Source organism: Heteronotia binoei, chromosome 15 (genome assembly GCF_032191835.1).
Source record: "Heteronotia binoei isolate CCM8104 ecotype False Entrance Well chromosome 15, APGP_CSIRO_Hbin_v1, whole genome shotgun sequence".
Classification (NCBI taxonomy): domain Eukaryota; kingdom Metazoa; phylum Chordata; class Lepidosauria; order Squamata; family Gekkonidae; genus Heteronotia; species Heteronotia binoei.
In genome coordinates this window covers 28,471,974-28,593,869 of record NC_083237.1, presented here as the reverse complement: position 1 = coordinate 28,593,869, position 121,896 = coordinate 28,471,974, and the positions used below count along the sequence as shown (strand labels likewise).

The following is a 121,896-nucleotide window of genomic DNA, read 5'->3' as shown; positions in this document are numbered from 1 at the left end:
TTATTTGTCCTGCTGGAATTTGGCAGGAGGAGTGAGTGAGGTCTCTTTCCTGAAGAAGACGAGGGAGGACGGTGCTGCTTTTCTCAAGGAATGGGGGTGGCTGCTGCTGCTAAGCTGGCTCACTTCAAAGCTGTGGCCATCTACTCTCAAAATGTTACCATTTCCATTTCCGTGTGTGTGGCTTTTGAACTGCTGCCTGGGTCCTGCCCTGACTATTATTCATGCCTTTGAAATCCAAGGAGGCCAAGACAGTGGACATCTCCCTTCCCTGTATTTTATCATCCTAACAACTCTGCGAGGCAGGTTAGAAAGCAAGGAAACGACTGCCTCGAGGTGATGGTAAATGAAGAGGGTGTGAAAGTAACTTTCATGGCCAACAGATCTGAGCCACCCTAGGATAAGGGGTGGAAAGCATTAATCCAGTCAATCGGCCTTGGAGCAGACATGCCTCCCTCCAGCTGGAAGACAATTTCACTAGACACCCCCCCCCCCCAAAAAAAAACCCACCCCATTTCTGTGGCCATCCACTGGGATGTTTTGGAGTTCTCCCAGCCAGCCTGCCAATCAGCCGTCCACCCACTACTTTGACTCCCCCGACGAACATGAGCGGCTGACTTCCACTGAGTCAGACGAATGGTCCACTGAGAGGAGTGTTGTCTCTTCTGACTCATGGCACTTTTCCAGGAGCCTTTCCCTGGCTCTGTTAGGTCTGAGCCTGGCAGGACTGGGTCTTGAACCAGGGACCTTCCTTACGCTCTGCATTGAGCTACAGGCTCTTCTCACCACCCTCCCCTTTGTTAATTTTCAGCCAGCAAGTTCCTACTTCTGTTCTCGTTGTGCATGTACGCACACCCGTACAGGCACAAACTCTCCTTCCTCTGTTCCCGTCTCTCCCCCCACTCTGCACAGCCTGTTCTGCAAGCACATGTCCGTCGCCACCCCCGCCAGCTCCCCCCTCGCTCCTTCTGTCTCTCTCATTTCCCTTCATACAACCTGTTTTCTCTCATATTCCCTTTGTCAGGAGGGAGAAGGGGGCTTGAGGAGATCTGGAAGCTGGCTACAGGTGGCGTTTTCTTTCCAGGGCCCTGGCTGCAGGTTAGAAGGGGTGTCACGGGGCTTCCCTGTAGGGGTCCCTGTGGCCAGACCTTATGGCTAGACCATCCTTTAGAGCAGCCACCCTGCTGGACAGAACCCTGTGAGGTGGGTGGGGCTGAGGGGGCTCTCACAGCAGCTGCCCTTTCAAGGACATCTCTTGTGAGAGCTATGCCTGACCCAAGGCCGATTCAGCAGCTGCAAGTGGAGGAGTGGGGAATCAAACCTGGTTCTCGCAGATAAGAGTTCGCGCACTTAACCACTACACCAAACTGGCTCATTTCAGCTCCTGAAAGCAGCAGGGTGGTGAAGAAGGGAGCCCTTCCTCCTGTCCAGTGGCCACAACCTGAATAATGTGTAGTTGGGGCTGGGAGTCCAGCTGCTGCTTGTGCAGCCAGACATCTCACCCGCAAGGAGGAGGAGAGATTGCATTTCTACCTTGACCTTCACTCAGAGTGACTTGCAATCTCCTTTCCCCATGGAAGCAACTAACGAGAGAGCCTGGGTTACAGCCCCAAGGTAGGGCAGGGCGTGTTCTGCAGGCACAGGATGCAGTGGCTGGGCTGAAACTAAGCCGGTCTGCCTGGGAGGCCTCTTGATAATTGGGGGGTTGGATCTAGCCAAGAATTTTTTTTAGTTTCTCTTCAGGGCCCCCCCTCCCTCTCACATGTCTCTTGCCCACCCAGGTCCCCTGAGCTCCAGCATGGCCTTTTCCAGGTGGTCAGAGGTGACTCCCCTCGCCTTTTCCCAGGGCTGGATTAACAATTAGGCCAAGTAGGCACTGGCCTATGGTTCCCCACGCCTGTAGGAGCCCCGGGCTGTCTCCTCTCCCCCGCCCAGGTTTTCCCCATTTGCAGCTCTCCCAGATGCACATGCAGCCAGCAACTGAGTCGCTCTGTGCCTGACTTGCTTGGTGTGGTGGCTGCCCGCATCAGTGCCAAGTTTGCCCCTCTGCCTCTCCCCCGCAGCTTTGTCAAAGGGGCTTTTGAGAAGGTGCCTGCAGGCTGCAGCGGGGCAGGCACTCCAACTCGGAGATGATTTGTGAGGGGGCATCCAAAACTTTAACTGCTTAGGGGCCTCCACAGGGTTTAATCTGGAAGTGCCCTTTCCCCACTAACTGAAAACCTGGCAGAATCTGACCCTTGAGCTCTGTGATGGAAACAGTGCTACACACACACTCTTTTTTTTTTTTAAAGGCTCTATCTTTAACTCGTGAAAGAGCAGAACAAAATAGGAGTCGATTGCACCTTTAAGACCAACTTAGTTTTATTCAGAACATAAGCTTTCGTGTGCATGCACAATTCTTCAGATAAGGAATGAGGTACAGCAGGGGTGGCTCAACGGTAGCTCTCCAGATGTTTTTTGCCTACAACATGGCGGGGGCTGATGGGAGTTGTATGCAAAAAAACACCTGGAGAGCTACCGTTGGCCACCCCTGAACAGTAAGCAGAGCCACATATAGCTGGTGCAGTTTGGAATGCAAAGTGGTACAAAGTTAAAAACCAATAGCAGAATAGTAAAATTAACAAATTCAGAAAACCTTTGATCTGGGTTGAATTAGCATGGGAAACCATAAAACAGTAACATGTCAGCACTTGAGAATGCCTGTTAATTATTCTATTACTAATAAACCTGAGGGCATTTCTTTCCCAGAAGTTTTTCCTGTCCAACTAATTTACCTTTTAACATGTAGCATAGATATATACATCATTCTAGTTTGCCATTAGGAAAAAATACATTGAAATATAGTGGATGATGGGTTTAGTATATGTAATGAGATAAACAGCCAATATCCCTTGTTTGAGTATGTCAATACAAAAGCATTATTCTGATACACTATCCTAAAAGAGAAATACATTGGAATACTATGGCTAGATCGCCATACTTGGTGAAAGTGGATTTAGCATATGTAATGAGATTTAAAAAACAACAACATCTCTGTTCAGTCCTGGGGAGATGTTTGTTCCAAGTTTCATAATAGTGAAAGAGCAGTATATGTATATTGAAAGCAACACATATAAAAGTTTGTGCAAGTTTATAGATCTGCAAAGGTGTATGGAAGCTCTGGCCAGTGTACATAATTCTCCCCTCCCCTCTAATATCACAATCACCTTGTGAGACAGGTCAAGCTGGGAGATAGGAACTGGTTCAAAAGCCACACCACCACCCCTCCCTGCGAAGAGAGGGAGCAGAGCTGACTGCCTGCTTTGCTAGCCTGTCTAATAGAGAGCTACAGCCAGCAAGTATAGAAAAGACTGAGTCCAATAGATTATGAGTCAGATTTGGGAAAAGACAGTGTCATCTGTTCATTGAGGTTTGCAGCTGAGTGTGAACCCCCAACCAGGCCTCCTTGGTCCTTCGTTGCTCTTCTACGACCCAGCAAGGGCTGCTATTCGCTCCTCTTCCCCTTGCAGCTGTGATTCAGATGGGAGACTCCTCGGGTCAGAGGTCCACCTAATTGTTTGGGATATAGCCTCAAGCAGGCTGACCACAGGTTACTCCATTAGGGGAAAGTTGCAGTTTACTCCATTAGGGGAAATAAAACAGCAATCAGAAAACCCATAGTAGACTCATACCTTTACAAGGATAGACAGGAACACTGCAAAGCAGCCAGCAAGCTTCGAGGTTCTCCAGAGATCTTCTTCAAGATGTCGAACAAGACAAAAATGAGTGTGTTGGGGAGTGGGATGAGATACTGCAGTTGGCAACTTTGTCCTTCCCACTTTTGTTCACTAGGTTGTGATTCCTTGGCTTGGCCTTCGCTACTTATTTCATCCCCCCCCCCCCCCCCCGCCTTTCTTCCCTTTGAGGACTCAAAGGTGCTTGTATTGTTCTCCTTTCTTCTGTTTTATCCTCACAACAGCCCTGAGAGGTTGGTTAGGCTGCGAGAGTATGTGACTGGCCCAAGGTCACCCAGCAAGTTCCCATGGGGCTCTCCCAGCTACTAGTCCAACACTCTTGCCTTTGCTCCAGGCTGGCTTTCTGTCACTCTTGGATCTATGAGAAATATTACTTTTGCTACTGCTGTTGGTCTAACGATGGTCATCATGAAGGCTGGGGGCTCAAAACCTGCCTTTGAGATGCTGGTAAGATTGTGTTGGGAGGCACTCCTCCCTCTCTCGGGAGACTCTTTTGGGTTTAAAATTCAGGGCTGGTCTCATCAGTGAGTGGCATGCTTGTGCGAAGGAGCCATTGCCCCAAGAACCCTTGGCCTCCTGCCATCAGAGAGCCATTCTGGTGCAGTGGTTAAGTGCGCGGACTCTTATCTGGGAGAACCGGGTTTGATTCCCCACTCCTTCACTTAAAGCTGCTGGAATGGCCTTGGGTCAGCCATCGCTCTCACAGGAATTGTCCTTGAAAAAGCAGCTTCTAGGAGAGCTCTCTCAGCCCTGCCTACCTCACAGGGTGTCTGTTGTGGGGGAGGAAGATAAAAGAGATTGTGAACTACTCAGATTCAGAGTGAAGGGCGGGGTATAAATTCAATATCATCATCATCACCATCACCACCACTCCCAGGCCTTGGATTCAGCAGGAGCACAGCTCCTGAACCTTTCTGAGGGTTCCACCTCCTCCACTGAATAGTAGGTGCAACTGCATAACAAACCCTGGATGAGCTCCACCACCTATTTTTCTACAAAGCGACGACCCCTGATCACTCCAAGTCCATTCTTTTCCTAGGAATTCATACATTCAGCTGCCAGTATCCCAAACAGCAAAATCCAGTGGGACACACCGCATGGGCAAACCAGGCCTCACAAACAGGCCTCCTACCTGCCATCTTTAAGCTCTGAGTGGTCACAGCAACCCTTTGCAGGTGTTTGAAGAACCAACCACAAATAGGCAAGATGACTGGATTTTCACCATGGCCAGAATTTCCCATTTTAGCCTCCCTCCAACAAGGTGAATCTTTAAAAAAAAAAAAAAAACAGCAAATGGATGGGATGGGAGGAGGAGAGAAGGCGATGAGGAGCCAGAAAAACCTTGGAGAACCTGCCCACCCCCCCCCCACCCCGCCCACATGCTGGCTGTCCTCTGCTGACACGGCTTCCACTGTCAATAAATTTGCATCTTATTAGCACAGGCACATGCATCTCTCACGGTGGGGGATTTTCTGTACCCTGCTGCGACGTCATCGGCTAATTGCTGCTTGGCAAAGAATCCTGGGTTCCGGGGAGAGAGAAGAGGGATAGAGCTGGGGGGCAGATTGCTGGGTATGCAAGTCTGGGAAATAGCTCACGTGGGGACTTTCAAGAAGAGATCTTAGTGGTAAAGAGCCCTGGAAGGGAAGACGTGGGGAAGCTGGAGCAGGAGATGTCAGCTTGGTGTAGCAGTTAAAAGTGGTGGACTCTAATCTGGGTTTGATTCCCCGCTCCTCCGCATGCAGCTGTTGGGCGAACTTGGGTCAGTCCCAGTTCTCTCAGAGCTCTCTCAGGCCCACCTGCTTCACAGAGTGTGTGTTGGGAGAGGAAGGGAAAGAGATTGAAAGATACTCTGAGACTTCTTCAAGTAGTGAAGAGCAGGGTATAAAACCAACTCTTCTTCTACTTCTAAAGGACCCCACTTTCACCAGTTGATGCTACAATGGGGTTGGGAGACAGACTGCCCAGTTAAGATTGCCAATTCTGCTTTGGCGCATCCTTAAAGCCTGGGGGCAGTCCATGGGGAGGGAGTTCACTCAGTATGGATGTGAGGGGTGGCCAAACTGTGACTCAGGAGCCACATGTGGCTCTTTCACACATATTATGTGGCTCTTGAAGCTCCCACCACCCTACCGGCCAGCTTAGAGAAGGCATTTCTCTCTTTAAATCACTTCTCTAAGCCAAGCCAAACAGTGGCTTGGAGAATGCATTTAAAGTCAAAGTTGCTTTCTTTCCAACTCTCTCTCTTGCCCAGACTATTTGTTTTCTTTCCACCTTTCTTACCACCCTTCCTTCCTTTTGTTCTTGCAGCTCTCAAACATCTGATGGTCATGTCTTTTGGCTCTCAAACATCTGGTATTTATTCTATGTGGTTCTTATGTTAAGCAAGTTTGGCCAGCCCTGCCCTAGAGCAAGGATCCTCAACCTTTAAGGGCCAGTAAGCATGTTTGGGCTTTTGAGAGGGTGTGGCGAGCTCCACCTCCGACTAGCTGCCACAGGAAAAGGAAAGGTCCCCTGTGCAAGCACCAGTCATCTTCAACTCTGGGGTGATGTTACTTTCACAACGTTTTCACGGCAGACCTTTTTACAGGGTGGTTTGCCATTGCCTTCCCCGGTCATTACACTTCCCCCCCCAGAAAGCTGGGTACTCATTTTACCGACCTTGGAAGGATGGAAGGCTGAGTCAACCTCGAGCTGGCTACCTGAACCAGCTTCTGCTGGAATCAAACTCAGGTCAAGGGCTCTGACTGCAGTACTGCAGCTTTACCACTCTGCGCCACGGGGCTCTTATAGCTGCCATAGGAAGCAGAGCCAAATGGAATACCTCCCTCGTCACCCCTCTTGGGAAGAAGGAAGGCCTGAAGGGGGAATGAAACTACACATGGACTGAGGAAAGCCCAGGTCCTCACCAGCTCTCCTGGTGAAGAACCTTTTACCAGGAATCAGGGCAGCCAATAACAAGCCTGGCCTTACAATGGCCCCACCCACTTTCTGAAAAACTCCAAGGGTGCCCAGGGAAGTCCTGGTGGGCACCTTGGTGGTGAATGCAGCCACGGAACCTGCCCTCGAAAACTGCCAGTTCCTCCCGGGCAACTGATCTCTCCAGTCTGGAGATGAGTAGTAATTCCTGGCATCTGCAGAGCTGGTGACAGCCCTGTCTGCCCTTTCCAGTCAATGCCATACTGGAGTCCCTGTGCTCCATCCCTGGAGCCAGGCTGGTCTCCATTGTTCAAACCCCCTGTGAGAATTTTGCTGAACTCTTAAGATTTGACAAACTTTCTAATATTCCCCCCCCCAAAAAATGGGGAAATAACCAAAACATATATAAAGCAGCCAGATGAAAATCATGTCACTGTAATTTACAGTAATTTTAAAAGTATGATGGGAGTAAGGTTTGATGATGACAATTATAATTCCAGAAGCATTTTAAGGTAGTTTCTGAGCTGATATAATTTAGCACACCTTCTGGTGAGGTCAGGGGTGTGTGGCATATGCAAATGAGTTGTGCCGATGAGCTCCGGCACCTCTTTTTCTACAAAACGACCCCTACCTGGTGTGCTTTCTTTTCATTGCAAGTTTATTGCTCCTCCCCGTTATGCCCAAGGGAGGAAAAAAGAGCCATATAGAACAGATTTATTCCTCTTTAACACACTGCGGGCTGCTTTTGTCTCCCATCATTTTGCTCCTTCCTCTGACTTGAATTAAATCACATGGGTGATGCTACCACATCTGGGGTGAGAGAGGAAATGGAATGATGTCCATCGGCCGCAACAGAGGGGATGACATCATCCGCCCTCAGTAAACAAAATGGGGGTCAACACCATCCATCAGACCTGGCTATGCGATGACATCATGATGGGCAAAGGAGGGCATTGAAGGAAAGGAAAGGTCCCCTGTGCAAGCACCAGTCGTTTCGGACTCTGGGGTGATGTTGCTTTCACAACGTTTTCATGGCAGACTTTTTATGGGGTGGTTTGCCATTGCCTTCCGGAACAAGGGCAATTTAAATGGAGGAGCCAGCGATTTCACAAGGGATGCAGTAAAAATCACCTCAAAGGGCAGAGAGAAGATGACAGCCACAACTGAAGGAATTTATGTTACAAAATGAGGCTTTTCAATATTCCCAAGCACAGACTTTTCTGCAGTCCCCCCCCCCTCCCAGACAGCAGGGTGTGTTGTCAGTTTGTTCAAGTACATCACCGCTTGTGCTTTCTCCAGCCCTAGGTTTCAACCTGGTGCTTCCTCCCGTACTGCTTGTACCATTTCCCTGATCTGTTAACCACCTTGCCAGCTGATCTCTCACTCGCTTAGAGAGCAGGGGGGAGATTCAGCTAAAGATCATGCCAGGTACGTACCCAGCTTTTGTCCTGGATGGCCCAGGTTAACCTGATATCATCAGATCTCAGAGGTTTCGGAAAAGAATCCTTGGTTTTTCTACCCTGCCCTTCACTACCTGAAGGAGTCTCAGAGCAGCTTACAATCTCCTTCCCTTCCTCCCCACAACAGACTCCCTGTGAAATAATGGAGCTGAGAGAGCTCTGAAAGAACTGGGACCGACCCAAGGTCACCCAGCCAGCTTTTATGTGGAGAATGAGTGGGGAAGACTCAAACCCGGTTCTCCAGATTAGAGTCCGCCACTCTTAACCACCCCACCAAGCTGGCTTTCCACCAAGGAAGTCCAGGGCCATTATGCAGAGGCAGGCAATATTAATAATTATTTAAAACTTCTATTAGCGTCCTTTCTACCGTACAGAAACTCAAGGATGTTCACGATGCCGACCACGATGGCAAACCACCTCTGTTCATCTTGTGCCCTCCGGACAACCCTCCTGGACCACTCTAAGTTGGCTGCCACCTAACAGCTCTTCCCACCACCTTCAAGCATTCATAGGCCTCCAGGAAACTGCCCAGCCATTCCAGCTTCCCAGGACAATGGCCAGCTGTCACTTGGCAGAACTGCAACATTCTCAAGTAGGGGTAGACCAGGAGTGCAGCTTGGGAGCCACATGTGGCTCTTTCATGCATGTTGTGTGGCTCTTGAAGCCCCAACCACCCCATTGGCTGGCTTGGAGAAGGCATTTCTCTCTTTAAATAACGTCTCCAAGCCAAGCTAGCTGGTGGCTTGGAGAATGAATTTAAAGTTAAAGTTGCTTTCTTTTCACCTCTCTCTCCCTCCCTCCCTCCCTCCCTCCCTCCCTTCCTTCCTTCCTTCCTTCCTTCCTTCCTTCCTTCCTTCCTTCCTTCCTTCCTTCCTTCCTTCCTTCCTTCCTTCCTTCCTTCCTTCCTTCCTTCCTTCCTTCCTTCCTTCCTTCCTTCCTTCCAACATCTGACATACATATCTTGCAGCTCTCAGACATCTGACGTTTATTCTATGTGGCTCTTACATTAAGCAAGTTTGGCCACTCCTGAGCTAGACCCTCCCCATCTAAGCTGCAGAAGGGGAAGGATGACATCATGACTGGGGGAGTCTGGGCCCCAAGTGGCTGGACCATGGAGGATTCAACCCCTAATTAAACAGATTGGCCATTGATGTTTTAAATTGCCTTCCTTTCCCAAAGCACCTTAGCAAGCTCAGAGATGCAGTAGCTACAGGGTGGGTGGGGGGTTAATAACCCAGAAATTTAATGGAGAGCCAGTGTTTCTTAAATGACCGCATGCAAAATTCAAATCCTGCTGCCTATAGAATTCTTAGGTGGGTCGAACCAGTGCTCCAGGCAGAGCAGGGAATCCACTGTCTCAACCTCAGCTATAGCCTGTGGCGGGTGCTTCCACTAGTCACGTGCTGCTAATATGTTTGCTGAAATGAGTGTGTTTGAAAAGTGATGTGGGTTCCCTTTTCAGCTCCTGAGAGCACATGTACAGCAATCATTCTCAAGGCTTCATTATCTGAATCAAAGTCCAGAGCCTCCATCCAGACTGCTGTAGCCGACCTCTGATTTGCCTTCTTCTCATTCTCCACCAATTCCTTCTTCCCTCTCCACATAGCACCATCTGTGTCCTGCTGGGTCTTCCTTCCCTTCCAAAGCCCCACTCCTCCTCATATAGCATGGCAAACTCCCTGGGCTTCTGCGGCTCAGCTGACAGCTGGCCTGTCCCAAGAGTCAAGCAGAGGCGGGGGAGCCCAGCCAACCCTGGGCCATGTTTCCACCTCTGCTCCCGTGGCCTGCATGTTTGGATCTAAAATAGAATTCCTCACCTGTAAAGAGAAAGGTTGGCGTTTCCACAAGGATTCATTCAAACCAGAGGTAATGCTGGGAGATCCTGGAATTTATCTTTCCAGTCATTTTATTTTAGAGAGAAAGAGTCACTGCACAGAGACTGGGGGATGAAGAGAAGGTGGCTCACCCAAACCCTCATGCACTTTTGCCTGCGGGAACTCAGTGGGACTGATGACTGAGAAGATCTGCACAGGATTCAACTTTTTTTTGTTTTGAAGTTAAGACACAGCTGACTTAGGGTCACCCTGTAGAGCGGAGGGGGGCAATGGTAGCTCTCCAGATGTTTTTTGCCTATAACTCCTATCAGCCCCAGCCATTGGCTATGCTGGCTGGGGCTGATGGGAGTTGTAGGCAAAAAAACATCTGGAGAGCTACCGTTGGCCACCCCTGCTGTAGAGTTTTCAAGGCAAGAGACATTTCAGAGGTGACATACCTCTGCATCATGACTCTGGTATTCCTTGGAGGGCTCCTATCCAAATATTAGCCAGGGCCAGTCCTTGCTTAGTTTCCCAGATCTGAGAGGATCAGGCTAGCCAGGGGTTCTACCATTAGCCTCAGAATTACATGGCAACTGGTGGGGCAACCTATGTTGAGTTGAGTGGTTTGAATACTCACTCTGCCATCTTTCTGCCACATTGATCGGTCACTCTCTCTCATCCCAAACTCCCTCATAGGTTTGTTGTGAGAATAACATGGGAGAAAGGAGAGCAACATTATGCTTCTTCATCCTTTTGGGGGGAAGCATAGGATAAAAATGGAACAAATAAAGGGGAGCTTTCATTTTTCTGGCTTTTAATCTCAAGTTGTGAAGGATCATAGGGAAGCCTTTCTGCAGCATCTGAGTAAAGGGGGGCTTCATCTGACCAAGCAGCTTGCAAATTAAGAAAGAAACCAACAAGTAAATCATTATTTACAGAAGCACTTTGGAAAAATAGGATATCTTGAGTTATGGTAACAATCCAAAGGTTGAGCTTCATAAAATAAAAGCTTCATAAAAGTTCAAGACCCAACAGTATGAAAAAGCTTTACAGAGTCAGATCTGTGATTCTGACTAAGCACTGTGGTTTTCAGTTGTACTATTAGCAGGACAAACTATCAACCAGCTCTGTTTATGAAAGAGCCATGACTAAACCAAAGCCCCACTCCAGGTCTTAGCCTGCAGTCCTCGAAATGCTCCCTATGGATTATTTTAAGTTAATTAAATAATTAAAGTGGTGTGTTCTGCTTCCATATGACATATGGATCGTAATAAAGACTAACTGTCTTCCTATGGAGCAAGTTCCATTTAATTCAGTGGGGACGAACTTCTAAAGCAACAGGCCCAGGATCTCATGAACATACCTGGAGCAAAGGGAGAGCCAGTTTGGTGTAGTGATTTGGAGGGGCAGACTCTAATCTGGAGAAGCGGGTTTGATTCCCCACTCTTCCTCCACATAAAAGCCAGCTGGGTGATCTTGGATCATTCACAGTTCTTGCAGAGCTGTTGTCTCAGATGCAGTTCTCTGAGAGCTCTCTCAGCCCCACCTACCTCACAGGGTGACTGTTGTGGGGAGGGGGAGAGAAGGAGATTGTAAACCACTCTGAGACTCAGAGTAAAAAGTGTGATATAAATCCAATCTCCTCCTCCTTCTCTTCTTCTTCATTGTACCCAGAGCAGGGATGATCCTGGGAGCCAAAAAGAGCTGTAGTCTATGCCAGAGGACTGGGTATAACTGTTTTAGAGATGGTAATTTGGCAATCGCCTGCAGAAGAGAGATTCTCATGTGCTACTGTGAACATTAGAAACCAGAGCAGATTGTTGGATTAATAGATGGTGTTTTCCTGCCTCAAAACTGTCTTGTTCTCCTCCTGCTTCTCCTTGTGGTTGCCCCAGTCCCCCTTTTCTATCCACCTGCTAGCAGGTTTGTAAGCAAACCTAATTAGAAAATCTTTGAGCTTCCCAGATCGTAGCCCAGCATTCCAACCAGGGATTAAGGAACGGGAGGACTTCTGCCTCTCCTTTTCTCTTCTACCTACTCCCCCCCCCCCCAACTCTGCAGGACACTTCAAAGTCTTCCATTCCCTTCTCACCAAACTCAGATTGTCTCTCTTAACGTAGCAGGAAACAATAGCTGGTGGTCTCACAACAGATCACTCCTGGAACCTGTGCACCCAAGGATTATGGGTAGAGAGAGTGCAGAATGTTTGGAGGGTCAGGTTAGAACCTGGGTGGCCAAGCATGCCGGGCAACCTTGGGCCAATCACACATTCCTAGCCGAATTTACCCCACAGGGCTTTTGCAAGGATAAAATGGAGGAGAGGAGAAAGTTCTAAGGCACTTTGCATCCCCATTGTGGAGAAAAGTTGAGTATAAATGAATTAAATTAATTAAACACAAGACTAAAATGTGATAATTCAGTTTCAATTCTCTATATCCCATACTTGGCAAAGGACAAAATACTGCTATAGTGATTCCTAAAGAATGAGAGGGAGAGGTAGTCTATGCTGTTGCTTATGGTACGTATCATTATACTGTATTGTGTTCTGTAAATCCATTCTCTGAATCGTTTGATACACCATGTCTGATACTTCTTGGCATTGTTCTCGGGTAATTTTGAGCTCATAAGTACAACTCATTTGCATATGCCATACACTCCTAATATCACTGGAAGGTATATTGAATTTTATCAGCTCAGCATCTACCTTAAAATGCTTCTTGAGTTAGAATTGTAATCATCAAACCTTACTCCCATCATACTTTTCCAACTACTTTCTCCTATGTGGCCACAGTGGCATGATGAAGATTTCCATCTGTCTGCTTTATATGTTTTGGTTATTTCCCCATTTTTTTTGTGTGGGGGGGGAAATGTTAGAAAGTTTGTCAAATCTTACAGTTCAGCAAAATTCTCACAGGGGATTTGAACAATGGAGCCCAGAAGCAAGAACTGGGGGTGGGGGAGGGTTTAAGAAAGAAAGCACAAGGAAATGAAGAGGTTCCAGAGCTCTGCTCCTGTGAGCTCCTGCCTAAAATGAGACCCGATTATTCCTTATGTTTGTAATCCTAGTCCTTTAGCACTCTTTATTAGATCTCTTGCACTGTCATCCTATTTGATTGCATTGCTTTTATACCCAACATAAGTCTCCGTGAGCAAGGCAGGCTGTACATAAAATAAAATCCCTAGAGAGGTACAGTTATCACCATATGAAGCTACCTTGAAGCAAGTGAGACTATTGCTCTCCCTAGCCCAATATCATCTACTCTAACTGGCAACAGCTCTCCAAGGCTGGCAGTAAAGATTTGTTCAGTCCTGCACCCTGGAAATCTTCTCATTCAGGCTGCTGGGGGTTGCAACTGGGACCCGGGGGATGCAAAGGATACACTGCATGGATTAGCTATGACAGGAGTGTCATAAGGTCCAGGAGCTGGAACTGGTTTATCCAGGGCTCTTGCCTGGCCGTCAAACAACTGGTATGCATGGAAATGTAAGGTACTCCCACTTTTATGGTATCCCTTGGGAAAAACCTAGTCTTGCATACTATTAGATACATTTATTGGGGCTCCTGGGGGTTTCTCAGTAAACCAATTGATTTTACTGCTAGGAATCAACTGCTTTTGTTTGTATTTTGAGTAAAAATAATATTGTTAATTGGGTTTGCCTATGTCCTTTGTAAGAGCCCCATGGTGCAGAGTGTTAAAGCTGCAGTACTGCAGTCCTAAGCTCTGCTCGCGACCTGAGTTCGATCCCCGGTGGAAGCTGGGTTTTCAGGCAGCTGGCTCAAGGTTGACTTGGCCTGCCATCCTTCTGAGATCAGTAGAATGAGTACCCAGCTTGCTGGGGGGAAAGTGTAGATGACTGGGGAAGGCAATGGCAAACCACCCCGTAAAAAGTCTGCCGTGAAAACGTTGTGAAAGCAACATCACCCCAGAGTCGGAAACGACTGGTGCTTGCACAGGGGACCTTTCCTTTCTGTGTCCTTTGTATCTCCAGTACATGATGTTACATTTTATGGCACACATGGCCCAGCCCAACAAAATGACATTTCTGTCAGATCTGGCCCCCATAACAAATAAGTTTGACACCTCTGAGCTAGGGCTTCTTCCTAAACTAGTTGCAAGGAGAAGGGCAAGCTGGCCTAGTGGTGGTGGTGGTGGGAAGTGTAGTCAATTCGCCTTCCTGTGTAGAGACCCTGGACATCCTTGGTGGTCTCCCATCCCAATACTGACCAGAGGCTACCCTGCTTTGCTTCCAAGGTTGGGATGTGTAATTCAGCTCAAGGAAACTGAAGTCTCCCCTCCATCTCTCCCCCTCATCCAGGTTATTTTAGAGCGGAAACAGCCTCCACTCCTTTGGTGTTAATTGCAAACAGTTCATCTCCTCAGCTCTAAATCACCAATCTGACCAGGGAAATCCGGATGCAAAATCCTGCTCCACTATGGAAGCTGTGGGGTCCTCAGGACACTCACTGTTTCTCCAACTTCCTTGTGGAATTTCCATGAGGAGAAAATCAGGTGACTCCCGGTGTTAATATGGCTGTCCTGTTCTCCCCCCCCCCCCCCCCGTTGGCCCAGCCCACCTTTTTCTACCACCTGCTGGCAGGTTTACAAGGGAGGGTATCTCTTTGGTATTGATAGATTTGTATTTATTGATGCACCACTTTCCTCCACGGTGGCTTTCCACATTTCCCCTCTCCTCCATTTGCTCTTCACAATGACTATGTAAAGAAGTGAGAGGAAGAGAGACAGCGGCTGGCCCAAGGTCACCCTGCAAGTCTCTTCCACGGCAGAGTAGGTATTGGATCCTGGGCTTCCCAGACCCTAGCCTGGCACTTCAATCACTATGCCCCCCCCCCCCACATATTTTGTGGATTCTTGTCTAACAAGGAACATCAACCTCCATACATGTCAGCGCACCAAAAAGCAGTCATCTAGCAGCATCCACATTTCTCCACACACACCATGGTCACAAAAAACACACCAAGGCTGTGCCTGATGGACCATTTTGTTTAAAGTTATTCCTATGGTGAGTGCATGCCTCTGGGAAGGTTATGCCAAACGGGCACTGTTGGGCAGTTGCTATCAGGAAAGCTTGCATGAACTGGACTGGTGACTGCTGCCTCCAGACTCATGAGGCTCCCTCTGGGAACATTCTGTAAAGAGGAGCTCATAGCACCGCTTCCAAAAGGCATCCGTGTTTACCAATGGTAATGTCAGGAGAGGTTCCAGAGGGCATAAGAACAGGTCGCGTGGCGGAGGGTTCCGGGTTCAGGCAGCTGTACACTCCCCTGCCTTGCCGCACCTGCAGGCGTAGCTGCACCCTCGCTGGAGACACCTTGGCACTGCAGAGTCCCAGGCTTCTTGTCTGTCAGTCTCTCTCTCTCTCTCTGCCTCTGTCCTGCAGGCTACGCAGCCGCTTCCTCCCCCAAGACCTTCCCCTGCCTGCTCCCTCCTGTCTCTGCTTAGTTAAGTACTTCTGAAAGATTAATGACGGCGCTGCTCGCCTGCCCTCCTCTTGGGACGCAGCTGGGACTTGCAGGGAACTCACCCTGCCGGCTCGGCCTCTGCCCCTGGAGACAAGCAGCGCCTGGATCCTCTGGCCACCCCAAAGGCAGCCGCCGCCGCCTTCTCTTGCCACTTCTAAGTAAAGTTACAGTTGTCGCCCAACATTTCTATTTCCTCCCTATTTTTCTTTTCAACAACTTCCTTCCTTCCTTCCTCCCTCCCTTCCTTCCTTCCTTCCTTCCTTCCTTCCTTCCTTCCTTCCTTCCTTCCTTCCTTCCTTCCTTCCTTCCTTCCTTCCTTCCTTCCTTCCTTCCTTCCTTCCTTCCTTCCTTCCTTCCTTCCTCGGCCCGCAAAGCCCTCTCTGTCCAGGCACTCTTTGTATATCATCTCTCCGGGCGACCCCCCCCCCCCCAGCCCCGCGGCGCGCCTCGCTAATCCCGGCGCTCTGGGCACGCACAGCCTCTTCCCCCTTAATCTCCCCTGCCGGCATCTCATCTGGCCTCCGTGTCGCTCTCCGCGGTGCTGAATTCCCGCCCTGGGCGGTGCCCGCAGTTGGGCCGGACGCGCGAAGTTCTCTGCGGGCTGCCGGGAGCCGTCGCGCTTCTTGCTGCCTCCCCCTCTCTGGGCTCCTGCAGACCCCCGTCGGGCTCGGGGGAAAGGCGCCTGCGAGGGGGTGGGGTGGATCGGATGCCTCTGCAGCGTCCCACGCAGGGCACTGCCATTCCTACGTCGGGGAAGCGGCCCCAATGACGCTTCTCTCCCCCCGTGTTGGTGGAACGGGCAGCGGGCCAGGCAGGCACAGCCCGTGATGGTTGCATCCCCACGCGCCCTTCCTCGAGTTGAGCGCAGACGGGACTGAGCAAGAGGAAGAGGAGGAGAAGACAGGAGGAGGAAGGCAAGAAAGGAGAGAGGGAGAGGAAGAAGGGGGGGAACCGGGAGCAAGGAGGAGAGACCTGGAGGAAAAAAGGGGCGAGGGGAAGGATTCCAGGACGAGACCCGGCTCCCTTCCGAGGAAACCAGCGGGGAACTCAAGCAGACCGACCCCCAAAGCGGCCTCCGTGATGTCTTGGTGGAGTCTTTAAATTTGCAAGCTTCGCGTCTCCCAAGGCGATCCTGGGACCACATCCCGGGACCTTCTTGCCTCTTCCTCGGCACAAAACAACCCGGAGACCATGGAGTTTCGGAAGGAAGAGTTTAAAAAGTTGGCCGGCAGGACCTTAGGGCAGATAAACAGGTAAGGCTTGAGCTGCAAAGTGCAGAGGAGGGGAAGAGGGTCTGCGCGAGAACCGAGTGGCTTGTCCTGTGGGGGGGGGGGGAGCGGGGGGGATGCTTTCACGGGGCAGTTGGACAGCTGACTGTGCTCGGAGTGTTTACTCAGGCACAACTATGGGAATAGGAGCCAGAGGGCGGAATTTCTTTCCAGGGATTGGGGTCTCAGGGGTTCAGCTAGCCAAGGGCAAAAGGCTCACGCTTTCCCCACCTCCTGTTCTTAGTCCAACAGATGGATTATGCGCTCCAGTACTTCACACCCGTACATAATGTGCTCACAGGGGCTCACACTCACAGGTGTGTCCTCAGATCCCCCGTTTACTCAGCCTGACGCTCATGTAAAAGCCCATCCTCTCATGCTCCTTCAAAACTACAATTCAACCTCATGCCTGCAATTTTTGTCTACAACCACTTTCAGCCGCGTACACGTGTGCTCAGAGACTGACAGTGCAATCCTAAACAGAATTACCCTCTTCACTGAAATCAAGGGGCTCTGAAGATTATAATTCTGTGTAGGACTGTGCGGTGAGGGTCATAGACGTCTGCACAACTACACTTTCTGTAAACTCACTACTGCGATGTCACAATTTCTCACATTTAGGCTCACAAGAATGCACATTTTGCAACACAAATCTATGCATGCAATTACACATATGGATCTCTCTCTTCCCCTCCCACCTACCTACCTACCTTCCTACCTACCTACCTATGTAGAGTAATTTTTCTCCAGGCCAGTTTGGTCAGGTATCCTGGAGGGGTTTTTTGCCATCTTTTGGGCAGGTGTTACTGTGTGTGTGTGGGGGGAGGTATTTGTTAATTTTCTGCATTGTGCAGAACCCTGGAGATCCCATCAAACTCTATCTATCTATCTATCTATCTATCTATCTATCTATCTATCTATCTATCTATCTATCTATCTATCTATCATCACACAGTTTTGTGTTATATGTATGCAGCCTCCTCCAATCCAATTCTCCCCTCCCCCTCTTCAATCCACCTTCCATCCGGTTTATTTTTAAAGCTCCCTCCCTTCCCGTTAGCCAGATGGAGTTTCTCTGTTGCAAACCTGGACACTCGGGTGCATTTTGTATCATCATGTTCTGTTTGCTTAGAATGCATGTGCAAAAGAATTTTTCTTTCTTTCAGGGCCTTCCTATTAATTGGATATAACACATCCCTCATCCTTTCCTCCCTCCCCAATACTTTAAGCTCTACGGTGTTATTCATTAACACTCACCATTATGTGCTGGGTCATCTGGGAAGGTGGGGAAAATATTTCTATTTTTAACCTTTGCCCAGGCATCTGCCCCCGCCCACCCTGTCATACTCCCCCCCCCCCCCACAATCCCCTAGTGTCTCTAGATCTTCGGCTGGGCAGATTCTGGATCCTTTCTCTCTTGATTAAATTTGATCTCCTCCAACACTAGCATAGGGGGAATCAAGTGCTTAACAGTCAGGGTGCTTTTTAATGGGTTTAAGAAACCAGTCAGACAGGATCTGGGTAGGATTGTGGTGATTGTGAATAATGAACAGCTCCAACAGCTATCCTCCATCAATTCCCAGAGTGGGGGATTCAACCTGATGAAAAGGGGGACAGTTGGGAAATCAAACCGAAACAAGATATAGGACTCTGGGACATGCTGGGTGGTTGGTGGTGGAAAGTGCTGTTAAGTCGCAGCTGGCTCATGGCAACCCCATAGGGCAGGGGTGTCAAACTGGGGTCAGATCTGCCATAAAGGAGACCTTGTCGGGCCGGGCCATGTGTGTCATAAAATGTAATGCCAGGCAGCAGAGAGATAAACTTTATAAAGGACACAGACAAACACAATTAAAGATATATTTTTTAAAAACCTTAAAATATGCTTAAAGTATTAGCACTCTTGCAATATTGTGGTCAGTATCAAAGCAAGCTCTCCCGCACCACTTCCTCCCCAAGAGAGGAGCCTCAGCCAATATAGAGAAATATATATATAGAATATAGAGGGGAATATAGAGACTTTGCTCTGTAGCTTCTGTGCAGTTGAGCAATCCTGGCACAGCAAGCTGTGATACAGAAAGAAGCAAGAGAGAAGGAGAAGGAAGCAGACTTGCTTGTGGGCCTGATTGGAGCCCTTTGGGGACCTCATCTGCCCCCCACCCCGGGGCACATCTTTGACACCCCTGCCATAGGGCTTTCAAGGCAAGAGATGTCCAGTCCTGACCTGGACAGCGCAGGAAAGCCCAATCTCATCAGATCTTAGAAACTAAGCAGGGCTGACTGGCAAATATTTGGATGGAAGACCTCTTGGGAATACCAGCAGTCTGGAGGCAGAGCAGACTTTATTCAGCCACCTCCCTGAATACCTTCCAGGCCCCCAAGTAGGGGTCAGTCACCAGAGGTCACCAGGACTTCCAGGTGTGCACACGCACACACACATGCTCACACACACAAACATATAAAACACACACATACCCCTATAAAGGCAAGAGATATCCAAAGGTAGTTTGCCATTGCCTTCCTCTGCATAGCAACCTTGGACTTCCTTGATGGTCTCCCATCCAAATACTGACCAGGGCCAACCCTGCTTAACTTCTCAGATCTGATGGGATCAGGCTAGCCTGGGCCATCAAGGTCAGGGCACATGTCCCCTCCATCCCTCCCTCTCTGTCTATCCATCATCCATCCATTTATCCATCTATCTACCTACCTATCTACCTTCCTAACCATCTATCTTTATATACCCACAGCTATATATTTTCTTTGAATCAATAGGTCCATATGTCTTACACAAACTCAAAGGGACCACCCTCCCATAAAGCATGTAAAAGTTGACTTGGCATTAAAGCCACCAGGTGATCCCAGCTACCACTGGGGGTGCATGAGGTAGGCTGGATTGTCTCTGCACCACCATCGCTTGGGAAGGGATCTGGTGGTTTGAACCAGGGATGCGTTGAACCAGGTCTGTCCAAGGACCTGAGAGGTCACACAAGGCCGGTGGATACAGCAAGAGGACATCAGCTACTTAAAAAGCCAAGCAAACGTAAAAATAAAATCCCGACCCACTCTGGAGAAGGGAAAAGGTTGGCACGGCTGTGGCAAAATTGATTTACATAACTGGTGCAGTTGCCGCTTTCAAAGATGCACCATCATAGCAGAACTTCATAAAATATTCACCAGAGTTATAAGTGGATACAGGGAGAGCTTGTTCACTCTCTGTCCCCTCTCCCTCTCCCTATATATACATTTATACCCACTTGGATTTATATTTTCTTTGACTTTTAACGTTCTGCATGTAAGAAGAGCTCTGACAGATTGCACCATGCACTCCAGCATCCTGTTTCCTCAAAGTGGGTGGGCAGATGCTCCTGGAAGACTGACAAGCAGTGCCCAGGGGCTAAAGCCACCCTTCATTGTTTCCCCCCAGCATTCAGAGACACACTGCCTCTGAGCATGGAAGTGCTGTTTAATTATCATGGCAAATAGTTCTTGCCAGACCTGGTGATGGTGGGGGGAGGTACAATCAAGCCGCAATCAACTTGTGGCAACCCCATAGGGAAACAGAGGTGGCTTGCCATTGCCTGTCTCCAAGTCATGACCTTGGTATTCCAACCCTGCTTAGCTTCCGAGATCTGATGAGGTTGGGCTAGTCTGTGTTATACAAGTCAGGCCACAATGGGCCTATCTGCCATGAATTGGCCTAATCTTCTTCAAAAGAAATCTGCACTAGTAGCCATCCCTATATATTGTAGTTGTGAATTCCACAAATTATGCATTCTGTGAAGAAGTACTTTCTTTTGTTGTCCTACATGTCAGCAGTGCTGGATGACCCCATGATCTATGAGAGATGAAGATGAACTTCTGTCTATGTGTCTCTCTCTCTCTGCTCCCTTTACATCATGCACAATTTTATTAACTTCTATCCCTAGCATTAGCGGCATTCCTCTCCTAAACTTAAAAATCCCCCAGTGCTTTAGCCTTTCCTCTTAGGGAAGGTGCTCTAATCTTGTAGCAATTTGGAGTGCCTTTTCCTGTCTCTTAGCCAGTTTGGTGTAGTGGTTAAGTGTGCAGACTCTTATCTGGGAGAACCGGGTTTGATTCCCCACTCCTCCACTTGCACCTACTGGAATGGCCTTGGGTCAGCCATAGCTTTCACAGGAATTGTGCTTAAAAGGGCAGGTGCTGTGAGTGCCCTCTCAGCCCCACCCACCTCACAAGGTGTCTGTTGTGGGGGGAGAAGATATAGGAGATTGTAAGCTGCTCTGAGTCTCTGATTCAGAGGGAAGGGTGGGGTGTAAACCTGCAGTTGTCTTCTTTTTCTTCTCTTTATGATATCCTACAAGGCTGAGATAGACAGCTCTGCAGGCAGTGGGACATCACCCTAACCTATGAGATTTGGTGCCAATGATTAGTAGTAGCACATGTGTCTTTAAAAGGCAGGGGACTTGAAAGCATGTATGTGATGAGAAAGCATAAGGAGAGACATCTCTCTCTGTATATAGGCTTATGCTGTGCGTCTACAGCAATACTCCCTCTAAGCTGTGGAGCCTTGTGAGCAAACATTCTACTCTGTGAGTCACTGGCATTGAAGTTATGAGCTACCGCATTAATTAGTTTGCTCTGGGGCCATTTTTCCTGAATGAAGACAAAAATGTGTGAACTGGAGGCTAAAACACTGTGAGCCAGCTCACACTAACTCAGCTTAGACTCTAGTCACCCGAAGCAAATGTTGAATTTAGTGCCTGCACAATTCTGCCTGCTCGTAATCTGACTCTTTTAAACACGTTTCTAGATCAAGTAGCTGCAGAGAGGAGCATCGCCAGTGGCCACCGGGGAGGCTATCAGCACTACGAGGGAGTATCTCTTTGTTCAGAATAAACTGTGCAGACAGGGCAAAGAAGAGGTGCAAATTTGCTTGCTTTGCAGATTGTTTATTTGGATATTGCAGAGTCTGTTGTTTCTTCATGCAGAATTTCAATCTGCTTTTGGGTCTTTCAGAGTGCAGGGAAGCCGCTGCATAGTGATGATAGACTGCAGCGACTGGCTGAAGGTTTTGAAGAGTACTCAGTTGAGCTGTGCACAATTAATGGATGGAATTCCTTGGCACAGAAGGACACAGTGGTTACTGGCACAGGTGTCCTGGGACCAGAGCAGGCTTGGAGATGAATGTTCATACGTTGAGGGGTTGCAAAGAGCTAGGAAGAATGGCCTAGGAGCAAGCAAGATTTTCACTCCTGGTGGTAGTCAGAGGTGGGCTGCTAGGATTTTGATTGGATTGGGTTCTGGGGTTTGGTTTATAAAGCACAGGGCTTTTTTTGAGCAGGAACACAGAGGAATGCAATTCCCTCTGGCTTGGTGTCAGGAGGTGTGGCCTGATATGCAAATGAGTTTCTGCTGGATTTTTTTATACAAAAAAGGCCAGTGTGAAACAATGGTAATGTTGGGGGGGGGGCGGCCTAATATTTAAACAAATTCCTGTTGGTCTTTTTCTACCAAAAAAAAAAAAAAAAAGCCCTGATGAGGCAGGAAGAGAAATTAGGTCAGAAGTTGGCAGACCATGGGCCAGATCTACCCTCCCCCAAGCAACTTTATTGAGCCCCACCAAATCTGGATCAAGACATGTTTTAAACATTTTGCTTCATTTCACTGGCAAGGAAACGCTGCAATGTGCAAAGGAGCTTTAATTTATGGCTGTCTCCTGGGCATTCTACAAAAGCCAAGGGCATTTCAGCCAATCTGCATCTTCAGACAATTTTTTCCAGGGAACGTATTTATTCCTCACCTGTCAATGAGCTCATATCACCCAAGCGCATGTGCGCCAGGCAGGGCTTTTTTTAACAGGAGCACACAGGGATGCAGTTCTGACTGGCTTGGTGTCAGGGGGTGTGGCCTAATATGCAAATGAGTTCCTGTCGGACTTTTTCTACAAAGAAGGCCCTGGCACTAGCCAGGGGGTGCTGTTACTGCTAGGGAATGCCAACCATAAAGGCTGGCCACTCAGCAGGAGGCCAGCAAGGCTGCTGATGCCCCAAGCTATTTTGCCAGTCTTCAAGGAGTTCCTGTCTGCTCCCAGGCATCTTTAAAAGTGGCAGTTATTTAAAGGCCCTAAACAGTCTGGGTCTGGGACCACTTGCTCCCATGCCAGCTCCTGGCACTTTCACAGAGTTACTGCTCTGTGTGTCCCTACCCTTGCAAGGCAACTATAGGCAGAGCCTTTTCAGCACTGGCACTCCAGTTATGAAATGTCCTGTCCACAGAAGCTTGCTTGGTGCTTTGCTGACTTGGTTTTAAGTGTGGGGGCAGGGAATGACTTTTTTCTCACAAATGTCTGGCAGAGTCATGGGTCAGCTGGGTATGTTTATGTTCCCCAACCCTTCTAGTTCTTGAACAACCCATGAGTTGTTCTAGCATTTTTGTAGCAATTATTTTTTTTAAAAAAATTGTGTATTAATGCTATTTATTTTATTGGCTTCATGTATACCCTGCCTTTTTTCCTGAATGAGAACTTAAAGTGGTTGACATTGTTCTCCTCTCTTCCATTTTATCCTCACAACAACCCTGTGCAGCAGGTTAGGTGAAGTGTGTGTGACTAGCCCAAGGTCACCCAGCAAGCTGACATGACCGAGCTGAAGATTTTGAAAAGCAAAGTCCAATAATAATAAGTTGCCTCCCCATCTGGCCATTTCTCTTCTGATTATTCTCCTCCTCATATTTTTTCTGTAAATTTGGGGAGTCCCCCCAAAGTATTTCTAGAGACCCTTTCTTTATCTGTAGGTGACGTGGTTTCTCTGCATTCCAGATTGGCATGCACTGGACAGTCACTTTACAATTACCTACAGAGACATAGGTGTCCTTTTTGTAAAGTGCAGAGTTTATCTGTACAACAGGCATAAATAGCTCAGACCGTCCCCCTGTAGTCCTGGCAGGGGAGCAGACCTAGCACCCTCTTCAAACAATTTCTTTGATGCTTCAAGGGGAAGGACTATTCAAACTGGCAAAATAAAACTAACAAGTTATTGAATCACTGCAGAGCCAGAAAGATATCTTGGATAGTTCCCTGATTCTGTTTACAGTCACTTTGCCCAAAATTACCACCAAAAGCTTCAGCAAATGGAATGGTCCTTTAATCTTCCATTTCAAAATTTACAATGTGCAGATTTACCTTGTTCTGGACACCTGTGTCCTGACCTGTTACTATCCTGACCTAACAAGATAGTGCAATAAATCTTGCCTGTAGAATTACTATCGCCAGATGCTCTAAACCACAGAGCCTTTGGAAGGCTGGTGGAGGGGAGGGGAGGAGGAGGGGCTGCTTTCCAAAGTGGGTTGCTAACCATGCAATCCTAAACAGAGTTACACCCTACAAAGTCCACTGAAATCAATGGTCTTGGAAGGGTGTAACGTCACCTAAGATTGTAATTTTTTTTTACAATGCATTCATTGGACCCCCATGAATGTGATTCTAAGTTTTCACTCCCTCAGTTTCCTTTCTTTCCCATTTGTTCTTGTCTTCCTTTTGTCTTTCCTGCCCTTCTTCCTTGTCTGTCTCTACCTCCTCCCACACTTCTTCCACATCTAGCCAAATCTTCACTTCTTCCTTAAGTAGTAAATGTCAGAGGTGGATTTACGCATTCATCAACCAGATGGAGAGGACTGCAACATCAGTGGTGGGTTGCAGGTGTGAACTGGGCATTGTGGGGTGGATCCAAACATTTTTCCCATTTAGTCTCTTCCAACTCCACTTCTTACTGAAGCTCAAGTTTCACGTGGCTTTTGTCCATGCAGATCTTCAGAATAAGCTTTTTCAGTTGTCAAAGGGGTCCCTTCTCTTCCTTATCACCAGCAGAAGCTGCTTGGCTCCACCTCTGAAGATCTAAAGACCAACAAACCTTTGGATCACCTCTCATAAAATGCCTTTCAGTAGCCTCTGTCTAAACCAGGGTGGCCAAACTATGGCTCAAGAGCTACATGTGGCTCTTTCACACATATTGTGCAGCTCTCGAAGCTCCCACCGCCCCATTGGCCGGCTTGGAGAAGACATTTGTCTTTTAAATCACTTCTCCAAGTCAGGCCAGCCTGCAGCTTGGAGAATGCATTTAGAAAGTTGCTTTCTTTCCCCTTCCCCCACCTTCCTTCCTCTCTCTTGCGGCTCTCAAACACCTGACATTTATTTTCTGTGGCTCTGATGTTACACATCTTGGGCCACCCCTGGTCTACATATTCAGCTGCAGTAATCACAGACCACAAGACACATTACACGAACGTAGGAAGCTTCCTTATACTGAATCAGGTGACTGGTCTATCAAGATCAGTTTTTTCTACTTTGATCAGCAGCTGCTCTCCAAGCTCACATATTTCTGGTGCTTTTAACTACAGATGCTGGGGGCTGAACCCAGGCCTTCTTTCTACCCCTCGCTTAAATCAAGCCTGTATGAACCAGACTAACTCCAGCTCACCCACCCATATAACTCAATTCCTCTATTTCTCTGCACCTTCTGCAGCCAAGTATCCAACTCCTCTTCTTCATTCACTGTCTTTCTGTATCAATCCTCCTTACCCTCTGCTTCCCCATTCTCTCTACTGAGTATTTATTTATCCAAGATTTTTTTTGTTAATCTCACCCAATTTCCGAGGCTCTAGGCAAGTTATGTAATACATATAAATACACTCAAATCCAATTTAAAAAAAAAAAAAAATAGCCAGGAAAGGATAAACATCCATCTTTAGAATAAGTCAGTCCTGTCTAATTCTAATGAAAGCAATGGGGTCTTCACTAGTTGTGCCTAATTTGACCATTGATTTCATTGAAGGTCAACTGTGTGGCTAACTTTCTCTTGACCAGAGTCAAAATATTAAAACTTCCATCTTGTCCTCAATCTTATGTGTTGGCATCCATTCCTGTTTCCACCAGCTCTCATCCAGAGTCAACAACCATTCTTTGGCCCTACTTTAAAATGCCACCAAAACTCCTCCCCACTTACTATCCTTTCCACCCAGCATATTCCTCTTACACAGGTGACCAACTTTTCTGAGCATGGGGCCTGCTGAAATGCTTGCGCATGACAGGAAGTCATGTGACTTTACCCCTCACATGACAGGAAGAGAGAAGCTGAATTCTGTCCCTGCTGGTCTCAAGGCCAGGCCCCTGGGCAGCCAACCAAGAGAATTGGGGACAGGAAACATTAGCCAGACACCAGAAAACAAATCACAGTGAGAACAGCTCCCTTGAAGATATCAGCTCCCTTGAAGGATATAATATAAGTAACTGGTACCAATGTATAAATGGAGAATATACAAAAATCACTGGTCAACAATAAAGATATTCACACTCTCAATGTGTGTACATGCATTTGATTTAGTATAAATATAAGACAAAATAATAATACAAAGGAACAATAAGGTATCCGTACTCCCCCAGTTCATGCACTATGAAATTTCTTAACAGCCTTAACATAGTCCGTAGCTAAGTGCTGTAGGGTGGAGTCCTTAATAGTTCCGCTTGTGATGTTGTAATGGAGAGAATAAGAAACCGTATAGAAAGGAATCCTCACAGTTTCACTTGTTCAGTTCTTCATCAGCCTCTTCTCTCACCATTTTCCGGAGCCACAGTAACTCTGTTTCAAACATGGATCAATGCATGCTCTAAACCTCTGCTGCTGGCTCCTTATTCTCTCTATTACAACATCACAAGCGGAACTATTAAGTACTCCACCCTACAGCACTTAGCTACGGACTATGTTAAGGCTGTTTCCTATGTAGAAATTTCATAGTGCATGAACTGGGGAGTACAGATACCTTATTGCTCCTTTGCATAATTATTTTGTCTTATATTTGCACTAAATCAAATGCATGTACACACATTGAGAGTGTGAATATCTTTATTGCTGACTGGTGATTTTTGTATATTCCTTTGAAGGATATGGCTGCTTTGGAGGGTGGACTCCATGACATTATCCCTCACTGAGGTCCCTTCCCTCACACCATCACCCACATCTCCAGGAATTTTCCAAGCCAGAGTTGGCAATCCTAACGCATGCACATTATCAGCAAGTCCTTCCAAAAGCAAACAAATACAAAAAGGGGCTGTTTTACAGGGGCTCACAACCTCAGAGGCACTGTTTCCCTGGAGGATACCAACTCATGGGTTGAAGACCATGGCCTTATGCTGTGCCTGACATTTCAACCCTTCCAAAATACCACAACTGGAACAAAATCTCTCCTATTCGTCAATCATGGATTTCCCCCAAAGAATCCTGAGAACAGCACTTATAGCCCTGTCTAGTCATTATGCCTTTTGTTGCTCCAACCTTGTGTCATGGAGAGAGCATACTACCCATGATCCCCTCAATAATGTGGTCACCATTTTGTGCAATACACACACACAAATACAACCCCCGACACTGTTATCTTCAGAACCACAAGGAGCTTCTGAAGTTGATCTCAAATTTATTTCAGCCCTTGCACCACCTGCAACAAAAGCGATGTGACCAGGACTCTTTTTTGGTAGAAAAAGCCCAGCAGGAACTCATTTGCATATTAGGTCACACCCCTGACATCACCATTGTTTCACACAGGGCTTTTTTTGGTAGAAAAAGACCAGCAGAAATCTATTTGCATATTAGGCCACACCCTTGATGCCAAGTCAGATGGAACTGTGTTCCTGTGTGTTCCTGCTTTAAAAAAAGCCCTGAATGTGATTGTATCAGTAGCCATGATGCCCTCTGAGCACACGAGCTGACCAGCGGCTGTTACAGTCTGTGCCTGGTTGCAGAGAACAGGACAGCTGGCCCCAGAGCTAATCCTTCGCCCAGCATCCGGCATCAAATCTTTTCATGGATGTTGTTTGTCTTTCCCGCCCCCAATACCCGATTCCCTTATATAATGTGACTTTCTCTGTGTGCGTGTGACAGATTTTGTGTTTGATGGCATGGTGTGTTCCACTTTGATAAAAGTACACCTGGAAAAAAAGGGTTTAAAAAAAGAACGGGGAAATGTGTGCAAATTCATCCCGCTGAGTTCTTATCCGTGAGAATCTGTAGCGTGCGGGAAAGCACGTCTTATTCAGGCCCCGCACAATTAGCTTTTGGGGCAGATGGGCTTATTGTATGATAGAAGCTAAGGAGGAGTCTGATCACCAGACATCATCCTACAACTGTTGTGCACTGGAGAAGAAAGAATGTTGCTTCCTTTCTTGTTTAAGAAATGATCCATAGAGTAGATGACATGACCAATTTAAACCCATTTTGAAACTCTGCAACAGTCATAATTGCCAGTCAAGAAACCTGGGAATTGTAGTTCAGATAAGGGGCCTAAGAATTCACAGCACCATCACAAATCTATGGCTCTCAGGGATCTTTGGAGAAGTCACCACTGTCCAAACTAGTTTTAAACCTGTTTAAATTTGTACCAAGACTGAATCCCAAATCAGCCTATGTGTGTTGATGGGGCTGCAGCCTGCACATTGATTGCATCAGTGCTTAGCTCTCGTGGCCCACGGAAATGCTGTTTGCCACTTTGGGGTCAGGAAGCAATTTTTCTCCAGGCCAGTTTGGCCAGGGATCCTGGAGGTTTTCTGGCTGTCTTCAGGGCATGGAGCAGTGGTCACTGGGGCTGTGTGTTGAGGAAATATTTGTGAATTTCCTGCACTGGGCAGGGGGTTGGACTAGATGACCCTGGAGGTCCCTTCAAACTCTACGATTGCATGATTCCTTTTTTTAAAGGGTCAGGCCTGAGAGACAGATTCCTACTTGTTGAACATCTGAAGTTGCTGTATATCACTGGATCATAGGGTCATCTAGATTGGGATAGTCTGCTCTGACCGGCATGGGCTCTCCAGGGTCTCTGGTACAGAAAAGACATTTGCAACTCCTTCTACTTCCAATGCTTTAACTGGAGACAGCCTGGTATCAAACCTGCATATAGCATTAATTTAAAAACAAACAAACACTGCATGTACCATATGCTAGAGCCACTTCTCTTCTTGGCTTAGATCCTATGAAGAGTAAGCCCAAAGATTTACTTTATTTATTATATTCTGTTTAAAGGCTGCCCTTCCTTGCAAGCAGGGCTCAGATGGTTGTGACATAGAATCATAGAGTCGGAAGAGACTTCCAGGGTCATCTAGTCCGGTTCCCTGCACAATGCAGGAAATTCACAAATACCTCCCCCACACACAGACACCCAGTGACTCCTGTTCCATTCCAGAAGATTCCTGGCCAAATTGGCCTGGGGAAATTGCTTCCTGCCCCAAAGTGGTGATTATCAAAAAATTCACAAAATTTCACAAGTTACCAGTAGGCATAAGTCTATTGACACATAATCACAGTAAATACAGATAATAAGATAGAATTGGTGGTCACAATTCAGAAACAAGTAATAAGAAACAGATATTACAATTCAAAACACATTCTTCAATAGTAATCATACTGTAAATCCAACAAGAGACTCCTCTGCACTCCTTCATATAATAGTGTCCAAAAGACCTCCAAAAGTCCAAAGAGGACATCCCAGAGAAATTTCTACAGCCAATATGTCCTTCCCATGTTCTAAGATGTTTCAAAACAATTCATCTGTTACACATCTGAACCCACACTACACTAGGCACAGCTCATGTCTCAAAAGTAATCCACTCTAAGCTAGGGTTGCCAGGTCTGTGTTGGAAAATACCTGGAGACTTTGAGGGTGGAGCTGGGAGAAGGCGGGGTTTGGGGAGGGGAGGGGCCTCAGCATGGGACAGTGCCATAGAGTCCACCCTTCAAAGCAGCCATTTTCTCCAGGAGAGCTGATCTCTGCCAGCTGAAGAGCAGTTGTAAAAGCAGGAGGCTCCAAAACAAAAATTCACTGCTTACAGGCACAACAACACAACAATAAGAATATTTTAGTGACAGCCAGTCATACACAACAGCCAGTCATACAAAACACTATTTTTTAGTGACAGTCAGTCATACAAAACACTAATTCCAAATATATATTCCCAATATATGGATACACAAATTCCAGAAATGAACACACACAGAGCGGTATATACATGAATTACACAGGGAAAGATTCTCCACCTGGAGGCTGGCAACCAGTGTTCCCTTTAAGCTGAGTTAGCGTGAGCTAGCTCACAGATTTTTAGCCTCCAGCTTACACATTTTTGTCTTAGCTCAGGAAGGATGACCCCAGAGCATACTAATTTATGCAGTAGATCACAACTGTAATGCCAGTAGCTCATAAAGTAGAATTTTTGCTCACAAGACTCTGCAGCTTTGAGGGAACATTGCTGGCAACCCTATCAAGTCCCTAGCTAGTATATCACATAAAGTCTACAATTTCACACACATTCTTCCATTGATTTCTATGCAGGAAGCAGTATCAAATAGAATGAAGGATACCAAATACTAAATGCCTTCCCTCTGGGCTCTCAGGAGTAAGATTGTCCCTCATTCATTTATGATATCTGCACAGTTCTCAGACTGTGCTGGGCAAGGAAAGTACACAGGAAAGGGAGTCCATCAAGTAATGAATTCAGATCCTGTCTTCTGGTGTCAGGCATGGAAGCTTATGAGATAACAAATTTACTTTTTAAAAAATTCATATTTTCCCATACTGCTCATTGGAATTTATTTTCACTCCACAGCCTCAAAACCTACCCGTTAATACACTGCTTGAATCCATCCTGATCCTTTCTATATCCCTTGTAAGCACATATGGGGTATACTGTAGGTTGCCAACTCCAGTCAGATTTAGAGGTGGAGCCTGAGGAGGGAAAGGTTTGGGAATGGGAGGGACCTCAGCCTGATGCCACACCCTCCAAAGCAGCCATCTTCTCTGGGGGAACTGATCTCTGTCTTCTGGAAACCAGCTGTAAGCCTGGGAGATCTCCAGGTCCCATTGAGAGGATGGCAACTAACGGTAGCATCTGAAAATTCAAGGTACAGAATCCGCTCCACTGTGTCCCACTCAAAACCCCTCCAGTTTGCACCCCTTAATTCAACCAGAGGGCCAAGTCCCTAAAACAATGTAAGTGTTTTAATTTTATCACACTACATTCCTAAAGGTACCCATAAAAAGAAAAAAAGTTCACACATCATGTAACCATCTGTTGATGCCTGACACTAGATTTAAATGCTTCTTTTGTTTCTTGCTGTTCTTGAGTTTTAATCTTAACTGACACGCAGTTGGCTGCTTGCCAGGCTTATCTCACTTCTTTTAATTAACTTACTGAGAAGCTGTTGAAAAGGGTAGGAGACACATCCAGCAGCTCAGCTCTTGCTGGTGCGGCGCCCTCTGATCACAAGCAGAGGTGCTCTGACATGGTTAAGCAGCTCAGCTCTTGCCAAGCTTATCTTAATATGCAGAGGAGCATTTTTCAAGGGGTGGGGAGGTAGCAGGATCTGGAAGCCAATTCTTATTTTCTATAACTTTGCAAGCAGCTATGGTTACCCAGAGCAGCTCAGGTTATGCAAAGTTCATGTTATTTGCCAGAAATGTCACAAAGGACATTTCAAGAAAGAAACATTGTGCAGAATCCAGTATAATAGCAGATTAGAGACAGGCAGGGCTTTTTCTGAGCAGGAACGCACAGGAAGACAGTTTTGGCTGGCTTGGCATCAGGAGGTGTGGCCTAATCTGCAAATGAGTTCCTGCTGGGCTTTTTCTACCAAAAAAGCCCTAGAGATAGGCGTCATAAACCATTGGGGGAGGTGGGAGATCAGATCATATGTTGTCTACAATCCAAAGATGGAGAGATATCAGGTGATTGCATTTTTTCTCCATCAGAAAAAATAGCAACAGAATGGTGGGAGGATTTGTATCAGGAAAATGGGGGGTGGGGGGAGACTAACCTACAATCTGTCAGTACCACAGTAGCTTTTTGAGATTACAAACAGGTTGCCAGCATCTATGTGAGACATTGAGACTCCTGGAATAACACACCTGATCTCCAGATGACACAGAGAGATCAGTTGCCCTGGAGAAAATTGAGGCTTTGGAAGATGAACTCTATGGCATTAAACCAGATGAGGTCCCTCCCTAAACCCTCCCCTCCCCAGACTCTGCCCCCAATCTCCAGGAATTTCCCAACTCAGATCTAGCAACCCTAAATATTGCAGGAGATTCAGTCACTTCCCCCTTGGATCCCCAATTTGACCATCAGACTATGAGTATTCAAGCTTCAGAGTAGGGGATCAGAGCAGGGGTCCCTACCCTTATTGAACTTGTGGTTTCTTCTGAGATTCCAAAGACAGTTAGTTGCTGCCACAACAAAATGGTTGTCACCTGAGGGGCAAACCAATCTAGGGTTGCCAGGTTTGACTCAGGAAACATCTGGGGACTTTGGGTAGGAGCCAGGAGACTTTGGGGGGGGGGGAGCCAAGAGCAAAGTTGTGACAAGCATGATTGAACTCCAAAGGGAGTTCTGGCCATCACATTTAAAGGGACAACACTCCTTTTAAATGCCTGCCTTTCATTGGAAAGAATGGAGGATGGGGGCACCTTATTTGGGGCTCATAGAATTGGACCCCCTGGTCCACTCTTTTTAAAACTTGGGAGGGGGGTGTTTAGAGAGGAGAGGTGAAGGACTGTCATACTACAATCCATAATGATGCGTGGATGCAGCCATTCAGAGGTGCCCTTAGCAAGAACTGTCCTTGGTCAGACGGGGCTCCTTCCACCCTTCAGAAGGATGTGAGCAGCCTATTTCTGCACTGGCTCTCTCGTCTTTCTCCTCTGCAGGCCACCACTGACTCAGACAGGTAATAATGGCTGTTCTCTCACTACCTGAAATTGGCCACGTGTCGCAGACATGTGCAGCACTAGAACCGCAGAGCTGTTAGAGGTCATGCTTTGAAACTCTAGCAGATGTGAAGGAGAAGATTCACATGCAGGTTTAGCCATCAGGCTTTGTCACTGCGTCCTCACTGTCTTCTGTCCCCGCCAAACCCTGCCTTCCCCAGACTGCCCCTCCAGGAACTACCGAAACCAGAGCCGGTAAGCCTAATTAGCACAGGAAGGACAGGCGGAGAAGGGTAAAGCCTGGGCCAGGAACTAGGGTTCTGAACTCTAGGTTGGGAAACACCTGGAGATTTGGGGGCTGGTGCCTGGGGAGGGCAAAGTTTGGGGAGGGGCAGGACTTCAACGTGCTATAAGAGGTGTGGCCAAACTTGCTTAATGTAGGAGCCACACAGAAGAAACATCAGATGTTTGAGAGCTGCAAGACATGAACAAATATTACACACACATCTTTATTAAAATTCTGAACACTTTCTTTGCAAAGAAAGATAAAATACATATGTATGTACTTTAGAACACAACCATGCTAGATGGAGACTTTTTAAAAAACAAACGCTGGGAATAACAGTTCCCATAAGACCAGCATAGGGAAAGGTTAGGGAATTATTTCTTTGGCACCAGAAGGAGAACAAAATATACACGTACCATATAAATTACTGACCACCATTTTCATCATTATGCATCTCTCTTTGTCTTGACACCAAAGTCAGTAAATACAGTTCATACAAAAGCTAAAAAACAAAGAGGGAACCCTGCACTGGCTTCTTTAATTCTGTTCCTCTTTCCAGTGGCTCCCTCAGCTCTTGTGCTCTCCTTCTCCTCTATAGGTCTCTGGGTGACCTCTGTGGTGGAGGAGAAGAACTTGCAAACTTGCCTATTTCCCCCTCCTTCCCCACTTCTCACACAATGGAAACAGTTGTTTACCTATAGGTCAGCACTCAGAGGCTGACTGAGGTCCAATGCTTAGCACCCTTACTTGAGAATAAGCCTGCATTAAGTTCCTCCTCAACTTCCAGGAGCCACACAATGTGTGTGAAAGAGTCACGTGTGGCTCCTGAGCCACAGTTTGGCCACCCCAGGCTATAATGCCATACAGCCCATCTTTCAAAGTGGCCATTTTCTCCAGGTGAAATGATCCGTTGCCTGGAGATCAGTTGTAATAACAGATCTCCAGCCACCACCTGGAGGTTGGCAACCCTGCCAGGAACACAACCACCTCTGTTACCTACCCCCAGCAGGACCGTGCTGCTTTAAACAGCCCACCAGAAATCCTCTAAAAGGGAGGAAGCAGGGTAGCCAAGGAGACCTCTACCTTGCAGTCAGTGCAGCACATCAAGCGAGAGGGGCTTGGGTGGGACAGAACCTTCCTCCTCTTCCCACCACTCCTGGCAATCCCAGCTCGGGCAGAGGCCTGCTGCAGTGGTGGCCAAATTGTGGCTCGGGAGCTACACATGGCTCTTTCACAAATATTGTATGGCTCGGAAAGCCCCCACTGCCCGTCCAACTGGCATGCAGTTTGGAAAATGCATTCCAAGTTAAAATTGCTTTCTTTCCACTTCTCTCTCCCCATCTATCTGCTTTCTTTCCATCTCTCCCTCTCTCCCAGGCTTTGCCCTCAAGAGATGGAGTCTGACACCCTTGAAAAGCAACTAGCTGTTTCTGAGTCTTGGACTGGTGTATCAGCTACAGACAATGACCATTTTTGGTATTCATGGCACTTATGTTCCTGGATCTGTACAAAGAGCAGACACAGGAACATTCTTCATATTAATGTCTTTTTCAAAAAGAAGAAGGCAGATGTTCAGCATTTATTTCTATAGTCTCAACTGACCTGCTGTGCTGACATCTTGCCAGACTGATCCTAACTAGTAAGCTAAATTCTCGCAAGGAGCCAACGTCACAGCTGCTCCTTTGACAGAGCAACTGGGGGGTTCTTTTGCAAGCTTCTCTTCATAAAAATGATCGATTGCCTTGCTGAATCAGTCCATCGAGTCTGTGCCTGACTCCAAAAGGGGTCAACCAGATGCCCCTGAAAAGCCAATAAGCAGGACATGATAGAGAGCGCTCCCCTTACGGTCTCATCTCTACGAGATCTAAGGCTCTAGTCCTTATGACCTTTCCACCCCTCCCTCCCCCAAAGAAAAACCACCCACAGGAGGTTTAAACACACTGCCATTTTTTAGATGAAAGAAAGAAGGGAAAAAGCCCAAGCAAAGTTTAATTACATGAAATATAGATGAAGGAGGAAGCATTTAGTGCTACAGGGAGATTAATTATTCACAGACTCTGGAGCAGATTTAAAAGGCCTCCTGCGTGAACGTTTCTGCACTCCTTGGCCACCTTGGCTGCTCAGCATGACAGGAAAGGCTGGAAAGCAAGGGGGCTGCATCTCCCATACTCAGGCCCAGAGCTCAGCAACCAGGAATCAATCCATCCCGATGCCTTTAGCTCACCCTGTAAAAACACTGGTGCCTCCAGAGACAGAAATACTCCCATTAAAGTGCTAATATGGACCCTTCCTTTGGCTTACAAGTCATCAAAATAGCCATGACCTCAGTCATTGGTTGATCTGCTGTGATGTCATGGCACACTCGGATTGCCCCTGGGAAAAGTTGCCAAGAATAGCCTGCTGGAAAACAACACCATTTCTGTGAGGGAAGGGAAAGGTCAGTTCGGGCAGAGGAAAGCTCCACACATGGTCTAGAAACCAGAGGAATTGGAAGGAACTGGCAGGAAGGTGAAACAGAAGTAGGCAGGCTAAGAAGAAAGATAGGCCTGGAGGGAAGATAGGGTAAAGGGCAGTCTTGGGGATTCTGAGACTCCAGGAAAAATGCAAGATTGGGGCCCCAGAATAACTGGGGGAAGGCACCTGCCACATTTTCTGCCTAGCTTATTGCTGTCACTCAGGTAGGCTTGCCAATTTCCAGGTGGGGACTGGAGATCTTCTGGAATCACAACTGATCTCCAGCCTACAGAGATCTGTTCTCCTAGAGAAAACAGCTGCTTTGGAGGATGGCATTATACCCCTCTGAGGTCCTTTCCATTTCTGAACCCCACCTTTCCCAGGCTTCTCTTACAAGTCTCCTGGAACTTCCCCACCCAGAGTTGTCAACCTTATGCCTCCGGTGCTGCCCAGGGCTTTTTTTTTGGGTAGAAGCCCAGCAAGAATCATTTGCATATTAGGCCACACCCCCTGACATCATCATTGTTTCACACAGAGCTTTTTTGTAGGACAAAGCCAAGCAGCAACTCATTTGTATATTAGGACCCACCCCCTGATGGGAACTGCATTCCTGTGCATTCCTGCTCAAAAAAAAGCCCTGGTGCTGCCTAAGAAGCAGCAAACTAGTATGAGCCGGGTGGCCTCTCCCACCACCCTACAGCTGACTGCCGGCCACTGTAAGCCTCTCACTATCCTCACCTGCTGTGGGGGCTGGCAGGGGGCTACCAAACCAGGCAGCTCAGCACTTGGGGGCTCCCCCATAGAACTTCTCCTGATATGGGCCCCAGTTGCTCTGTGGCTAAAACCACTCATGACTGTGAAGAGACACCACAACAACCAAAGCCAGATTAACAATTAGGCCAAGTAGGCACTGGCCTATGGGCCCCCATGTCTTTAGGGAGCCCAGGCTGGTTTCCCCCCTGCTTGCAGCCCTCCCAGCCTGCACATGCAGCCAGCAACTGAGCTGCTCTTTGCCCATCTTGCCTGGTGCAGCTGCTGCTGGCATTGTCACCAAGTTTGCCCTTCTCTGCCTCTCCCCTGCAACTTAGTAAAAGGAAATTTTAGAAGGTACCTGCAGTGCAGGCTGCAGAGGGGGCAGTGGGGCGGGCTCTCAGACTGAGATAATTTGCAAGGGAGCCCCCAAGATTTTGACTGCCTAGGGGCCTCCACAGGGTTTAATCAGGCGGGCGAAGGGTGCAGGACTCTGTAGCCAGAAATGGTAGAGTGAAGATACTTAACATTACAGTGGGATTAGGCAGTATAAATCAGGGCAAAACAGCAAAGCAGAGATGTTTAAACCTACTAACAACTAGATCAGGGGTGGCCAAACTGCGGCTTGGGACCTACATGTGACGCTTTCACACATATTGTGTGGCTCTTGAAGCCCCTGGCAACCCATCAGCTGGCTTGGAGAAGGCATTTCTCTCTTTAATCACTTCTCCAAGCCAAGCAAGCCGGCAGCTTGGAGAATGCATTTAAAGTTAATGTTGCTTTCTTTCCACCTCTCCCTCCCCATCTATGTAGATAGGTCCAAGTGGGCAGCCATGTTGGTCTAAAGCAATAGAACAAAGTAGGAGGATGCTTCTAGCACACGAAAGCTTACATTCTGACTAAAACTTTGTTGGTCTTAAAGGTGCCCTTGACTCCTGCTTTGTTCTATTTCCCCACCTATGTTTTTTTTCTTTCCTTCCTTCCTTCTCTCAAGCATCTGACATACATGTCTTGCGGCTCTCAGACATCTGACATTTATTTTATGTGGCTCTTACATTAATCAGTCCCTGAACTAGATTTTGACACCACCTTGGGAAAGTGTAGATGACTGAGGAAGGCAATGGCAAACCACCCCGTAAAAAGTCTGCTGTGAAAACATTGTGAAATCAACGTCACCCCAGAGTCGGAAACGACTGGTGCTTGCACAGGGGACCTTTCCTTTCCTCTTCCAAGGAGCTCAGTGTAGTCAACATACAGTTGCCAACAGCCTGGAGAAAAATTATCCTGTTCCTTTAATAGAGAGCTAATGGGATAAATCATCTACCAGCTGATGTTAAGCATCTCCAGCTTTCCATTTCTACACATTAAGCCTCTGTTAAAGGGACAGGACATTTTTTCCTCCAGGTTGTTGGCAATCCCAAGGGAACACAGTTTCCCCTCTCTCTTGCCAAGTGTGCATCCTCCTAACCACCTGTGCTGTCTCTCAAAGTTTCCAACACTGGGTTGAAAAATTCCTGGAGATTTTGGGGGTGGAGCCTGGAAAGGTGAAGGTTTGAGGAGGGACCTTAACAAGGTATAATGCCATAGAAGTCCGCCTTCTAAAGCAGCCATTTTCTCCAGGGGAACTGATCACTGCCATCTGAAGATCAGCTGTAATTCTGGGAGCTCTCCAAGACCCACCTGGAGGCTGACAATCTTAGCTGTTGAATCAGGCTTCTTCTGGTGGCTGTGAGCCTCCCCAGGCTCTGCCAGGCTTCTTCCGGTGGCCGTGGCCTCCCCTGGGTATTGTTGTTCTTTGCTGCCTGGTGTGACCTTTTGTGAACTGGAATTAAAAGCAGAGCTGCTAATCCCTCATCCCCGCACCTGCGGTGCAGCTCAGGTTGTTGTTGTCTACATATCCCGCCTTCCCCCTGATACCATATAAAGCCTGTGACACACCCAGCCGGGACCTCTGGTTTTAAAGTGAAAGTTATTTGCTAGCTCTGTCATTTTGTAAAGGCCTAGAGTGGCATTGCTCTGTCTCTGGTATGTCTATGGCAAAAGCCCAGTAGAAAAAGCCCAGCAGGAACTTATTTGCATATTAGGCCACACCTCTGATGTCACCATTGTTTCACACAGGGCTTTTTTGTAGAAAAAGCCCAGCAGAAACTCATTTGCATATTAGGTCACACCCCCTGGCACCAAGCCAGCTGGAACTGCATTGGCCCTGTATTAAGAGCCCTGCAAGCTCTTGGAGGATTGGCTACATCAGGGGTGTGTGGCCTAATATTCAAAAGAGTTCCACAAAAAAAGCCCCGATGTCAAATGATCTCTATTCCGAGGTGCCAGCCTCACAGTGGCCACTGGGGTGTGTGTGGAGGGGAGGGAGATTTGCCAGATCCAGGTTGGAAAACTCCTGAAAATTTAGGAGCAGAGCCTGGGGAGGACAGAAACCTCAATGGAGTGAAATGCCATGGCATCCACCTTTCAAAGCACCCATTTTCTCCAGGTAAATTGATCTCTGTAGTCTGGAAATGAGATGTAATTCTGGGAGTGGGTCCCCAGGTCCCACCTGGAGGCTTGCAACCCTAAGGGGTACTGCCTTGAGATCAGCTGTAATTCCGGCAGATTTCCAGCCACCACCTGGATCTTGGCAACCCTTGCACTGAACCCCCCAACATTTCCCGCCTTCTTCCGCTATCAGCATTGACCAGTTAACAAAAGGCCAGAAGAAGTTGTTTCAGGAAAGGGAGCCATTGGTGTCATTGGTTAAGGTGTCAGTCAACGCTTGAGTTTGAGAGTCCAGAATGCTCACTGGGTGGCCTCGAAGTGGTTATTGTTGCTCACACTATATAATAATAATAATAATAATGATAAAATTTTATTTATATCCCGCCCTCCCCGCCTAAGCAGGCTCAGGGCGGCTAACAACATCCATAAAATATACAATACAATAAATATACAAGACCTTAAAATCAACATTATCCAAAAACAATTCTAAATTCACATTTGACATAATTTGACAGTAACAGTGATGTTCCTGGCGCTATTTCGGTCAGTTTACATGATAGTGAGGATTGCCAACCTCCAGCTGGGGCCTGATGATCTCCTGGAATTACAACCGACCTCCAAATGACAGAGATCAGCCCCCCTGGAAAAAAATGGCAGCATTGGAGGGTGGATTCTGTGGTGCTATAGACCCCACTGAGGTCCCTCCCCTCTCCAGGACCCACCTCCGAATCTCCAGGAATTTCCCAACCCAAAGTCAGCAGCCCTGGAACACTCTTGCCAATCTTTCAAATGAACTTGTTCCAGTGCCTCAAACAGCAGCCTGGCAGGCAAAACTAGGGTTGCCAATCCTCAGTTGGGGGCAGGGGATCCCCTGCTTTGGAGTCCCTCCACCCAGCTTCAGAAAGTGGGGAGGGGAGGGAAATGTCTGCTGGGTACTCCATTATACCCTATGGAGACCAGTTCCCATAGGGTATAATGGAGAATTGATCTATGGGTATCTGGGGTTCTGGGTGGCTGCTTTTTGAAGCAGAGGCACCAAATTTTCAGCATGTCATCTGGTGCCTCTCCTCAAAACATTCCCCCAAGTTTCAAAAAGATTGGCCCAGGGGATCCCATTCTATGAACCCCAAAAGAGACTGTCCCCTATCCTTCATTATTTCCAAATGAAGGGAAGGCATTTGAAAGGAGCGTAGTGCCTTCAAATGTGATGGCCAGAACTCCCTTTGGAGTTCAATTGTGCCTGTCACAATCTTGCTCCTGGCTCCACCCCCCCCCAAAGTCAGCAGACACTCATTTGCACATTAAGCCATGCCTCCTGATGTCACCATTGTTTCACACAGGACTTTTTTGTAGGAAAAAAACCCAGCAGGAACTCATTTGCATATTAGGCCATACCTCAAGGCCAAGTCAGCCAGAACTGCATTCCTGTTTTTTGTTTTGTTTCTTTTAAAAGCCCTGTTTGTGCTAAGCACAACTGAACTCTGAAGGGAGTTCTGGCCATCAGAACTCACTCCTTGAGAGCCAGTTTGGTGTAGTGGTTAAGTGCGTGGACTCTTATCTGGGAGAACCTGGTTTGATTCCCCACTTCTCCACTTGCACCTGCTGGAATGGCCTTGGGTCAGCCAGAGCTTTCACAGGAGTTGTCCTTGAAAGGGCAGCTGTTGTAAGAGCCTTCTCAGCCCCACCCACCTCACAGGGTGTCTGTTGTGGGAGGGAAAGGTAAAGGAGATTGTGATTGTTCTGAGTCTCTGAGATTCAGAGAATAGGGTGGGATATAAATCCAATATCTTCTTCTTCTTCATCATCACATTTACAGCAACCTCACAGCGTTTTCAAGGCAAGAAACATTCAGAGGTGACTTGCCATTGCCTGCCTCTGCGTCACAACCCTGGTGTTCCTGGGAGGTATTCCATCCAGATACTAGCCAGGGCTGACTATTCAAGAAGTGTTGAGATCAGGCTAGCCAGGGCAGCATAATTTAGGAAGAACACAATACAGAGAGAATCACGGGGAGGGGGGGGGGGATGTAGCAGCTTTGCACAATTTCGTTTATTGTGTTGTTTATTATGGAATAAAATGTTGTAAACTAGAGCCCTTTAGAAATTTATATGGGAAATTATGAGATGAAAAGGTTTGTATAAAACTACATATAAAATATCTTACAAAAAGGAACAATAGAAAGTTTATTGGTCATGCAATAATGGTGTGTATATTTTTGCTGTAATTTAGAAAGAGTCTGATTTCTTTTTTAAATAAAAATCTGGCAGTCTTATTGGTAGGAAAGGAAGCTATCTGGGGCCAGGGCTCCTGTTCCAGGACACAGACTTGAGCCGTTCTGATTCCACTCAATAAGCTGTGGTGGTTCATTCTCTCTCTTTGGCTTGCTCACCTTCCCATAGAGACTAACCACACAAAGCCAACAACACAAATACAAGGTTTTGCCCAAATTCCTCATCCTTGGTGTATGTAAAATGTCTGGCAGTGACAGCTTGTGAGCAGGAGGCTTCTGGGGTGGGGGGTAACTGTGCATCCTTGTACGTGTGTGCGAGTGTGTGTATTATTCTTGGCTTCCTTGCTGCATATTTGATGAACAAGGTGACGAAGGAGTGGGGGGGGGGGGAGAGAAGGGTGGGGGCGGAGGCTTTGGCCAGCATAAAGAAATGCTGAGCTTTAAAGCTACCTCCATATGTTCCCCGCCGCCTTGTTATCCGATGCCAGTGATCTCGCACACCCTCTTGCTGTGACTGGAACTGCATCAGGCTTTTGTGTTTGTTGGCCGGGCTAATGAAACGTCTGAGGGCACCTTGCCGGAAGGGACCAGGGTGCAAGGAGCATGGTAGGGGGCCCTGCCTTGCAGGCAGGGAAGGGAAGGGGGAGAGGAAACGTGCCTCCACTGTTTTCGCAAATCCTCCTCTCAGCATTCTATTTTGGAACCTTTATGTGTGAAAACTGACAAGGTGTCATTTTTGGCACCTGTTCCATAAGGCTGTGAAGGAGGGGAGGATTAAAACATTGGTGATAAGTCAGCTGTGGAGAGAGCTGTGGCATGTCCCAGTGGTCCCTTTTGCTGAAGACACAGCCCTTCTTCCCCCTTGGATGTGCAGCAACCAGAGTCAGGCCACCAGGGTGATTCCTCCCTCCAAAGAGCCCAATCATCATGCGATGTGCCCTGGATGATGATGTCACCCAGAAGTGATGTCATCATGCAGGGTATGTCACTCCAGGGATGCTCTAGGATTTGTGGTAAAACTTTATGGCAGGGGTGGCCAACGGTATCTCTCCAGATGTTTTTTGCCTACAACTCCCATCAGCCCCAGCCATTGATCATGCTGGCTGCTGGGAGTTGTAGGCAAAAAACATCTAGAGAGCTACTGTTGGCCACCCCTGCTCTATGGTACCAATGAGAGGAGTCCCCAGTCAAAGCAGCAGAGGGACTTGGTGACCCTGATCTCTGTAATCTGGAAATGAGCTGTAATTCAAGAGGATCCCCAGCTCCCACCTGGAGACTGGCATCCCAATTTGAACAAGAAGAAAAAGAGCTGGTTTTTATATCCCACTTTTCTCTATCCCCCCCCCTCTCTCTGCCCATGACCTGAGTTCGATCCCGGCGGAAGCTGGGTTCAGGTAGCCGGCTCAAGATTGACTCAGCCTTCCATCCTTTTGAGGTCAGTAAAATGAGTACCCAGCTTGCTGGGGGGAAAGTGTAGATGACTGCGGAAGGCAATGGCAAACCACCCCGTTAAAAAGTCTGCCGTTAAAACGTCATTATGCAATGTCACCCCAGAGTCGGAAACGACTGGTGCTTGCACAGGGGACTACCTTTACCTTTCTCTACTTTAAGGAGTCTCAAAGCAGCTAACAATCTCTTTCTCATTTTCTCTCCACAACAAGCACCTTGTTTGGTAAATGGGGCTGAGAGAGCTCTCAGAGGACTATGACTGGCTCCTCTTTAATCTGTGGCACATTATTTAGGAATCACTGGATTAGACAGCTGCTGCTTTGGGAACAGACTTAGTCATGATAGGTACATACTTTAACATGGTGCTGCGTGCATGCTGGCAGGCTGGTCACGGGGAGTTGAAGTGCAGCGGCCAGCAAGATGGGGATTGCAGCTGGGGTTCTGGCTCAACAGGACACCACTGGCCACTGGGCAGGCAAGTAGGTAGGGAAACAGGAGAACAGAAAAACTGCACAGGAGAGCACAGCTGATTGTTTCCTCCACAAAGGCTAGCCAAGTTAGGAAATGGTTAACCAATGAGCTGACAGGAGGTGGGACAGGAGGTGGGATAGAGGGTGGAGCTTGCCCTCTATGGCCTCCCCCAGGCAGGCTTACCATAAAGGCACCAGTGCACAGAATAGGAGGTTTTTGGCCTGACTTGTAGCCAATCCTGGGAGCATGCAACATTTCACAGACGGATCAAAATGGGGTCATGCTAAAGCTGTCCGCCCGGGTCAGTGCTGCCCCCACAACACACTATTGCAGGCTCTCCACTCAGCGTCGCAGAGCCCTATATTGAGGCAGCAAAATACCGCCATGTGTGACCCCAATTGGAATCAGGGAGAGGAGAGGGGGATTTAAACCTTCCACCTGGCACAATTTTGCTAATCAAAAAAGGGGCTGTCATTAGCAATTTAAAGGGGGGAAGATTACACCTCCGTGCATGGTTGTGATTTGCCTTTAAAAGACTAAGTAACATAAGAACATAAGAAACCATAGAGTTTTACCCAAAATACCAGAGTGTCACTGTGCAATGCCCCAACGTGATGACATCACTTCCACACGATGTCATCATGTTGGGGATGTCGCACATGGTGAGGTCACCGCCCTCCTTCTCTGAAAGCGCTCTCCCATCCCTTGCTAGCAACAGCATAGGACCCAGCAACCCTAGATCAGGCCAATGCTCATCCAGTCCAACACTTTCTGTCACTTTCTGAGCCAGTTTGGTGTAGTGGTTAATGCACAGATTCTTATCTGGGAGAACCGGGTTTGATTCCCCAGTCCTCCACTTGCAGCTGCTGAAATGGCCTTAGGTCAGCCACAGCTCTTGTAGGAGTTGTCCTTGAAAGGGCAGCTGCTGCAAGAGCTCTCTCAGCCCCATCCATCTCACAGGGTATCTGTTGTGGGTAGGGTGGCCAGACCGTCCCGGTCTCCCGGGACTTTCCCGGTTCTGGCCACCCAATCCTGGCTCCCGGGCTGCCTATACCGGGACCATTACAAAGTCCCGCTATAGCCAGCGGGGAGCCGGCGGGCCGCTGCGCGCGGGCGGGGAAGGCGGGGAGTGAGGCAGCCAGCGTCCCTGCGCGTGCGCACAGCGGTGTGCGCACGCGCAGGGACGCTGGCTGCCTTACTCCCCGCCTTCCCCGCCCGCGCGCGGGGTCCGGAGAGGCCGGCACTGGTCCCTGGAGGCCTCCAGAGGCCAGCGCCGGAAGCGTGGAGAGGCCGGCGCTGGTCCCTGGAGGCCTCCAGAGGCCAGCGCTGGCAGCGGAGAGGCCGGCGCTGGTCCCTGGAGGCCTCCAGAGGCCAGCGCCGGCAGCGTGGAGAGGCCGGCGCTGGTCCCTGGAGGCTTCCAGAGGCCAGCGCCGGCAGCGGAGAGGCCTCCGCTGGTCCCTGGAGGCCTCCAGAGGCCAGCGCCGGCAGCGTGGAGAGGCCTCCGCTGGTCCCTGGAGGCCTCCAGAGGCCAGCGGAGGCTTCGTGGAGAGGCCTCCGCTGGTCCCTGGAGGCCTCCAGAGGCCAGCGGAGGCTTCGTGGAGAGGCCTCCGCTGGTCCCTGGAGGCCTCCAGAGGCCAGCGGAGGCAGCGTGGAGAGGCCTCCGCTGGTCCCTGGAGGCCTCCAGAGGCCAGCGGAGACTTCGTGGAGAGGCCTCCGCTGGTCCCTGGAGGCCTCCAGAGTAGGGGTCCCAATCCTCCTGCTCTAGCGGGGGACGCCAGATTTCCGAGCCTCTTCCCCCGCCCCCCCCAAAAACGGAAGCGGGGGGAGAAGCGGCGTCCTCCTGCTGCTGCTGGCGGCGTCGGGGGCTGCCGGGGAGGCTCGCCGCTCAGTTCAGGTCCCCGGGCATTAGGGCTGATGCCAGGCTCCTCCTCCCCTGACGGCTTCTCTTCCCTCTGGGCCCGGGCTGGAGAGGCGGCAGCAGCAGCAGGAGGCGCTCTTGCTCCGAAGCCTCTGCCCTTCTGGAAGAGGGGAAAACAGCGGCGGGGGGCTGAGCCTCTTGACCGGCTCGTCCTCTCAGTTGCTGCCCTCCGGGGACGCGGAAAGGCGCATTTTCTTCTTGCAGGGCTACTGCGGGCCCGTCGGACAGCCGCTGTTTCCCCCACTTCTCTCGCCGCCCCCTTTCCGCTGCAAACATCTGTCCAGATGCAAGTTAATGCTCGGGGCCGGGAGCGCGCAGGAACAAACGGGGCAACTCACGAGGGGGTCTTTGCAAGCCGCCGCCCCTTCCATTTCCCGGCCCAAAAGAGAAATCCCACTTGCATTCACACCGGGAGGCAGCCGTTCCTTCCCTCCTTTGGGAAAGGCTTTCCAGCAAGAGATCGCCCGCTAAGCGAAAGAAACTCCAAAGTTCCAACCAGGGCGCGAACTAGCAAAAAGAGATTTGCCCGGGCAGGAAGCGCAGGGAAGGAACACCTACTTTTTCCTATGGGCGCTTTCGACGTGCGGGCTGTTGGGAGTTGTAGTTCTTCGGGGCTGGAGGAAAAGTGAAAGTGGGCTTTGGGGCGGGTTTTTGAAGCTGCAGCGCTGCTTTAGGGGAAAAGGGCTTGCTGAAAGTTGCCTCGGATCCCACGGGCGTTGAGAACTGGTAACGTAAAAGGTTAATACGCAAATTAAGGGCCGTTTCCCCCCCTCCCCCTTAGCTCCACCCCAGTGTCTCCTGGCTCCACCCCCAAAGTCTCCTGGCTCCACCCCCAAAGTCCCCAGATATTTCTGGGGTTGGACTTGGGAACCCTACTCCAGAGGCCAGCGGAGGCAGCGTGGAGAGGCCTCTGCTGGTCCCTGGAGGCCTCCAGAGGCCAGCGGAGGCTTCGTGGAGAGGCCAGCGCTGGTCCCTGGAGGCCTCCAGAGACCAGCGCCGGCCTCCGCAGCCACCGCCAGCCCCGCCAGCAGCCCGGAGGAGAGGCCGCCACCGCCCTGGATCCAAGTAAGCCAAAAGCGGGGGGGGGGGGGGGCGGCTGGCGGGGGGGCGGCTGGCCTTCTTTCCTTCCCTCCCTCCTTCCTCCCTCCTTCCTTTCTTCCTTCCTTCCCTCCCTTCTCCCTTCCTTCCTTTCTTCCTTCCCTCCCTCCTCCCTTCCTTCCCTCCCTCCCTCCTCCCTCCCTTCCTCCCTCCCTTCTTTCCTTCCTTCCTTCCTTCCCTCCCTCCTCCCTTCCTTCCTTTCTTCCTTCCCTCCTTCCCTCCCTCCTCCCTTCCTTCCTTCCCTCTTTCCCTCCCTCCCTCCCTCCCTCCCTTCCTTCCTTCCCTCCCTCCTCCCTTCCTTCCCTCCCTCCCTTCCTTTCTTCCTTCCCTCCCTCCCTTCCCTCCTTTCTTCCTTCCTTTCTTCCTTCCCTCCCTTCCTTCCCTCCCTCCCTCCTCCCTTCCTGACTGAATGGGCCACAGGCCTGATCCAACAGGGCTTCTCTTATGTTCTTATGTGACACAGTGTGTTGGACTGGATGGGCCACTGGCCTGATCCAACAGGGCTTCTCTTATGTTCTTATGTGACGCAGAGTGTTGGACTGGATGGGCCACTGGCCTGATCCAACAGGGCTTCTCTTATGTTCTTATGTGACAATACTGACTTTGGTGGACCCAAGCACTGATTCAGTGTAAGGGAGCTTTGTGTTTGTGACTGGAGTAGACAATACTGACTTTGGTGGACCCAAGCACTGATTCAGTGTAAGGGAGCTTTGTGTTTGTGTCTTCTGGTGCAATTTTGTTCTCAGATCCTGTATTTACTTCATCAGTATATGGGATAAGGCACTTTCTCAACTGTGCTGCATAATGCAGCCTATTTATTTTGTCCTGTTTGCTCTGTTGGCTCTATCTGCGCCACCTTCATCACTTTCGGGGTGTGGATCCCCCAGTGGGGTGGTCTCGCGACTCCCTCCGCCGGCTGTTTCTGATAGCCCTGCGCCCCCTCTTTCATTTGATATGTGTCCCGTGCGGATGCCACCCTCCTGACGGGAGATGCCGCAAAATGAGCCCCCTTGAGGCTTATGGTGGCAGGGCTCGGGGGAAGCGAGCTAGACTGCTGTTCTTTTGAGGGGTCATAGAGTGTTTCGAGCCCGTCCCTGTGGCATCGGTCCCATCGTTGTGGGGCCCAGGGGGCCGGAGCAGCGGCACGCTGAAGCAGCCTGTCGGTCACTTCCGGGTTCCTGTCCTGCATCTCGACCTGTGACAGGCTGCTTCGGCGTGCTGCTGCGCCAGCCCCCTGGGTCCCACAACGATGGGACCGATGCCACAGGGACGGGCTCGAAACACTCTATAACCCCTCAAAAGAACAGCAGTCTAGCTCGCTTCCCCCGAGCCCTGCCTCCATAAGCCTCAAGGGGGCTCATTTTGCGGCATCTCCTGGCAGGAGGGTGGCACCCGCACGGGACACATATCAAATGAAAGAGGGGGCGCAGGGCTATCAGAAACAGCCGGTGGAGGGAGTCGCGAGACCACCCCACTGGGGGATCCACACCCCGAAAGTGATGAAGGTGGCGCAGATAGAGCCAACAGAGCAAACAGGACAAAATAAATAGGCTGCATTATGCAGCACAGTTGAGAAAGTGCCTTATCCCATATACTGATGAAGTATATACAGGATTTGAGAACAAAATTGTTTCCGGCGGTGATATTTGGGGGATTTTTGGGGACGTCACAGGAAGTGCTGTGAAGTCACTTCCTGTTTCCGGCAGTGGCATTTGGGGGAAATGATGTCATTTGGGGGAAGTGATGTCACAGGAAGTGATGTCACTTCCCGTTTCCGGCAGGTGACGCGGGGGAAATGATGTCACAGGAAGTGGTGTCACTTCCTGTTTCTGGCGGTGGCATGACATCACCGGAAGTGACGTCACCAGAAGTGACGTCACTTCCTGTTTCCGGCGGCGCGCTTTGCGCGCGCGCACCCCTACCTTCCACCCCCCCCAAGGTGTCCCTGGCTGGCCTTCAGACATTATGGTCACCCTAGTTGTGGGGGAGGAAGGTAACGGAGATTATGACCGCTCTGAGACTCTGAGATTCAGAATATTGGGCGAGATATAAATCCAATATCTTCTTCACACAGTGGCCAAAAAACAAGTGCCATCAGGAGCTCCACTGGCAGAGCTAGAACTCTAAAACCCCTCTCACTGTTGCCCCCTGAAGTACCAAGAGAACAGAGCATCACTGCCCCAAACAGAGCGTTCCATCTATACGTTGTAATAATAATAATAATAATAATAATAATAATAATAATAAATTTATTTATACCCCGCCCTCCCCGCCGAGGCAGGCTCAGGGCGGCTTACAAGGTGTGGCAAAAGCTATGTTGAACAATAAAACAATTATACATTTCAATACAATTTACAATTTACCAATTAAATTTTTGCATAATATAAAACAGTCTAAAATCAGTCTAAAATAGTCTCATCTCATTGCTATCTCAGTTATATTAATGTTAATGATGGCGTGATGCTTATTTCAGGCTCCATCTTGGAAGGCTAGCTGGAAGAGGGCAGTTTTGCATGCCCTATGGAATTGGCTAACATTGTGTGGCTGATAGAGATGGACATGTGCATCCCTAAAGAGGCTGGCAGTGGAAGATTTGGGTTGTGACTTTGCAGGTAGGGCAGATGCAACACCACTGAGATACCTCCCCCCCCCCAGACTTTATCAATCCTCCCCTTATCCCAAAATGCCAACTTGCCCTTCTCTTACGAATAGAAGCTTCCAGGGAAAGTCTAAGGTGCACAAAATAGTACAGAAGATGTCGCCCACAAAATGTTACCAGCTCTTTTCCTTTCTCTTTCTTCCATTTGCTGTATAAACCGCACCAGCTATTTTAGGCCTTTCCAAACAGGCTCAGAAGGGGCTGCTCCTTCAGTCCAGACCACAAGAAAGCAGAACAGGATCTAATCCCACACAGAGTCCATCAAAAGCCAAACCCGCTGTACTAATGGAGATCCATGACCTCTATCAAGTCGCATTTGACCCTCAGCTCCTTGCTTTTTCTTTAATCTGTAATAGCCAGTCCCCCTACCGATTTAAAAGCCAAGATAGCATTTCTTCTTTCAGGTAATAAATATAGTGGAAACACATAATTAATTGTCCGACAATATAGTATCACAGTTCAAAAATCTACCTCAACAGTTTGCAAGGTGTGAACTGGCTAGCTCTGCACACTGCATGGTGCCTTAATATTGATGTGCATGCATTTATTTGCATGTGCACTAGAAACAAGAGTCATCCATCACTACGTCAGTGCTGAAATGTTAACTTCTAGAGAAGCAAGGGATTTAAGGGTTGCCAGGCCCCACCAGGAGTGGGGGAATCCCTGCTTTTGTGGGGTGCATCATGTCACCTTTCAGGTCAGTTACAAGTTCTGACAAGCTAGGGGAAAAAACCTGCCCCTAGTTGGCCCGAAAGGTGACATGATGATGTTACCCGGAAGTAACATCACATCACCATAATATGGTGATGATCTAGCTTTTGGGCAAAACTTTATGGTAAAATCGGCTACAAACCATAGAGTTTTGCCCCAAAACTAGAGCATCATCCCTAACATTGGCAACATGATGATGTCACTTGCAGGATCCCCCTGCTGACTACAAAGCAGGGCCTGGCAACCCTAGATGGTTTTCAACTCTGGGTTGGGAAGGGGATGAAGCCTGGGAAAGGCAGGGTTTGGAGAAGGGGGGGACCTCAGCAGGGTACAATGGCACAAAACCCACCCTCCAAAGCTGCCATTTTCTCAGGGGTGAGAAAAAAAAATCTTAAGGGAATGAAACCCAATTTTCATCATTGGGAATGAAACAATACTTAGTTTTTGGAACCAATGCTCAAACGGCTATCCATGCAGTTAGTCAATCGCTCTAGCAGCATTAGCAGTTCTCGAATGCCGCTAGAGCAATTGACTAACTGCATGGATAGCCGTTTGAACATTGGTTCCAAAAATTGAAGTATTGTGATCAAGAAGAAGTGGATATCGAAACATGTGACTACCTAGGATACGTGTTATCTCATATACTTCAATACAGTTGGTGAGTCTTGCCTACCTTGCAACATTGTTGGTATTTTTAGAGAACATTGCAACTTTGCTTCAGCTGCAATTACTGTATTGTAACACTGTTGCTGAGGGAACTATCTACATAGCAATATTAACAGATGAAACAAGAGGTCTATGTAGCAAGCAAGAATTTTGTTATAGGCTTTCTGGCATGGTAGACTTTTCAGTGCTCTCTTTATGTTTTTGGTATTGTTTTGCATTTAAAAAATAATGTTTGTATGAAAATTGGGTTTCATTCCCTTAAGAATTTTTTTCTCTCACGCTATGTAAGTGTATGAAAAAATTCATAAAGCAATATTGATTGAACAAATATTAAGATTGAATATAATTTATTGAGATGAATAGAGTGTTTAAAAACTCCTTGTGAGTAAAATTCTGGAATACAGGTGTCTTTTATTCACCAATCTTTTACTGTGTTCATCCCCTGCGGTTGATTTTCTCCAGGGGAGCTGATCTCTGTAGTCTGGAGATCAGCTGTAATTTCAGAAGCTCTCCAAGCCCCACCTGAGGGTTGGCAAGCATAAGTGAAGCTGGGAAGGACACCTAATTCTCCCAAGAGTTATTCCCATTAACTAACTTTTCAACAAGGCATTCTCAACAAGGCATGGGTGGGGGAGAGAGATTATTCCAGGCAGTACCGGCCCAAGCACACATAGTGCCCTAGGCAGCCTGCCAGCCTGCCGCCCCCCTCCACAGCGCCCCCTCCCCCATGGCACCGCATCCCCCACCTGCCGCCCGTGCTTCCCCCTCCCTCCCTTCCCCACTTCAGGTGTATTTCAAAGCCCAGAAGGGTGGTTGAGCCGCACTCCCGGGCAATCTAAAGGCCCCCCCCCTCACCCTCTTTGAGAGCCACGGCAGCCTGGCAGCAGCGAAAGCTCAAAGTCAATGAGCGCCATGCTGTTTTACCTGCCAATCGGCTGATCGTGGGGGGGGGGGGCTTTAGATTGCCTGGGAGCGTGTCTCCACCACCCATCCGGGCTTTGAAATACACCTGGGGTGGGGAGGGGAGGAAGGAGGAGGCTGAGGAGATGGCAAACTAGGTGTTTGTCTAGGGAGAAGGGGGGGGGGAGGCCGAATTTGGTGCCCTGCCCTTCCAGTGCCCTAGCAACCGCCTAGTTTGCCTAATGGGCGAGCCGGCCCTGATCCCAGGCTTTATTTGTTTGGTTTTTAAATTGTGATTTGTAAATGACTTTGAGATAGAAGGGAAGGTGGAATGTAAATATAATAGTGGGGAAGTGGGTGTAAAAATAAAACCAAATAAAAAGAGGGGGAAACAAAACAGGAACAGTGATCTATGAAGGGCAGGTAACTAAAAAAGGGGGAGTAGTTCATGGTAAATCAGGTGATAAAATTTATAATTTTTTTAAAAAATTAAATTTATAATAAAAAAATAAAAAAATAATTTATAATTTAGAGACATTCCCTTATGAGTTACAAACCGGTAATCTGTGGACTTGCTCCAAGATCACATGATCTTAGGTTGCTCTAGAACAGGGACTAGAGACTTTTGTACAAGATGTTTTAAGCCATTCCTCATTAAATGTGGATGAAGTACTACAGTAGTTGCGGCTTAGACCACAAATCAATCAGACCTTCAAAATACATTTCTTCACAATCTTAATCTCCCCCTCTTTTCTTTCCCCCCTCTTTTGTGTGTTCTTGTCCTTTAGAGGTGCACGTGACTTCATATTTTAAGTTGTTGCCTGGCTTGATAAACCAGACGGCGCCTGCTTAAAGTAGGGTTGCCAACTCTGGCGTGGGAAATTCCTGGATAGTTGGGGGTGGAGCCAGTGGGGACAGTAGTGGGAGTATTGTTGCCAGATCCCTCTTGGTCACCAGCAGCAGGTAGGAGGGGTAGAGTTGCCAGATCCTGGTTGGGAAACCCCTAGAGATCTGGGAATGGAGCAAGGGGGAGGAAAGGAACCTCATTGGTAGGGTTGCCAGCCTCCAGGTGGGGTCTGGAAATCTTCCACTTTTACAACTCCAGATGGCAAAAATCAGCTCCTCAGGAGAAAATGGCTGCCTTGAAGAATGGACTCTGCAGCATCGTACCATAGGGTTGCCAAGTCCCCTGCAGCCTCCAGCAGGGAACTGTTATTGTGTGCACAATAGGTACCATAGAGTTTTCCCTCCCAAATTGCTAGAGCATCTGGGAAAACCATAGAGTTTTCCTGGAAGCTCCTAGAGCAGTCTCATTTGAAACTTGGAGGGGGGGCAGGGTTGAGGAGAGGCACCAGATGCTATGCTGAAAATCTGGTGCCTCTACCTAAAAAAACAGCCTTCCCAGAGCCCCTGATATTCATGGATCGATACTCCATTATACCTATGAGAATATGTCTCCATAGGGTATAATGGAGTGCCCAGCAGACATTTCCCCTCCCCTGCTTTATATGAAGTGGGGGGAGGGCCTCCAAACCAGGGGATTCTCTGCCCTCAGCTGAGGATTGGCAACCCTAAAATGCACGTTACCCATCCACAGGGTGTACAAAATGCTTTGACTGTAATCTATCCCAAAAGAGAGAGAGGTCAGAGCCAAGCTGGGAGAAAAAATGATGGATAAGCATGGCTGATGGCTGGGACTGATGGGAGTTGTAGGCAAAAAACATCTGGAGAGCTACCGTTGGCCACCCCTGGATTAGGAAACAATGTCCTCTGGATGCTCTGGTTTGGATACCAAAGCTGTTAAATACCGGGCTTGATGTATGAGGAGCATAGTGATTATTAGTGATTTAGCATGCTTACTAAGTGACTTCATAACTACTGCTAAGCACAAGAACATGTGGCAATATATACAGTTGGGGCAGGAGAAACCCAGCCCCCAAGAAGCAGAAACCCTCCTGTGATTGTGGCCTTTTTGGATCCTTCATCAGAATATGCATCCTCATTGGCTGATCCTAGGATTCTCTGACGCTGCCTCTCAATTGGCCAGTTTGAATTATGCAACCAATTGGGATGCAGATCTTTGGATCCTCTCAGTCTATTGTGTTGCGCCTCTAGCTCAGGACACTACACCCAACATGTCCAGGCATGCCTTCACATACATAACAAAAGCAGAGCAAAAACTCTTTGCGGAAGCACTCTATTATGTCTGGAAAACAGAGAGATGGTTCTGAATGCTGGGCTCCTGAATGAGTGGATGCCCAAGAAGGGAAGGACATCTTTCAGCCTTCCCTAAACTTTACAGTGGACGTGTGATTTAGTTTCATCACAGATGTTGAGGGTTTCTAAGGCTGGTTAGTGATTCCACAGTTAAAATGCCAGTCAAACCCAGGAATTCCTGAGTTGCAGCCCAGCCTCTGAACCACAACACCACACCAGCTTTGGCTAGACAGTAAGCCCCACAGAGATCAACGGGATTTGCTTCTAAGTAGACCTGCACAGGGGGAGGATGGACACATCTGAGCAGATGTTTGTGCCTAGTGTAGTACCTGGTCTCTGTTTTGCCTTTGTCCTTCCAGTGCCAAGGTTTGGTGGGTTGGGATAGAGGTCACCAGAGCCCGCAGGTGAAACTGAGGCAGAAATTGGATCCTGAAAAGCTTATGGCACTGCCCAAGGTCACTGCAACCCTGCTGGCAGTTTGCAGCTTAGCTAGGGATATTTAAAACCTCCCCATCTAAGCTGCCAGCACTGCCGCCTTGAGCCGACGTCAGCAAAAAGGGATCATATGCAAAACTGAGCTAGAAACAGAACTGGATGGGTGGTTGTTATACTGCAAGGAAGATAATAGCCCATCCAGTAGAGGGTGCTGTTTCTCAGAGACCTAAACTGAATGGCCCTCCCTCCATTTCCTAGCAAGCTGATTGGTTGATTTCTGATCATTATTTTTAGACATTTTTAGCCACTATTAATGGCCCTATTCTTTGGGATCTCTCTCTCTCACACACACACATGCAGAGGTGATGCGACAAAGTTAGAGTCCAATAACATCTTTAAGACCAGCAAAGGTGCTATTGGACTCTAACTTTGTCACATGACTTCAGACCAACACGGCTACCCACCTGGATCAACACACAAAGGTAAGATAGAGTAAATGTTCAATTTCTGATCAAGACACACCATCCCATCCCAACATATCACAGATAAATAATATGAAGATTTACATGAGCTAAGAAATCTCCTGTTCTCCCAAGGATTATGGTTTAAATTCCCCGTCCCCTCATTACTCTTTATGGAATGTAGTCCTCTGCCAGCTGTATCCTGCATTAATTTAGACCAAAAATCAAATTACAAAATGCATGAAGGCTTACTTTTAAAAACTTACTTTTTGTGTATATTTAGTCCAGCCTTTCCAAGAAGCTCAAGAATGAAATACCATCGTTAACCAGCCATCCTGTGTGGCTGTTGGTGGATTCAGGTCGCAGTCCTCAGAAGTAGGGTTCTGAGGTCCCCTCTGGCCACCAGTGGGGGATGAGGGGGGAGGGTTGCTGGCTCCACAATGGGACACTCCTGGAGATTTGGGAATGGAGCCTGGGGAGGGCAGGGACCTTAGTGGGGTACAAAGCCACAGAGTACACCCTCCAAACCATCTTTTTTCTCCAGGGGAACCGATCTTTGTAGTCTAGAGATGAGCTGTAATTCCTGGAGATCCCCAGGCCTCACCTGGAGACTGAGATCCCTTTCTAGAGGAGTAGCCCCTGCCGAATAAAACAGGACTTACTCCTGAGTAGACCAACTTAGGCTTTCTCCCTCAGGAACCTGATGATAGATTTAGACAGGCTAGTTCTCACCAACTGTAATAATATCGTCTCATGGAAACAGCACAACAATGGATTAATGTCCGGGCTTTTTTGAGCAGGAACGCACAAGAATGCACTTCTGGCTGGCTTGGCATCAGGGGGTGTGGCCTAATGTGCAAATGATCCCTACAAGCTTTTTCTACAAAAAAAGGCCTGTGTGAAACAATGATGACATCAGGAGGTGTGGCCTAATATGCAAAAAAAGCCCTGATTAATGTTAAAACATTGATTAACCAAAGGGCTGCCATATTTCCCCCTCCTGCTCCAGGCACGTGCATAGAGAGCAAGGGGGGCTGCTTGCAGCCTCTCTGCATGTGTAGCAAAAGGAGAATCAAGACTCTGAGGTGAATTGAGTCAGTGGTGGTGAAGACTCCTCCAGGCTCTGGCCTTTAGCTTGTCACTCACTTGGCTTGCTTCCTTAGGGTTGCCAGGTGTGATTGTTGCACCCGTGGGGGAATTTGGGGGACAATCCAGGAGTGGGTGGGGATGTCCCTAACACAATAATATCATGCAGAAGTAGGACTGCCAATCCCCAGGTGGGGGCAGGGAATCCCCCGGTTTGGAGGCCCTCCCCCCGCTTCAGGGTCGTCAGAAAGCGGGAGGAGGGGAGGGAAATGTCTGTTGGGAACTCTGTTATTCCCTATGGAGATTTATTCCCATAGAAAATCATGGAGAATTGATCCGTGGATATCCTGGCTCCACCTCCAAAGTCTCCTGGCTCCACCCCCAAAGTCCCCAGATATTTCTTAAATTTGACTTGGCAACCCTATGCAGAAGTGACGCTATTGCACCAGTGATGTCGGAGGCAACGGTCTGCTTTTGGGGAAACTCTGGTTAAAGTTGGGCTTGCACCATTGAGTTTTGCCCAAAAAGCAGTGTGTCACCACCGTGATGATGTCACTTCCACCTTCTGTCATCACATCAGGGTTTCTGTGCACCAGCTTTGCTGTTTGGGGGTGGGGCTTGCAGAAGCTCCAAACATTGGGGGATCCCCTGCCCAGACCAGGTGTCTGGGAACTCTAAGTATATTACTATAGAGCTAGGGATGCCAGACCCCAGGCAGGGGTCTCTAGTTTTGAGCACTCTTCTCTGTCCTCTGAATTTCCTCCACAACAGGCAAGAAGCTGGAAATAAATACAATTTGCCTGAGTTATTTCTAAGGCATGCCAGTAACATTGGGGGTGGGGGGTGGGGAGGGGGGGAATGCTCTGGATTTGGGGTGAAACTCTATGGTAGAAACTATTCCCAAAACCTGGAGTGTCGCCCCCCCCCCCCCGGTCACCTCTGAATCATGTAGGCATGTCATATTTATTTTCAGCATTCCTCCCTGCTCTCATTTTACAACACTCATTTTACTAACCCTCTTTAAAATTTCAAGATATTTAATCTCCCAGAGGATCTGGTCATACTTATACAAGAATAGCTGAAACTCTATGATATCTAACCACAGTTTCTGTTTGAATAGCTGTGATGAAAGGGAAGCCCTCAAATTACAACTGATCTCCAGATGGCAGAGGTCAGTTTCCCTGGAGAAAACAGCTGCTTTGGAAGGTGGAGTCTATGGTATTGTACCGCCCCTCTGAGGTCCCTCCCCAGTGGCTCCACCCTCAAATCTCCAGGAATTTTCCAAAACAGAGTTGGCAACCCTGTATTACATATGTCTACCCACTAGCAATTTATTTTCAAAGGCATTTTTCCACAATCTCTCCATAAAGTAAGACAGGAACATGATATAAAATAAAGGGCAGCAGAAAAGGGAGACTGCCCAATAAGAAGAGCTAGCTAGCGTGTCAGAGGTCAGGAGGACTGAAGGCTTCCTGGAAACTACTTCTTGTCAAGTACACAGAGGCCACTAAAACTTGAGCCTGTGCAGAGATATTTGGAGAGCTCATGGGAGACCTGTTTACTAGGGTTGCCAAGTCCAATTCAAGAAATATCTGGGGACTTTGGGGGTGGAGCCAGGAGACATCAGGGTGGAGCCAGGAACAAGGGTGTGACAAGCATAATTGAACTCCAAGGGAGTTCTGGCCTTCACATTTAAGGGGACCGCACACCTTTTTAAATGTCTTCCTTCCATAGGAAATAATGAAGGATAGGGGCACCTTCTTTTGGGGCTCATAGAATTGGACCTCATGGTCCAATCGTTTTGAAACTTGGAGGATACTTTGGGGAGAGTCACTAGATACTATACTGAAAATTTGGTGCCTCTACCTCAAAAAACAGCACCCCCAGAGCCCCCGAAACCTCCAGATCAATTCCCCATTATACCCTATGAGAATCGATCTCCACATAGAGAATAATGAAGTACTCAGCAGACTCCCCCCCCCCCTCATTTCTTGCAACACTGAAGGGGGGTTGGCCTTTCTACTCACAAGTTGCTGCCAACTTCTTCAAAGTAACACAGACACCCCATCCCAAGAGGAAGCCTTTCAATCAGCGACTGAAGCCTCCGGAGGTAGAAACGCACATGGTCCTCTGGGGGCGGAGCTCCCTCCCCCTCCGCCGGCCAGACTCCCCGAGAAGACGCCTGTGGCAGCCGGAGAGGACGCAAGGACTATGAGTCCCAGCATGCACCTCGCGAAGGGAGGCCGGACTGGAACAAATAGCAGGCCGGCGGTGGGCGGGTCTTTGTGACCCGGAGGAAGGGAGCAGCCTAAAGCCTAAGAGGGAGAGAGGCAGGCAGGGAAAGAGACACGGCGCCGTTTCCCCACCCCACCCCCCCGCTTCCAGATTTTTGGAGAGCGGGGGAGGAGGTTGCTAATCCAGGGGTTCCCCGGTAGGGCGGGGGGGTTGGGAAGCCTACTGTTTACAGAGGCCTCAGAGGCGAGGAGTCAGAAGTCTGATACTACAGAAGAAACCCAAAGTTTCTCCTCCTTCACCCCCTCCTTGCAACAAGTTGCCCACACTGGCAGGGCAATTTCCTAGCCCCTAGGTTGTATCCTCTCACCCACATAGAATTTCACCCACACCAGCTTGCCTTTCTCCAAAAGTCAGACCAAACAGCCTGACATCTGCTCTTCACCAGAGACCGGCCTCACAGCCAGGGACTCTGGCTCCACTGGTGGATCTCTTGAGAGCACCTGGGGTTTGGCCACTGTAGGCTTGCCAATCCCCAGGTCCCAGGGGGGGGTTCTTCTGCTTTCCCAGGCTCCTTTCCGTCCCCAGTCAGCTGGCCAGTGGGGGGGGGGAAGCCCCGCCCCCAAAGTCACCATGTGACTTTTCCCCACCAGAGGCTCCAGTCTCTGATGGGAAAGGCTTCCTCTTGGGATGGGGTGCCTGTGTTACTTGGAAGAAGTTGGCTGCAACTCGTGAGTAGAGAGGCCAATCCCTCACTTCAGAGTCACCAGAAACGGAGGGGGGGGGGGACGTCTGCTGAACACTTCATTATTCCCTATGTGGAGATCGATTCTCATAGGGTATAATGGGGAATTGATCTGGAGGTTTCGGGGGCTCTGGGGGCACTGTTTTTTGAGGTAGAGGCACCAAATTTTCAGTATAGTATCTAGTGCCTCTCCCCAAAGTACCCCCCAAGTTTCAAAACGATTGGACTAGGGGGTCCAATTTTATGAGCCCCAAAAGAAGGTGCCCCTATCCTTCATTATTTCCTATGGTGTGCTGTCCCTTTAAATGTGATGGCCAGAACTCCCTTGGAGTTCAATTATGCTTGTCACACCCTTGTTCTTGGCTCCGCCCCCAATGTCTCCTGGCTCCACCCCCAAAGTCCCCAGATATTTCTTGAATTGGACTTGGCAACTCTACCACTGTGTGACAGAGAGTGTTGGACTGGATCTAACATGGCCTGATCTAACATGGTGTTTCTCATGGTCTTACTCCATCCTCTCCCAGAGACAGAATGCCATGACACCAGTGTGAGAGCCTGTGTGGTGTAGTGGTTAAGCATGCCAGGCTAGTGGCCCATGTTCAAATTCCCCCTCGTGTCACAGAAGCTTGCTGGATGACCTTGGGCCAGTCACACTCTCTTGGCCTAACCTATCTAACTGGGTGGTTAGGAGGATAAAGTGGAGGAGAGGAGAAGGATAGAAGCCACCTTTTGTCTCCATTGGGGAGAAAGGCAGGGTATGAATTAAATAAATAAATAAATATTAAAATGCCCAGTAATATCCTTCTCCCACTGCCTGACCAGTTTGAGCTCTGTCGCCCCCAACCCTGCGCTCTCTGTTTAGGAGAAAACTATTGTGCACTGCAAGTATGCTCTATAAAATGGCACCTTTGACGGATTTCTGTGGCATCTCTGAGGAAAATGGGGTAGTCTGGAGTGAAAGTAAATTCAATTTCTTACCAGGGTTATGTCTCTCAGGGGGTCTGGAACTAAGGTTGCTGGGCCAGCCTCTCCTCAAATTACAACTGACCTCCAGACCATAGAGATCAGGAAGGAATGTCATCTTCAGAAGGTGGCATTCTTCCCTGCTGAACTCTCTTTCCTCCCCAAACCCCACCCTCTCTGAGGATCCACCCCCAAATCTCCAGCAATTTCCCAACCCAGACAGGAGACAGGAAGAGCAACTTTGGCCTTTTGTTACCCATTTTCACCAGCATACTTTTTGCCTTAGGAGTTGCCATCTTTTTTCTTGGCTGGGACATGCAAGAAGTTCAGAGAATGAAAGTTTCCCTGGTGGAGAAGGCTAAGCTTCTGCCTGCCTGACTACTGTTAAAGGTACAGGATCAGAACTGGTAAAAGAACCATGGTCTGAAAACCAAGATGGCTCCCGACTTTCTCTGTCAGTCCGTGTCCAGGAGAAGCCTTCTTGGGCCATTGATAGAGCTGTCGGTTGGGAAATTCTTTGAGATTTTGGAGGTGCAGCCTAGAGACAGGGTCTGGGAAGGTGAGGGACCTCCGCAGGGTACAATGCTATAGCAACTACCCTCCAAGGCAAACATTTTCTCCAGGGGAACTGATTTTTGTAGTCTGGAGATCAGTTGAAATTCCAGATCTCCAGGCCCCACCTACAAAAGGGGGAGGTAATGATAGATCAGGGTGGCCAAACTGCAGCTCAGGAGCCACATGTGGCTCTTTCACTCATATTGTGTGACTCTCAAAGCCCCTACTGCCTCATTGGCCAGCTTGGAGAAAGCATTTGTCTCTCTAAATCACTTCTCAAAGCCAAGCCAGCCAGCAGTTTGGATAATGCATTTAAAGTTTCTTTCCTTCCACTTCTTCCTCCCCATCTATTTTCCTTCCCTCAAACATCTGATGTTCATGTCTTGCAGCTCTCAAACATCTGACATTTATTCTGTGTGGCTCTTACATTAAGCAAGTTTGGGCAACCTTGTGCTAGATGTTTATCAAATTATGCACGGGTTAGAAAAAGTGAAACAATGTTCATTCTTTTCACTTTCTCCCTCTCCCATAATACCAGAACTGGGGGGCACCCAGTGAAGTTAATGAGATTCAGGATTCAGGACATACAAAAAGGAAATACTTCTGTCCTCAACAAATAATTAAGCTGTGCAACCTGCTGCTGGAGAATGTCATAGTGGCCACAAGTGTAGGTCAGCCATTCCTGGAGGAAAGGCCCCTCAGTGGCTACTAGCTGTTGTCAATAAAAATAACCTGCATATACAGGGGCAGTCCAACTCTGAATCCCAGTGCTAAGAGGCATCACTGGGGCACGGAGCTTGGCCTCTGTGCCCTGTTTGTAGGTCCTCAGGGGCACTGGTTGGCCACTCTGTGGTACAGGATGCTGGACTATAGAGCACTGTGCTCTTCTTATGCTCTTACGATTAAAATATGAAACTTTTGAGACCCCTTATGCAAAGGAACAAGGTCATTGTTGCAGGAGAGATGGAAACTGTAAGGGCTCGGAAGATTCATGGGAGAAAGGGAGGGAAATCAGACTTGGAAAGAAGGCCCAGTTGCTTTGGTTGCTAAGCGAGAGGAGGTTTTTGGGCCAAGCGCCTAGTCTGAGCTCAGAGCCCATCTGCACCAGCTCTGATCGGAACAGCTTCTGCGTGGGATGCAGCCGCCTCCCTACCAGGCTGACAAGATACTGTGTAAAAGCAGGAAGGGGGCGATGACGGATGAAGATTTGGGGGTGCTCCAAGACCCCTAGAATTTAAGGTTGCCAACTGCTCAGGGTAAAAAGTCTTGTCTCTTTAGGGCTGATAAGCAGAAATGGGCAGTAGAAACTTTCCATAGCACAGGAGCTAGCTAACAGCACCTGAAATTTGCTGCAGATCAAATTGATATTAAAGGGACAGCTAGAGGGAGCAAATTAAAAATTGGCTAGGAGATTCCCTGGCAGGAAGGTATCTTCCGCACAAATTATCACAGCCTCTGGGCACGCTGGCCCAGTTGGTGGATCTACAGGAGTTGCCAGACTGGTGCAGACCATTAAAATGATGAGATTCCAACTAAAGAGGGTAAGAGGGGGGAGAGATATGCCACCTGACCACTAGATGATACTGCCTGAATTGGCTTTCATGGACTCTGGACCTAGTACACTGCCCTGGGTTTCCAGGCTGCCCTGTTTTTCTGTGCTTCTGCTTTCTGCTTTATGGGTGTTCTGATTTGGGCAAGAGACAGATCGGAACAACTGCTGCCTTTCATATTTTTCAGGGGGACAGCAGACATCAATTATCTGTCCCAGTGTGTATGTGATCTTTTTGTGGGGTTCCAACTAAAACAACCAGTCTCCAGATAACTTCCTGAATCATCTTGAAATGTGCAAAATATTGTACATGGATATTCTCTTTGCCCTAAAAAAGCAGCATCTCTCCCACCCCCTTTCCCTCTCTCTTCCTCTTCCCAGTAATTGGACAGCATATCTAAAAATGCTAATATTGGCCTACCTTGTGTGTGTGGGGGGGAGTGTATGTGAAATACTCATCAAGTTGCTTCTGATTTATGGCAACTCTGTGAATGAATAACCTCCAAAACTTCCTATTGTTAACAGCTTTGCTCAGGTCTTGGAAGGAAGCCCCATTGAGTTCAGTGAGACAACTTTTTGAGCAAACAAGTGTTGATTGGGTCTGTAAAGACTGTGCAATGTAAGAAAAATTGTTCCGATTACAGATCTCATCATTTCTTGGCACAGATGTTACATGTCCCTTTGGTACACAATTTGGATATTTGTGGTGCAGAATGAAGCTGCAATCTTGAACTAATTCAAAGCCTTTGGATGGATTAAAAAGCATCCCTGATTAGCTTGGGGTGCCCTCAAAAATAGTTAGTTGCACTTATAAAAATTGTAGGAGGCCAGCAGCATCCACTCGGATAACAGAATGCCCCTTCTAAGTCAATGCCTGCTGTGCTGCAGGGTGTCAAAGAACAAAGGAACTAAGTGGGTTTTTTTCTAAACGATTGTTGTATTAATGTGCACATTTGATAAATTAAATGACTAAAAAGTGCACTCTATCGAACACAACTTTCTTGGTTAGGTCTAGGGCAGAGTATGGTCCCCATAGGAAGCAATTTGTGTCCCTGGATGACCACTTTGAGAAGCAATTGAAGAAGAAGACGATGACATTGGATTTGTATCCCGCCCTCCACTCTGAATCTCAGAGTCTCAGAGCAGCTCACAATCTCCTTTACCTTCCTCCCCCACAACAGGCACCCTGTGAGGTAGTGGGGCTGAGAGAGCTCTCACAGAAGCTGCCCTTTCAAGGACAATTCTATGAGAGCTATGGCTGACCCAAGGCCATTCCAGCAGCTGCAAGTGGAGAAGTGGGGAATCAAACCCGGTTCTCCCAGTTAAGAGTCCGCACACTTAACCACTACACCAAACTGGATGTTCAGCCTCATACAGGTCCTCAACTCCTGTGTGCTGATAGTGTCCCACTGGCAAATTCTGTTCCCCCTGAAGCCACTTCACCTTCTCTTGATTTACCTCTATCTTGGTCAGTGAATGGCCTGTTGGCATCTCTCAGATTTGTCACAGGGGTTACCAGCTGCTGATCACTTAGACCTTCTATTTTATGGGCTTCTACCCTTGTTCTTCCACTATAGTATATGATCTCTTCTACACAGAATCCTCGAGCGAAAGCAGCCAGGTGGGGAGATCATTGAGCTGACTGCAGAGGGACGGCCGGTCGAGGTGTCCGAGAAGCACCAGCCAGTAATTGACTGCACGTGCTTTGGCCTCCCGCGCCGCTACATCATTGCCATCCTTTGCGGCTTGGGCTTTTGCATCAGCTTTGGCATCCGCTGCAACCTAGGCGTGGCCATCGTCAGCATGGTCAACAATAATACCGTTTATCACGGGAACAAAATTGCGGTGCAGGTAAGGATGAGTCCCTTGTCCTTCAAGGCAATGCTGGCTTTGACCCATCAAGTCACAGCCAACTTAGGGTAACCCCATAGGGTTTTCAGGGCAGGAGACATTATTCCCTATGGGCAAGCGTGGTCTCCATTATTCCCTATGGGCAGGTGTGCCTTCTCTATTGGCAAGCATGTATAGTCTATGGGCAAGTGCAGTCCTTAGGACAAGCCTAATTTCCCTATTTCCCTATGGGCAAGTGTGGTCTCCATTATTTCCTAAAGGCAGGTGTGCTTTCTCTATTGGCAGGCGTGTATAGTCTGGGCAAGCACTGTCCTTGGGAGACGCCTAATTACCCTATAGGCAAGTGTGGTCTCCATTATTCCCTTTGGGCAGGTGTGTATTCTCTATGGGCAGGCGCTGTTCCTAGTTTTAGTACGTCCCCCTTTGACCTGGAAGCCCTTTTCCCTACCTTCCAATGTACTGTGGAGGAAGGCTATGCACTTTCCACATCCTCAGAGATACCCTCTGTTTGATTATTACTTCACACCTTTCAGAGCAATTGATACAGGACATAGATTCTCAACTTAAGTCCTGGTTTTCCCTCTAGGGCCGTTGGCTCTGCTGGCTGCCCTTCTCTATCTATATTGTTCCTTCTTTCTCCCTCTTCAGAAAGCTGAATTCAACTGGGACCCAGAGACAGTGGGCATGATTCACGGGTCCTTCTTCTGGGGTTACATCGTCACCCAGATCCCCGGCGGGTTCATAGCACAGAAATTTGCAGCTAACAGGTAAGAACTAAGGGGTCTTTTTTTGTCATCTTAAGGCTTACTTACACATTAAGTAAATAAGGTCCCCCAGCAGATCTCTTTCTGTGAACAAAAAGCACCTAGCACATAAAAGAATTCCAGAAATCACTTTATTGGTCTACTGAGGAGCTTTTTTTACCATAGCCAGTGTAATATATTGGTATAATAGAGAACATTTACCTCACCAGAGACAGGTATGTTTTTGATGTAAAATAACTCTACAAATAACAAATGTCGGTTAATATTAATGATGTTTGTTGCCTTTTTATGTTGGTTTTATAATATTTTGGGTCCACAGTTTGGGTATTACAAGCCATTAATTTTTTTCCACCATAAATAATCCTGGGTGACAGTTGGAATTGGAGTCATGAATATACCCCAAACTCAATCGATGTACACTTTTTTCCCCCAGAACATGGATAAAGTAGTTTCAACAGCAAAAAGTAGCTGGTGACCATATTTAAATCCAGGCTCTTGAAAAGCTTCACAGACTGATTTTTGCTCACTGCTGAAAGCACAGGAATAGGCTAAGCTGAGGTTTCAGGGAGGGGAGGGACCCCAGTGAGATATGATTCCATACATTCCACCCTCCAAAACAGCTGTTTTCTTCAGGTGATCAGGAGAGTCCAGAGGTTAGTTGTAATTCCAGGACATTTTGAGGCTCCACCTGCCAGGCCCCTGGCCTGGCTGGGGGATCCCCCTGTCTGCAGGCCTCCAACCTGCCACCCCGATGCTGGCTGGTGGGGAAAACCCAAACCCCAACAGGGATGCTTCCCTGATGCAAAAACACTCTGTTTTTTTGGGCAAACTCTATTTATTTATTTATTTATTTTATGATTTATATCCCGCCCTTCCCACCAAGTGGCTCAGGGCGGCTTACAACATAAAATCCGACATAAGTTAAGTTTAGGTATTTAATACAGTTAAAATATTTAAAACATTTAAAGCATTAAGAGCAACAGAAGTCTAATAAAACCACACTTAGTTTCTATGACTTTGTAGTTTAAAAAACCCATAGAGGTTTGCTCAAAACCTAGAGAGTGACGTGCAGCAATGCAATGATGTCAGTTCCAGGTAGGGTTGCCAAGTCCAATTTAAGAAATATTTGGATACTTTGGGGGTGGAGCTAGGAGACATTAGGGGTGGAGCCAAGATCAAGGCTGCGACAAGCATAATTGAACTCCAAAGGGAGTTCTGGCCATCAAATTTAAAGGGACGGCACACCTTTTCAATGCCTTCCTTCCATAGGAAATAATGAAGGATAGGGGCACCTTCTTTTGGGGCTCATAGAATTGGACCCCCTGGTCCAGTCTTTTTGAAACTTGGGGGGTATTTTGGGGAGAGGCACTAGATGCTATACTGAAAATTTTGTGCCTCTACCTCAAAAAACAGCTTCCCAGAGCCCCAGATACCCACAGATCAATTCCCCATTATTTTCTATGGGAATAAATCTTCCTAGGGAATAATAGAGTCCCCAGCATACACTTCCCTCCCCTCCCTTCCCCCCGCTTTCTGACGATCCTGAAGCAGGGGGGAGGGCCTCCAAACTGGGGGATCCCCTGCCCCCACTTGGGGATTGGCAACCCTAGTGCCAGGTGATTTCATTGCACCATGCACATCCTGTGTGTGTGGCAGAAGACTCCAGGAGAGGCTCCAGGATCCCCCTGCTGAGGGCAAGGTAGGACCTGGCAACCCTAACCTGGAGGCTGGTAACCCTAATACTTCTAGCTATCAGTTCTGGCAGGCCTGGCCTTCAGACGCTTGCTTATAGACTTTCCTGGGGCATCTGATTGGCCATTTAAGTATGTATTAATATTTATAAGAGCCCCGTGGCACAGAGAGTTAAAGCTGCAGTACTGCAGTCCTAAGCTCTGCTCATGACCTGAGTTCGATCCCTGGCAGAAGCTGGGTTTTCAGGTAGCCGGCATGAGGTTGACTCAGCCTTCCATCCTTCTGAGGTCGGTAAAATGAGTCCCCAGCTTGCTGGGGGGAAAGTGTAGATGACTGGGGAAGGCTATGGCAAACCACCCCATAAAAAAGTCTGCCATGAAAACATTGTGAAAGCAACGTCACCCCAGAGTTGGAAACGACTGGTGCTCGCACAGGGAACCTTTCCTTCCTTTCCTAATATTTATACATTGTTAAATCAACTATGCTGGCTCTTGTCCTACAAGACAAGTGCAATATGAATACAAGTGCAATATGATCCAAGGCCTTCCTGTTTCACAGCTTGGCCACTTCCACACAATAATTCCCATTTGCCAAACAAGATGGATGTGCCTTAATGAGGAGAGACAGGGCAAATGAATACTAGTCTTGCAGCTCCTGTTAACACCCCGCTTTCTGGCTCCCAGGGTCTTTGGCTTTGCCATCGTGGCAACGTCCACTCTGAATATGCTCATTCCGACAGCTGCCCGGCTCCACTATGGCTGTGTCATCTTTGTGAGGATCCTGCAAGGCCTTGTGGAGGTAAGCCCTGGGTACTGGTCCTTGGGCACCCCACTATGCCTAGTCATTAATCCATCCCTTTTTCTTCAGCATGGTACCTCCCCTCCCCACTCTCCAGCCACATAACCCTCTCCTAGGGAAGGTGGATCAGAGTTAAGGGGAAGAGGTTGACGGCCCTGCCTCTTTTTCTCTGGATGAAATATTGCTCTGGTTTTTATATAATACTCTATGCCCTCCTCCTCCCCCCAGGGGGTCACATACCCAGCATGCCATGGTATCTGGAGCAAATGGGCGCCCCCGCTGGAACGTAGCCGCCTGGCAACGACGGCCTTCTGCGGTAAGGTAACCCTTCATCAGGGAAGGAAACTGTGTTGGATGGATAAACCTCATCAAGCGGTTTCTCATGTCTTGAACTTGATACAAGCTGACTTAACCTATAACAGAATATAAAAACATAAGAAGGGTCAGACCAGTAGTCCATCTAGTCCAGCATCCTGCTTCACACAGCAGCCAGACAGTTGTCCTTGAGGCCTCCTGGCATGCTACACCTTATTTATTGATTTGTTAAAACCTACATCTTCAACACTCTCAGCACTGGAGGCTCATGAAAGGCAGCTTCCAAATAACAATTAACAGTTTTATACTCCAGAGGAGTTAGCTGTGTTAGTCTGTTGCTGCAAAATAGTAAAGAGTCCAGTAGCACCTTTAAGACTGCATCTGATGAAGAGAGCTGTGTTTCTCTAAAGCTTATGCTAGAATAAAATTTGTTAATCTTAAAGGTGCTACTGGACTCTACAGTTTTATAATTACAGGGCCACCCTGTTCACTAGGTGGCCCTAGGCAACTCAGTGATGGAGGGGTAGCAACCAGCCCTGTTATGGTGCCGAGGGGCCAGTTTGGGTGCCCCTACCTTGGGCTGACCAAAACATCCTGAAGAAATAGACAAGCAATGAGGTCAATAATGGAGTAAGATCTGTTTTAAAGGCCAGTTGTAGCAATTAAACGCTAATGGAAACCTAGTTCAACCAATGAGAAGGAAAAGAGGAGAAAAAGAATTAACACAGGGCCTGAACAAAATGAAAACATTTTACATGGCACCTGAGGTTGTATGAACTAGGGCACTAGGTGAGCAGCTGAGGGAAGGAGGTCCAAAGTCAAGGTGCTCCCACTGAGAAGGCTCTGTCTTTGGTAGCAATCCTCCTTACCTCAAATGATGGAAACGCAAAGAGACCTTAAAGTGCTGTGCAGGTTCATATAGAAGGCTTAACTGTGACTTCAATAGACTTAGAAAGGCGTAATTTAGGATTGCGCTGTAAACTGTCCTTGCACTGGTTGGCAATCAAGCTGCTATGTTTTGTCCCAATTGAATCTTCTGTTCTTGTCCAATGGAAATCCAGAACTCTACTTTAGAGTAGCATCTTGACCTTTGTATTTTAGTATGTGAGTTGGAATGCAGATTGGGTGAGTAACTCACACTCTGAACCTATCATGTAGTGTTCACAAGAGCAGTTGAGCTGAATGGGTCGCAAATTGAAGTAGTACTTATTGTACTTTTGGGGACCTACTTTGCAATGGAACAGGACATGACTTTCCCCCTCCCCCTTGAAGAATGCAGGGATTACGCATCAGTGAATAAGTATAGATTTTCATATTTATATGCTGTCTAATAGTCAATTGTGGCCTAATTCGTGGATACTCAGTTTTGTGAATCAGGGCACAATGACATAAAGAGACACTTAGGCAAACTTGGGAGACTTCCAAAGATTGCAGAAAAATCTGAAACCCTAAAAATATTACGGGGTGGGAGGGGAAGGGTGGCAAGATTCCCTCAAAATAAAGCGAGAGAACAAACTTAGCTGTGCCCTGGAGAAGTGGCCAGAGTGGAGTCTTAGAAGCTGGAGCCCCTCTGGGCCTGGCCATGATGGCAGCTTGGTTCAAGAACCACTCTGGGCCAGAGGCCGCTGCAAAAGGCTGAAGCTATGCTAGGTTTGACAAGGGGGGAGGGGTGTGTGGGAGGTTGGAAGGGAGGTGCACCTGGGCTCAGTGGGCAAGGAGTGGGAGGATGGGATCCCCCCTGTGACTCTTGTAGGTCCCCGCTTGTAAATACTTAATATGAATTGTAAGGCTTGGATTCTATCAGTAATCTCTGGTATGCCCAATGGCAAATTTGGGTTGGCCTCTTCCAAGAATGCAAAATGACCATGCAGCACCATTTGATGTTCAATAGCACTATGAGCCTGAACCTTAGGGACAAATTCCATGCATGCTATGCAGCTGCTGCTGCACTGCACACTCCCTCTTCTTCCGCTAGCAGTTCCATATGTGGAAAATGGACAGAAACATACATGGAACCTGTCCTCAGCATACATGGAATATACATGGAACCTGTCCTCAGAATCCAAACCCAGAGCATTATCAAGCATCGCATTGTTTTCCATGGCCATTTCACTCATTATGCAGCAGCTAACCCTAATTTTCCATTAAGCTTTCCAGAGCCTCCTCTCCCACATCCTTATCTCCTGCCTAATGACCCATCCATGGCTAGAATCACACAACCCATTTGGGGTCCCAGCCCACCGTTTGAGAATGACTGCCCAAATCCACTGAGAAAGGATGCTGAGATCTTCCGCTTTTATACTTGGCTAACCTTTCTGATGTATCTTTTGCAGGCTCCTATGCAGGGGCTGTGGTGGCCATGCCCCTGGCTGGGATTCTAGTCCAGTATTCTGGGTGGAGCTCTGTATTTTATGTTTACGGTAAGAAAGCTGGAGACCCAGCTTGGTGTCAGGTCTCTCCATTGTCCAAGCCTTGTTGGATTGGAACAAAGATCCTCCCCACCAATCTGTCCTTCTTTCTGTCCCTTGGCAGGCAGCTTTGGCATCTTCTGGTACATATTCTGGCTGCTGGTTTCCTACGAAAGTCCTGCACAGCACCCAACCATCTCAGAAGAAGAGAGGAAATACATAGAAGAAAGCATTGGTGAAGGCTGCAGTTTTATGAATCCACTTATGGTAAGAAGATGATATTGGATTTATATCCCAGCCTCCACTCCGAATCTCAGAGCAGCTCACAATCTCCTTTACCTTCCTCCCCCACAGCAGATACCCTGTGAGGTGGGTAGGACTGAGAGGGCTCTCACAGCAGCTGCCCTTTCAAGGACGACTCCTGTGAAAGCTATGGCTGACCGTAGGCCATTCCAGCAGGTGCAAGTGGAGGAGTGGGGAATCAAGCCCGGTTCTGCACTTACCCACTACACCAAACTTGCTCACCAGATTTGGAGCAACGAAGAAGCTCACTGCAGCTGAATTGGGGGGGGGGGGCATTTTGAGGGCAGAGTGTCAAGTGCTGCACAATCCCCATCAATGATCACCTCTATGATGTAATCAAATTAGGTTTATTCATTAATGAGAAGACATTACAGTTCCATCTTGGTTTAATCAAATGTAATCAAATTAGGTTTATTCATTAATGAGAAGACATTACAGTTCCAAGATGGAGTCTTGGTGAAACTGAGGCCCCAGGCTCTGTATATACAGATATAACTTTGAGTCCCAGCCATTACATGCTTAAACTTAAAGCGCCTTTTTTCCTCTACCAATGAAACACATCCCCCATTTCCCCCCACCCTTTCCCAAAGCTAGTCACATGAACACATGGAGCTGCCTTATACTGAATGAGACCCTCTGTCCATCTAAGTCACTATTGTCTACTCAGACTGGCAGCGGCTCTCCAGGGTCTTAAGCTGAGGTTTTTCACACCTATTTGCCTGGACCCCTTTTAAATTGGAGATGCCGGGGATTGAACCTGGGAGCTTCTGCTTACCAAGCAGATGCTCTACCACTGAGCCACTGTCCCTTTGCTCAGTGCAAATTCCCACAAAAGCAAAAGCAGGGGGCAGATACAGCCGCTTGACTTTCAAATGCTGGCCATACCACATTCCCAGGGTACAGCAGGTTATTTGTGCTTGTTACAGACATAATAACAAAGATTAGCAAGCTTGCAAACCTAGCTGAGGAAGTATACTGATTAATATAGGCCAGAACCAAGATGGATACACTCATGGCATGAAACATTCTTGTCACAGAGGACTTTGGATTGCCCCTCTGGGGCACTGCTACATGGGTGGGGGAGGGGTGCCATGCGGAAATAGTCACAGCTGCTTTCTTGCTCCCTTCTGGCAGAAATTCAAAACCCCGTGGCGCAAGTTTTTCACATCCATGCCTGTCTATGCCATCATTGTGGCCAATTTTTGCCGGAGCTGGACCTTCTATTTGCTCTTAATCAGCCAGCCAGCCTATTTTGAAGAAGTTTTTGGATTTGAAATCAGTAAGGTAAGAAATTGCCTTTCTGTCCATGTTTGGCAAAGACTCTGGCGGAATCTTTCCTGCCTTACAGTAGCATAGGCTGTCTTATTAAGTGTTGTTATATTGGCATGGGTCATATTGTAGAAAAAGAGATGTCAGAGCTTATTAGCACAGCTCATTTGCATATGCCACACACCCCTTGCATCACCAGAAGGTATACTAAATTATATCAGCTCAGCATCTACCTTAAAATGCTTCTTGAATTATCATTGTCATAATATAATTACTCTCATCATACTTTTTAAATTACTTCCTCCTCTGTGGCCACAGTGGATGATAAAGATTTCCATCTGTCTGCTTTATATGTTTTTGTTATTTTCCCATTTTTTGTGGGGGGAAATATTAGAAAGTTTGTCAAATCTTAAGAGTTCAGCAAAATTCTCACAAAAGAACAATGGAGCCCAGAAGCTCCATTGGGGGGAGGGGTTAAGAATGAAAAAGTACAATAAAACTTAGAGTTTCCAGAGCTCCACTCCTGTGAGCTCCTGCCCAAAATGAGGCCTGTATATTGGTATGAATGAACAGTGTCTCTAGGCATGTGCAAAGTGGCCTCCTGCATTACTTGAGACACAGCTTATGGAAATCTTTGCTCAAAAAATACAGCCTCCCCAAATTTGAAAACTTTTTAAAAAACAAACTGTCAAGTGCAGAGCAAAAATAAAAAGATTGGATTTGAAGGCTCTCTCTATGAAAGGGGGCATCAACCCCAAAATTTCCAATATGGAGCTTTGAAAGAATAAAAATGTAGAACCTCATAACTGGGAAGAACCAAATCGCAACGTTCCAACACAAAACCAAACAAGATTGTTGAAAATCTAGGTGTTGGATGCTGATAGTTCTGTTCCACTAAGGGTAGATAGAGCCTTCTGTTAGGTGCCATGGTCTGTAAGAGACCATGTCCAAAGGAAGATTCCTGTTGGGAGTCAATCCCATGCCCATGGATTGTACTGGAGGAAGGTTCCACCCTTAATGGAATAGAACCTTTGGACCCAACCCATGATCCTCTGGGAAATGGGTTTCTTGGAAATAATGTTGACATCCTGAAAAAGACAAATCAGTCACAATTAGGATATAGAACTTCAGCCTCTTCTGTAAACTTCCCTCCTCTCCAAATTAGACTTTCTGAACTGCTTTTTATTCACACACTCACACACACACACCAATCTTTGGGCCTCCTCAGTGCCTATTTACATTCTTTTCCTTCTATGCAGGTTGGTATGCTTTCGGCCTTACCCCACCTGGTCATGACAATCATCGTACCTATTGGGGGCCAAATTGCTGACTTTCTGCGATCGCGGAGGATCATGTCTACCACAAATGTCCGCAAGATGATGAACTGTGGGGGTGAGAGAGAGAAAGAGAGAGAGGAAAAAAGTGGAGGGCATAATCAGTGCTGTGGTTCAGGGATGAGGGTTGGGATTCAATGATATCATAACTAGTCTGACAGTGAACCATTCTTAAAATCTGTATAAACATTAGAAATGTGCATTTATTGTAAAACAACTGACAAAATGAACTAAAAAAATCCTAATTCATCAGGGAAATGAAAATTAATGGGACTGAACTGATTGCATGCAGTGATTTGTTCCCTGATGCCTCACAATCTGCTCAGAATTCAAGGAGGCTGGAAAGCCATGATGGAGACACAGTCATTAGACAGTGGAAGATATGAAACTGACATTGAAGGTTTCCAACTAGTATAGTCAAACACATGTTGCAACAGAAAAGGTTCAAGAAGAAGCCAGAGGAGAGAGCAGAATATATGAAACTGACACTGGAGATTTTCTCATTGAAACCAATGGATATGGAAGTGATGAGAATGATAACAAGTACCATTAAAATGGAGGGAAAATAACACATCCTTAATAGAAAAGGGGGACTACAGTGCAAAATGTCAATGTTAGCTTTGGAGTGGGACTTCCAATAGTCTGGATGTGGAAATCTTCATTTGCCAGAGCACCATATCATATGAAGCTGCCTTATACTGAATCAGACCCTCGGTCCATCAAAGTCAGTATTGTCTACTCAGACTGGCAGCGGCTCTCCAGGGTCTCAAGCTGAGGTTTTTCACACCTATTTGCCTGGACCCTTTTTTTGGAGATGCCAGGGATTGAACCTGGGACCTTCTGCTTACCAAGCAGATGCTCTACCACTGAGCCACCGTCCCTCCTATCCTGGGCCCATGGATTGCAGTAGTCTTAGGGAATGTCTCATCCAACACCTTCCCAGAAAATCAAAAGCTCTTTCTAATCCCTACTCTAAGAACATAAAAAAGAGTCCTGATGGATCAGACTGATGGTTCAGTTAGCCCAGAATCCTCACAGTGACCAATTAGATGTCCCAGAAAGCCCACAGCAAGGGCATAAGAATCCTCCTGTCTCCTCCACCTCCCAACAACAGACATCCAGAAGTATGATATTGTTATTCCACTGTTCCTCTGAGGAGCCTTGGTTCTTCCTTCCTCCATTTTATCCTCATATCAACCCTGTAAAATGAGGCTGAGCACTACTGGCCCCAGGTCATCCAATCGGCTAAGGATCCTTACATCCTGTCTGGACATGACCGAGGTGCCAGAGGTCAGATGTGCAAGATCAATGCTTGGAATGCCATTCCCATGCTCAGAGTTTGATTCTTATGGAGGCTTGTGGAGCATAGAAAGAGGGGTGAAGCCTTTCCCCACACCATTCTCCTGGCCTGAAATGGCCCCTGGGACCCCCATTTGTCCTGGTAGGGAAACTTAATGTGCACTGATGACTACACGTGTGCTATGGGTAAGCTCTCCCAGTGGAGCAAATGGTGAGTCTCAGTTTGTAGGGATGAAGACTTGTGCCCCACTCTGCTTCTATGTTCCTGATCTGGATTGGGCCCCCATATGCCTGGAAAGCAGCACACAACAGTTTCTCAGAACCTGGGCAGACCCAGACAGAATGGATGATAAACAAGTCCTAGTCCAATAGGACTATTCAACAATAGTTATTCAATATTCAATAGTCCAATAGTTATTCAACATCTCCATGCGCCCCCTTGCCCAGATTGCCCGGATGTATGAGCTGGGTTGTCACCAGTACGCTGATGACACCCAGCTCTATCTATTGATGGATGGCCGGTCTGACAATGTCCCTGTAAATTTGGACCAGGCGTTGAAAGCTGTGGCGGGCTGGCTTAGGCTGAATGGGATAAAGTTAAAGCCAGTGAAGACAGAGGTCCTTTGCCTGGGTCGCAGCAGTCCGGGTGGGGAAATCCCCTTGCCAGTTTTTGACGGTGTGCCACTGGTACCTGCGGGACCTTAATCATTTCCATAGGGCTTGCAAAACCGTCCTTTTCCAGCTGGCATATTAAGATGGAACCATCGCATCAATAAGCTATGTTTACATGTATATTAAGAATGTAGCACCATTAATTTATACTATAATTTAAATTTTAAATTTTAATCTAATCACTGGTTTAAGAAATGTATTTTAATGGTTATGTTGTATTTATTGTTACATCATGGTGTGACCCACCATGTCCTATAAGCCTCCCTGAGCCTGCTTCGGCAGGGAGGGCGGGGTATAAATAAAAATTTATTATTATTAATAGACTAAGCATTACACCCTGTAATATAGTGGGTTCAACGCATGAAGGAGATGCTGTTGTAGTGAACATAGCTGTCTTTATTCAGTACAGTATAGTAATGGCTGAACTCTAAGATTGGTGAACTGGGCCAATGGGGCCAACTACATACAGTTCAAGGTTCCCGTGCTAGGTTGCCATTGGATCATTTAAACCAGTAGGGGCCCTGTGATTGCACCAGGGCAGCAGGGAATTGGATCCTACCGCTCATTGTTCCTGAGTCCCCAAGCTTCGTCCTAAAGGCTCCAGTGAGCCAGGCAGGAACGCAGGTAATAGTATCATTAGTCCACATGCACAACACACCCAATGGGAATATGGCCTTGATGTGCCTATGCTTTTGCCATGATGGACATACACTACCCGCTCTAGTCTTCCTGCAGCATGAATGTGGTTAGAAGCATGAAAAGGGCAGTTGTGGCAAAAAAAAAAAAGGTTGGCACCTGCATTTCTGAGATCTCTTTCTCCATTGCTCCTTCACCAGGGTTTGGCATGGAAGCCACGCTGCTCTTGGTGGTTGGTTATTCCCATAGCAAAGGTGTGGCTATTTCATTCCTTGTCATGGCTGTCGGCTTCAGTGGCTTTGCTATTTCAGGTAAGTTTTCGAGCAATGAGGCTGATATTCAAGCACGATAGCAGGACAGATTAAAAAATCCCTCTTTCCTCCCCATAGCATGCCCCAAGGCTCTAGCAAGCTCACAGACAGCCCTTCCTCACCAGATGGAGCCTTAAAGAAATCAGTGATTTCCTGCCAAGTAATAGTCTTCTGTAGCCATAGCTGCCAAGCTCTAGGTGTCTCTATGCCTTTTAGGGTCTATGGCTTCTCAGCATGAAACATGTTTAAGATGAGTAAGATCAATTATTTTTATGACGAAAACCTTTTACCTACTTTTATCGTAAACAATACTACTTTAAATAAATAATAAGACTTCTCTGAGTTATCGTTGATTTCCACTATTCTCTTTGTCATGCTTGTGACCATAATAGTTAAAACGAGAACTTTTCGAGGAAACTGAACATAAAGATAGGATACTTTTTGCGAAAACTTAACTAAGCCTGGGTTGCTGAGAACCACCTTTCTACGCAAATGTTTTCTTTGTCCCCCACTTTCACTTTCCAGACCTGAGCTGCCTGACCCAAAATGCAACATGAAAGCAAATTTAATGACTTGCCCAGTATCCTGGGTTTTTTATTCACCTATTCCGGGGGTGGCCAAACTTGCTTAACATAAGTGCTGCATAGAATAAACATCAGATGTTTGAGAACTGCAAGACATGAATGTCAGATGTCTGAGAACTGCAGGATGGATGGAAGGATGGATGGATGGATGGAAGGAAGGAAGGCAGGAAGGAAGGCAAATAGATGGGGAGGGAAGGAGAGATGAAAAGAAAGCAACTTTAAATGCCGGATGACTTGGCTTGGATAAGTGATTTAAAGTGACAAATGCCTTCTCCAGGCTAGCCAATGAGATGGTGGGGGCTTCGGGAGCCACACAATATGTGTGAAAGAACCACATGCGGCTCCCAAACCACAGCGGCCAACCCTGACCTACTCCCTACCTCTTGGCAGCTGTGCCCAAACCAACAGGAATCATGGATGGAAAGAGCTTAGTGGGCTAGATGACTGGAGTGCTAGAAAACAACTGGAGAGAATACACAATTCCAAGAAGGGCAGTATAAAGGTCAAAACAGCTGAGATGCTGGCAAACCCACCCTAGATTCTTCCCATTGATCTTTAAGGGGCCATGGCAGCTGCATAGGGGTTCAGTCTGGATTGGGACTACAGTATGGGATGAAAAAGGGCCAAACCTTTCCATTCTTGCATAGTTTCACTCATCATTTACCCACCCCCAGTACAGTTATCGGCCCTCTAAGGAAAAGCCCCCTTATTTTCCTATAATTCCCCCCCCCCCACAGTTTTGGCACTTGAAAAGGCGTGCTGGGTGGGTGGGGTGGAGGGATATCACCTGGTTCTGCAGTGCCACAGGCCTGATCAGGATTGGCCCTTACAGCATTTTTAAGTGGCTGAATTCTTCTCTAAAATGGTGTCAGCATCCAAAGGTCAGACACATGAATGCTGTAATGTCTAGTTTGATCTCTGTTTTCATTTCTGTCCAATGGCCACCTGTAGCATTGTGCAAATCAAAATGATTTTAATTGCTGTCAGAACCACTGCCGTCTGAAATACAGGATAGAAATATAACATAAAAACCAAGCAAACCTCTCTCTCTCTCTCTCTCTGGCCTCCCCTGTAGGATTTAATGTCAACCACTTAGACATCGCTCCCCGATATGCCAGCATCCTCATGGGGATCTCCAATGGTGTGGGGACCCTGTCGGGAATGGTGTGCCCGCTCATTGTTGGAGCTATGACCAAGCACAAGGTAGGAGCCAGAGGCCCTGAAAGTGAAGAATGTTTGTACTTAAGTTTTGGTGAGCAGATTGAGTGTGGCTCAGAGACAGCATTTTGCTTTGCAGGCAGAAGGACCACCCAAGTTCAATACCTAGCACCTCTTGTTTAAAGGACTGGGCAGTGTGTGATCTGAAATACCCTTTATTTTCTAGTCTGGAGAGCTGTGGCCAGTCAGAGTAGAAAACACTGACCTTGATAGGCTCAGAATAAGGCAGCTTCTTGTGTCCTGAGCATATTTTGTCTCCATCGTTGCTGTTCCTTTGTTGTTGAGGGCAGGTATAGATGAGGACATAAAAATGGCCCAGGGGCAAGCTGAGCTCAGTGACTTTTGTGCAGTGCTGGCAATACCCCAGGGATGCTCAGCTCAGAACCAGCCAGCAGTGAGAATTGGTGTGTTCCCACACTCTAAATTGGATTTGCAGTTGGATTTTTACTTTGTAAGAATAGCAAAATCCACTTGCAAGTGAAAGCACCCAATGAGTGGCACAGACTCACCCATCAGCAGATATATGCTTAGGTTTAGGGGGAGTTGGCCCAGGTTTATGCCAGCACCCAGAAACACACACACAAACACACACACCATGTGTGTGCCACTTCCTAATAAAAGGCCCACAGCAGCCAGTATTTGAACTGCAGAAACTTTATGGATTATTAATTGACAGGTCAATGTAATGTTAAAAGCTGTATAGCTTCAGATATGTCACCAAGTATACCTCTATTGCAAAGGTCTGGCATGGACTGTCTTCAGAGCAAAGTTACTGAAAACTCAAGAAAGTTATAAGTTTCAAGTAGTTTCAGTTCTGCAAATGGTAGGCTTCCCAACCTTCCCGCCCTGGCGGGGGACCCCAGGATTTCCACCCTCTTCCCCCGCTCCCCCAAAAAACGGAAGTGGGGGAGGGGGAAACAGCGCCGGGGAGCATGGCAAGCGAGGCTGCCATGCCGTTGCCACCCCCTCCCCGCCAACCGCAGCTGCTCCTCCAGGTTGAGCCCATCTCGGAGGAGCAGCCAAGAGGCGGCAGCTGCGCAGGAGAGGGCGAGGCAGGCCAGGAGCATGGCGAGCCGCAAATCCGGGCCCTTCTAGGACCCGGACTCGCGGCTCGCCATGCCCCCGGCCCACCTCCACCCCCCCCTCCGATTCCAAACCCAGAGGTGGAGCGGAGCCGGCAAGGCCACCGCGCCGCTGCCGTCTCTTCTCCGCTTGCCACGGCGAGCAGAGAAGATGCGGCAGCGGCGCAGCGGCGTCGCTCGCTCCTCATCATGGCCACCACGTCATTCTAAATGGCTGAACCACTCTGATCCCTGTACAATGGCAAGAGACTGGGCATTCTTTGATTTGTGCGTGTGGGAAATGTTTGGGGGAAATAACTCCAGGTTTTAATGTTCCCCCCCTCCCCCTTAGCTCCACCTCAGTGTCTCCTGGCTCCACCCCAAAGTCTCCTGGCTCCACCCCCAAAGTCCCCAGATATTTCTGGGGTTGGACTTGGGAACCCTAGCAAATGGACATTCTTAGACTGACTCTTTGACATTGTTCGGCTCTTTAAAAAGTTGTGGACCCCTGGCTACTGCTTGCTTACTTCCATTGCAAAAAGTATCAGTTTCCTTCTGCCCTATTTAATTTTTTACTGTTCTTTAATCACTTACTGCTCCCTCTTTGATGGCCATAACTAAATTTACTGTACTGGAGTTTTTGCTGAAGGACTGTCAAAAACGTTTTGGAAGTACAGTTCATATATCTTTCAGATTCCCCCCTCCCCCTGTCTTGTTGACAGTCTCAAGGTATCTAAAAAGTTGGTAAGGCAGGACTTGTCATTGCAGAAGCCATGCTGATTCTTTCTCGGAAAGGCTTGTTCTTAAATTCTTTCTTTAACAAATGCTTTCTTCCAGTTTACCAGGGACAGAGATTAAGCTGATATTTCTAGTTTCCCAGAGCCTTAAAATATGTTACAATGTCTCAATGTTCTGGTGAATGGATTTTAATAACTTACTTTTTAAAAGTTTGGCAGTTTCACATTCAGGATTGGGTAGCGGGTAGCATTCTGCTTTGCCAGTAGATATGTCCCTGACTGCTAAAAGCCAGTGTAGTGTAGTGGCTAGAGTATTTAACAGGGATGCAGGAGATGGACATTCAACTTCCTGTTCAACCATCATGCTCACTGAGGATGAATCAAGACAGGGTGGAGATTACAGATCTGCCTTCAGTCTATAAAATGTAAATTGTATATGTGTGCAGCTTTGATTTGGACCAAGGGTACATTGGATAGGAAGAAGTGATTTAACTCATCAAGTGCTACTCAGTTCCATTTATATAACCTACCCTTTACAGACTGATGGAATACTTCTTGTTCTCCTTGTAGTGATTCTGTGGCTGAGGTTTCTAATTTATTGTTCAGAATGTTCCATTTGATTTATCAAGAATATCACTCCCAGTGCAACGTCCTGTCCTCGTTTGCCCTTGCAAATCTGCTTGGTACCTATTGCTGGGCATTTTGACCTCCCTTTGTAATCACATTCCATCATGACTTCATCCCTCTTAAAGGAGGGTGTATTTAATATATCTGATACATGCACACACAGTCTAATAGTAAACTGGCTGGTCCTTGTGAGAATGAGGAAAGCGACACAAAAGGGCCACTGACAGATGAGGCGGGGGTCTCTCCTTAATCAGTGAGCTCCCCAGGTATGCAGAAAAATGACTTTGTAAATTTACCAAAAAGGACAGGGGTCAGTGAAGACAAAATATACCTCAGGATCACGAAATGTTAAGGAGGGAAGTTGATCTAATAATAAAATTAAAGGAAAATCAGGAGGGGGAAAACCAGCCTGCTGAAATCTCTGAAAGTCCATAGAATCCCAGAAGAGGAGATGGAGGGTGGGTTTTCAGGAGATTTCCTGATTGTTCTCCCTTCCCACAATTCCTCACATGGCTCCTAAAGTTTTTTTTCTGAAGTAGAGTTTTGCCACTATTTTAAAACTAAACAGGGTCACTGAAGCAAGTCCCACTGTTCTCAACAAAACATTTCCCAGTTTTAGGGCCTGTATGTAGACCCCAGCACCCCTTGCCACAGTCCTGGTCTGAATCAGGACCCTGCTTTAAAGAACGACATTGCCTGGGGTCTAGGGTTGCCAATCCCTAGGTGGGGGCAGGGGATCCCCCAGTTTGGAGACCCTCCCCCTGCTTCAGGGGGGAGGGGAGGGAAATGTCTGCTGGCAACTCTATTATTCCCTGTGGAGATTTATTCCCATAGAAAATCATGGAGAATTGATCTGCGGGTATCTGGGGCTCTGGGGGGGGGCTGTTTTTGGGGTAGAGGCACCAAATTTTCAGTATAGCATCTAGTGCCTCTCCCCAAAATACCCCCCAAGTTTCAAAAAGATTGGACCAGGGGGTCCAATTCTATGAGCCCCAAAAGAAGGTGCCCCTATCCTTCATTATTTCCTATGGAAGGAAGGAATTGAAAAGGTGTGCCGTCCCTTTAAATGTGATGGCCATAATTGGAGTTCAATTATGCTTGTCGCAGCCTTGATCATGGCTCCACCCCCAAAGTCCCCAGATATTTCTTGAATTGGACTTGGCAACCCTACTGGGGTCTCATTCAGGGTTCCTCTTCTGGTTTCTTTCTTATTTTGGATCACGGCTTCAGATTTTGTTTGGGTTGTAAGACGGATTCTTGGAAGGGCTTCCACTGGAAAAGATCACCTTCCCTAGAGAGGGAAAGTAAACCAAATGGGTGGTCTTCAGACAGAGACCAGCGAGGCTGAGCCCGAGTTCAGCATTCCTGTTCTCACTGTGTGAACAAATGATTACAGCACAGGAATCACGTGCTGAGCAGGTGTGCTCTGGGCACACAACACTACTGATTAAAATTGGTTTAATATTATAGGATGGCCAGCTATGGGTTGGGAAATTCCTGGGGATCTGGGGGGAGGTGGAGCCTGCGGAGGGCAGGTTTTGGGATGGAAGGGACCTCAGTGGGGTAAAATAATAATAATAATAATAATAATAATAATAATAATAATAATAATAATAATAATAATAATAATAATAATAATAATAATATCAATTAATAAAATATAATCAATATCAAGAAAATAATATCAATATCAATAAAAATATCAATGAGTTCACCTTCCAGAGCAGCCATTTTCTCCAGAGGAACTGATCTCTGTGACCTGGAGACCATTTGTAATTCCTGGAGATTTCCAGTCATCATGTGGAGACTGCCAACCCTATTTAATAATTGTACCATCATGTACCAATCATATGTGTGCCAAAAATTCCATGCCTCTCATGTCCACAGGGCCTGTATTCCAATTATGACCATGCCCGCCCCCCGTACCATTTTTGTGAACTGAAATGGCCCCAGGAGCAGCTGTTTGTTCAGTTTTCAAACTCACTGTGGAGAAACGCCATCTTAGTTGGGAGGGAACATGAAACTGCTAAGCAGGCTTTGGCCTAGCCTCCCTCCAACCCCCCCCCTCCCTTCCAGAGCCAAACCAGCAACTCTAGGGGGAAAGCCTCCTAGAGCGGCAGGAAGTTCTTTTGTTCTTTGCATTTGAGTTAACCAGGAAGAAAGGCAGTCCTCAACTGGCGCTCCAAGGAGGAGGTTGTGAGCATGGGGGCTCCTGCCTTTGCAAGGGGCCTATTCAAGAGGAAAAGGCCCCCAGGTAGTCAGACCAAGTAAGTCATCTTCAAGGCAGGGCAAGTTTAGACCAGGGACAATACGATGCGTTTATAACCACCTTTTCTTTGTCATGCTGTTTGCTGTGCGGGTGCTGTGCTGTGTAACCTTTTACATGCAACTGTTTTTGTTCTGTTCTTCTTTTCTTTTCTTTTCTTTTTCTCTTTTAATTAAATATTTTTACTGTTTTGAATGCTGGCAGTCAAACTCTGTACCACATAGATCCCCAACCACCTTAGATCACGCTGCTTTAAGAAGGGGGCCCCGGGGAAGGGGGAAGGCATGCAGTTGGATAAGGTGCCAATCCTCCAGGGGTTCCCCAAAGAAGTGCTGAGATCTCTGTGATACCCAAGTACAGGGTGGCAGAGGACTTTGAGGCCTGGCCTCAGAGCTGTAGAGGGGGATTGGGAGCCCTGTTCCTCTCAATCTGAACCCCTAGACTGAGCAGGTGGTGGCAGCGAGCCCAAGTGGCCGGAGGAGAAATAGTTCCCTCCAGGAGTTAGCGACTCAGCAGGGAGTTGACGGGACTGGGTCTGAAGGCAGAAACGGGCCGGTTCCATCACATTTGGTGGCAGCGGTGGGATAAGAACAAACAGAGAACTTGATTGGCCAGGCATTTTTGTTTTTTGATACGTGCAAGCACCCAGAGGAAGCAACAGAGGTTTTGTTTTATTTTCGGGTCAACTGGAATAGGGAAAGTTTAGTGTAGTGTGTCGCTAGGATGCCATTACGATATAACGCAAGGACGATAGACCAAGCAAACGTGGCCATGTGCAGAGGCGTCTGGGCTGCCCCCAGGCGACTCCGCACAGGGCGCGAAACACCCCGCCCATCACAGGCTGTGGCGGGAAGTTTAACTGGCCAGGATTGGGCTGGCCAGCCAGGGAGGTTGTTCCGGGATATTGTATATAAGTGGGGCCCGGCCCGCGTGTACGCTCTCTTGTAACCTGCCTCCATTAAAGCATGTTGCCCTACCAACGTCTCCTGTCTCAGTACGTTACAGTGGCGACGAGGATGGGATTCTAGCCACGTCAGCTACAGCGGAGACAGGGCAACCCACAGGCCGCGACCGCCGCCGCCATCAGCATGGCTCAACAGAGTGGAACCACCGGTCACATCGAGCCATTCAACCCCGCGAATCCCGAGGCCTGGGAGTCCTACTCGGAGCGGGTGGAATGCGACCTGAGGGCCAACAAGATCACCGAGGACAGCATGAAGAGGGACGTTCTCCTGAGCGTCTGCGGGGCGGCCACATTCGAGATCGCCAAGGGTCTCTCGGCCCCTGCCCGCCTCATGGAGAAGTCCTACGCGGACATCACCAGACTCCTCACTGGCCATTTCTTGCCACAGCCTTCACGGGTAGCCCGCCGGTTCCTTTTCCACAGAAGGGACCAGGCTGCAGGGGAATCGGCTGCCGACTACTTGGCGGCCCTACGCAGGATCGCAGGGAACTGCAACTTTCCTCAGCTAGAGGAGACCCTGGCCGATCGCTTCACGTGGGGCCTCTGCGACGAGAGGCTCCAGCAGAAGCTCTTCGCCAAGGAAGAGCTCACCCTCCAGAGCGCCTTCAGCGAGGCCGTGGCGTTCGAGAGGACCGTGAGGACTTTTCCCAAGGCCCGGACCGACACCGTCCACCACGAGGAGCTGGACCATGACTGCCCGGAAGATGGAGAAGCCTACCAGCTGCGCCGCCCAGCTGGGCCACCCAACCGAGCACCCCAGCGCCCCCGAGCAACCGAACGATCCCCAGCGGCGGAGAGACCGCCGCCCCCCAAGTGCGCCAGCTGCGGCGACCCCCACGACAGAAGGGACTGCCAGTACAATCGCCGCCCCGGACCCCGAAGAATTCGCCAACCGCCTGAGAGAGGTGCTCCGCCGATTCCAGGCAGCGGGGCTCAAAGTCAAAAGGGAAAAATGCTTGCTGGGGGTCCCACGGGTGGAATTCCTGGGTTTCGCCGTAGACGCAGCCAGCATCCACCCAATGGAAGAAAAGACCCGAGCCATTGTGCAAGCCCCGGCCCCCACCTGCAAAGCGGAGCTACAAAGCTTCTTGGGGGTGCTTAATTTTTACCACTCGTTCCTACCCCACAAGGCAGCCCTAGCAGAACCCCTACACCGGCTGCTGGACAAAAAAACTCCTTGGGTTTGGGGCAAACAACAAGCCGCCGCGTTTCAGGCGGTCAAGGACGTCCTGGTGTCCAACGCGGTGCTCCACCATTTTGACGAGGGCCTCCCCGTCATCCTGGCTTGTGATGCGTCGCCTTATGGGGTGGGGGCAGTCCTGGGGCACCAACTCCCGGACGGGAGGGAGGTACCGGTTGCATACTACTCCCGCACACTGACACCAGCCGAGCGCAATTACGCGCAGATAGATAAGGAGGCTCTGGCGATCGTGGCGGGGGTCTGGAAGTTCCACGATTATCTGTACGGGCGGAGGTTCACTATAGCCACGGACCACAAGCCGCTCTTAGGGTTGCTGGCCCCGGACCGACAAACCCCCCAAATACTTTCACAGCGCGTGTTAAGGTGGAACCAATTCCTCAACTCATACACGTACACACTGGTCCACCGAGCCGGCAAAGCCATGGGCCACGCGGATGCGCTCAGCCGATTGCCTCTCCCAGTCACCGAACCTGACCCAGCCCCCGCACACCTGGTCATGTTGGTCGAATCCCTCCCGGAGCAATCCCTCCACGCCGCGGAGGTCGCCAGGGCTACAGGGAAGAACAAAACACTAGCAAGGGTTCTCGACTGGGTGGTGAGGGGGTGGCCAGATGGGAACATGGGGGAAGAATTTAAGCCCTACAAAATGAGAAGAGAGGAGCTAGCAGCACACAAAGGGTGCATCCTATGGGAAAGCAGGGTGGTGGTTCCCCCCCCCCCCCCGCTGCAAAAGCGAGTCCTAGAGTCACTCCACGAGACCCACCCTGGTATAGTCAGGATGAAGGTTCTAGCCAGGAGCTACGTCTGGTGGCCGGGGATGGACGAGGAGATCGAGAACTGGGTGCGGAGGTGCAGCATATGTCAAGAGTCACGCCCCGAGCCACCAAGCGCCCCGGTCACACGGTGGGAAACCACCCGGAAACCTTGGTCCAGGCTACACCTAGACTTCGCAGGGCCCTTCCAGGGACAGATCTTTCTGATCATGGTGGACGCCTACACCAAATGGCTGGAGGTCATTCCAGTAGCGTCCACTTCATCAGCCGCTGCAATACGGGCACTGCGGCGGGCACTTAGCACCCACGGCATTCCGGACACTATAGTCACTGACAACGGGGCGGCCTTCACCTCGGGGGAATTTCAGGCATTCCTGCAGAGGTACCTGATCAGGCACATAAGGTCGGCCCCGTTCCACCCAGCCACCAACAGACAGGCAGAGCGAATGGTCTGAACAACCAAGGAAGCCCTGGGCCGGATTGTGCAGGGCGACTGGGACCACAGACTAGCCGCCTTCCTGTTTGACAACAGGGTAACCCCCAACCCGGTCATGGGGGTAAGCCCGGCAGAGCTCCTCATGGGGCGCAAACTTATCACGAGGCTCGACAGGCTGCACCCTGACCGAGCCTCAGACATCCGAAGGTCCCCGGAGATCCGGGAGGCAGCCCGTGGGTTCTTCGCGGGGGACCCCGTGTTCGCACGAAACTACGCCCAGGGACCCATGTGGGTGGCGGGTCGGGTGCGGCAGGTAATTGGGACCCACCATTACGAGGTAGCCAGGGAGGTTGTTCCGGGATATTGTATATAAGCGAGGCCCAGCCCGCGTGTACGCTCTCTTGTAACGTGCCTCCATTAAAGCATGTTGCCCTACCAACGTCTCCTGTCTCAGTACGTTACATTTAGTTAGTTAGGATGGAGCGTGCTAAGGGCGCGAAACACCCCGCCCATCACAGGCTGTGGCAGGAAGTTTAACTGGCCAGGATTGGGCTGGCCAGCCAGGGAGGTTGTTCCGGGATATTGTATATAAGCGAGGCCCGGCCCGCGTGTACGCTCTCTTGTAACGTGCCTCCATTAAAGCATGTTGCCCTACCAACGTCTCCTGTCTCAGTACATTACATTTAGTTAGTTAGGATGGAGCGTGCTAAGAGACTGGAAATCCTGAAGATGACAAAGCCACAGCTCCAGGAAGAGTGCGCAAAGCAAAAGCTGGAGTGTGACAACATGACTGTAGCAGATATGCAAGACCTCCTGTTGGAGCATAATCAGCATGCAGGGGCACCTGCAGAAGTGCCCCCCACCCAGTCAGAAGCAGCCTTGCGGCTACAGTTGGAACTGGAGAGAATGCGTATCGAGGCGGACCGAGACCGCAGACGGGAGGAAAGAGAGAGGGATGAGATCCGCAGACAGGAGGAAAGAGAGAGGGATGAGATCCGCAGACAGGAGGAAAGAGAGAGGGATGAGATCCACAGACAGGAGGAAAGAGAGAGAGCTGAGATCCGCAGACGGGAGCAGGAAGAGCAACGTCGCCATGAGCTTGAGGTGCTACGTCTGAAAGCTGAACAAAGCAAAAAGATCAAGGTCACCCCCAAAGACTTTGCTGTGTACAAAGAGGGAGAAGACCCCTCCATATACCTCTCCAACTTTGAGAAGGCAGCCAAACAGTGGGGGATTGCAGAAGAAGACTATATGTCTTACCTCTGTAGCATCCTGACTGGAGAACTTTCAGCCATCTATCACAGCATGCCTATGGAAGATGGGGGAATAACTTTTGCAGCCTATAAAGCCACTGTATTTAAAAGGTTCAAACTGGGGGCAGACCACTTCCGAAAGCAGTTCAGGGGTTTAGCCCCACAAGAATGTAAATCCTATTCTGAATTTGGGGTAAAGCTAGGTGATCTTGGGAAGAGATGGGTAGAGGAAGAAAAAGCCCAGGATTTTAAGGCTTTGTTTCAGTTGTTGATTTTAGACCAGTTCTACTTAAGACTTCCCAAGGAGTTGAAATGCCTGGTAAAATATAGGAAACCTAAAACAATTACAGAGGCCTCAGAACTGGCGGACGAGCTGGTGCAGAACAGAGAGGGGTTGGATTGGATCCCTTCCCAGTTGGGAAGGGGACAAAAAGGGTCCCCAATGGGTGGGAAGGAACACCAGGCACCCAAAAGGGAAGGGAAACCTGCCCAGGAAGAGGGTAGGAAATCCCCTGATTTGACTAATCAGGATCGGCCCCAGATTCGAACATGCTACAGCTGTGGCTGGGCTGGGCACCTACGGTCGGCCTGCCCAGAGCTGCAAGCTGAAACCCCCAAACCCACAACAAAAGCACCAGTCACTCCAAAGGTGAAGGAGGAGCATGTGGCCGTGGTAAGCCATGAATATCTTTTCACCAGAATGGAGCCTGCAGAGGCCTGGAGTGATTTTGTTGAACCAGTAAGGCTTAAGGACCGGTTGGTTTTGGGATATGCTGACACTGGCTCTTCAGTCACCCTTGTGAGGGCAGATCTGGTGTCAGAAGCTGACATTGTCCCTGATATGGCATTCAGAATCAAGGGAGTTCTGAGACCACCCGCCCAGATTCCTGTGGCCCGGATGCCAGTGGAATGGCGAGGATCAGTAGGTCTTATGGGGGTTGGGGTAATGAAGGAACAGACCATTCCAGTGTTATTGGGCCGGGATTTGTTGGTTGGCCAGTACTCTATCAATGCTGTAACCTGCAGCCAGACCCTCAGAGGAAAGTGGGAGGAGGAAGGCAACTTTAGGGAAGCCACCTCACCACAAACCAGGGAGGGGGAATTAGCCCAGGTTACTGAGGACGAAGAGAGGTCAGTCACCCAGGAGGGGGAGGACCAGCCTGTCTCAAGCCCTGGAGGAGGGTGTTCCCAAGGGGAAGAGGGGTGTAGCTTTCCCCAAGTGCAGCAAGAAGCTGTAGATGTTCCTAGCGAGGAAAGGAACCTGTTTAGCGTAAAGGATGTGCATGCTGAAGAGACAAAGGTGAAGAGTGGAGATTTCACGGGAGGTTCTGAGAGCAGCAAGGCTAATGTGGGCTCAGAGGAGCACATAGCTGAAGGCTTGGGGGAATGGGAGTGGTTCCAGAAGTAAGTCCTGAGTGACCTTAGGTTGGAATCAGTTCACCAAGTAGCTGTGGATCAGGAAGTGGGATCTTCCGAGACTCTCTCAGAACAGGTTGTCTCGAAGCAGGGCAGACAGGAGTCCTGGGAAGCTGTGGGACCTTCCAGGCAGGAAGGGGGTCAGTTGGGTAGTGCTGAAAAACCAACCGAGGGGACTGAGACCCCAAGCCAAACCCTTGCCGAGGATTCTGGAAACAGTGGCACTAGGGGTAGCTTGAAGGCACAGATGATAGAAAGTTTGGGGGAGCCAGGAATGTTCCTGTCTGAGGTTCAAAGTGACCCTAGGCTGGAACCACTGTGTGAGGTGGCAAGGGACCAGAAAGTGGAGTTCTCAGAAGCTGAGACAGGGGCTAGGGTGATGGTTTTCCTGCCACTTCATACTGGTGAACGGAAAGTGGAAGGGGAGGGACCCCATATGATTGTGGATGACCTGGACGATGCTACTTATGTGGTGGCTATGGAGAAGACGGGAAAGGCAGTTAAAGTGGTGCAGGTGAATATACCACAGCCATTCTCTGTGAGGTCCATGGTGTTGCATATAGGTAGGAAGGAAGGAGACAAAAAGAAGCTGGGACAGCAATTGTTTGGAGCCCCCGAGGTGGTTTTCTGGGAGGTCAGAGTGGACAGAGGGAACATTCCACCAATGAGGGATAAAGAAGAAGCAACTGTGTGGGAACTGGGCAGTTTCCAACCTCATATGTGGGACCAGGAATTTCCTCCTTTGATGGACCACTCATCCCAGCAACAGCAGCAACTGAGGGAGAGCACCAAACTCCAGAGGTGGTCCTGGGAGATGGAGGAGTACATTTTAAAGACTGGACATTCCTTCCGAATGCAGCAATGCGACTTTTTGTCCAGAAAGGACATGGACCCCTAGGGTGTTGGACTTTGTGTATTGTTGGGAAAATTCCTAATCTTGGTAAATGTTCTGTTTGGGTTAACGGGTTTCTCCTTGTTTGGTTGGATTCTGCTACGGGGTCACCTCTGTAGGAGGCAACCCTTCTGGCTCAGAATTTAAGGAGGGGGACGTGTGGAGAAACGCCATCTTAGTTGGGAGGGAACATGAAACTGCTAAGCAGGCTTTGGCCTAGCCTCCCTCCAACCCCCCCTCCCTTCCAGAGCCAAACCAGCAACTCTAGGGGGAAAGCCTCCTAGAGCGGCAGGAAGTTCTTTTGTTCTTTGCATTTGAGTTAACCAGGAAGAAAGGCAGTTCTCAACTGGCGCTCCAGGGAGGAGGTTGTGAGCATGGGGGCTCCTGCCTGTGCAAGGGGCCTATTCAAGAGGAAAAGGCCCCCAGGTAGTCAGACCAAGTAAGTCATCTTCAAGGCAGGGCAAGTTTAGACCAGGGACAATACGATGCGTTTATAACCACCTTTTCTTTGTCATGTTGTTTGCTGTGCGGGTGCTGTGCTGTGTAACCTTTTACATGCAATTGTTTTTGTTTTGTTCTTCTTTTCTTTTCTTTTCTTTTTCTCTTTTAATTAAATATTTTTACTGTTTTGAATGCTGGCAGTCAAACTCTGTACCACATAGATCCCCAACCGCCTTAGATCACGCTGCTTTAAGAAGGGGGCCCCGGGGAAGGGGGAAGGCATGCAGTTGGATAAGGTGCCAATCCTCCAGGGGTTCCCCAAAGAAGTGCTGAGATCTCTGTGATACCCAAGTACAGGGTGGCAGAGGACTTTGAGGCCTGGCCTCAGAGCTGTAGAGGGGGATTGGGAGTCCTGTTCCTCTCAATCTGAACCCCTAGACTGAGCAGGTGGTGGCAGCGAGCCCAAGTGGCCGGAGGAGAAATAGTTCCCTCCAGGAGTTGGCGACTCAGCAGGGAGTTGACGGGACTGAGTCTGAAGGCAGAAATGGGCCGGTTCCGTCACACTCACATTCAACATGCTTCAGCAACAATGTGCATATGGATCCCACGTGCCTTGTACAGTTGCCAAACTCTAGGTGGGGGTTGGAATTATCCCAGAATTACAGCTGAGTACAGAGATCAGGTCCTCTGAAGAAAATGGCAGCTTTGGAGGGTGGACTACATGGAACATCACATCCCTGCTGAGGAACCTCCCCTCTCAAAACTCCACCCCCAAATCTCCAGGAATTTCCTAGCCTAGGGTTGCCAGGTCCATTTGAGATGCTGCGGGGTGGGGGGAGGACATATCGGGAGCTGGAAGTGTTGCCCCAATGTGCTGACATCACCAGAAGTGATGTCGTACACCATGCTTGTCACCTGGTTTGAGGGCAAAACTGCGGGTTTGCGGCACTCTGGTTTGTGGGCAAAACTCTATGTTAACATCACTCTCAAACCATAGAGTTTCACCTAAAACCAGAGTGCCCCCCCAGCATGTCTATGTCATTTTTGGCTGATGTAGGCACATCACTCAACATTGCTATGGGAGAGGGGGATTTCCTCCTGCTGGCCAGCAGTAGTCTGGAGCCCACAAAACCAGGGGATCTCATGCCCCAAACCAGGGCATCCACAAATACAAAAAACAGACCATGGCTGAATTATTAACAACCTTTAGAAATTTCGTAAAGATATATGCATACCATTTCACAAAATCACTTCATACAAAATTCACATGTCCCATATAACAAAGAACTAATCCAGTCCAAAAAGTGCTTGTGCTAATATGCAGAATGTTCTCTCATCTATCAGTTGTAGAGAAATGGAAACTTATGCAGGACTCTCCAAACGCCTCCAATTTGCTCACTGGCTTGTCCCATACCAAACCTTTAATGGCATAATAGATTCAAATAAAAATACACAGAATAAAAATTTAAACATTGGAGATAAAATCAAAATGAAACCGAGCTTACAGATGCATTCAAACATGGTCAGAATTAAATTTAAGGATGTCAGCCAGAAATTTTGCCACAGCCTCACTAATCACCCCCTCAGTATCACTCAATAAATAATAACAGGGTGGCAGAATAGACAAATCTGGGGAAAAAGAAAGCTTGCCAAATAAATCTTTACGGAGGTTATGGTAAAAAGAACAATCAAGCAATATATGCTGGATTGAGTCAGGAGTATTCGCTCCACAGGAGCAAAGTCAGTCGGCTAAAGGGACTCGCTGATATCTCCCTTGTAAAACTTTGGAGGGAAACGCATTTAGTCTAGCCAACATAAATGCCCTGCGATGACTTGGAATGGTTAAGTCTGATAGATAATTGGACATTTTGCCACAGAAAGCATAAAGACCTAAGGAAGCTGGAGAGCAAATATAAGGGTCTGTTGGCCGTAATTTCATTTCCTCCGATTCCCACAGTCTCAATTTAATACATCTGAAGATATATGACTCATCAGAGGTAGAAAAATCATCTACCTCTAACCCCAATTGATTGAGTTTGGACAGAAGCACTGCTGTCCAGGATGAAATATATGGGTCTCTTTTCATACAATCAAGAAGGCTTTTAGGATCTGCTCTAAAGTGAATTTTGAGCCAGAATTTAAACACTGCAATCCAGGCTTTTGTCTCCACCAAAGACTGACCCACTTCAGAGCAGAGAGCAAAGTAGGACACACACTTTGGCAAACCAAGAATTTGTCTAAAGAATGAGGCTTGAATGCCCTCCACTTTCCTGGTAAAAGCTGAGATCCATATAGGGATACCATAGAGAGTTTGGGCAAGCGTTTTGGCTTTGAACACTTTAATTGCTGCTGGAACTAATTGGTTGCCCCTTGCAAAGAAAAACTGTTTAATTTTAACTGCTCACTAGCTAATAAGATGTTTCAGTCACCTTTTCCTCATGGAGGAGTTGGTAAGCAATCCACAAATTCAACAAGTTCCAAACCACTTCTTTAAGTTCACACTCATGCCAAGCACGATATTTTTTCAAGTGGAGAAAAACTCCACTTGAAAACTCCACTTGCAGAGTTTTTCTCTACATGAAAAAATATTGTGCTTGGCATGAGTGTGAGCCTAATGGAATGGTTTGGAACCTGTTGAATTTGCAGACTACTTACCAACTCCTCCATGAGGAAAGGGTGACTGAAACATAAGCTAGCGAGTACATCGGAGGCGATTGGAGAGTCCTGCACAAGTTTCCATTTCTCCACAACTGATAGATGAGAGAGCATTCTGCGTATTTGCACAAGCACTTTTTGGACTGGATTAGTTCTTTGTTGTATGGGACATGTGAATTTTTTATGAAGTGATTTTATGAAATAGTATCTTTATGAAATTTCTAAAGGTTGTTAGTAATTCAGCCATGGTCTGTTTTTGTATTTGTGGACTTTATTCTGTGGTTCTCTCCTTCTGATATTTACAAAACCAGTGCATGGCAAATCTATCCCAACCTGGAATTGGCAACCTGTCAGGCGATGGAATCTCAAGGCAGTATTCATTGAAACAATGTATACTTTATTGGAAACTCATAGCTGGATACAGAAGTTGAGACTAATGCCTGGAATCAGGCAGTTACTATTCTTAAGGAATCTACATCAAAGGCTTCTCTAAACAAAGTCCCCATTCCCGTAACATCAAGGGGGTGAAGGTGCAAACTTTCACACAAGGGCTTCAGCTTATCGTCTTGCCCTGGGAAGATGCCTGGCGGCCGTGTTATCTACCAACAGTTGCATTCTTTTGTTCTTTGGTAACATAAACAAAGTTTACACATCACTCGCTGTCCCTTTTGATATGCATGTTGACTACAGCATAATAAAAGCTTGGGGTTAGTACAAAGAGTCCATATGGTTAGTATTCTACATTTGTAAATATATTAGAGTTACAGAGCCTGACACAACCCTACGTAGTAGCAGAACTCTCATTGTTCGTATGATACAAGGTGCTTATGCTGGTTGTGAAGACTTTGTCTTGTGTGTCTTGTGTGAATTCCAGAGAAGCCCTGGCAATTGTCATTCTACAAGAGGGAATTCTAAGCTTCCTCACCAAACTACAATTCCCAAAATTCTTTGAGAGAAGCCAGGATAGTTAAATTACAATAAAAGCAACATCGGTTTGCTACAGCTGCAAATATAACCCTGACCTTGGCCTTTTTAGTCCATGAACCAGCATTCATCAGAAAATGAAATACAGCACACATCTCCCACAATCCTTTTGCTTCCTGTTTGAGCCAATGACCTGCTTTAGGGAATGGGGACTCCATTCTGCCCTCAAGATAAGTTCTGAATGACCCAGTTTTCCCTTTTGCTTCTTTCCTTACTCTTTTCACAGACGCGAGAGGAGTGGCAATATGTCTTCCTTATTGCCTCACTGGTACATTACGGTGGTGTCATCTTCTATGGGATCTTTGCTTCCGGTGAGAAGCAGCCATGGGCCGAGCCTGAGGAACTGCATGAAGAGAAGTGCGGCTTTATCAATGAGGATGAACTGGCCGATGAGGAGGACGAAGCAGCCCGAATGGCAACAGGAGCAGTCGTCAGGGGAGGAGGTGGCTACGGTGCCACCAAGAGCACCAGTTTTGCCAACGGGGGCTGGACAGCTGATTGGGACAAAAAGGAAGAATATGTACAAGAGCCTGGCAAAGATTCATACTTGTATGGAACAGCAGGAGAACGGGACTTATCATAGAGTTGTCCTCATTCCTCCTCCCTTGCGGGCCTTGGTTCAATCCACTGGAGTGAGGGGGAAAGGCCTACATTCAAATTGCTTCTCCCCACTTTCTTCACATGACCTTTCCTCCCCTCCCACCTCAGTTCTGGTGCATTGGTACAACTGTCTGGACCCACAGAAAACTGCCCTCCCCACCTCAGCCTCCTACTGACTTGATATGATCAAGTGACCCATACTCCAAACCCTCCTCCTTCCTTTCCCACAAGCTTCAGTGCATTGCCATGACAGCAAACAGGCCTCACTCACCATCTGCTCTTATCCTTCCAGCTGTAGTGCACTAGTATGGCCCCTGAAACCAAGGGGTGGACTTAAATGACTTCCCTAGCCCAGAGAAATTACTCCCTGCACAACACTACAGTGCTCTAGAGTGACTTGTTGACTACAGATTAATTGGGACTTGTTAGGGGGATGCAGCTCAGCAGTAGAACCCTTGCTTTGTATGCACAGAAGTCCCAGATTCCATTCCTGGCATCTCAGGTTCAAGGATCTCAAATGGCAGAACTAGGAAAAACCCAAGCCAGAGGCCTTGGAGAGCTGGTCCCGATTCAGGTGGACAAACTTAGATTTGTTGGACTGGTGATCTGAATCAGTGGCCATGATCATACACATTAAATAATGCACTTTCAATCCACTTTCCAACTGGTGGTTTACACAGTAAAATCCAGTTGGAAAGTGCATTGAAAGTGGGTTGAAAGTGCATTATTTAGTGTGTGTGATCGTGTAAGCAGGGGGTTGTGCTAAATTCTCTTGTTTGTCCCTCATGGAAGCCCCACCCTGTCATTATGTTTTTGATATTCCAACCTTCATTACAGGAAAATGAGTTACTTGTTATCCCCCCCAACATACATGGTCATTTTATGTGAACAGGCCAATACATAAATTTTTCAGCTTTGGTATGTGTAAAACTATGTACCAAAGCTGAGAAATACACTCATTGCCACAAAATGGTGGATGTGTGTATCAGGAGGATTACAGGTAGCACACTTTCCCAGCGCATGAGGCTGGAACACCAAAATTATAACAATGAGACAAACCTTTGAACAGCTCCATCCTGCATCTCATAACTTTTGCCCTTTAGATACCCCTTTTCATGACTTTTTTTGTAGCAGGAACTCCTTTGCATATTAGGCCACACACCCCTGATGTAGCCAGTCCTCCAAGAGCTTACAGGGCTCTTCTTACAGGACCTATTGTAAGCTCTTGAAGGACTGGCTATATCAGGGGTGTGTGGCCTAATATGCAAAGGAGTTCCTGCTATAAAAAAAGAAGCCCTGCCCCTTTTGGCTCAAAGCCAAAACCAAACTAGATGTTACAAGTGACATGAGTTGGGACATGGGTGCCTGACCTGAACTGACTTGGTGTTATATGCAACAACTTGTATAAAGTAGATTTACTAATCTGAACACTGCTTTGCTTACTGAAGCCCTGTGAGGGGAGGAGGAACTTTTAGTTTCCCTACCATGCCATTTTTGCCAGCAGAAATGGCTGCGGGGGGGGGGGCACCCATTTTCTCTGGTTCCACATTCCTTCCTCTATATAAAGTAGATGAATAAACCCACTTTATACAAGTTGTTACATGTGATAGCGACTCAGGCATCCTCGTCCTGACTTGTGCCACTCATAACTTTTAGTTTGGCTCACAGAAATAACTACCCATTTTCTCCTGGAAACAGAACTGGCAGATTTGACATGTGAGAGGCAGGGGGATCTTAACACCTTTAGCATCTAAGCGCCAAAATTAGCCTGTACTGCAGGCGAGGGTGTCTCTCCACAGTTGTAGGGCTCCCTTGCGTGCTGAGTTTCCAAGCTCGGCTTCGGAACTAGGACAGCCCCTCTCTGACAGTTTCTAAATTCTCTCTGTTTTTTTCACCATGAAGGAGAGTTGAGTTCACAGGCCCAAGCACTTTGTGGGAAGATATTTTCATCTGTCACTCACAGTCTAGGGTTGCCAAATCCAACTGAAGAAATATCTGGGGACTTTGGGGGTGGACCCAGGAGCATAACTGAACTCCAAAGGGAGTTCTGGCCATCCCATTTAAAGGGACTGCACACTTTTTAAATGCCTTCCCTCCACTGGATATAATGGATAGGGGCTTCATAGAATTGGAACCCCCCGCCCGGGTCCAATCCTTTTAAAACTTGGAGGGTGTATTGGGGAGAGGCACTGGATGCTATCCTGAAAATTTGGTGCCTCTACCTCAAAAAACAGCCCCTTGCAGAGCTCCAGATACCTAAGGATCAATTCTCCATTATACCCTATGGGAATCCCTATGGGTCTCCCTAGGGAATAATGGAGCACCCAGCAGACATCTCCCCCCCACACTTTCTGATGACCCTGAAAGGGGGGGAAGGGCCTCCAAACCGGAGGATCCCCTGCCCCCACCTGGGGATTGGCAACCCTATCAAAGTCTAAGTGGCAGTGTCCCGTGCCTCTAAAATACATGCCATTGGCATTTTTGAAAGCCACTCCCACCAACCCTGAAAACAAGAAAGAAAGAAACCTGTAGGGGTGTTTTCATTGTATTTTGTTATAGCAATTTTTCATATGCTGCGCTTCAAAATTATTTTAAGCACTTTAAATGGAAACAGAATAATAATTCAGACTTCTCCTTCATGTGGCCAAAGTGGCCTCAGGAAGTGGCTGTGTGGGTGGCTATTGGCTACTCAAACACAATACAGGCCTCTGGTCCACAGAAACTTTTGTTTCTGAGGCCTGAATGCGAAGCCTTTCATATACTTATTTAAAATGTTTTTTTTCACGCTGTCATTATAATGGTGTCTGTTAAAGCACTTTAAACTGCTGCTTTGAATGTCCCTAAAACATTTTGAACTAGGGTCATATTTACACTACAGATTTAATGCTAGTAGTAGAAACCATTTTTAGTTGGTGATGTTCTGTATTCTTGGTGCTTGGGAGGGGCAACAGTGTGAGGGCTTCTAGTGTCCTGGCCCCACTGATGGACCTCCTGATGGCACCTGGGTTTTTTGCCCACTGTGTGACACAGAGTGGTGAGCCATTGGCCTGATCCAACATGGCTTTTCTTATGTTCTTATGTTAGTTCTAGCTTCTTTTAAAGAATCCTGGGATTGTAGGGTTTTTTGGAGGGGGGAGGTACTTAAAAGAACCCCGAAGTTCTGATTAAATCTGTTTCAAGAGTTCTTTGTTTTAAGAATCATAACAGCAAAACATGTTTTAAGCCTGACTGGGACAGCCCAGGCTAGTGGAATGTCTTTGAATCTGGGCTGCTAAGCAAGGTCGGCCCTGGCTAGTATTTGGCATGAGAGACTTCTGAGGAATACCAGGGTTGCTATGCAGAGGCAGGCAATGGCCAACCACCTCTGAACATCTCTTGCCTTGAAAACCCCACAGGGTCGCCACAAGTTGGCTGCAGCCTGATGGCAAAAAGAAAGAAAGAAAAGTTTTAGCTACTAAATGAATTGTGTGTGTTTTCATCCCCAAGGTATTTAAAGTGCTTTAATTGCTCTAGTACCGACACAGCTTTGGGTTTTAAATCTTAACATGAGTCAATGCTAGGGTGCCAGATTCCTAGAATAAAATCAGCCCTGGCATACTCCAGTCTATTGAATGGAAGTCTGAGATGCTGAAATCAGCCGGTGAAACCTTTCATAGCATGGAGCGGAAACATTTTCATCTATTTGCTGCAGATCTTAAAGAGTGATCAGAGGCCTGTTCAAAAACTGGCAGCCCTAGCACGCATTACCCAGTGGACATATGAATGTTGTTCTAGGAACTGAGGGGCTTTGTGTTTCTTTAGGCAGGGATGCTCTGGGAGTCCTTGCATAAGTTGCATTCAGGAATTCAGTTCCCTCAGCTGTAAAAAAAGAAAATGTCATGATAGTGGCCTACCTCATAGGATTGTTGTGAGAATGAATGCAATAGGATTGTAAAGCACTCTGCACCGTTAAGTGAATGATTAATCATGGGAACAGCAATGCCTGGGGCTATGGAACTGTTTCTGATTACACTACCCCACAATATGCACACATGTACACACACTGACATACAGCTTTTATATGAGCAATCAGCTTGCCTGATACAAACTGGGGATCAGTGGTTTGGATTGTTCCAGAGCATCACTTTATCCCTGCAGCCAAAGGCTGCGGTACCCTCTCCCCTCAAAACTCATGGAATCTTCCCTCCAACAATAGCGATCTACTGGTGGTGGCAAGCCCCCAACTATGGAGGGACTTCCCCCTTCCCCCTACCCTCTCAGTGGCTCCTTCCTGATAGTTCCCTCCGTGGGTTGGTTGGTCTGTCTGACGTTTGCTCTGTTCATGTAACCTCCCTCCTTGGATTACCCCAACAGATGGAATAAAGACCCTGGTCTTGTGTAAATATATAAATATAAATATTATATATGAAACCAAAAATGGTTTGTCAGCCTTGGGAAGGGGCACGGTCATCTACATATTGCTGGGGACTAAATAATAATTTTCTTTCATCTTATTATGCAGGGATATTTTCCTTCACTTTCATTGTGCATGTCTGCTGGGTTTTCTTTATCATTCTACATTGATTTTCCTTCCTTTAGTGCTCAGTTCACTTTCTGGTTGTGGTTTCTCCAGTTTTCCTGAGGGTGCTTTTGTGCTGATTTCCCCCTTTTTTTGCTTCCAAGGTAATTCAAAAGCATACAGATTCCCATGGATCTCCCCCCCTTTCCCCACCCCTTGAAGGTTACTCCCCTGCCCATATGAAGATTGTTCCACCCACCTGCACCATCTGTCAGCCGCTCCCCTTCATCGGCATCCATTTCCCCCATGTTTTTATTTTTTTTACAAGTGGCATGAGTCTAGCAATATAGGATTATCGCTAGTCTCAGACCACTGAATTAAAAAAAATTAAAATTACCAGGGGGAGGTTTAAAAGGAGCTGTGTTTAGTTCCCTGCTGGTATTGTTTTGAATGGGGGATCAGAGAGGAAGCAGATAGCAGTGTCTCCAGTGCAAAAAAGAAAAAAAGAAAGGATTCAGTGCTGCCTGCAAACAAAATGGGGGGGGGGGGGGAGGAGATTGTCAGAATGAAATTTACATGAGATGTCAAAAGAGAGAGACACATGGATGGGAAGCCCAAAGCACTGGAAACATTTTCCCTTTAGTGAATAAAGTCTGAGGAGGGAACCACTTTGGCAGTCTTCAGAAGCCTAACGTTTAAAATGGCAGCTGAGCCACATGAACCTTCTGTAAACCACTGGACTGAAAAATCACTTGGGGTTGATCCATTCAGAGAAGAGAGTGAAGTTCACATAGGACAGGCTCTAAAAATGCTGCCAAGAGCATGACCAGTGTGCAGGATCAAATTAGAGGATCACAAAGAGAAAGCCACGTAAATTTGCAAGGAAGGGCAGAAAATTAACGTTACTATGCAGAAAATTACTATGCAGAAAATTAACGTTACTCTGCACTAGGGCATCGGTGGTGGGGGGGGGTGGGGGGAACCATTTTTTGTTTTCAATGTAGTGGCACAAGACTACCAACGCTCTCCAGAGGACTCCTCCCCCATACAAATTGCAGCCCTGTGCAAAGCATGGTGGAGTTTCAGCCAACTGCACAGGTGCACACTCGGGCACACAGATTGCCAATGATCACAGCTTGCAATGCCATCGTCAGTGGGCTCTGCCTTGTATTCTGTACACTCAACATGTTTCCCCATTTTATAATATCACATGATTCCCATTATTCACAGCGGCCAATAACACAGCAGAGAATACCCTACTGCTCAGCAAGATGGAAAATGGGGCTTTGAGGCTGCTTGTCAGTTGAAAAAAAAAAGTCTGGTCAGTTTCAACATTGGTCTCCCCCCCCCCCCTTCCCGCTTCCCTGGCCTGCTTTCCTTTCTGTTCCTTTTCATCCAACAAACTAATGCTAAAATGCATGCCCAAAACCCGAAGCATGAGGATTTAAATGGAAAGTGCTTGCTGGATGCTACTTCACAGCTGTAAAGGGCAATTGCATAATTTTTTTTTAAAAAAATGATGCCACCTCCTGCATGTCACAAGTGACATCCCACCCCATCTTGGCCCTACCAAGATGTCCCATTAGCTGCTGAATCCTGCCCTTGCCCCCTCATCCAGTCTTCTGTATAGATCCTTCAAGCTGTAGGTACAATAGTCTCTGTCTTTTCACATGACCTCCCCCACATGCTCTAGAATGTCTGCCCATGGTTATTCTATGCTTCCATCTAGCTATGTAAGCCAATCAGGCTGAAATTTCTGGTCCCTAGCCCCTTATTCCACAAAGAGGAGGACTTAGTTTAGAATTCTCTACTCCCTCAAAGAGGCACCCATCTTCTGGGTATGGAGCAGGGGAAGCATTTGTGAATTTCCTGCATCATGCAAGGGGTTGGACTAGATGACCCTGAAGGTCTCTTCCAACTCCATGATTCTATTAATCTGACTGTCCCTAGGTAGGATGCAAAAAATCTTTGGACTGGCCCTGCTTCTGTCAGTGGAGATTTACCTCACAATCCAAGCAAGGGCCTGCCTCTCTGCTGAACACACGATGTGCTTGTTTTGTTCCAAACATCACTACAGAAGAATCAATGAAGCAACCACACGTCTTTGTTGACCTGGCGAGGGGGAGAGAGAAGAAAGGATCAGGAAATGCAATAGTGGACAGGTTGGCCAAAGAATCAGGAAATACTGCATGGTTTTGGTCCCATCATGCCACTGATAGGCCGGGAGGAAGCTTTCAGTGCCTTGGAGCCAGGCATGATCACTTGCTGATTGCTGCAGACCAAAGCACTCCTGAAAGGACAGTTTATGGACTGATTCGAAACTTGGCAACTCTATTGGGTGTGGTGATTACCACAAGGGCTTCCTAAGACTCAAATCCTGATTTGGGGGGAAGACTACCGGTCCCTGAGAACCACCCACAAGCAAGCAGGCAGCCTGGGTGTGATGGGGGAAACTAGCTTTGCACGTGGCCAGGCCGGCTGTAGGGGGATTAAGCCAGGAATAGACAGTTGGCTCAAGGATTATCAGGAGGGCGGATGAGAGAAAGAAAAGAAAGTGCTGGGAACACACAAGTCTGTGGCATGTCCCATCAGTCCTTCTTAGGCTTCCCAACCCTCCCACTCTGGTGGGGGAAGCCAGGATTTCCACCCTCTTCCCCCGCTCCCCCAAAAAACGGAAGCGGGGGGAGAGGGGAAACGGCGGGCACCCCATCCCGGAGCGGGCGATGCCGCCGTGCCGCTGCCGCCCCCCTCCCTCCCCCCGCAGCTGCTCCTCCGAGATGGGCCCAGGCTGAGCCCATCTCAGAGGAGCAGCCAAACCAGAGAAGGGGAGGGCGGAGGCAGGCCAGGAGCGTGGTGAGCCGCGAATCCGGGCCCTTCTAGGACCCGGACTCACGGCTCACCACGCTCCTGGCCCGCCTCCACCCCCCCTTCCGATTCCAACCCAGAGGTGGAGCGGAGCGCGCGACACCGCCGCGCTGCTGCCGCACCCCACCCCCCCGCAGCTGCTCCTCCGAGATGGGCCCAGCCTGAGCCCATCTCGGAGGAGCAGCCACAGCGAGCTAAGAAGAGGCGCCAGCAGCGCAGCGACGTCGCCCGCTCTGAGACCGGACGGCTCGCCACGCTCCCCGGCGCCATTTCCCCCCCTTCCCCTAGCTCCACCCCAGTGTCTCCTGGCTCCACCCCCAAAGTCCCCAGATATTTCTTGAATTGGACTTGGCAACCCTTGTCCTTCTCCCTCCTTGGGTCTCCCCCTCTTCCAAAACCGCAGTTTCTCAGGGGCACTGCCATGTCTGCTAGGTGTTTTGTACAGGTTTTGTGGTGGTAAAGCCTGGTCCCAGATTTTCCTGAAAGCCAAGGGCACATGGAGAAGAAACAGGGTCTGGAGTTCAGTGAGATAGGGTTGTATCTAGAGTTGCCAACTCTGGCCTGGGAAATTCCAGGAGATTTGAGTGCTGCCTTTGGAGGAGGGGCTGGGGAGGGATTTCACCTAGAATCTGTGGAGTTTTCCCTCTGAAGTTGACATTTTCTCCAGGAGAACTGATTTCTGTTGTTTGGAGACCAGTTGTCATTCCCAAAGAACAACCCTAGGGGCTGAAGAAATTGACAGTTCCCCAGAATGAAAAGAAATTTTTAAGATGCTTTTGCCAAGCTCCAGTATCTGTGCATCTTTTTAAGCATCTGCCAATTGTTTGTGTTAGAAACATATGCATTGAAGAAGAGTTATTTTTAAACTCAGGAGATTTTTACCTGCTTATAATAAAACATCTATCTTCCAGAACTAATCACTTTGTTGTCCCTGTTAAGTGTCTTCTTGTGCTCAGGGTCTCAGTAGTTAAAGGGGATGAGAACTTGTTTCAGGGTCACTTAACAAAAGGGCAATTGTGTCAGACACTGGAATACAATTATGGTAACTGCTTAGCATAACTGACTCCATTTTTCTTAGCATTGATATTAACCAAAAGAAGGCTTGCTGCATATCAAAGCAGAGGTCACAGAATGTTACTAACAGTTGTTGTGAACATTCCTTTCTCTGCAAACTAACAAAAGATGCTTTCCTTTGAAGATAAGAGCCTTAGGGCTGGCAATTCGGCCATCCCTATGAAGCAGCTAAACAAAGAGATAAGAGGAAGTACCCGTGTGAAAGTTAGCACCTAGACTTAGCAATGCTTAGATGTGTGGGTTTTGCATACCAAGCTTTGATGTAGAATTCTTTAAGTTACGTGCTCCCGCGCAATAATGTATCAGTTCCAATCTCTCGCGTTCAGATGTCATGAGTTCTTTAATAAACCTTATACTTTGTATCCAAAGTCTGGTTGATCTGAAGTTCCATTGTCTGACATTTTGGGACTGATCCATTATTTTTTGAGTTTATCCATGCCAGCTACTTTTAAGCCAAATGGCTGCAAAATTTCCGGAGAACGGAGAACCTACCAAACCAGTGGAAGAGCGGAAAACTGCCCCACATGTTACGGGGACAAGAGGCACGGGGGGATCCCCACTGCAATTCCAAACGATCTTCCTCACTCCAAAGCAATGGAAGCCCTGCACCTCAACCACCTTAATGGACGAGGCACCAGGTTGGCACGAGAAGCTACTCACGAGACCGGACCAGGGGGAGATCCCAGGGGGAGACGGCAACCCAAAAGGGGGAGCCGGCCCGGACGGAGAGGACGAGAACCCCCCGAAGGAAGAAGAAATCTTCGAGCGGGTGCGTGATGAGATGAAAAGGTGGGCCAAAGACCGCTGGAATGAGATCCAGGCCAACACAGTGCACATCGCTAGAGAGGTGCAATGGCAGCTTGACCAGCTACGCGTCCGTCCATCGCCAGGCCCCGGAGTACTGGACGTGCCGCCTGGGGAACCGGCAACACCTCCCGCACCACCAGATCCACTCGCGCTGCCAGCGGGGCAGCCAGTGGGGCCGGTCACCCCACCGCCCGTGGGACCCAAGCCGTAGGGTGGAGGGAGAGGTTGAGGGCTGGACATCACTTTTGACGGAGACCCTGAGGAAGTGGAATTCTTCATGATCAAGGGCAACAGCTACATGCACTATTGGGGAACCACCTTCCCTGATGAGCCCAGCCGCGTGGACTACCTTGCATCAAAGCTGAAAGAAGCAGCCCGGAGATGGTACGTGAACCTGTACGAGAGTCGGGCCCCCGAGCTGACAAGTGTAGGAGGGTTCCTACAAGTGATGCTATGCCAATATGAAGACCCCCTCCAGGAAACCCGAGCACTGACCGCACTGCGCGAAATGCAACAGGGGTCGAAAACGGTGAGAGAGTATACAGCTGACTTCAGGGCCCACTGTGGGAGGGTCAGAGGCTGGAGCGAATCGATGAAGATCGAAGCCTACCAGAAAGGTCTCAACGCGAGCTTGCTGGACCTAGCCTTTCACCAAGCCCGCATCACCATGCTGGTGGGGTGGATGCAGCTGGCCGGGGAGGTGGAGACCAACATGAAGCACATAACCCTTCAACGCCAACAGCAGCAAGGGGCAAAGGGGGGAAGAGAAGCTTGGCTGGGAGCGAAGCCAGAGGCAAAGAAGGCCCAAACCCCGGGAGGAACCCCCAAACCAACAGGGGGCCGAAAATGTTACCGTTGTGGAGACCCGGGGCACCTAGCCGTTCTCTCAGCTTGACTTTGCGAACAAAGATTTAAGAAAGGTGCAGTAGTCCACGTCTGCTGCAGGCTCGCTGGTGGCTGACAAGACCAATGCAGGATAGGCAGGTCCGGCCACAGTGGCTGCAGGGAAAAGTCTGATTTGGGGTTGGTGCTGTAGCAGTACGATTCTTCCTCAATCTCCTTTTGTCCTCAAGACCAGCTATGCGTGCGTTCTCAAAGGAAGAGACAGCCTGGTGGACGGTGTGCTTCCATGCTTTGCGATCTGAGGCTAGATCAGACCACTGGTGATGGTTAATGCAACAGGTACCAAGGGATTTCTTCAAGGAGTCCTTGAACCTCTTCTTTGGTGCCCCTCTATTTCGATGGCCGGTGGAACGTTCACCATACAGGGCAATCTTGGGAAGGCGGTGGTTTTCCATCCTGGAGATATGCCCTGCCCAGTGCAGCTGCGTCTTCAACAGCAATACCTCGATGCTTGTAACCTCCGCCCGCTTGAGGACTTCAGTGTTGGTCACAAAGTCACTCCAGTGGATGTTGAGGATGGTGCGAAGGCAGCGCTGATGAAAGCGCTCAAGGAGTCGCAGATGATGACAGTATAATACCCACGATTCGGAGCCGTAGATGAGGGTTGTCATCACAACCGCTTTGTAAACATTGAACTTTGTGCCTTTTTTCAGATGCTTGTTGCTCCACACTCTTTTATGCAGTCGGCCAAATGCACGGTTTGCCTTTGCCAGTCTATTGTCAATCTCCTTGTTGATCTTGGCATCTGAGGAGATGATGCACCCCAGGTAGCTGAACTGCTGGACTGTCTTCAAAACTGATTCACCCACAGTGATGCAAGGAGGGTGATAATCTTCCTGGGGTGCAGGCTGGTGGAGAACTTCTGTCTTCTTCAGACTAACTTCTAGGCCGAATAGCTTGGCAGCCTCTGCAAAGCAGGACGTCATATGCTGCAGAGCTGATACCGAGTGGGAGACCAGTGCAGCATCATCAGCAAACAGTAGCTCTCGGATACGTTTTTCCATTGTCTTGGAGTGGGCCTTTAGTCGCCTCAGGTTGAACAGGCTGTCATCGGTGCGATAGCGGATGTAGACACCATCGTCATCATCTAGATCTACTGCGGCTCTTTGAAGCATCATGCTAAAGAAGATCGTAAAGAGAGTTGGCGCAAGAACACAGCCTAGCTTTACGCCTGTGCCTATTGGGAAGGGCTCAGAGAGATCGTTGCAGTGTCTAACTTGGCCTCGCTGGTCTTCATGTAGCTGGATGACCATACTGAGGAACCTTGGGGGACATCCTAAATGTTCCATGATTTGCCACAGGCCGTTCCTGCTAACAGTATCAAAAGCTTTGGTAAGGTCGACAAAAGTCACATATAGACCCTTGTTCTGTTCCCTGCATTTCTCTTGGAGCTGCCTGAGAACAAATACCATGTTGGTGGTGCTGCTGTTAACTCTGAAGCCACACTGGCTCTCTGTGAGGAGTTCTTCTGCAATGGTGGGCACCAGTCTGTTCAGGAGTATTTTAGCAAGGATTTTGCCTGCGATGGAGAGCAGGGTTATCCCCCGGTAGTTGGAGCAATCTGACTTTTTACCTTTGTTCTTATGTAAAGTAATGATGATTGCATCACGAAAGTCCTGTGGTAGTTTGCCTTGTTCCCAGCAGGTGACAAGTACTTTGTGAAGTGTGCTATGTAGTACTCTGCCCCCATGCTTCCAGATCTCTGGTGGGATTCCATCAACTCCCGCTGCCTTGCCACTTTTCAGTTGCTTGATGGCTTTAACAGCCTCTTCTAGGGTGGGGATCTCATCCAACTCTGTTTTCATTTGTTGAAGTGGGGTGAGGTGGATTGCTGAAACTTGAACTACGCAATTGGCACTGAAGAGAACCTGAAAATACTCTGACCACCGGTTCAGTATGGATGCCTTGTCTGTGAGGAGCACTTGGCCGTCTGCACTACGCAAGGGACTCTGAGCCTGATATGATGGACCATATACTGCCTTCAGGGCTTCGTAGAACCCTCTTAAATCACCAGTGTCTGCACACAGCTGGGTTCTCTCTGCAAGCTTGGTCCACCACTCATTCTGAATGTCTCGAAGCTTGCGCTGGAGGTTGCTACATACAGCGCGAAAGGTTGCTTTTTTCCCGGGACAGGAGGGCTGAGCAAGATGTGCTTGGTAGGCAGATCTCTTTTTCACCAGTAATTCTTGGATCTCTTGATTGTTTTCATCAAACCAGTCCTTGTTCTTCCTTGTGGAGAACCCGAGGACTTCTTCAGAGGTCAACAGGATGGTAGTTTTTAGGTGTTCCCAGAGTCCTTCTGGAGAAGGATCTGTGAGGCAACTGGGGTCCTCAATTCTTGTCTAGAGTTTTGCCTGGAAGGCAGCTCTAACTTCGGCTGACTGAAGGCTGCCAACCTGAAACTTCCTCCGGGGGATACCGCCTCTCCTGGGTGTGGATTTAAAGTGAAGACGGAGATTGCAGCGTACAAGACAATGATCCGTATGATGTTCTGCACTGGGCATTACTCGGGTGTGTAAGACATCTCAAAGGTCTCTCTGGCGCACCAGAATGTAGTTAATAAGGTGCCAATGCTTGGACCGTGGGTGCATCCAGGTTGTCTTCAGCCTGTTCTTCTGCTGGAAGATAGTGTTGGTAATGGTGAGCTGATGCTCCGTGCAGAATTCTAGCAGGAGGCGCCCGTTATCATTGCAGTTGCCAATGCCGTGTTTGCCAAGTACTCCTTTCCAGGCTTCCGAGTCTTTACCTACTCTGGCATTGAAGTCGCCAAGGATGATCACCTTGTCCTCTGTAGGGGTATTCCGTATGAGGTTGCGTAGATCAGCATAGAACATATTCTTTTCTGCAGAATCTGCTTGAAGGGTTGGGGCATACACACTGAAGAGTGTTGCATGCTGCTTGTTTTGAAGAGGGAGGCACATAGACATGATGCGATCTGAGTGACCTGTTGGCAGGTTTTCGAGTTTAGAGGCAATGGAATCCCTGACCATGAAGCCAATGCCAGAAAGGCGGCTCTCAGCCTTTGACTTACCTGACCAGTAGAGGGTATAGCCAGCACCGTGTTCTTGAAGACTACCTTCCTCAGGGAAACGGACCTCACTGAGAGCTGCTATGTCGATATTCAACCTGAGAAGTTCGTGGGCAACTAGAGCAGAGCGTCGTTCAGGGCGACCACTGCCTACTGTGTCAAGCATGGTTCTGATGTTCCAACACGCAAGCTTTAGTCTTTGCACACTTTGTGAGGCAGGTGCATGCCTTTTCTTTGTTGTTATTTTTCGACCGCAAGTAAGGATGCCCGTTGACTGTGGCTAGCCAACTGGGGGGGGGGGGAGATGAGCTTTGTTTAGGCCACCTTTTCTAGGGCCCTCTCCATACAGAGCAAGCAGTGCTGTCCCTAAATAAGGCTGCTTGGTCATTCAGGGTTCTGCCGAAAAATGCTTTCGTCTCTGGGTCAGCATCAGGCGACCAATATCCTGAACCGCCTACATGCAGGATTGGGACTGCGGCTTCCAGTGGCATCTTCCACCTGCCGTTTCACCCCTTGCCCATCGCTGCAGGACTTGGTATGTTGTGGGTTGTGGATGTGGATACCCTTCAGGCCTGCGCAGAGGAATTTTTAGGTGAAGTGCAGTGTGTGCAGTACTGGCTCCACCCTTTCACCATGGGGTCATCTGCCATGGCCCAGTAAGCCGGGACGCCGGCAGCGAGTCCTCCAGGTGGTAGATGTTACATTAACGAGCTCTGTCTGCCCGGGCTTGATGTTAGAGTTTTTCTTCTCTTGGCTGGCGAGGTTGGTGAGCCCAGCCTGCCCATCCGGTTATACCACCGGATATTTGGTCGCACCATGACGTGGCAAACTCTGTGAAAATGGGGGGGGGGGGGACCAGCGAGAAGGGGTTGCCACAGATGCAGTAATGTAGGAGAGGCCATTGCAGTGACCATCTGCCAGGCATAGCCAGACAGCGACCACACAGCGTTCACTACACCGGGAAAGGAGAGGCGTTGTATTGCGCATGCACTTTTCCTGGGGGGGCAGGACACCTGAAGGGAGCCCACCCCCATCCCCCCAGCCATAAACTGCCCAGAAAAGCCTCAAGCGCCCCCCCCCGAACCTGAAGCCGACGGCGGCCGGACCGAAGAAGAACCCGAGAAAGCCCAAGGAGCCCAGTCAGGGCAGCACCGCCATGTCGATGGCGACTGATGAGGATAATACAATTGCTGAGGAGCTGAGCGATGAAGCATGGGAACCCGAGCTGGCGGAAAACGAGAATGACCCACACTGAAGGGTGCCGGACGGCAGGTCGCGGAAATATCAGCACCATTACAGGTGAGAATAACTGGGTCCCTACTATTTGTGCCTCTGACTTTGTTAAACCCGAGACTTAAAGATTCATGCACGCCCGGGCTTTGGTCAATTCGGGGTGCACCTGAGAGATCATAACCCCACGGCTCGCGGACACCCTGGGACTAGCACAGAATGCCCTCCCCCACCCGATCCAATTTGAACAGATGGATGGGTCGGCCATGAGGGGGAACCATGCACGGAGGAGACTCAGGGGCTTCCCGTGGGGATTGAGGAATATTGGGAGGTGGAGGTGTTCGTCATCACCCCATCTTCCTCGTTCAACATGGTGTTAGGGGTGGGCTGGCTCGCGAGACACCAACCCGACATACAATGGGTGGGTGCAAACTATAGACTTTACGGACCGACGGTGCACACACCATCACTGGCTGGGGAAATGGGGGCCAGCCCCACTACCTAAAAACAAGACTATGTGTGTGTCGGTGGAAGAGATCAGGTCGATACCTAAAGAGTATCGAGACCTGCGAAGCGTGTTTAGCGAGGAGGAAGCCAATGAGCTGCCACCGCACCCCAGCACCGACTGCACGATTGAACTGATCCTGGGGCAGGAACTCCCCAAGGCAAAACTGTACTCCATGGAGTGGGCCGAGAAAACAGAACTGAGAAAGTTCATTGACAAAAATCTCAAGAGAGGGTTCATCAGACCCGCGACAGCCCCTCACGCGGCCCCAGTCCTCTTCCGGAAGAAGAAGGACAGGAGCCTTAGACTTTGCACAGACTTTCACGGGATAAATGGGATCTCAATGTCAAATGCCTACCCCATTCTGCTAATTAAAGACTTACTAAGTACAGTATCGGAAGGGTCCATTTTCACTAAATTGGACCTAAGGGATGCCTACTTCAGAGTAAGGATTAAGGAGGGGGACGAGTGAAAAACAGCATTCAACACACCGATGGGGCAGTTTGAGTACTTAGTAATGTTGTTTGGCCTGCAAGGGGCCCCCGGGGTGTTCATGAACTTTATCAATGAAGTACTCAGGAAATACCTGTACAAGGGGGGGGGGGTGTACCTGGATGACATCATTATCTATTCCAAGGATCTACCCTCCCATGTACAGCTGGTGAGAAAAGTGCTCTCCACTCTGTATGAGCACAAGTTGTATGCAAAGTTGTCAAAATGTGAATTTCACCAGACGGAACTGGACTATCTGGGGTTCCGGGTGTCGGGGAAGGTTTTGGCAATGGACCCAGCCAAAATACAAGCAGGCCTGGACTGGGAGGCCCCGAGGACACGTAGACAGCTACAATCTTTCCTCGGGTTCGCAAATTTCTATAGGGTGTTCATCCAGGGGTTCGCCCAAGTGCTGTTACCCCTAACCGACCTACTTAAGACTAAAGGGACGGGGTCAGAAGCAAAGAAACCCGGAGCGAAACTCCAATGGTCACTGGAGTGCCAGGGGGCATTCGAGCAACTTAAGAGACTATTCACAAGTGAACCCATCCTGGTTCACCCGAACGAACTTAAGCCCTTCGTGGTCCAGTGCGACGCTTCCGATGTAGCCGTCGAAGCAATATTAATGCAGAAGGACGAGGAGGGGCAGTTAAGGCCATGTGCCTATATCTCCCGGAAGTTCTCCTCAGAGCAGAGGAATTGGTCGGTCTGTGACAAAAGAGGCCTTTGCTGTAACTTTTGTCTTAAAGACTTGGCGGTCGTGGTTAGAAGGGGCAAGAGTACTGTTTGAGATATGGACCAACCATAAAAACCTAGAAGCCCTGAATGACCAATGGAAACTGACCGTGAAGCAGATCCGTTGGGCCGGCTTCTTTGCCAAATTTGATTTCACCTTAAGACACATCCCGGGGGCAAAGAATTTTCTTGCTGACGCACTTTCACAGCTTCCCCAGCATGAAAGCCAGAAAGAGGAGGTCGTAGACTCCCTAATTCCTCCTTCGGCAGTGGACGGAGCGGTGACTACTCGCTCCGGGAAGAGCCCGAAGGCTCTAGAACCGTGCGGGGGGGGAGGGTAGTAGACTGATGGAGGAAAGAGAGAAAGAAGGCGAACAAAGACCAGAGGGACTTGTGAAGGGGGAAGGGGGGTTTTGGTACCACGAGGAAAAACTATGTGCCCCAAACCCTCTGCACTGAGGTCCTGCAACATTGCCATTGCAACAAAATAGCAGGACATTTTGGGTATGTGAAAACGCTGCATTTGGTGAACCGGCAGTTCTGGTGGCCAAAAATGAAAAAAGACATTTCAGAGTTTGTGAACTCCTGCCCGATCTGTATTATGGCTAAAAAGAGAGGGGATAAAATACCTGGCCTCCTCTAACCAACCCCCACAGCAACGAGACCGTGGTCGGTGGTATCTATAGACTTTATAGTAGAGCTTCCGCCATCTCAGGGCAAAACTGTAATCTTGGTGGTGGTGGACACTTTTTCCAAACAGGCGCATTTTATTCCTTGCAAACAACTCCCCACCTCCAAAAAGCTAGCCTGCTTGTTTTTCCAGCATGTTGTTAGATTACACTCATTCCCGGATAAGGCCATTAGTGACCGCGGGCCACAGTTCGTTGCCAACTTCTGGCGGGAGTTTTGCAAGCTGGTAGACATAGAACAAGGTTTGAGTTCCGCGTACCACCTGCAGACGGAACGCGTGAACGGCTGTCTCGAACAATACCTAAGGTGCTATGTGAATTATCAACAAACGAATTGGGTTGAGCTTCTGCCATTTGCAGAATATGGGTACAATAATAGCCTGCATAGCTCAACCAAAGCAACACCATTCCAAATAGTTCATGGCTATGAAGGGAAACCGTTCCCGCTGCTGCCCAGCCAAAAAGCAACAGCACCACCTACCTCCTGTCAACAATGGTGGGAAGAAATAAAAAAGGGGTGGGCAGTTATCCAAGAGAACTTAGAAACCACCAAAAAGGACTATAAAGCCCACTTTGACAAGAAGCACTCCCCAGAATGGGACTTTAAAGTAGGGGAGGCAGTGTTCCTGTCTACTAAGAACTTGCCATTGACACAGACCTGTCGAAAGCTGGCCTACAAGCACCTGGGGCCTTTTAAGATCAAACAAGTGATCAATAAAGTGACTGTAGAATTGGAGCTCCCTAAAATGTTTAGTAAAGTTCACCCTGTGTTTCATTGCAGACTTCTTTGTCGAGACCCTGGCAGCTCGTTTTGGCACCCCCGCCCTCCAGAGCCTCCACCTATTCCAGTGAAGGGCCAGAGTCACCATGAGGTGCAGGAGGCGCTAGATGCCAAAATAAAAAGGGGGGTGTTACACTACTTGGTGCTATGGAAGTATTTTCCTCCCAGCTGTGATGAATGGGTCAAATCATCCGACCTCTGGGCTCCTATACTTCTTAAGAAATTTTACCTACTGCACCCAGACAAACCCTGAGCAAGAGCTTAGGGGGGTGGGGCTGTATGTCAGACACTGGAATACAATTATGGTAACTGCTTAGCATAACTGACTCCATTTTTCTTAGCATTGATATTAACCAAGGCTTGCTGCATATCAAAGCAGAGGTCACAGAATGTTACTAACAGTTGTTGTGAACTTTCCTTTCCCTGCAAACTAACAAAAGATGCTTTCCTTTGAAGATAAGAGCCTTAGGGCTGGCAATTCGGCCATCCCTGTGAAGCAGCTAAACAAAGAGATAAGAAGAAGTACCCATGTGAAAGTTAGCACCTAGACTTGGCAATGTTTAGACGTGTGGGTTTTGCATACCAAGCTTTGATGTAGAATTCTTTAAGTTACGTGCTCCCGCGCAATAATGTATCAGTTCCAATCTCTCTCGTTCAGATGTCATGAGTTCTTTAATAAACCTTATACTTTTTATCCAAACAAAGTCTGGTTGATCTGAAGTTCCATTGTCTGACAAATTGTGTTACAGGCATAACAGATCACGTACAGGGAATCTGGCTGACCCACTTGTTTTTAAAACAAAAACGTTTCTATTCTTAAAAAAAAATCCCATTCTTTACATGGAAGCTGCCATTGCACTATTTTTAAAACATTTTTTTTTAAACTTAGATGGGGTAAAGCCAGTGTGCAGGTCGGGTGTGGCATCCCAGATTTTCTCTCTGGAAGAAAAATCCCTTTGCAAGGATGAACCTGAAGGTGAATGGAAGCTCTGCATACTTAGTAAGAAGTCCCACTAAGTTTAACAGTTGCCATCTGGCAATCCTAGGTTAAAGATCCCTTGCCATGATCCCACACACACACACACACACACACACACTTCACACTTGTAAATACTACAAGTCCCAAGATTTTGTAATCTTACAAGTATTCATACCGTTTTAGAACCAAAAGGACTCATAGTATTACAAGTCCCTTTGCAGGAAACCATGTTCTGAAATGGTTTTCACAGCAGTAGAACAAAGTTTGGGTCCAGTGGCAGCTTTTAAGACCAACAAAGTTGAATTCTGGATACAATCTTTTGGGTGGATGCACACTTCTGAAGAATAAGCACAGGATATAAGCACACAAAGCACATGAAAGCTTATACCCAGAATTAAACTTTGTTCTGTTGCTTCAGACCACTTGAATCAGTTTTCACAGCAGTTCAGAATGTAACTCACATAACATACTCTCCAACATTTCACAGATGAAAACTGGAATATTTGTGAGTTTAAAACTGGAACACATTTCACACCAAAGATTACTCTTTGCATGTCACACGCTCTTTTTCAGCAGCTGAAATTTATATTCCTGTATCCTACAATTATCTCTCCTACACTGAAGCAGAAATTGTTAGTAAACACTCCAAACAGTGAACTGTGTTTTAAAATATCCTAAATACTTAATCCGCTCTTTAATCTTATAATAGATCGGTTGGCACTCATTAGACAATGCCTTTAAATCTGATACATTCTGCAACATTTGCTGTCAGAATGGGCAGCTTTAGGGTAGACTACATCCTACAGTCTTTGTGGTTACGTAAGCATCTCAAAGACAGATTATGGCCTCTGATGACACAAAATGCTTCTCTGGGGTTTGTCCCTTGTTCCTGTTGACTGATGTACTCTGGGAATAGGGTTGACAGCCAGTGGCTGGTGCACAGCAGTTGATGAGGGGGTGGGGGAGGGAACAGTAGCATGGGGTCAACTGTTGAATTGATGGTGTGACATTTCCAGCATGAAACCAGAAGCGATGTCACGCCACTCTGGGATTCAGCAGAAACTCTGTGGTTTTACCCCATACGAACCATACCATAGCAAGAGTCATGGCAACCCTGAAAGGTCTGTGCTCAGAACTTAATGCCCAGGTGTGTGGGGCCCCAATCTGGATTAGGGTTTCAGGGCCCAGGGCAAAGGGATTAAGGCTTCTACCCGTTCCCTTTTCCAGGTCTGAAACAGCCTTGGAGAACCATGATTTTCCCTGCTGGAAAAAATGCAACTGTACTGATGGAAAATAAGGAGTGTGTATTATTGTTATTGTTGTTGTTTTTTGTTGCTCTCATCTATAAATAGGATTGCCAGTGCCAAGCATCGATATTTCTCAATAATCAGTCTTTTGTTGTTAAATCAAAAGTTGCTTTATTGTAGAAACTCTGAAGCTTTACCAAGGACAAAATCCTTGGAAGTAATGATGTATACATGATTACACTGCTACTATATAGGATTACTTCAAAGGATAACATACAGATGCAGTTTGAGTCACGGGTTCAAAGGTTAGTACATAGTATCTATTGTACTACTAAGGAATTTAGGTTATTAAAAACATCTCCCTTTCTCACACTTCTTCCAGACCTGATAAGAACTGTCTGTGTGCCGGGTGGAAGGCTCTTGGTCCTTTGTTACTTGTTTTTTTTTTTATTCTCAGGATGGCCAAACCAGTAAAAATCCTCACATGGAACTGTAGGGGTTTTAAAAACCCGATTAAGAGGGTGTGCATTTCTAATTTCTTAACTAAAGAGAGACCTCAAATAGTTTGCTTGCAAGAAACTCATGTAAAAAAGCAAACTACTTCATTGCTACGTTCTAAATGGTTTACCCAGATTTTTCAGGCCACTGGGTCCTCCAAAGCGAGGGGCGTAGCAATCTTGATTTCGAAAACCACGTCATTTAGTTTACAGGGCATGAAGGCTGACCCTAATGGTAGATATCTATTTGTGAAGGGTATCCTGAATGGTCACCTATTAACCATAGCCTCTATCTACTCTCCAAACAGTGGCCAATTAAAGTTCTTGGAAGATACCTTTGCCAATCTGATGGGCTTTAAACAAGGGGAACTCATCATTGGAGGGGATCTGAATTACATCGTGGATCCTACCCTGGATAGGTCGGACCGCAGTGGAGCCAAACTCAGGACAGCCAAGAAGAAAGGTTTATTTGAACTGTTCCATTCTTTTAATGTGGTGGACGTCTGGAGGACACTCCATCAGGGAGCAAGAGACTTTACCTTTTTTCCCACGTACACAACTCTTATACCAGAATTGACTATATTTTAGTTTCACCAAATCTTTTAAAATCTGTTAAAAGTGTAGATATTGGCTCGAGAAATATTTCTGACCACTCTTGGGTGTCAGGAGAGCTGGAATTTTTGTGCTCTGACAATAAAGGCCCCACTTGGACCTTAAACAAATTACTTCTCTCCAAGGAGAGTGTCTGTGGGAAAATTAGGAAATCAATTCAGGACTACTTTTTACATAATGGAGATTGTGGAGTTTCTCAACATGTAATTTGGGACGCATTCAAAGCTGTGCTTAGGGGGAACTTGATCTCAATTGCGGCGGCATGCCATAAGGATAGATCCAAACAAATAAAAGAGCATCAGCTTAGAATAGCTGAGTTGGGGAAAAAAAATATCAAATTTGGTGGGAAAAAACTGCTGAAAAAGCTGACTTTGGAAAGGAATAAATTGGAACTGCTAGAAACCTCTGATATACAAAAAAAATTGCTATATTTGAAACAAAAATTTGTTACCAAAACTTCACAGTCTTCGAGGTTTTTGAAGTTTAGGTTGCATCAAAAGAATGCTACTACAATAATACATTCTGTTCGTTCACCTCAAGGTGATATCTGTGTTACACCTCAGGAAATCACCAAGGTATTCCAGGAGTACTGCTCCTCCTTATATACTTCCTCTATTGATGGCGACCTAGATTTTAAAACTTTTCTAACAAATGCTAAATTTGACAGAAACTAACTATGGATGACACTGACTTCATGGACAGACTGATTTAGGAATCGGAAATTCTGGAAGCACTATCATCTATAAAAAACAACAAGGCGACGGGCAAAGACGGGTTTCCGATAGAATTTTATAAGAAATTTAGTTCCGAAATGTTGCAACCCTTTTTGAAAACCTGCAATTTGGCAATGGAAACGGGAGTCCTCCTGGATACGTGGAGGGATTCCAAAATGATAGTGATTCATAAGGAGGGCAAGGATAAACAAAACCCTAAATCATACAGACCAATCTCAATATTGAATCACGACTTTAAAATTTTCTCAACTATATTAGCCCGTAGGTTAAACAAAATTATTTGTACCTATGTCCATGAAGATCAAGCAGGATTTATTCCTGGTCGCTCCATCTCCGATAACGTCAGGAGGACTCTTAATTTAATACACCATGGCAAGTCATCCAAACTAACTTCATTAATCCTTTCTTTGGATGCGGAAAAAGCGTTCAACATGCTTGAAATAAAATACCTAAAAGCTGTTCTAAATCATATGGGTTTTGGCCCAAATTTTCTTAATTCAATTACGGCCATTTACAAAAATCCTAAAACGCAATTAACTATTAATAGTTATAGATCAGAGGAAATAAGATTGACTTGAGGTACACGTCAAGGTTGTCCACTTTCTCCAATTTTATTTGCCATCTCGTTGGAACCATTAGCACATTTAATCAGATCGGATCCTGAAGTTGAAGGCATTAAAGTGAGAGGCGTATCCCATAAAATCAGTCTCTTTGCCGACGATACTGTTTTTTATTTGAGTAATCCTGTGCAATCTCTAACAAAACTAATGAAAACTTTGGTGTTATTTAGGAAATTTTCAGGTCTAACTATTAACATATCTAAATCAGAGTTGTTCCCGATTCATGTGCCTCCAGACGTCTATCTACAGATAGAACAGTTTTTTCCTTTTAAATGGGTCACCAAATCATGGTGCCATTTGGGAATCCATATAGCTTTAGATTTGTCTAAATTATTCGATGCCAATTTTAGACAGCTATATTCGTCCATTAAAACTAACTTAGCTATTTGGGCTAAACTCCAGCTCAACCTGATTGAAAAGGTAGACTTATTACAAACTTTTGTTCTGCCTAAATTTCTTTTTTTATTTCAGAACTTACCTATTCCTATTTCGAATAAGGATATGAAATCATGGCAATAATGCCTGTCCTCTTTTATTTGGGACAACAAGAAACCCAGGATTTCGTATCAGGTTCTTTCTAGGGAGGGTTGGCAGCACCACTTCTGAATAGCTACTATGTGGCAGCCCAGCTACGTAATGTCTTGCTTTATGCTAAGAAGGAATGTCATCTACCCTGGGTTCAAATTGAAGCAGCCAGTATATATTCTCTCCCTCTTAGAGAATTCCTCTGGAATTCTAGAGCTGATAGAAGTAAAGTGCTGTTAACTAACCCTTTTTTATGTTGCACTTTAAAGACATGGGACAAGTTTAGAACATCTGGGGTCCAGCCTTCCACTCTGATCATGGCCTTCTTGGGCCAATCTTGGTTTCCTCCGGGAGCTTCTGAAGGGAGTTTTAAAACTTGGAGACAGTTAAACATCTTAAGAATTGCTGATGTAAGTTCAAAGGGAAAACTGCTTACCCGGTGTCAATTGGAATCTAAATACAAGACCAATATCCCTTGGTATGAATACCATCAGCTTTGTGACACATTGAATAAGGTAATTCCTGTTATGATTCCTGCAGATCAAGTAAATATTTTTGAAAAATTAATTCTTACTGAAAACACGAATAGGAAAGGAGTGATTTCAAAAATCTATACTTTATCGAATCAAAAAAACTGGTCACAGGAGTCACACCAACAAAAAGCGTGGAGCAAAGATTGCTCTCTTGATTTATCTGAAGAGCAATGGTCTACATTATGGTCATCTCCTTTAGGTAAATCAAGGTGCACAAATTTCAAACTCCAACAGTATAAACTGGTACCTAACCCCTTTGTCTCTGAGCCACACGAGAAAAGGCTTTGCTCCCCTCTGCTGGAAAGGATGTGGTGAAATCGGATCCTTTTTTTCACTGTTGGTGGTCTTGCCCAAAAGTACAGTCTTTTTGGAATGCCTTGATAAACAAAATTGAAGCCATTACTAATGAATCAATCCCCCGTACCCCAGAGTCTATTTTACTTAATTTCTGGCTGGACAACAACTTTACCAAACAGAAGAAAGATTTTATTTCTCTCTTGATTTTGGCAGGGAAAACTCTGTTAGCAAAGTATTGGAAAGCTGCAAGAACTCCCTCGTTGACCCTATGGTTCCAGAAAGTGTGGGATATAGTTATACAAGACAAAATTGCTTCGCAAGTTATTTTTAGCGACAACCCTAGAGCAGGAGAAAACTTTACCGAAAAATGGTTTATTTTTTTTGATTATGTAAATGCCAATTCATCGGAAAAAAATGAAATGCCAAAAAAATATTTAAACTTCATTTTGTTTTAATGCTTGTAATTTATCTGGGGCAGGGCCTTCAGACCTGGCTGTGGGTATTGGAGTAGCAGTAGGTTAAAGGTGGGGTTTTCCCCTACCCCCCTTTGTATTTATTTATTTATTTATTATGTATTGTATTGTTGTTTGTATCTAAGATGTATCTGTCTTGAAAAAATGGAGTAATATTGGAAAAATAAAAAAAAATGAGTTTAAAAAGAACTGTCTGTATGAATGTGGAGGAGAGGCCAGCCAGGCTGCAGCGTAAACTTCCTTGGGCTAGATTGATTTACTATTTGCCCAACTGTTGAAAAAAGGGAGGGAGGCGGTGGATACTAGCGGCCTTCTTACTATCTAAGAACCCACCATTGTATTTAGAAATATGCATGCTTGACAGCCAGATCCAAATTGGGAAACTGCTGGAGATTTGGGGATGGAGTCTGGGGAGGTCAGGGACCTCAGTGGGGCACAAGGCCACAGAATCCACCCTCCAAAACAGCCATCTTCTCCAGGGGAACTGATCACTGAAGTCTGGAGATGAGCTGTAATTCTGGGGGATACCCAGATCCTGCCTGGAGGCTGGCATCCCTATCAACAAAATTTATATCCCATGCTGACTGACAGGGCAGCTTTCCAACCTCTCAGACTGGGCCTTTTCTAGGCCTGCTACTAGAGATCCTATGAACTGTAAATGCCAGAGACTGTTCCTTGGACCCCCCTGTGTGCAAAATACTTGTTAATGCGGTCTAGTGGTTAGAGGTCTGGATCAGGGCCGTAGCCAGAATTTCAAATTTTGTGGGGCCAGGCAGGGCTGGTGCTGGGGCTTTTGCTGCTTCCGACAAGGCTCCACCCCCTGCCCCTTCAGTGGGGGAGGGACCCAGCCCCTGCGCAAATGTGGGCCCATTTGCACGGAGAGCTCCTCTTGAGGAGCCCTCTGTGCAACCCCCACCCCCGCTTGACCTTCCTATGGTGTGGGGAAGCTGAGTGGGGCCGGATGGCCCTGTTTGCATGGAGGGCTCCTCTTGAGGAGCCCTCCATGCAAATGCCCACATCCCCGCTCGACCTCCCCGTGGTGCAGGGAAGCCAAGCAGAGCCAGATTGCCCCATTTGCACAGTGGGCTCCTCTTGAGGAGCCTGCCGTGCAAAGGCCCCCCCCCCCGACTTTCCCGTGGTGTGAGAAAGTCTCAGGCGGAGGAAAGGGAAGGCAGCCTGGGAGCAAGGCTTAGCTGCCTCTTTCCTATGTCAGAGTCAGGTGGAGGAAAGATGCCGCGGGCCAACTGGTGTGCGGGGAGGGGGTGCCTAGCGGTGCCCATAGGCCATGCGGCCCCCTAGACTGCCACCTATATGGTCTACACCCACGCACCGGCCTTGGGGGAAGGGAGCTGGGCTCTCAGTGCCAACTCTCAAAATATCCTGTGAATGCCCCTAAAATACAGATGCCACATTCTCTTTTATTATCACAAAATTATGCAAGAGCTTTCATCTTCTCCTGCACTTTTTATCAAGCTCAATGGTAAGTGCCGGGAGGAGAAAGAAAGGAGCAATGGTGGCTGTTTGAACAGAGTGGCAGCAAGTGGCAGAAGACTGATTGGTGGGGCCAGAAAGGTTACATAGGGGTTTGGTTGGGCCTGGGCTGGATTGGAATGAGGGGCACTCTGGTTCAAATCTGCACTCAGGCAGCTTTGGGCCAGCCTGACCTACCTCAAAGGAGGTATAAGAATTTTATATATCTTTTTAAAAAATTGATTTTAATGTCCCTTTAATTGTTTGTTGCCTTGAGGGCCCTACTTGGGTGAAAAGGCCACAAAGAAATATTTTTTAAAAAAATAAAATGAATTACTAAAACCCAAGAATGGGGAAACTTGCCTGGTACCACAACACCGGCAGTATTGTGGGGAGGGGTGTAAGAAGAAAAGAGGAAATACTGCTAGGGTTGGTGGGAATGGAGGAAGGATGGGGCTAGGTTTCCACCCCCACATTTGGAACCATCCTTCTGGAGAGCTGCTGGATTAGGCAATTCCTTTTCCTCCTAACTCTGCACTCCTCTTGGATGCCTTTCCTTCCTCATATGTAGTGTATGTGGGGGTGATTCTTCTGCATCATCTCCCATGCACCATCCTTTTTATCCAGGCTGGGAAGAATGTGCTCTGAGAGAAGTCATTGGGCATGAACTCTGCAGAAGTCAAGGCAATGGTGCGGGCAGGCTGGGAAAAGCGGGTCTTCCTCATGGGGCTGTGGTGCCCCCTGCAGCTCAAAGCTGAGACTACATGGAGCAACCCAAAGCAATATCTCCTTTCTGCACTCCGCAGCCCACCAGACCTCTATTTACCGAGAACCCTGCTTTCCTTCTCATTTAGGGACCCAAGTCATTTATCATGTTGTTCCTCCCTGCTTCATTTTATCTTCCCAGCAACAATCTTGTGAGGTAGGCTAGGCTGAGAGAATATGACTAGCCAAAGATCCCCATGTGCAGGTGAAATACATTCCCATTTGGTTCAGGACTGTAGTGCTTGGGGAGAAGGAATGTAACACTTCCACCTGCCAAATGTTCCTGACTCTATACAGCCTTGCAGAACACAAGAGTTTTCTCTGTGCCTCATTTTTCAACCAAAAAGATTCTGGGGCTCGTCTGACCACTCACCCCCTTCATTTCAGAATCTCATCTTCCTCCCTTCTCTACACATGCTGTTTTTGGTATTCCAGTATCTAGTTCCATGGTCAAGTCTACCAGATCCTACAACTTGCATAGTAGACAGAAAACAGGGATGATGAATAAATGGGAAACTAGATGGAAGAGCACAGTCAATATGGCTTTTTGGTTCAAAAGTAAAGCCCAGAATTAAATGATTAGATGGTGATTCACTAGCAATGTTCCAAGAACGTTGCTAAGACAGGGATTGCTAGAGCCCCTTTGCTCATGAACATGCACAGCTACTGAGTCACACCATCTGTCTGCTGGGGTGAGATGCTGACTGGCAGTGGCTCTCCAGGGGTTCAGGGTGCAAGGTCCTTCATATCACCTGGTGAAAAGACACAGCTGACCTATAGTGACCCTTCAAAGGGCTTTGAAGGCAAAAGACGAGGTGCTTCACTCTTGCCTGCCTCTGCCTACTCTGGACTTTTTGGGTGGTCTCCAATCCAAGTGCTGATCAAGGGTGATCCTGCTTAGCTTCTGAGATCTGATGAGATCAGGCTAGCCCGGGCCACCTAGTCATCTACTAGCTGACCCTTTAACTGGAGATACCAGCAATTGAACCCTGGGGCCTTCTGCATGCCAAGCAGATGCTCTGTCACTGAGCCACAGCCAATCCCCATGCAGTTCCTTCCTGTGTAACCATCACAGAGTGGCTATGGAGCAATTCTTCACATTTTGCAATGTAATTTGTGTGCAGAGGGACAAGTTGGATTAGAATAAGCAATGATAAATAATGTACATGTGTGTGTTCTTTCCACTCCCCTTACGTAACTCTGCTTTTACTTCCTCTCCCATGCCCCCTCTCCGCAATCCACGTCTTGGTGCAATCCACCATTCCCACTCTCCATCCCATTTCAATTATCCTCACAGGGAAGGACAGTGCAAACCCAGGTTGCCTTGTTCTCTCTTGTCCGCACCAAGAACTGATCTGCAGGCCAGACAGCTGAGGGCAAAGAAAGTGGGTGGGGATGCCAACCTCCAGGGAAGACCTGGGGATTCCCCCAGAATTACAACACATCTCCAGACATCAGTTCCCAGAAAGAACGGATGCTATGCAGGGAGGGAGCTTTCCACTGAGGGAGCTTTCCAACCTGAAGCTGCAACCCTATCGCCCCACGGCTCCAGCCTCTGGTTAGGAGGGACCTGGCAATCCAAGATCTACCTAGTCCCTGGTTCCATCTGAACAAGGGAAAAATAAAAGGGAGGGTCATCAAGACAGCACAGCAGGGCTGTAACATCCCTGGGTGGGATTAACCAGGCACGCTCCTTTCCCCCCATCAGCACGCTCAAATTTCCCCAGCTGGCCCAAAGGCAGTACCCTTATTCATGCCCGGAAGCCGCGATATTGGGTCCTGGCCATATAAGATCCCATGATCAGCGCGGCTCCGGCGCCCCCTGCTGGTTTCCTCTTCGCCCTATAAAAGTCCCGATGTTCAAGTTCAGCGATCAGAACCGGATGGCCGCTCCCTGCCCAGACCAACAAGCGACTCCGAGCAAGTAGCGGCACCTTCGGATTCCCTTCTCGCCATGGGACCCACCCGCTGGGGATTCTGCTCCGCCGGGAAGATCAGCCACGACTTCCTGGTGGCCATGAAGACTCTGCCCCCGGAGGACCATCAGGTGGGAGGAGGAGGAGGGTACAGCTCCCGAGGACCATCAGGTGGGGGGGGGAAGGCGGGTACAGCAGAAAGGGGGCAAGTAGGGACAAGACCACCCATGCAGGATGGAGAGAGGAACGCCTTCTTTGGCAGCTGCTAAACTTTTGGTCTGAAGCGGCAGGACGAAGTTGGAGTCCCTGGAACCTTTAAGACCAACAAAGTTTAATTCTGGGTATAAGCAGGACGTTTTTTGTAGGAAAAGCCCAGCAGGAACTCATTTGCATATTAGGCCACACACCCTGGCATCACCATTGTTTCACACAGGCCTTTTTTTGTAGAAAAAGCCCAGCAAGAACTCATGTGCATATTAGGCCACACCCCCTGACAACAAGCCAGCCAGAACTCTGTTCCTGCTTTTAAAAAGCCCTGGGTATACGTTTTTGGATGCATGCACCCTTCTGCTGTATCTGATGGGATCGTTTGTATGATTTCTGTACTATTTTTAGCACTGACAAAACAGCCCTCGCAGTAGGAAAGCAGAAAGCCTGAGTTCTTGGAAAGCAGAGAACAAACAACATTAAAATGGGGGTGGGGTGGCCGAATCTTGAAACGGGAATGTGAGATCCTGTGGAGAAGGAGGAATGGCCTTTCAAGGGCACCAGCAGAAAAACTGGAAGTACAACTCTTGCCATAGTATGTGTGTTGGGGTGGGAGGGGAAGTGACTTGAAGAGAGGCTGGTTTCTTTGGCTCTAATGATACAGTGGTAGGTGAAGGTTAATTCTCTGTCCCAAGGTGGCAGCCATCGCTTCTCGGGAACTCAGCCGGGCGCAGAAATATGCCCAGACCCACAACATCCCTAGGGCCTATGGCTCTTATGCAGAACTGGCTCAGGATCCAGAAGTCGGTGAGCAGCTTTCACCTAAACAGGGGGGTTGGGGGGGGGCTTGGCAAGGGAACGTGGATGGCTGTGGTTTGTGTGTACAAAAAGATGCTGTTGCATTTGCCTCTCATTGTCTGGCCATATGGTCCCATCCT

General features: G+C 48.0%; 2 protein-coding genes across 2 annotated transcripts in view; both read left to right on the top strand.

The window, feature by feature from the left end:
• The first annotated feature begins 16,361 nt into the window (after positions 1–16,361).
• SLC17A7 (solute carrier family 17 member 7) lies at positions 16,362–93,037 on the top strand. Its single transcript, XM_060256401.1, has 12 exons — positions 16,362–16,662; positions 62,315–62,567; positions 63,216–63,334; positions 65,707–65,821; positions 66,050–66,137; positions 68,470–68,556; positions 68,669–68,811; positions 69,982–70,131; positions 71,376–71,508; positions 74,258–74,368; positions 76,028–76,155; positions 92,103–93,037. Exons 1-12 carry the CDS (start codon positions 16,601–16,603, stop codon positions 92,457–92,459), a joined length of 1,746 nt encoding a protein of 581 aa, XP_060112384.1. The 5' UTR covers positions 16,362–16,600; the 3' UTR covers positions 92,460–93,037.
• A 27,618-nt stretch (positions 93,038–120,655) lies between these two features.
• Positions 120,656–121,896, top strand: part of LOC132584812 (trans-1,2-dihydrobenzene-1,2-diol dehydrogenase-like) — an 8,411-nt gene continuing 7,170 nt past the window's right edge. The window contains exons 1-2 of the mRNA XM_060256736.1: positions 120,656–120,882; positions 121,654–121,765. Of these exons, the coding sequence (XP_060112719.1) occupies positions 120,790–120,882; positions 121,654–121,765 (205 nt within the window). The 5' untranslated portion in view covers positions 120,656–120,789. The remainder of the gene's footprint in view (positions 120,883–121,653; positions 121,766–121,896) is intronic.

Coding starts and splice junctions, on each gene's coding strand:
- SLC17A7 (XM_060256401.1), top strand. CDS start 16,601: ATGGAGTTTCGGAAGGAAGAGTTTAAAAAGTTGGCCGGCAGGACCTTA. Junction 63,335..65,706: donor CAGAAATTTGCAGCTAACAG/GTAAGAACTAAG, acceptor TCTGGCTCCCAG/GGTCTTTGGCTTTGCCATCG. Junction 66,138..68,469: donor GGCAACGACGGCCTTCTGCG/GTAAGGTAACCC, acceptor TATCTTTTGCAG/GCTCCTATGCAGGGGCTGTG.